Source organism: Onychostoma macrolepis, chromosome 03, assembly GCF_012432095.1.
Source record: "Onychostoma macrolepis isolate SWU-2019 chromosome 03, ASM1243209v1, whole genome shotgun sequence".
Taxonomy (NCBI): Eukaryota; Metazoa; Chordata; class Actinopteri; order Cypriniformes; family Cyprinidae; genus Onychostoma; species Onychostoma macrolepis.
In genome coordinates, this window is record NC_081157.1 from 36,563,950 (window position 1) to 36,685,845 (window position 121,896).

A 121,896-nucleotide genomic window follows, 5' to 3' on the forward strand; every position below is an offset into this window, starting at 1 on the left:
CAGAGGTTTTCCAAGATGGGTTTCACTCAGAACAGGCCTCGCAAGGGTTGATCAAAGAACTTGAGTCCTTGTGCTGTGTGTCAGGTGCAGAAGCTGGCTTCAAAAAACAGATGCATGAGTGCTGCCAGCATTGCTTTAGAGGTTGCAGAAGCGGAAGGTCAGCTTGTCAGTGCTCAGACCATACGCCGCACACTGCAACAAGTCAGTTTGCATGGCCGTCATCCCAGAAGGAAGCCTCTTCTGAAGCTGGCTCACAAAAAAGCCTGCAAACAGTTTACTGAAGGACAACCTGACCAAGAGCATGAATTACTGGAAACATGTCCTGTGGTCTGATGAGACTAAGATATACTTGTTTGGCTCAGATGGTGTCCAGCATGTGTGGTGACGTTCCCGGTGAGGAGTACCAAGAAAATTGTATCTTGCCTACAGTCAAGCATGGTGGTGGTAGCATCATGGTCTGGGGCTGCATGAGTGCTGCTGGTACTGAGGAGCTGTGGTTCATTGAGGGAACCATGGATTCCAACATGTGCTGTGACATTCTGAAGCAGAAGATGATGCCCTCCCTTCAGAAACTGGGCCGAACGGCAGTTTTCCAACATAATAACGACCCAACACAGCACCAAGATGACAACTGGCTTGCTGATGAAGCTGAAGGTAAAGGTGATGGAGTGGTCAAGTATGTCTGGTTTTTTTTTTTTTTTTTTGTAGAATCCTGAAAAAAATGTATCATGATGTCCACAAAATATTAAGCAGCATAACAAATTACTGTTTTCAACACTGATAGTAATAATAAGAAATGTTCTTATATGTCCTAATAATATTTCAGAATATCTCTGTTTTTACTGTATTTTTGGTCGTATAAATGCACTATTGGTGAAGACTTCTTTCATGGTAGAGTATTTTGCTTGCAAAAAAAGTATTTAGTCAGAATATACTGTTAATTACTGTTAAACGTTTTTTTTTTTGTTTGTTTGTTTTTTTGTCCACCAAGACAAAATAGCTTATTTTGAAATCTTCATAATTATGACATAACTTTTAACACAGCCCTTAGAAGAAGTTCATACATATTTTTGTATGAAAATACTTGATCTCCTTGGCATTAAACTGCCATCAAGCATAATCAAATGGGTCTTTGGATGCCATTGTGTAACAGCAAGATTAAGGGCAACATGTACAAACGTGAATGAGAAGGTGAGGGAAAGAGAAGTAGAGAGCGAGATAAGGCTGGCCTTTATCAAAGTCAGAGGCTGCCCTTTTCTCCTTCAGTGGATTGTGTGCACTCTGCTTAAGTCTGTTGACAGTGCATGTGGAATTCAGGATGTGTTTGGATTATGGCGTGTGATAGGGCTTTCACGCTCTTCAAACACTCGCGCACACACTTGTTTTCATTAGGCACGGATGCTGAGAGGCCGTATTTGATGTTGACCTCCATTATGAGCGTACGCGGCCGAACGGCAGGGTAAAGACATTGGGCTTGTCCCATTGCAGCTAGCCAGAAATGCTGCAAACAGGCAAATGTGCGTAATTGCTTGCACTCTAGTAATGTCAAATCAAATCAAAGTAGGGTCAAACTGAATATTATGCCTTTATGTGGGGTTGCTGTTCTTTGTTGCCTGAACACAGATGCTCTAATGAAACACAAAAGAGTCAATAAATGAAATTAACAGTAGGTTATAGAGAGATGGATGGAGTTGGACACAAATAACAGCAATCCAGGCTCATGAAAAATATGTTCCTGTGACTCCATTTTTTAACGTTGCTTCTTATGTTTTGCAACAGTTTCAATGTGAAATATCCAGTGAGTAGCACTAAAAAGCATGTTCAGTTTTCTCCAAAAATATAAACATAACTGTACCAGCATTTTATAACATTATATAATGTTTATAAAATATGACGGCAATTTAGAAATCCGGTGGCCCATAAGTAGTGCTAAAAGGTTAATGCTAAAATACTGTACCACCCATACTAAAGCCAACCAATAATGTTAGTTATACATGCATTTTCTGAAGTAACCATGCCATTTTATTTGGTTTATACATGGCTTTGAGCTCTTTTGTCAAACCGTGTTTCACTGGACTCAAACCGAAGCGCATCACATCGCAAGTGCAATGTTGCAGGTGTGCTACCGAGCAAGTTTACTAATTTGGAAAAGCCATATATATGGAGCTGGGTATGTGATGCAAACGCTAAAAGGCATTAGTGTTTTAAATCATGCACTATGGTAAATGTGTTTTGTGGTGATAACAGTATTGTGCAAGGATTTGGTGAAAATGAGTCTTTATTAATTGATAATCTATTAATCATAATTTATGTGGAAAGGATTAAAAATTGTTGGTGTTTTACTCTCTCTAGTGTTCATTTCAAATGGAAACTGCCGTGAATTGTATATTTTTCTAGTGAGCCTGGGTTGCATCAAGAGCATAAACCTGGCTTCTGTGTTATACTGAATCTAGTTAAACTCAGTTCACAGTTGTTGTTTTTTTCTCTTCGGCACGGTAGCTTCATAATAAAAAAAGATGGATTAGGTGTGGATTAGCTTTATTAAAAATACATTTCAGATCCTGCAATCTGATAGGAAAACTGCATAATCAACACATTTGACTATCAATTAAGACAAATTATTAATTCCCCTGGATTCCCCTCCCATCTCTCTCCTAGTAACCGGAAGCATGTTTGTGCAGTGCTGCTGTGATCCATGATGCCTTGCTTGGTGGTGCCCAAATACAGACGAATGCTCTTGTGATGACCCATCTGTCAAGAAGCCAGAGGCAAACACTTCTGCTCTGTGTGGTTATCAGTATTTGTGTTTGCAGAGGGATGTGCCATAATCACATTGGGTTCAGGAGGTGTGTGGAGCGAATGTATGACACTCATAGTCACAGCACTGGATCTCTCTCTCTGTTTATCTGTCTCTCTTTCGTTCTGGTTTTCAATGGAGTGCATTGTAAGAGTATTCATCACCCAAGCCGTGTTCCTGTCTACAGTGTTCACTGCTCCCCACACACTCAACAGGGCAGAACAGAAGTTCACTTCATCTGACAAAATGTATTTATTTGGAACAACCTGTAGTGTCATCAATGACAACAATCTGCTTGAGTACTATATATAGTGTGCTATTTATATACATTATGTATTGTGACTTGTATTATGTATTGAAAGAAATGAAAACTTTTATTCATTAAAGATGCATTAAATTCAAGAAAAGTGACAGTAAGGGCATTTATAATGTTACAAAAGATTTCTCTTTCAAATAAATGCTGTTCTTTTAAACTTTCATCAAAGAGTACTGAAAAAAGTATCATGGTTTCCACTAAAATATTAAGCCGCAAAACTGTTTGGAAGAATTATGTGACATTAAAGACTAGAGTAATGGCAGTTAAAAAATCAGCTTTGCCATCACAGGAATAAATTGCATTTTAAAATGTATTAAATAGAAAGGTTCTTCATTAGTCAAATAACATTTAAGCATAACAGATATCTTCTGGGAAATGGTTGGAATAGGAATCTTTGTGAATGATGCAATGCAGAGTCTTTGCCAATCAGCTGTTTATTGTCATAAGATTCTCTCTTGTGAAATGTCAGTTAATATCTAAGCTCTATAAATACATTCCTAATATTACACAAAGATTACATTAATATTTACCTTTGCCAGCAGTTGGAAAGTTACTTTAGTATATTAAATACACTGAACTTTAAAGGTGCAAATTGCTTGAAAAAAGTGTTTAAAAGTGTTTAATATCAGGAGCTGTATCTTTGTCTCATGTGCTTAAATTATTTTAGCCTCCTACACACACACACACACACACACATACTTACACAGACATACACATTTATTAAGAAGGATTCAGTAGATATTTAACTAACCAGCATGTCAGGACACTGTGGCCTTTTCAGCTGGCAAGAAATTGATGACCAAACTTCAGCCATCATCATGGAAACCAGTGACTTCTCAACATTAGGAGCCTTCAACTTGTGTGGCTTTGACCTTTGAGTCAGAAACTCTGAAGAAAGTCACCAATGTATGTGTGTGTGTCTGTGCTGGAGTACACATGAATATATTTGTGGATGCTGTTCCCTCTCCTGTTGGCCCTGTGCAGGTGTGTGTGTGTGTGTGTGTTTGAGATCAGTGTGGTAATTGAAGAAGTGAGTTGCGGCGGGTGCATTGCCTAATTGGGCAGATGGCTCTGTGAGTCTCCCTCAGTGAAGCGGTGGCCTTTAAACAAAACATACACACTCATACAGACACGACAACACCTTTCATATCACACATGCGCACACGCAATTATCATTTCCCCTTTTGTCTGCCTCATCAGCCCTTAGTTTATCTCCCAGAGATAAACCTCCATCTGTTCATATGAAAGGATGCCTGAAGATTTGCGCTTGAGAATCAGTCTAAGTACATTAGAAGTTCCCTATAGGCTGCAGGATTGTTTGAGATCATCGTTGTTGTTTATTTTTTTATCATAGGCCACTTGTGAACATGGCTTTCCAATCTGAGCTCCTTCACTGAAGATCTGCTGGATTTTTCACATTATGCTGGGTCTGTGCTCCACAGTCCAGCTCATTGGAATACTTGATTCTGATTGGTCAACTGCAACATTTAAAAAATACAAAAATAAATAAACATAATTTCAATTATATTTTTCTGAATTGATGTAGCTCTGATCGGTATTTAATTTTATTTATTGATTTGTTTGTTTGTTTATTTATTTAGTTAGTAAAAAAAAAAAATATATATATATATATATATATATATATATATATATTTGAAATAATAATGATTGGCCAACAATAACTTAAGCCATATGCCATTTTACATTTACAAATGATTAATAATTTCAACTTTAGATTGGGTATTGCAAAAACATGAACAACCGATTAATAAATTATTTGTAAAGATGTGAAAATAGGTTGAATTCTGGTCATTTGGGACACATTTTGCCATTGACATGACTGCTCATAAAGGTACTCATGATTAGTAAACATTTATGAACATTTACAGTTGATGAGTTTCCACTTTAGATCGGGTACTGCAAAAACAAACAAATAATTCATCAATGATTTGTTAAGCTGTGAAAATAGTAAGTCTACATAACAAACGAAGACCAAATATATGACCTTTACAGATTGTGATTTATTGAATAACATGTTAACACGGAGAGTTTGTGATGTGCTTAAAATGGCTAATTTATTTATTTTTCACAACATTTAATAATAATAATAATAATAATTCCTTACATTTATATAGCGCTTTTCTAGGCACTCAAAGCGCTTTACATTGTAAAGAATGAGAGCATTAGGTAATATGTGAACTGAAGTTTAATGACATTTGTTAGCATTCAAAAGTACATTAACAAATAAACTTGTAATCATTGTGTAAATTCTTTTAAAATAGTTTGTAGATTTTTAAAAAGTGCATGATAATACGAATCGAACATTTAATGACATTTGTAAACATTAACTAATGATCAGTTAAGCATTATATAATGTTTGTTAATGATTTATTAAAGAAGTAAACCATCTGTCAAAATCATTCAAAGATTGTTTTAAAAACTGCACGATCAGATGAATTGAACATTTAAACACATTTGTAAGCATTTCCATTTACCTTAAATAATATGTCAATCATTAGATACTGTTTAATAAGTACTTTAGTTAACTTTAACAAGCAGATTATCTCATATTTCTAGCTATGTGAATATGTATTAACTGATGGTCTGTTAAGCATTAGGCTATATAATGTTTGTTAATGATTTATTCATGAATGTTATTATAAAATGTTACCATGCTATGAGAAGGTTTTGGTTTGTTATGCAAATGTTATGCAAACCAGATCTTGGTTATACAAATGTTAGGGGAACATTACATTTTAATATTTTGAAACTTATGAAAATGTTATTTCTGAAAGTTTTTTTAAAATGTTCAAAACAATCAATTTTTAATGTCATGAATGTTTCTTCTTGTTTGTTTCACTGTAAATAATGAAAATATAACTAACTAATAATATTAATGAATAGCATTTTAAAATATTTTAAATAATAGAAAAAACTAAATTATAATCATTGTTGGAACTGTTATTGAGCTATTATTAGAACATTGTGTAAAACTGAAAGTAACCTATTTTGATACAGCATCACTTCCTGTGTGGAAGCTGGAAATCAGTGAATGCTTCAGTTCCTGTCAAACAGGTGTGCTGAATTCCTCTGAGCTAGATTGCTGTCTATCTGACAGTCTTTAAACTGCTCTGTGATCAGACTAAACTCAGAAGCTCTTTGATGGCAGTTTGGAGCAGGACAGATCCCAGGACAATAGTCTGGAGGTGTCGAAGCTCTGGAAGGTTAGAGCTCACGAAGGAAGAGAGGAGCACAGGATGTCTGTTGCTGTTGTTTTATCTTGTTTTCCAGCGGCTCCCTAGAGATGCCCAAGTACATGGTGTATGTGAATAGCGCCGTTTCGTTCAGAAAGAGAGAAGTGGAGGGAGAATAAAAGGGTCTTCTGACCCATGATATTGTCAGGCGTCTGTGCTGATGTTCAGTAAAGAGAGTTTAGAAAAGACTCTCAGCACACAAGAGGACCAGAGCGAGGAAACTGAAAGAAGCAAGACAACAATGTCAGTTGTAGAAAAAAAAAAATGCTGGCACTAAACACTAAACAATAAAATTGTTTAAAATTAAATTATATTAATTATTTTCATGAAATTGTATAAAATAGTTTTTTATTATTATTTTAAAATGTAGTACTACCCTGAAGAAGCTCCATACAGTATATGTTTTTTATATATTTCACAATTTAAAGATAATTTACTTTATACTTTTTCAAACTTTGTTTATATCCCCTCAATGCCCTTCTAAATATTTTGTAGTGTCTCAAGTAGCAAACCTGGATCTCGGTATCATATAGCGATTATATGAAAAAAAATTCAAATGTGCAAAACATACCGAGAGACCAAATAACTTGCTGTATTTGGAGGATTTTTCTTAAAGGTGTCATCGGATGCCCATTTTCCACAAGATGATATGATTCTTTAGGGTCTTAATGAAAAGTCTATAACGTACTTTGGTTAAAATTTCTCAACGGTAGTGTAAAAAACACCTGTCAAAATCAGCTCTGGTTTCAGCAAGCCATTCTAGTCCATATTGCTTTAAATGCTAATGAGCGCTGCTCGTCCCGCCCCTCTCTTCTGTGGAGTGACGAGCAGACTGTAAACTTCAGCCGTGAAACTGGCTAACTAGCACATTATTAGGAAAGGCGATTTGCAAAGATTCATAAAAAAAACCCTTATAATCACTTCTTCTGTAGATGAAGCTGGATCACGAATGATTCGCGTGAACATATATGCATTTAGGCAGATCGGGTTCGGCGCATTCCCTTCAAAACGAAAGTAACATGTCTACACTGGACACGAGTAGCGCGGCGCAACAAAATAATATAGAACTCAGTATAATCACTAATAATGCTGTCTACACTGGATCCCGACAGTAAACTGCTGCCTACTACAGCTCACTCAGGGCGGGTCTAAGGTAAGACGGTCTTGTCAATCAACTATCGTGGGAGGGGCCTGGACAGACCTACGTCATTCTGACAGGAATCTCAGAACAGCCTGATTTGAGAAAGGGGATTATTAAAAAAAAACACTGGGTGAATTTTTATCTTTATAGGATGGATGTGTACACAGACTTCCAACACACATTTATGTTCAAACAACTTGTAAAGTGAATTTTGCATTCGATGACCCCTTTAAGAACAGTTAGGCACCTTCACTGTTCAGAACGAAACAAAAACTCATGCATGTAAACTTTTGAACAAGATGATATCTTTAGAATCAGTTGTCTTGAGGAATATAAAAAACCCTGCAATTTTTTTATGATGCCTTTTATTATTATTTAAACATCTTGCAGTTGCTGTCAGCTTATGGGCAAAATTGCACATTCATTTAAATCCCTCTCAGAATATCACTTGATGTGATGTAGTTTGCAAATATCTGCCAACATCTCTCTCTTTCTCTCTTTCTCCTATCTCAGTGGGAGTGACTGCTCTGATCACCAGCCCTGGCTGTTTGAATGTGTCCTCTGGAAGAAAGTGTCCTGAGATGCAACAGAGGTGACAACGTGAATCAAGCAATGAGGCACACTTAATGAAAGCTTTTGTTAAGTCTACAGCTGTGTTTTTTCCCAATGTGCTTTTGTGAGTCAGGCCAGGTGACAGGTACGAGATAAAAATAGAGAGATAGGAGGAAGAAATCCATGGATGGAAAAGAAGCAGAGGCATAAACGTGAATCTTCGTTGCCTTCCTATTTATTCTGATGTCATTTGAAATGACTAAAGCAAGTATTAAATAGCCTATTATGTGAGGTATTAGATAAATTGGAAGATTTATGCAAATGGTTTTCTGTTTCCCAAAAACGGTTTTCTCGCATTGAACAAAAAAATCATTACAGCACAAACGACTCCAAAAATCCCATTTGTTATTTAAATTTATTCAACATTTCCAAAAGATAGAGTAGGACTGACAAACATAGCATAGATTTATTTAATTTACAGCTTTATTGTTTCTTTTATATCTTCTCTGTAGAGGCTTAGCTAAACGTGTCTGATGCAATCTCATTGGCTCTATATCACATCTTTGACCGACTAAAGCATAGAACATTTCTCAAACCAATAATGTGGCAAAGACGAAATATAGTTCATGCTCTGGTGTTGGTACAGATACACACACACGCGCGCGCACGCACGCACACACACACACACACAAACGCACGTGCACACTTACAAATAAACCTAATTTTCTCACATTCATTCGTCCCACCAGAATAAAATATTACCGTGTAAATATTCGCACTGCATGTTGTTGCATTTGTTAGCAGGAATGATTGAATGACAAGTGTAGCCCCTCAACAGCACCTCAACTCATCCTCCAGCCCTCTTCAAAATCAATACTTCTTAAGAAAACACTTCTGACGTCTGAATTTCGTCGTAATGTTCAGATTATAAATAATAATTGCTATAAAGTAGTAATACAGTGGCTAAGTGGTTTTTATCATTTAAAATACAATCGAATGTTTGCCAAACTCTATTCTGTCATGTTTTTATTTGAACTTTTATTTTTTTAAGTTCAGAAAAATATCCCATTTATGTGTTCATCACAGGCTCTCCATTCATTCTACAGTAAGTTAACTAACACTAAAACACACGTAAGCATCCTTTAAGCCGTCTCTTTCATAAAAAAAGAGTTTAGACTATTATAAGTCATCTGGTGTTTCTGGAGGGGCAGGAGGTGACTGAGAGGAGCGAGATTAGGGTCGAGTGCTAATTGACAGGGGAGGAAAGGAGTCGTGGGAGTAGCAGAGTATCAGTTGTCTAAATTGAGTATCAAGTGCTTGTAAGGAATAACATTCATTCACAACGCTCATCAGCTACTGCAGTCCCAACAGAGTACAACACATACGAAAAGAATGCAGATGGAAACCAGTTACCAACAATAGCCAACAGGGGGTGCTGTGCCCAATGTAGAGGTAAGGAGACATCGGACACGAGCGTTAGAATTATATGAATACATAAGTTGTCATCAGATCCACATATCCTTCAAATGTAACATACTTTTTTCCACAGGTTGTCAGGGATATTTTTAACATTAGATATCTGTGGGCAAAAAGAGTTTTACTGAGGAAAAGCACATGAGGATGAGGTTAAAGATCTCTGCCAGTCACTCTTGGAGTCTTAAAACAAGAAAGACAAAAATGCCCTTTCAACACCGAAAGAGAAAAACGTCACTTTTATCACTTTATTTCCTTGTCTTTTATCAATCAATAAGGTGATTTGAAGACAAGCTACTGAACCCTCGTTCCACTGAGTCTCTTTCTGTAAAAATGTGTGCTGAAGCAATGGAGAGATCCTGATAAAATAAAGCGCTGGGATGTTAAATGCTCCTTCCTTCACTTCCACTTTCCTTTCGCTATATTTCTTTCTTTCCAACTGCTTTTCCTCTGCGCTCACATATTCAGTCGGCGTAAAGAATGAAGCCAGAGAATGTGCTGTATTTGTTGTTGTTGCCCCCGTGGGCTTTGCCACCATCCAGTTTGATGTAGACTTCATCGCCAGCGTCTAGATGCAGAATCACACTGTTTGAGGCGTAGTCATAGTTCTGATCAGCATCTTGAGCTATCGCGCTGGCTCGCACCTACACGAGAGAGAGAGAAAGAGAGAGAAAACGAACAAGGGACATCAGTAATAGAAAATAATGTCTTTCTGACACATTTGGTTAAGGTTTAGCTAGTTAGCAAGCTCCTGACAGAGCTCGATGGTTGCCAGATGCTGTAACTACACCATCTAAATCCAAAGACATCTTAAACTATTCAAAATTATTTATGCAAGTAACATAGGTGATTGGCTTAAAAAAAAAAATGGCAAAGATGACAGATTTCAAATGCTATACTGCATAGGTCCTGCGCCAGCCAAGCAACTGCCATTATTGGAATGCTAATGGATAGCTTTCTCCAGGTATTAAAGACAAATCATGCTATGAGAGTTTTAATTTAGTGACAATCTCCTTTTCTGACTCTGATACTTAAAATCCGCAACCTCTGCGAAGGTTAAATCTGTCTCATTAAACAGGAAGGATCAGATATTCACCAACACATAAGCATGCATAAGACTCCAGGATGCATGAAAACACGCAAGCGTTGACACACATTCAGACTGGCTTCAAATTTATGACAACTGTTCTCGTTCACCTGAGCGGGCTGAGAAAAGATTGAGACACGGATGGATTTAATATGTGTGGATTTGTTCGAGTACCATACAACAGCGTTGGGGAAATTGCTGAGGATTTCTGTAATCTGTCTGGTGAATGAACGTTTGTGCTGGTGGTGAAGGCATGAATATGTACGGCTTGACTGCCTGGATCTCACTCACAACGAGCTGTGAAATTTGAACGTGTTTTAAAAGCAATGAATGTAACAGGCTGACTTTTTTTTTTCTAGTTCATTATCAGACAGAAAGTTCAGCATCTGATAAGTGCTAATGTCTATGTTATTTATTAGAGAAAAAGAGGGAAGGAAGGAAGTGTTTGTGTGGGAGTGTATTTGTGTGTCCTTGTGTTCTGGTTCTAGATGACCTCTGTTCCATCTAATTAAGAGTTCTGTTTGAAAGGTTTTTGCAGACTCGAGGGAGATCTCCGTAGGCAGAGGTGTTAGAGCAAACCCCGATACACTATTATAATCAACACCAGTGTGTGTGGCGGAATTGGAGTGTGTATGTGTGTCCCTCCCACACAAAGTGGCTTGCGCTCATTGGCAATACTGGTAAGAAATATACTGTAAAGGGAAGAGGGTTTCTGGAAGGGGAAGGGTCAGAAATGAATTCACTTTGCTTCTTTTGCGTAAATAAAATGTACATACTCTGTGCAGCATGTTGCATTTACACATTCTGACAAATCCATTTTTTTGATTTTAACGAGCCACCCACAGTAGTTCATGTCATTCCAAACATGTACGACTTTCTTTATTTTGTACACCAAAAAAAAAAAAAAAGAAGATATTCTGAAGAACTGCTTTTCCTCATGCTGACAAAGTAAATGGGATTCAAAACAACAATGGACCCAACTGACTGGACCAAAACCACTGAGACGTTTTTTATTTTTTATTTTAAGTATCTCTTTTTGTGTTCCATACAAGAAATAAAATCAAAGGTTTTGGATAATGCCAGAATATTCATTTTCGAAAGGCCTCTTTTTATACCAAATTTCAGTCACATTTTAAGATATCACTGCATTTATCTTTACGAACACATGGAAAAATATGCATTCAAGAAGGTAAATTAGTTGAAAACATATTTTACAACCGATATTGCAAAGTATAGATAATATATATATATTTTTAAATCAACTAAAAATATATATATTTTTTCCAGTAGGCCTATTTATTTGCAAAGCATTGTGTCATTAGCTAGCAACATGCTAATGTCAAAGCAAAGATAACAAGAGGATTCACTCATATTGCCCAAATGCTGTGTTTCATATCAAAGGCTATTTTCTATCTTTAAAATGTAAAGGTTGCTTCTCTGAATAAGCCTCAATGACACCTTCGACTCGCAGTAAGGTGGAAAATGTCCCTCATTCTCTATAAAAGAGCCAGTTGGCAGTTGGTGAAGTCATTGCATCACTGCAGCCGTTAGAAGTTGGGTTTTTACAGAAAATCAGTGACTTGAGATGTGTGGTTGGGACTGAAATATATGCCTTTCTGCTTTTAAAGTAGAAAAAAACAAAAACAATTATGGGTCACTTTATGTCAGAATTAGTTGCTGATTCAAAATATGTTATTTAAATGTGAGTTTGGCAAGCAGTTTTTGAGATTTCAGTGTTTCCCTATTCAAGTGGATAGGTTGGCTTCTTGCATGCTTGAAATAGCTGCTTGGAGGCATTGCAAATATTGCCGCTGAGTGAACTGACTTTCCTTAAAAAGGTACTTTGTTCAGTATCTATTGAAATCGGATGCTTGAGTCATACATGTGTGAGCTATTTGTGTGGAATCTCTGCCTTTGAAGGCAGCTGCTTATGTAGACGGTAAGCAGTGAGGCAGCTCTCTAGGTTTTGGATTGGAGATAGTATGTTTGTGTTGCTTGAGTAAATGGTTGGATTGATTAGCCAGGCACATATCACCACCTGTCCCATTGAAATGTTGGCCGGTGTTTGCGGGTATGCATGTGCGTGTGTAGCTGTCTAATTTCATTCGTCCACACAAACACCCTGTAAAGATTCTGGCAGAGGGGATTCCCTGAGGTCAAGGCCATATGGATGTTTGGGCTGTGGTATGGTGGCTGTAGAGGGACACATGAGGTTATGGTGCTGATGTGTAATGGGTAATGGTGGAGCGCTGGTTTGACCAGCTGCTGCTGAATACACTTTGCTCAAGCTCAATCTGCAAATACGTAAACACAGAACTCTTCTATATGCTTACATGGAAATGTATGAATATCCAGGTTTATGAAATACTTCTGATTCTGATATTATATTCTTAAAATCTTTTAAACTGCTTTAAGTGAAACAGTATTTCATGTGTATTTATTTGGTAAATAGCAAAAAAAGGAAAACAGTGTGAGGATTGTAAATTGGATTGATTCAATTTAGCTAAATCAAGTCTGAATTTCAGCAGAGATAGCTACTAAAATCTCTATAGGACCATATCAGTTTATGATTTTAGTGACAAAGCAAATGGTGGAAGAAAATGCAATAAAGCAACAAAGAGAGAGAGAAAGAATATTATGAAGCTATCTTGAAAAGAGCTGTCAATTCCTTCAAATCGAATGATTCTGCTGTGTTTTTGGTTTTGTGCTGAGGCAGCTCTTGCCAGAATCATTCCTTATTGATCGGACACATTGTTTACCGAATGTGCCAATGTAAGAGTGCTGCTGCGTGAGTGACATTGTCCGAAATTCACCCTCCTCTTTTAGTGTCCACTTTCTGAGCCAGAAAGAGAGAGAGAGATCTGGAGCTTTCCATCATCTGGAGAGGTCCAGGACCAGTCCTCCTTAGGGACGCGGTGGGATCAGCAAACACAGCGGAGCCTTCTCATTAGTTTTCATTTTGGGCTGAATGGCAGTGAGTTTGTCAGCCTGAGACTGTAATGTGTTCTTTAATTATGATGGACAGAGTGCAGAGGAAGAAGGAATGGAGAGAAATGTGACAAAAGAATGAGATTTGGCATATATATATATATATAACCATATAACCATCAGAGAGCTTCAGAAACCCTTGGATGAAGTCTCTGGCACATCTGTATATTTACAGTGACTAGACGGGAATATTTGGACACTGAAGCTATGCTTGAAATATATGAATTTCTTTGCATTAGACTAGGGTTTCTTATAAATGGGGGTTTGTAAGGGAACTGCAGGGGTTTGTGAGTTGGTGGAAAGTTAATATCTTTATTTATACCTTTAGATCATTTCAAGCATTTCTTTGGACAGAAGCTGACAGAATTTCACCAGTATTCACTCAAAATAAAAGACAGAGGAATATAATAATTCATATAAATAAGATCAAAATAATTAATCAAATTAAGACATTTACTGAAAAAAAGATTAAATATTTTCTTCAAGTAAATATTATCTGTCTACGGGGCTTGGCTGAAAGCCTGGGAAAACCTGCATTAGATAACATAACATCAAACCAAATGAACTCCAGATATGTTTGACAACCAGAAATTGTTGCAATACTTAATTTCGAACAATGTATCTTTTATTTTATACCCTTAAACAGCTGTTTTTCTTAAAAAAAAAAAAATTAAAAAAAAATGTTATGCTTGAAAAGTGTGCTTGTGCAGTATTTCTTTAAAATGAATGCTAATGAAATCATACATTTTTAAATGTGTCTAAATTGTCCAAACCCTTTTTGTGAACACTGTATATTCTGTGTGGTTAACGTCCTTCCTCTCAGCAAAGGAACATTTTCTCTCTTGTCATATATTATGTTCTCTTTTATAAGTCTCTTCACATGCTTGTCTTCCATTCAATTTGTTTTCTTAATCATCTTAGGACTTTCAGTTCTCTGTCTCTCTTTCCTTTTTTCTCTTTCTAATTTCTGTTTCCATCTCTATCCATATCTTAAGGTCTGAGAGGCCGAGAGCAGACGATCAATAGCTCAGGTAAGAGGAGTAAATGGCTGTTGATGTAGATGAGAATGGCTTGAGAGAGACAGAGAGACCCTGACCTTGTGACCATCTGTTCATCATCTTCACCTCCCCACCTCACGCCTAGTAAGCGTACCATTTATATTTAAAAAAAAAAATACTTTCTGTACATTTGACCTTCAATTGATTAATTACTTTAACATTTAACATAAGGGTAAATTATCTACAAATTATTCTTCTGCCATCATCTAACATTAGCAACACTTTCCTAACATTATATAATTCTTAAAGCTTGTCTGCCACCCTGAAGCTGTGAATTACTTTGTTAATGCAACATGTAGTTAAGGTGTTCTGTCAGTCTTTATATCAGGTATAATCAGAAGATGAACCTAAATGAACATGAATATTCAGTTTGCCATTTTTCAACAACTTTCTTCCCAACCTTAATATAACCAGTAGTGTAAAAAGAGTAAGTGACATTTTGCTTTGACCCATGGAGATTAATGAAAAGATGTTAATTGGAAAAAAGAAAACTGATTTGTATTCTAAGTGTGTGTCTTACACACCTATACTGTATGAGTCTTGGACAGTTTCAGGTAATTGCTATAGTGAATAATGCTATAAATAGTTTTTGTGAATACTGCTAATATTTATAAAGCCATAATAAAACATTAGACTAGTGTTAAGAAAATATTATGCCAGCATGTACACTATTAACAATGTTTTTTTTTTTGTTGTTTTTTTTAAATATAACAAAGATTATTGGAGTACATTTTACAAGAAAATACAAAATTTATGTTTAATTCAATGTGTTACTTGCTGTTTCTTTGTAATTGTAAAATTTGCTATCAATTTCTGAGTGAAGTCCATTTCTAAGCTATTTTAGTAACTTGTTCAGAAGTAAAGTTTGCTGTCAGTGGCACATTCAGTGCAATAAAGCAACGTTAGGGCTCCTGCGGCGCCTTGTCGTCGCATAAAAACTCTGTCGGTCAAATGGAAGAGGACTTGCCCATCACTCAACCCAGATGACTCTGTGTCGCTCTGTCTCTCTTTTTATTCTCTATCTTTTTTCAATTCATTGTTTACCTTCTTGATTAAATCTGGTGAGTCTAATATCGATGTGCAAACAAAGTCTGCTATTCTGAATCCATGGTGACGATCGTCCGGTGCATATTAATATCAAATAATCCGCCTTTAGCACACACAGCCTGCACAGCGGCCTTATTAAAGGGTGAGCTCTTAGTGCCCGGGGAGTGCGTGGGATTTGTTGGAGGGGATTTCGATGAAACACGTTTTAATCTTTTTTTAAATTTTTAATATTAGCCTCCTTTGGGAGTCCGGACTTCCGTTGTTGGCTGTGTTTGGATATCATTTCAGGGTAATTAAAAAGCAATTGAACTGCAGCTGAAATCTATGCTTAAAAAACTCATATAAAGACAGAAACTGTGTTCTGATTGACAGTAAAACTGATTTCATTGGTAAAGCCACTGTGACTATAAGCAATGAGGAGACACCACAAGGCATTTCAAACTTTGTGTAAATAGAAATCAAATAGAAAGATGGATGTATCAATTGCCTCTTTGGGGTTCACAATAAATCTTTTCTTTATGATGCCCCCGGAGCATCTCTGTTAGCAGAGTCCCAAACAAAATCATTAACAAAGACAGTTACTGCAGTAAACATTGAGATTTAAAGGAATATTCAGGGCTCTTTCTGTCGATTTTGTCAATTAAACATGAAAAATAATTGTGATTCTTACCTTAGTTGTAAAAACAAACTAAAAACGCGTATATGCACTTACAATGGAAGCCTGCGGGGCAACCGTTGTGCACTTGCCCCATAGACTTTCTTTGCATTATAAATTTTTTCAAACTTAAGTTGTTTCTTTCTCTCTCTTTGTTAAGAATTAAAATGATATTGTGTGTAATCAACAGCATATGCCACAGATGCTGTCGTATACTTACAGTATATTTAACTCAGAATGTTCCTTTAACAGGGAGTGAAATAGCTGGAAGCCAGGTGTATGGGGAACAAATGAAAGAGGGAAGCGGTATAGTTGGGCAAAGTCAAAGAATGTAAGTCCAAAGACATTGCTGGGCTTTAGGGCTGGGTTAAGGGGACAGACAGTCTGCATTTAGCATTTCAAACAGACGGAAACCGGCGGCCGTGCTCTGACACACATCTGTTTGTCCCTGTTTTGGAAAACAGTCGGTGTGTGCTCAGAGCACATACATGCCAATGTGTTTATAGACTTCATCATGGAATGCCTTTTTGACTTTGAAAGTATTACCTCTCTGGAGATATTGCATGATTTATGTGATAGATCACAGACCTAAATGCCTAAACATAGTACATTATCTGGCATAATCATGTATTTGTTCAATTTTAAGCATGTGTAGATTTGGGTTAAGGGTGGTGTAGGACATGTACCTACCAAAGTCAAGAAACCACTGAATAATCTTCAATCTCCAACTACAGTCACACTTTTCATTAGTTTTAGAAGCTTTTCATTCACAACAAGGCTACATTTATTTGATCAAATTACAGTAAAACTTTTCTCACTAAATTATGTTTTAAAATAAATGTTTTCTGTTTTAGTATATTTTAAAAAGTCATTTATTCCTGTGATTATAAAACTTAATTTTCAGCAGTTATTACTACTGTCTTCAGTGTCACATGATCTTTCAGAAATCATTCTAATATGCTGATTTGCTTCTCAGTTGTTATCAATTATTATTATTACTCAATTATTAATAATGGATTTTATTATCAATACTGAAAACAGTTTTTGCTGGAAAATGTACTACAATTTTTTTCCCCGGATTCTTTGATGAAAAGAAAGTATAAAAGAACAGCATTAAGAATATAATATGCCAATATAATATAATAACACCAGTATTACTAATGGTCATTAAACATTAAAACCTTTTTTTAATTCATCAAACTCCAGTTTATTTTTTGGACTGTTTCTTTCAGAACATCTGTTCAATTCTAAAATCTGCTTTATTAAAACTAAAAATACACACACACAAAACTACACCTTAGTAAACTAAACCTTACACCTTATCCTTGGCTCAATTTCTTAATACAGTCAATGCAGAGATTAAGCGCGCTGCGGCTGAAACGCAGTAGTAGCCAGTGGATATTCTTACAGATGTCAGCAGCGTCTCCCTGCCAGAGACTGATCTGTCTCTGAACGATATGAAACATTTCATCTATGAAAAGCAACCTAATCCTGAAGGACACATCCTGCTGTCTCCATGTCCCCCTGTTTCCTTCTCTATTTCTTGCTTTTTTTCCCCCTCTGTGACTGACACCAGTTGACTTCTCGTACCGCATTACAGGCTCTTAGTCAGTTAGCGGTAGTGTGGTTCAATTGAAGCATGCGCCTGGCTCTAATTATGCTTAAAAGGTGGACTGTGAGCTGCATCTCTGATCGAGACTTAGTGGAGCACTTCATGCAGCGCTTGGAGAAAAATCCCCTCGCGGATGAGAGCGAGCCAGATGCTCGCTGCTTGTGTGAAATTTCTGAGGACATTAGAGACTTCCATGTGCTCCTTTTTCACTTGGGTTTATTAGCAAAGCAAACCTGATTAAGGACAAGATAAGTAGTGGAGAACAAAAGTGAAGGTGCCACGCTTTCATTTCCATCTGTCGCACCACCATGCAGAGAAAGCCGGAGAGATTAATCTACCCAGCTGCTCTTTGTCTTGTCAGCGATCTCTAGGAATACTTAAATAACACTTATATAATGTTTAAACAATGATTAGAACTGTTTGAGGGGAACGGGCAGTGGTGTTTGCATAGAGAATGAACGATGAATAGCACTGAAAGAGAAATGTTTTTATGAAACTTCTGAAGTACTTATAATGAAGATATTACTCAGAAGGAGTTTAAATAATAATGTCGTCTGCTGATGGCCATGATAGACGAGGGCCAGCTGGCTAGAGAAGAAGATGCCAGCAGCCATCAGCTAATGCCAGAGCAGCTTTCCATCAGTTACTCACACTTGTTCATCTAAAAGACATCTAAACAGCCTGATTCATACACAGTTCAAGTAGCTGAAGTCGAGAAAAATTAGATTTTTTGAGATTTTTAGACTGCTTAGAAAAGCCATTTGATAGTCATACTTTCTAATAACGGTTGACAAAATAGCCAGGTAGTTTACAACGTGTGCAGTCTATTATAACCCAATTCGTTATGAATCTTTGCAAAGTTTGACTGCAGTTTACGTGATTATAGACCCTATTTAGGAGGTATTTCTGTCATATCAGCCCACACACACAAAAAAAAATGTAACTTATTATAATATTATTTGCTTTGGAACAAAGTTTACTGTGAAACGTGCTATACAAATAAAATTTGAATTAATATAAAGTTCATAAACATAATATATGGATGAAAAAGATAGTGTACGGGTAAGTTTAATACAAAGCAAATTACTATATTTAGCAAACAATTAATAGTACTACTTTTAACACAATATAAATGAGCCATTATACATTATACAGTAACCCTGCCTTTATATTTTTAGGATTTTTGCCTTTATATCCACCTTATTTTTCAATGCGGAAAGCCATTTTCTGTGAATGCGAGACTTCAGGTCCATTAGCCACTGTAGGGAAATATCGAGAAGAATAACAACGTGCAGTAAACGCTAAAAATGTTTGCACTACAAAGCAGTGTGTTCATAATTAAGATAATACATTAAAATAATATGGTAAGGCACACCAGTTTTCAATATCAAGCAGCAAAATGAGCTATTTTGTACAGCTAAAAATAGCTGGAAGCGGATGAGACCGGAAGCCAGACCCATAAAATTTACAAATTACCACATCCGCTCTTACGGGGAAAATAAGGTGGATACCTGCCTTTGTATTTACATCCTATTTGAGAGTCCTTCAAAAGAGTGCAGTTTTTAACAGTTGTTAAAAAAGTTTTCAAAAAAGCTTGATACATCAAGTAGTACCTAGAAAGTGACAAACTAATGCAAGCAATCCCAAACTAAAGCGTATGACACTGTTACTGATATGACTGACAAACAGATGCCTTTTAATTGGTTTGCTTAAAAGAACTGTCAGTCGAGCTCAATTTAAACTAATTACCTCACACTTAAAGCATGAAATATTCCCCCAAAGGGAAACTGGCAGTTCCCCCTGAAGCTGAACTCTTAGATTCACTCATGGTGTGCACACAGTGGCCTGACCTCTGCGCGAAGCCACTCCGAAGTCTTAGAGGAGCGCAGCTGCATAATGAAACATCTCGCTGCATTATAACGCATTATGGTGTGATAGGGTATAGCCTCACCTCCTCTCAGTACCATAATGAGGAGAGTACAGTAATTCTAGTCTTGGGGGAGACTGAAGGAGAGGGGGAGAAAGATGAGGAGAGGGAGCGAGGGAGAAACGCACGGTTTTTGCTGCAGCATACATTTTTCATGAATTGCCCTATTCATCATTTGGCACTGGGCGGATAGTTGTTATCTTACAGTAGCTGTTGTTTATTTTCCGAGGTGATCGAGGTGTTAAACACACACGTACACGCGCTGACTAATTCGACCGAGTAAGTGGGCTGAGCGAGGGAGTCGCAGCGGACGTACGTAGGTTTGTAGCGTCTGAGTGGAAGTGAGTGGAAGGAGTCATTAAAAACATCATCGAAGCATCAAGATGTTTACAGAAGAACTTTGCCGAGGGGCAAGTTGTTATTCCTCGGGAGAGCACGAGCGTGTGTGTATATGCATCTGTGTGTGTCGAACACATGAAAACATGATTGGGCTATCAGAGTGAGTGTTGATTTCTGCACATTAAAAGAAGAAGAGGGTCTCCTCCTGAGTCACCAGCCAGGCCACAGTCATTCAAACAGGGAGGCACAGCTATTTTAGTGCATGTATTCAACATACACGCTCACAACAGTACTGCTGAACTCTCTCTGGGCTGGATATTTGACTGATAGAGCTGAGGTGCAGAAGGACTGTGCTTTAAGAGTATAGTTCCTCGCCTATAAATAAATGATGGATTCCTTCGCAGCTCTTGCTCCGTTACACCCAGACACATCTGACATGTGTGGCATTTCTTCGCAGCATGGGCAAATCCAGTGCTAATAACCATACAGCACCCAATTAGACTGGTTTTAATGTTCTGCTCCACTGGGTGGCAAATTTAGTGTCCAATTAGACATCACATCAGGGGCAAAGGCCCCGCCCCAGCGCCTCAACAGCTGATTAGACGAGCAGAGAGCGGGAAGAGTGTGTTTGACCGAAACACAAGCACACCCTCCAACTCCGACGCAAATTAACAAGCTGTTATTGAAGAGGACTGCTTATTGGACTTGTTAAAAGACGCTGCAGACTTTTTCAGAAGATTATTTTAGGGATGATTAGTTTGTTACGTGACTGAAAAGACAAGTGAAAGATTTGGTATACTTCAACCAAAAGGATTACTGCATTAGCTATACTGTATGTTCTTTTGTCCTGTTTCCTGCAAAAATAGTATTGATCCTGGGGTTGTTTTCGCTCTAGCAGCATGTTGCTTGTCTCTCTCTTCATCCAAATACCAATGAACAACACTTGCATTTATGCGCGCTGTGTAATTAAACATGAGTAATTTGTTTGACTCTAATAATTGAACACTGAACTCTGTAATTAAAAACATGTTTTTTTTTTCTGTTCCAGATGAAGTGTGCTGCTTTTCCATACATATACAGTACTGTACACATACTGTATATGTATTGCTCCCAGTCATGTTAATTATATTAGCACATTTTATGCACGCAATTGCATAAAAGCATACACTATTCCCAAAGATTTTATGGAAGCAGTGAGTGAACAAAAAAGAATAAGGAAAATGGAGTGTCGTGTAATGCGCAAAAGGACAGTTTTCATCTAAAAATGCAAATTCTGTCATCATTTACCCACCTTCATGTCATTACAAACCTGTATGACTTCTTTTCTGCTATGGAACACAAAATAACATATTTGAATTTTTAATTTTTTAATTTTTCTGTACAATTAAAGTCAGTGGGGTCCAGTGTTTTATTGTACCCCACTGATTTTCATTATGTGGACAAAAAAAAAGGACAAAAAAGTTATTGTGTGCAAGGCAAAAAAAATGTCTTAAAGGTACATGAGGGTGAGTAAATGATGACAGAATTTTCATTTTTACTCACTTTTACTCCCTTTAACTCATTGGAAAACATCCTGGAAAACACTGGAAAACATATCCAGTACTTTATAAACCAGGTGAATCTTCAGATAACTGTGCTAGACCGTGCGAGTGCACATCTGCGCATGCGTGAGTGTGTGTGCTTGTGCGAGTGTGGTCTGAGACAGCAAGATTATCCCGAAGGAGCCTCTTGAGAAACACAAAGAGTGCCTGGATGCATTTGCTTATAATGAAGTCAGAATGGGTTTGGGTGGATTAATGACAATATCAACAGAAGGAACACGAGGACAGGTGCCAGCGCAATCTGGATGTGGTTCAAAGTTTTTAATTACGATTAAAAAGACTCTTTGGCACACGACAAACGCCTTTTTTTCCAGCCTTTCATTTTTTCTCACTCCTTTATCACATTTGAAGTGGAATTCCTTGTAAAGCCGGTGGAGTTTCAAAAGGAACGCACAGGCATCTGTACATGTCCATCTGGCAAAAATGGGATTTTTTGGAGAAAATTTGGCAAATTAAGAAAAGAAAGCTGAGACGGCGAGGAATAAACAGAAGAAGCTTGGAAAGAAGAGTGGAAATGGATGAAAAGGAATGCATCCTTTGTGTGTTAAAGCTAAAATCCATTAAACATACACAATGGTAATATTTTACCACACTAATATTTTCCCACACAGACTGCAATCTCTCCAGAAGAAAAATATTCTTTCGTGCTCTTCCTCATTCTCTCACGTATACGTCCTGCACACCAGCTGTGTGGGTTTGTATGGCGGTATGGTCAGTGGCTGCTTGCAGAATAGAGCAAGTCCACAGGGATGCAGCAGACTAGCTAAAAGTCTGTTAGCACTCCATCACTGCCATTGAGAAACACTGTACTGCTTTCACACACATTCAGAGAGTAAGAGGGTTACAACAAAGTTAAATAGTAAAAGTTTCTTTTAAATTGTCAAGGAACGACATGAGACTGAAAACAACACATCCAACAGCAGCTCGCCTGAAGTTCTATATGCCCACTCTCTCTCTCTCTCACGCACACATACTGCTGCAATTCCTCTGATCTGGAATAGCGGTTTAATTAGTGAGGCGGTAACCACTTTATAAAGATTAGCTTGCTCTCGGGAGGTAGGCTCGTTGCCCATGTCTGCCTAAAGTGTCTGTGAGGAGGGTCTCTAGAGATCAGGACCCATTGTGTTCAACAGACGGTGCTTTACGACAACATATGCTCTCCCTCCCCAATGCTCTTCCTTCACACACTCCATAAATGCTGTACTGTGCTCCCAGCAGTTTTTGCCTGCTCTTGCCTTTGCCATTAGTGTACTTCTTTTATGGTTTTGCTTAGGCAATCTAGTTAGGACACAGGGAAAACAAAGAAACCTTAAAACAGCACTTGGGAAGATTGCAAGTTAGCAGACAAACTTTTTAAGCTGTACAACAGAGAAGTTCACAAAGGTACAGCCTCCTGCTGTGAATGTGTTTCCCTGAGGTCTGGGCTCAGATTAAAGCATAATTAATCAAATCAAAGATGTGTTTGTGACAGAAGCAAGTGTTCATCTCAGTTAAGAGGATGTGATCTGCCCACATTGTCATTGCACCAAGGGACCATACAAGTTAAATTAATATGGCAACTAGAGTATAAAAGACAGGCAGCTCTTACAAGGACTCTGTCTCAGCAAGCTGTCTGGTTTGATCTAATGAAGAACATGATTAACTTTAAATAAGGTAAAAAAAATTTAAAAAAAAGACAGAAACGGAGGGGGTAGCGAGGTACATTTGAGCTGAGAAAGAAGGAGATGGAGTTTAAAGACATGTTGAGGACGGGGAAAAAACATATTTCAATTCCAGATATTACAGTGACTGTTAGGTTCCTTTTATTATCTCTTTCATTTGTCCGCTTACCCTCTGGGCAACGTCTGGCGGTCTTTCTTCTGTGACAATTTCTTTATGGGAGTTGAACTATTTCCTCTAACAGAGGCTGCTGGATGTTCGCGGCGGCAGTCGGATAACCCTCGGTAATTGTATTTATCTGACTGAAATATCGGCTGTCTAGCGAAAGCTCCGGTTGCTGCGGCAACGCCGCGTCCTGGTCGCGCTGACCTCCAGGCCAAGGAAAGACTAAAAGCACACGCGCCCTCCAGGTGCTGCTCTCCTCACCCCATTTTCAATTCCAGGTGCGATTTCAGCTAAATTGTTAAAAATAAATGTTGACAAATATACTTTTATGGGTCGTTTTGTCGGTGTTAGCGAGGCAAATTGGAGACATTTATGTTATTTCTATTAACTGGAATATAGGCTACTTGAGCCTACAAAGAGCTTGAACTGTAGGATTAAAAGTGAAAATCGCACACTGTACCTGCAAAATGTTTACTAGATATGTATGCATTAAATGATTGATTTATGTAGGCTATTAATAAAACATGCACACTGTAACTCAGTAAAATGTTGCCAGTTTATAAGCACTAAACGAAGCGCATAATCCAATCTAAATTTAAACACACATCAGAGCAGATAAAGCTTCGATTAGTCAAGTTAAGTAAAATATTTAATAAAATACTTAATTATTTCAAAGTGATGAGAACCTTGATACGTTGTTATTGAGCTATATTATTATTATTGCCATGGTAGTTACTGTGCTCAAAATTATCTTAGCCTTCCATTTAAGTAGTGTGATTAAACACGTCACGTTTATGAAAGATTCTGTCAATGTCTGACAGGACATAAGTTTATTTTAAAACTCCGCTCTCGTGGACTGGTCTCTTTGTATGCTCCAGAAACTTTAGATGTAATATTTCATTACATGAAAATGTTATTTCTAATTCACTAGATCCTAAAGAGACTCTAAAGTCTACTGTCTAATTCTATTCCATCTGTCACAGCTCCCCCGTTGCGCGTGCTGCAGAAACTCAGTGGATGACGCTGCACGTGCGCTTTTCTCCCACCTGAGAGTTAGTCTCCCGTGCCAAACCACTCCAACATCGCAATCTAAATATATAACGGTCTCCTAATAAATACTGAATCAGGAATTACAACCGTGGCAACAAACCCTAATCGTAAACGTATCAGATCCCTAAACATTGCATGTTCCACTTCTGTCTGTTTCTGTCTGCACTGACACGCCAATGCATCTAGTGCACAACTGAACATTTTCTCATTAAAAAGCGCAAAAAAACAACAACTCTGAACAGAGTGAGATGCGAGCATGCAAATACAGGATAGCACAAAGAGAAAGAAAAAGAAGAAGAGAGTAAAAAAGCACACACATTAAATGGTAATTTCCTGAGACATGCTGAGATAATAAGGTGTTTGTGGCTGTAGCTTGTCTTCATGCCACTGTGATTACAAGTTCATGAAGTTGCACGATTTCTCACGCGCTGCCGATTTTTGTCAGATTGTGGCATTTTCGTTCGCGCCCTCTAATTAAGGAGCCTTACGTCAACTGATCCGAGCTTTGTGGGCAAAATAGCCTGCGGTGAAACATTTCTTTAAAACCAATAAATGAGTTTAAACAGATGGAGTAGCAACTTGTGTTGTATTTTCTCCCTTTAATATCTGTAATGATAATAGTCCTAATAAACTCGACAACAACACTAAAAATGTAACGTTTATCTACATTATTTATAGATCCATAAACATAAAATATATACTCCTAAGATGCAAAAAAAAAAAAAAAAAAAACGTTTCATGCGCTTTAAAACATATTGGACACTTCATAAAAAAAGTTTGGACTGGCAAACTTTTAAGTGTCCCATGCAAAGACAATTGCATAAAAGAGAGAGAGAGAGAGGCAGAATCTCTGTCCTCTGTTAACGGGGACACGCGCACAATGTCAGCACGCATTAAGCGCATTCAGCGCGTGTCTTCTCGCCGGGTTTGTGGCGCCGCAGCTGTGCGAACTTCACCCGTGTGCTCTGGGGGGACGAGAAACTCACAGCAGATGTTACTGCGTCTCCCACCAGTTTCACACCAAACAAAAAAGCAGAGGAGAGAGCGAAACGACAATCTCGTTTGTCCTCTGCGGGGTCATTATTAACAGCTTAATTAATTTTAGATTCGCTCTGTGAATACCGGCGCAAACCACAAGCACATAATACGAGATGAAGAAATGCGCTTCATAGATATGCAACACGATTTTAGAAACACTTGAAAAAGATCAGGAAAAATATACATTTATAAAAATGAAAATAATGAAAACAGTAACACTGATATAAAAGATAAGCTTATATTTATAATATATAGGCCTATATACATACATAATGTAATGTGTAATGTAATAGACTTTCAACATAAAAAAAAAAAAATGTTCACAAATAACTTTTATGCAAAGAGGAACGATTTGGCACTCACCTGTCCGTTCTTGCACAGGTCAGCCCACATGCTGGTTCCGTCACCTCCTCTCATCAGGACGTGGTAGATGAAGAAATACGTGCCCGGCACACTGCATATGAACTTGCCCGAAGTGCCATCATAGTTGTTGCCGAGGTTGGTGACCACGTCGTCGAACTTGAGGATCTCATAGCCCTCGTGTGGGTTTTTCAGTCCCGCGTAGAAAGCCACCCGTGGGTGTGTGTTGTATGTAACCGTGCTGATAGCTCCATCATTGCCCAGACTCAGAACCCCGCTTCGGCCCCTGTCCCCCCGGTCCCCCGGGGGCCCCATCGGACCCGGGGGCCCTGGCTCCCCTGGTGGCCCCGGAGGTCCGGGTTTGCCTGGCCGGCCCGGCTTCCCCTGTGGCCCCTGGAGGAGCGTGGAGGGTGGAGGCATGTTGCTGTGGTCGGCCAGAGCCTCGGCCTCGGCCTGCACAGAAGAGCCGGTGCTGGCGATGCCCGTGCTGGTGCCCTTGTTCTGGTACGGGTCGCACACCATTCGACAGGTGCCCAGCATCTCGTAGTGGCTGTTGTCATTGCTCACGGAGCTGACCAGCACGGGGATGAGCACCACCAGCACCAGCACCAGCATGACCCCTACGGCGGCCGCCACCAGGGTCTTCCTGCCCAGGCTGAGGCGCGGGAGTGGCTGGGCAGCCAGCGTGGGTCTGCCGGGAGCCGAAATGGTGACTGCTGGAGAAGAGGAGACCGCAGAGAGAGAGACAGACAGAGGGGTGCAGGGGGGGTCCCGGGGGAAAGGCGCCAAGCCCTAGGATCCCAAACGTGTGGAGGAGCGTGTGAGGGTGAAAGAGACCCACATGCACACGCTCTCACACACTTGCCCAGCTCCGTGCACGCCTGGCTTGCTAAGCTGGCTCACTGGATCCGGTGGGCTGGCAGGAAAGCGCTTTCACACAGATCCCACATCCGCTCGGTCTCACTCACACGCATACGCACTCTCACACACGCACGCGCAAGCATGCGAACGCGCTCACACGCTCTCCCCAAAAGTCGATCCCATTGTCTGGTGGACAGAGTTGCACTCGGTAATGAAGAGAATGAGGGATGGCAGAGGCAGCAAAGAGGAAGAGAGGATGAAGTGAGCGAGTGTGCGCATGGGAGTGAAGGACGGCGTGAGAGAGAGAAAGAGAGAGAAGCAGATATAGAGGAGAGACAGGGTATGTTTGCAGAGGCGTTTTCTCAGTCTGAGGGTTTTATACTGAGTAACCCCCCACCCCCACCCCAACACACACACCCACCCTCTCTTCCTCTCCTCTCCCTCTCTGTGTCACAGCGATACAGCCAGAGGAAAGGAAGAAAAGTAACCAAGAGGAGAGGAGGGGACAGCACAGAGAAATGTAAAGGGTACAAAGACTAACAGTAGGAAAGATCAAATCTCATCACACAAAAAATCTCACAGTAAGCATCAAGATTTGATGTCTGACACCGACTATATTAAAAAGTATCCTTTCACAGGGACTCGTATCATGAAAAATCCATTTTTTAATATACATTCTTAAAATAAAGTTTCTTGGCTGGCATCTATAACCTCTATCAATGGAAACTTTCCATTGTGCAAAAGGTTCTTTATAGTGTAAAAAGGGTCTTTACACTATAAGAAAAAACTGAACCCCAAACTTGATCATATTAGGTATTGCTTGAGGAGGAAAAACATCATTTGTAAACCTTTATTTTTAAGAGTGTATTTATTTCTTTTTAGATATAGAAACATTGAAAACATTGCAATTTTCAGAACTGAAAAAGTCCTCCTCAAACCAAAAAGACCACGTAGCTGCAGCTCTATCTACACTTCTACAGTTTTCTGATTTCAAACAAATACATTTCAATAAACACACCATTTAAACATTAGCAATACCTATCTAGTAATCTTAAACTTAGTTCACCCAGTTGCCTAAATTTGGAAACAAGAGTTTCAAAAAATGGAATAAGCCAACCCAATCTCACAGGAAAATGTAACTATTTTACTAGCTGGCAATGTCAAGGTGTTGATGTGAATCGCACAAAAACATACAATTTTTAGAAAAAAAGTAATCATTAAGGTCCACCCCTAACCCCATCCCTATACATAACCACCACTGGGGCATAAGCAGACCATATGAAAATGTACAAATAAGATTTAACAAATAACAAATTCATACAAATTAGCCACCAATGAGCAAAAATTTAAAATAGTTATGAATTGTCATGAGATTATGTTGGAAAAAGACAGTCAAATATTGTGCTGTTTCTGGCTGTGTGTAGTACCTGCTGCTCTGCAAATCCTTACGATGATCCCAGTGCTAGAAGCTAACAGTTTGTGCAGAACATTTCAGCATGGAACCTGTCACATTTGTATTTTTGAAAGAAAAAAATAATTAATAAATAAATAATAATAATAAATTAAGTGATCCCTTTAATAAAAACACGAAAATACAATTATTGTTATTATTATTAAATTATATGACCCCTCTATACATATTCAAACAGGAGTAAAAATACAAACACATAAGCATGCTGTTATTGAACTGAGGTCCTACAAAATTATTTTAGATAGTATTATGATAAGATAATTTAAGTAGCAAATTCACTGCTATTCCTCTCTGTACATGTCTTTGACTTTGAGTGTATGTCATATAGAGTCTTATTGTATTTCACTTACTTTTTTCCCTGGCTGCCAATAAAGTTCCCTCCCCCTCCTCCTGCTCAGAAATGGTTTGTTATTGGCCTGTTGCGTTTTTGAGCATGGTGTCTATTGATCTGATCCTTTGATTGAATTAAGGGTCCTGTGTGGAAAAAAATCCATCTCTATGGCTCATACTAGACAGCTGACATTTCTACCCAAAGCGCTGGTCGCTGGGAGAAGAGCTGCAGGATTCTGGACATGTCATATAATCTTAAATTACAGCAGGAGTGTGATGTGACTAAGGATGGGGTTTTGTTAAGGTTTCAAAGTGTGTAGAAGTGACAAATCCAAAAGTAAAATCTGTGTAGGTAATGTTGACTACTTCACTATTTGGTCAGAAATGAAAGACAAACTATTTCAGGCTATGAGAGTAAACAGTGAGGGAAAGCAGGAAATAAAGGAGCAATGAAAGATAGAGATGCCAATAGATTGAGAGAGCAACTGAATGGCAAGAAAGGGAGACAGTGATGATCCTGTGTGCTCACTGGTCTAAGCACTCGGGTAATATATGACCTGATGATGTTTTCATTCCCATTTATGGGTTCAGTAAAGGAAGTGTGATTGAAAAGAGGAAGGCATGGTGACATTTATTGGTAGGGGACTTCAAGCGTTCATACTGCTGTTTCACACATGATCTAATGATCTTGACTAATTCATTGGACACGCATGCCTGTATGTTCACATTCCTCCGGTAACTGAATTTGTGAAAACCCTGTTTTAAACCTGAATGCTGCATGTGTTAAAGGAGAAATTTCTTGATATAAAAATACTTTCTTCTAAACCAGCCTAATAGAAAAACTATGAATAAGATCAATCCTTGTATCATTAGTTAATTTGTTTTTTTAATATAAAACCAAAAGTAAAAAACCTTGAGTTTGAGTGCTTCTTGTCATTCTTATTTCAGTTTTTTATTTGAGTGCAAAAATGAAAATCGGACAACAATGTTTTTTCTTTATATTTTTTGTGACAATTTTTTATTTTTTTATTTATATTAAAAACAAATTAATGATACACAGATTAAAGGGATAGTTCAACCAAAAATAAAAATTCTGAATGAATGAATGATGCATTTATATAGCGCTTTTTATTGTGTATTGCTGTACACCCAAAGCACTTTACAATCTCCTCAACCACCACCAGTGTGCAGCATCCACTTGGATGATGCGACGGCAGCCACAGGACAACGGCGCCAGTGCGCTCACCACACACCAGCTACAGGCGGAGAGGAGAGAGAAATAGAGCCAATCAAGTGGATAGGGATTATTAGGAGGCCATGATTGATAAGGGCCAGTGGAGGGAATCTGGCCAGGACACAGGGGTTACACCCCTACGCTTTACAGGAAGTGCCATGGGATTTTTAATGACCACAGAGAGTCAGGACCTCGGTTTAACGTCTCATCCGAAAGATGGTGCTTTTTGCCAGTATAGTGTCCCCGTCACTATACTGGGGCATTAGGACCCACACAGACCACAGGGTGAGCACCCCCTGCTGGTCTCACTAACACCTCTTCCAACAGCAACCTAGTTTTCCCAGGAGGTCTCCCATCCAGGTACTGACCAGGCTCACCCCTGCTTAGCTTCAGTGGGCAACCAGTCTTGGGCTGCAGGGTGATATTGCTGTGGCTAAAATTCTGTCATTAATATAACTGAAATCATGGTATGTAACAATAACTATTGGATTGTTTCATTGAATACCTTAATATAAAGATTTAAATACAAAATTCTGTCATTAATTACTTACCCTCATGTCGTTCCAAACCCGTAAGACCTTCGTTCATCTTTCGAACACAAATTAAGATATTTTTGATGAAATCTGGGAGCTTTCTGACCCTCCAATATACAGCAATGGTACTACCTCGATCAAGGCACAGAAACGTAGTAACGTAGTAACATCATTAAAATAGTCCATGTGACATCAGTGGTTCAATGAAGTAATTTTATGAAGCTATGAGAATAGCTTTTTGTGCACAAAGAAAACAAAAATAATGACTTTATTCAACAATTCTTCTCCCCCGAGTCACCCTAGGGCACCACTTTGGAGAGTATCACGACACATGCGTGTGCTCTGATCTGCACGTAAACAACGTATGTGTGCGTGATGCTGCTGACTCTGCACTGCTGCACTGCTGCACTGCGCCTTGTTTATGCGCAGAGGATAGCATGCGCATGCGTGGTGATACTTTCCAAAATGGAGAAAGAGGGTGACTCAGGGGAGAAGAATTGTTCATCAAAACAATTTAATCAAAAATATCTTCATTTGTGTTCTGAAGGGAACAAAGTTTTTACGGGGTTGGAATGACATGACGGTGAGTAATTAATGACAGAATTTTCATTTTTGGGTGAACTATCCTTTTAAAATCAAATCATTACTCCGTTTGTTTTTAGAATCTCAATCAGCAAACACAGCAAGGCTGGCTCAACCATTGGATGCAGTCAGGATGCAGGGCAGGGCTATCTGTTTGTCCAGCCAATGAAAGTGTTTAGGGAACCTTTTTTGAAAACAATCATTATTTTTCAACTTAGTTTTCTTAATGAAAGCTGTATGCTTCATATCTATTAATTTTCTATCCAGAAAGCAAAAGTAAATACAGTAAAATACAGTAAATACGAGGTACTCCAATCTGCCCTCACAACATCAGGAACTCAGAATCTCCCTTACCGAGTATGTTGTTCCTGTCTTTCAGCACCATCTGGAGAGGGGGGTTCATCTGTAGTGCCAAGCTCTGTGGAAACAGGGAGGACAGGTGGATGATAGGGTTTAAGCAATGAAACATGGAATGTGGGGTGAATCCTGTATTGTGATGGAAGTTTGAGTTCATACGTGAATGGGTTGATTTGCTGGATGACGGGGAAGGGACCAATATACCTGGGACTCTTACAGGGGGCAACCGGATGTCCCGAGTGGAGAGCCATACTTCTTGTCCTGGCTGGAAGGTGGGAGCAGGGACTCTCCAGACATCAGCGTGGTGTTGATGGTGCCCTACTGCCTGCTGTAGATGTTGGTGTGCTGAGTCCCAGACCCTCTCACTCTCCTGGAACCAATGGGTGACGGAGGGAAACTCTGAGGGTTCCCCTGACCAGGGGAACAGAGGTGGCTGATAGCCGAGTACGCACTGGAATGGAGTGAGATTCGTGGAAGGAGTTCTGTGCGTACTCGGCCCAGGTAAGGAACCGGATCCAGGAGTTCTGGTGACCATGGCAGAAGGTATGGAGGTATCGGCCTATCTCCTGGATCTTTCGTTCCATTTGTCCATTGCTCTGTGGGTGATATCCTGAAGAAAGGTTGATGGTCACACCTAGGAGTGAAAAGAAAGCTCTCCATACACGTGAGATAAACTGTGGACCTCTATCAGATACGATCTCTTCAGGAATGCCAAAATTATGGAAAAGATTATTAAACAGTACCTCCGCAGTTTTCATGGCTGCTGGGATTCCTCTCAGAGGAACCAGACTGCAGGCTTTTGAAAATCTGTCCACAGTAACCAGGAGTGTTATTATCAGATACAAGTGCAAGTGTTATTATCAGATACAGGAAGGTCCGTGACGAAATCTACTCCCAGGTGTGACCATGGACGCTGGGGAACAGGGAGAGGTAGGAGTTTGCCAGTAGGTAAGTGGCGAGGTGTTTTAGCCATGGCACATTCCTGGCATCCTCTCACGTACCTTCTGATGTTATTCGCCATTCCAGGCCACCAGAAGCGATCTTTCAACAGTGAGAGGGTTTGATTGGTCCCGGGATGACCAGTGCTCAGGGAGGTGTGGGCTGAATGAATGAGTGGTGTTCGTTGACTGCGAGGAACATAGATGTGACTTGGGGGACACCCCGGCGGAGCAGGATCGGAGACACTGGCTGCTGCGATGTCGTCGTCTAGGGTCCATTGGATCGGGCTAACAATGAACTTAGTGGGGATGATAATCTCTGGATTCTCGGGTTGCTCGTCAGGAGCATGAAGTCTTGACAGAGCATCTGCTTTGGTATTTTTCGTCCCGGGATGATAGGAGATGGTCAAATTAAACTGGGTAAAAAACAAAGCCCACCTGGCTTGTCTGGGGTTTAATCTTTTTGCCTCACGGAGATATTCAAGATTCCGGTGATCCGTGTAGACCACCAAAGGATGACGAGCTCCTTCAAGCCAGTGCCTCCATTCCTCCAAGGCGAGCTTGATGGCGAGTAGTTCTCTATTCCCGATGTCATAGTTTTGCTCCACTGAGGTTAATTTCCGGGAGAAGAAGGCACATGAATGGAGTCGAGGTGGATTCCCCTCGACGAATAATCTCTTTGGATCAGGATGCACCAGGAGCGGAGCCATGGTGAAAGCTTTTTGGAGTTTCTTCATGGCTGTGGTGGCTTCTGAGTTCCAGCACAGAGACTTGGGCTTGCCTTTCAGGAGATTTGTTAATGATGCAGTGATGGAACTGTAGTTCAGAATGAATCGACGATAGAAGTTGGAAAAACTTCTCAAAGTAGGAGTTCTTTAATGGTGGATGGAAGGGGCCAGGTCTTGACTGCTTTCACCTTCCTCTTGTCCATCTTGATGCCATGCACACTGATGTGATAACCTAGGAACTGGATGGAAGGTTGATGGAAGGTGCATTTCTCAGGCTTGAGGTATAATTTATGCTCACAGAGCCGTTGGAGGATCTCCGAGACATGCTGGCGATGTTCGACTTCGTTCCGGGAGTACACTAGGTTGTCGTCGATGTAAACCAGCACAAAGCAGTGGAGGTACTCCCAGAACACCTCATTCATGTAGCCCTGGAATACGGAGGGGGCATTGACGAGACCATACGGCATCACCAGATATTCATAGTGTCCTGTGGGTGTCACAAAGGCAGTCTTCCACTCATCCCCCTCATGTATCCGGATGAGGTTATAAGCACTCCGGAGGTCCAACTTGGTGAAGATCTTGGCTCCACGAAGCTGGAGGAAGGGGATATCTGTACTTGACAGTGATCTTATTGAGTGACCGGTAATCAATACAAGGCCTCAAGCCTCCGTCCTTCTTAGCCACGAAGGAAAAACTGGAAGCAACAGGGGACGTGGATGATCGGATGTATCCTTGTTGTAGAGCCTCAGAAATGTACTCCTCCATGGCCTTCTGTTCAGGGATGGAAAGGGAGGAGATTTTACCTTTGGGCACTGGTTCATCAGGAAGAAGGTCGATGGCACAGTCCCATGGTCTGTGAGGTGGTAATTGGGAGGCTCGTGTCAGGCAGAATATGTCACTGAAGGGGGCATAGTCAGTGGGAATGACAATGGAGCGATTTTCAAGGGGACTTTCAATGGATGTGGAGTTAACTGGAAGCACTGGAACAGACGTGACTGGTTTGGGGAGTTTGGGGAAAGTCGTTACCCCACTTCAGAATCTCTCCGGTGGACCATAAGATAGATGGATTATGGGACAAGAGCCATGGGTTCCCCAACACTATCCCCGCGGTGGAATCCTCCAGAACAAATAAACAGATCTCTTCCTTGTGGAGCTGACCAACTTGCAACCAGATGGGACCCACACAATATCAAACTCTTCCTCTCACGAGGGACTTGCCGGTTATCGATTGGATCTTGTACGAGATGTCATTGAGTCTCTTCTTGAGTTGGAGTTGGTTACACAAGTCGGTGGAATGAAGTTGCCGGCTGACCCAGAGTCGAGGAGGGCATAGACTGAAACACAATGAAGAGGAGCTGCAATCTGAACAGTAGTGGTTAGAGGTTTTATATTGACTGAAGAGGTAGAAATCACACTCACCACGGGTCATGGAGGACGAATGGGACATGCCCTTGTTACATGTCCGTGTTTGCCACAGTATAAGCATAATCCCTGAGTCAGCCTGAGTTGACGTTCACCCGAAGAGAGGCGGGCAATGTCGATCTGCATAGGTTCGGGGTGTGGTTCTGGAGATCTGGGGTATTCTGGCTGGCAGAGAAAGATGGTTGGGTTTTGGCACAAATGTTCCTCCATACAGCCCTGAATCCGATTGGGGCGAGCGAACACTGCATGAGAAAGCCATTGCGTTCCTCCGCCGAGCCAGAGTAGGGCGCTGGATTGACCATGGTACTGGCTGTGTAGATCGGGGCCAAAGAAGAAATACTGGGTGCAGGAACCGGTGCTGGTGCTGGTGCAGATGCCGTGCTGTTTGACTGAGAACTCTTCTCATAGCATCCACCATCCATCCATAATTAAAATTTAATTAGCTGAGTTTTCAGTAGTCATTACTCCAGTCTTCCGTGTTACATTCCTTCATTTCCTTCAGCAATTATTCTAATATGATGATTTGCTGCTTAAGAAATATTTCTTATTATTATCGATGTTGTAAACAGTTGTGCTGCTTAATATGAACTTTTGAAAGGTAGTGTATGTAATTTTTATATATAAATAAGCAAATATGTGATGCTAAATCCAAAGTGAACTGCTCTTAATAATTTGATTAATTTGACCAAGACTTTTAGAGCAAGACACTTGTGATGAGTGCGAAAGTAAAGTATAGAAGTAATGAAGTGATGCATAGGACACAAGTGATGCATGTTTATTTAGCCTTTGATCTGTGTGCTGTTGGGAGCCCAGCGCTGCAAGAGAGAGAGCAAGAGGACTCATATCCCCACCTACTGAAGATTACGCACTAACCATCCACACTAGAAAGGGTCTCAAATGGATTCTCTTGCATTCATGTTTGTCATGGCAACCAAATAAAGTGCACAAAACAAAAAAGACCGGAGACTCTTAAGTGCTAATGGTTGAAAAACAAACTAACAAATAAATAAATAAATAAGAAAAAATACGGAGCTCAAGAAGAACAAATGAATAGATCACTTTTAGTGCTCATGGAACTTTTTAGTCTCTTAATAATAATAATTAAAAAAAAAAAAAATGTGTATGACAAGAAAGCTGAATTAACATTATATACACACAGTCCTAATGTCTCTGACTGCTTCCCTGCATCCTTCCTGACCGCTGCCTTATCAAAGAGCTCCTTTCAGAGCGGAGCAGTGCTGAGGTTCAGAGAATAGCCAGAGAGAGAGACTCAGGCACAGTTTGGCTTTTGTCAGAGTTGATTTGAAGTCACAACTCACATTGACTGCTTGTGCTAAATGTTGTGCTTATTAGACTAGCGTTTACATAATAAAATAAACACAACAGAAGTTAAGATGCAAAGGAAAGAGCACAAATTAAACATATCAGTTAAGGTCAGTAAGACAAACAGAGTCTGTGAATAGTGGAATGGAGAATGCAAATTAAATCCTCTTGATTTAATTTCTAAAGGGAAATCAAATGCTTTCATTTTATGAATAAATGCAAATTAAATTTAAATTAAATTAAAGGGATGTGGTCACTGAGGGGGTGTCTATATCTGAGACAGTTTGAGCATTTGTGTATATGCACATAATTGAATGTTTGTGTAAAGGCAACTCTAAATGAAAGCAAGACTGAATAAGAACGACTTCCTTGACCCAGGCAGAATATATGGCAGCCGCCAATAAGCACAAACACTTTTTAGTCTGTCAAAGCGAAACAATTTTGCCCGAGATGAAAGATTTTAACAGATTGAAAGACATTCTATTTGGAGGGCACGCTTTTTAAAATAGAAAGCTAAATGTAAGGCATTAGCACCTGTACTGCCTCCGTGCTCCCTTTGCGCTTTAAAATGGATAGACAGATAGATGAAAGTGATGGGGAAGACAGGCTGGCCTCACCTCCTGCACTCTGGGAAGGCCCTGTGTGGGTAATGCATCCACTCCAACTATTCATTCTCCTCTGCTCAATCCACAGACACTCGCACAGAGCAAAACAGTGTGGTTATGAGAGAACAATACTGTCTTGGAGTCCCTACCGTTTCAAAATTTGTGATTGGTATATACTGTATATATATATAAAATAAAATATTAATAGTAAAATAGTAAAATATTATTGTTATTGAAAACAACAGTTTTATATTTGAATATTTTTAAAATGTCATTTATTTCTGTGATGCAAGGCTGAATTTTCAGCATCATTACTCCAGTCTTTAGTGTCACATGATCCTTCAGAAATCATTCTAATATGCTGATTTGCTGCTCAAAGAACATTTCTTATTATTATCTATGGTGAAACTTCGAAAGAACAGCATGTATTTTATATTCGCTTCATATTTCACTGCTCACACTTTACCAAGAGTTAACAATTAATCCTGTTCATTCATAAGCTGCTGTTTCACACTGTACATTGCTAAACACTGGGTTACAATCTTATTTGCATATTTGTGGGGTTAGTGTCAATGAATAGAATATTCTGGGCATTTTAAATTCCTTTTAATGAAAGCGAATGAGGCTGTCATTCACCAAAATGAAAAAAAAGGGACCATATTGTAAGATGGTCCGTATAACTCATGCATTATATTCTAAATCATATGAAGCTATACAATGACCTGAGAGTTTATAAGAGTGATGTCCAATTTGTCAATGAATTATTTTGGGTTAGATTTTTTCATTAAATCAGTTTAATGATTCATCTTCAAATTTATTCTCAAGTTCAACTAACTGACTCAGAGACCACTAACAGCCCACTTAAATCAGAAAATAGTGTCTAAGTTAAATAGATCACATTTATGATATATTTTATGGTACTTCTGCAACCTTTTTGAAGCTTGACAGTCTCAGTCTCTATTACTCAAATACGTCTTCTTTAGAAAGGACGTCACATGATTTTGGAACACCACAATGACTCAATTCTGAGTGAAATATTCCTTTAAGTCTCAAAAATAACAGCATGTTTGATGCATGCTGCTCTGCATGGCATGTGATGCATTTGCCCTGAGCTCTACATCAATGTCTCTCCGATTGTATGTTTTTCATCTTCCATTTTCACATTTTTCTTTCTTTATCCTCAACAGATACCATATACATGCAACATACACTGCCGCTGGCAAATATTTATTCATTAAAACTATGCATCCTTTAAAAGCCACATTGATTGTAAAGCTAGACCTCATCTGCGGAGGTCAAGGTTCTGTTTTCCACACCAGGATGACACCAATTATATTTTTTACACACTTTATTTACTTTCAAAGGCTGGGCGATGTGCACGCTCGTATTGGTTTAATCTAAAAGGTTTATTCAAAGGGTGCATGCTGCTTTTGTCATTTTTTTCCTTTGTTGAAGAAACACCAAGGCCACAGAAAACAGAGTCTACGTGTGCATTAATGAGTCACTGGCATGAGCTAAAAGAAAGGATAAATAAAAGTGACATTGCCATCCCTTTGTCCATCAATTTTTCTCTCCTTCTCTGCAAAGCCACCCCCCACCCCGCACTCCACAGACCTGCCGGCAAGGGAATGTGGAGCTGTCACTGGGTTCCTCTGGTATGACATCCCTCTGGTTAAACTTGCCTAGAGGGCAGTGGTGGATAGTGACAGTGCTGCTAGTCATGATTATGGCCGCTTTTCCTAGACTCAGTGTTAATTTGTACAGTTTTGTGTCATTTTGGTTAATTTAAAATGAACATTTTAAAAAGGCATAGTCAAGAAAAAAATAATAATAATGAAATAATGAAAATAAGTGTCAAAATGTAACAGACCAAATACTTTTTTTTTGAGTGTATACATTTATTAAATTATAAAATGCGAAATATAAAATGTGAAATTATTAGAGTAAGATGCACACACACACACACACACACACACACATATATATATATATATATATATATACACACACACATTATTTTAAATGCATTTAATTACTATTTAAATACACACACACACATGCACAAGCACGCACACACATACACACACAAATGGTATATATTAAGGAATTTTCCATATTGCTTTTAACAGGTGTTTCAGCTGTATTTTGAATTATGAATTGCATTGTGTTGTGTTTTAGAGTTGAAGGAAATATCCATAATCTTAACAAATAATGTACTGTTAATACTCTGACAAGACATTATCCGTTTTTCAACCCTTTTTTTTTCCTTCTTCGCTGTATGTGTCAGTGTGATTTGCAATATTACATTAATAGCAAATGCAATATTACAACGTGCCCAAAATGGCAAATATATGACTACAGCACTTTATGAAATAACATATTTGACAGGCCTCTTGTTGAACAGACCTGGAGGAGGACATGGAAGTTAAAGACTAGAAATTCCTCCGTTACTTATTACAGTCAATGTCAACCGATTCACAGAGAGAGAGAAAAAAGCCATTGAGGATCTTTATTCACTGAAAGGGACACAACTGAATATATCCTCTTTGAATAGTCAGTCTCTAAAGTTCAGAGATATGAGAACAGTTTTCTCTATTGCCCACTTCTTTTCATGTCAGACACTCCTCCCCTCTGCAATGTGGAGACAGCTGTCAAAATATATCTTTAAAGAAATAAATTAATAAATGAAAACTTTTCTGAGTATGTTTTTCTATTCCTCCCTCCTTTTATCTGACCCTGGGGAGGAATTGCAGGACGGTTCCTGTCATCCAGGCGTGGGGAAACAGAGGCTGTCAGACTTCAGGCAGGATCCCAGCTGGGGTGCACTATGCTTGGCCTGGCCCCCACGGAGGGGATACTCTGGAAGAATCCCATCTCTCCGGGGAGGGGAGTAAGGCACACGGACCCAGAGGGAGAACAGGGAGAGATGGGTAGGGCGTTCTTAAAGTAAAATCAGCCACACATTCAGACAGGATCCGGTTGACCTAAACTCCCCCCTGTCTTGCCACACGCTCCATCATTCCTTCAGATGTGAAATAAAATTAAGCCTAAGGTCTGTTTCACACATACAGTGTCTGTGGCGCGTGAGCAAGCTTGCCTTGTGCTTTCGCACTGCCTGTATTTCTGTTTTCACACTTCAGCTCTAGACATAATATAAAGTCGTTTCTAGGTTACTGCAATGAGTTTTATTGTAGTAATGGTCATAAATGTAAAAGAAGTATGTTTTCAACATGCTTTCTGCATTCATTTTACTCATTTACAGCAAGTAATGCGTTTATTTTTTTAGGTAAAAATCTGGCTTGTTAAATTGCTTTTGTTAAACTGTTTTTATTTATACTACAGTTATTTCCAGTCCAAGAACTCTGATATACAATCAGAACTTGGACTTTTTGAATGTTCAGTTCAGTTCAAGTGTTCCCCTGTGTAAACGTGCTAGACATATGTTGGACCGCTCACATTTTTTGCATTGTCTCATGCATGAAACAGCATTCTTAGAGGTCGTTCACACATAACACATTTTTGCATTCCACTGCACTGCTTTTCCAGTGTTCTCTATGTAAATAGGTTTGTTTGACCATTGTGTTTGTGCCTTTTGTATTGTCTTGTGCATGACATGGCACCCTATGTGTGGTACATTGTTTCCTGTGATTTTTGTTATATATATATATATATATATATACAGTATATATATATATATATATATATATATACAATATAAGTATAAACAATGCCTGCAAACCATCAAGATGATTCCACTCTGGAAAAGTGAAACTTGTCATACAACAAAGTGAGAAAAAGAGACACTAAAGTAACTTCCCAGAGACAGTGATGATGTAAAGCAACTTTATTTAGTAAAATTATTCCTATGAGGAATTCAATATCTTAATGCACTGCTTTTAAAAATTAACATCCCCTGTTCATTTAGCAAACACTTTTACCCAAAATGACTGAAAATGGCCAAAACAAGTAAAACAAGACTGACAACATTGTCATAATAGATATTTTTTTCTATATGCCAGAAGAACACATTAGCATCCAACTGGTTTCACTTAACATATATAATGGATACAGCACCACCCTGACACTACTATAACCAACACTATTAAGCCAATACACTAAATGACAGCTTTTCTATCAGTAATGTCTATATTTGAGCTTTAGAGATGGGAATCTTTGAGTATTTTCTACACAAACCATCTACAAGCAGTCTAGCAGACATATTTAATGTGCTGCTCAGCATGCCCAGATCCTTTGAAACAGGTATTTCTGCACTACTATGGCCTCTGATAACCGTGCATGCATTAATATGTATGTATTCAAATGATAGCTACAATGCCTTGTGGTAATGTCAGTAGTGAAATGTTTGCGGAGTTGTATAATAGCATTTTCAAGACTGTTTCACAAATGACCACACACAGGAGAAAACAGGCATTGTATTATGCTGCAATATTAGTTGTGTATTTGTTCTGGCCCTCAGGATAGAGACAAGGGAAGACCTCTCCACAGCAGAGATGCGCAGAAACCCAGAGCGAGCTAAAATACGCTTTTATCCAAAAGCATAACACTACACACAAGACAAATTAATAATGCTTATGAAGAAGCCAAAAGAAAGAAAGAAAGAAAGAAGACAAACAAACAAATCATGAGAACCATTGAAGGTAAGAGAAGAAATCACAGCTTGAGAAGGCAGCAAGTGCCGCGAGTCTGAATTTGCCTGAGAGCATTCTCTCCTCTACACATGTATACATCATCTCGAAGTCTTCTAAGAAACAGCTCCCCTGCCATGAAGTTTCAGCAATGTGTCACACAAAGTGAAGCTCTGTGCTGCATCTCATATGCAGGCATTTTGGGTACTGCCCTTTTCAGCACTATGAACACACAGTCTTACTTCACCCTGGCATCGCCTTCTCTTTCTCGCTCTTACCATTTCGCTCCTGGGCATTGCTCTGTCCGTTTACATATTAATGGGAAGCGAACAGCTATTTTCTTTTAATCGTGAGGAGAGAGACATCCAATGGGAGCGAACAGGACAGCTGTGGATATTTCTGGGAGGGTCAGAGGAGGCTGACTTTTTCCTCCTGTAGCAGCCAATCGTCATCAAGATGAGATTTTTAACATGCTCCATATTCAGTTTAGGGACGTCCTTTGGTCAACTGGAGCAGGGCTGAATAAATGTTTGAGTGTATTATAATGACTGCTGTAACTATGATGACATGCAGAGAGTATGGGGTTGACTCATAAATAGGGATGGGAATCGTGAAGAATTTAATGATTCCGGTTCTGGTTTTAGTAGTTTTAAGGAATAAATATTTGGTGGTACAAATAAACGCAATTCCATTGCCAAATGATTAGATCATTTCAATAATAAATCAACTGAAAACAAGGCTCCAGCATCCCTGCGTCCCTACAGAGGATAAGTGGTTTGGAGAATGAATAGATGGATGGATAAATTGAAAAGAATAATACACTGCATAATAAACAGACTTTTAAAGACTTTTCACATTCTTTTTAGTGTCAGCAGCTAATACTTGGCCGTTCCTATATATTAAACACCAAATAGGTCTACTAAACATATTAAAATGGGGTAAAATGCTTCATTATTTTAGATGCCAAGTTCTGTCATGAAGCTCTAGATCGTGCAGGCAGGCTGATAAGTCGTTAACGCAAAGAGGTGATATTCACAGCGTTAAACTGTTTGGCACAAGCTGATTGGTTCACGTTGCATATGCAGCCAAACTTACTGCTTTAAATTTAAATGGATTGTCAGCATTCACTAAAGCAGCTCACAGCGTGCTTTTAGAGTTCCTCTGAAACCCTCTACCTCCCCCCAGCTCCACCTGTATAGATCTGCTATGGGTTATTTTGTATTCTATTTATGCAGCAGCAGTATGCGTCTTAAATACTCACAGTACTGTATTGGCGTATGCACTGAAAGTAGCAAGTTCCTGTACTTGCTTTGCAGCAGCAGCAATAATCTACAACAACAGCTATAACCAACAGCAGCAGCAGCAGCATACAGCAGATCTATTTCGCCAAGACCAAATGCATTAACACTGTCATATCCATTACCATGCTAAAATCTTCAGAGAGTTGCATTGATAGAAATACTGATAAAATACATATCTATATCTAGATTTAGCAGTCAGTAACTATACTGAATTATGTTAGGTGAAAGTGCAATGTTTTTGATTCACTGAAAAGAACCTGCTCAGATTTTTAGCCAGTTGGAATTGACAGATTTCATAGAAAATTGTGCAAGATTCAGTTTACTATGTTTGGAACAACTTTGGTTTTCTTCGTAACCATTTATAAAGTTGGCAAGTGTATGATACTTAGTTTTTTTTTAAATCTGTTACAAATTAAAAAAAATAGTTTAGTGTATTCTAGCCTTTAACAAAACTGGGCATCATTTAGAATCTCAACCTATGCCATATTTATCAGTTTATCAGTTGTCAGGTTTATCTTGTGGTGGTCAGATTTCAGCACAACAATGGAACCGAGCGGCATTCTCCACTCTACTGCCAACAAACTGTTCATTTATTAGCCTTCTAACAGTGAGGACTATTCTGTGACTGTGTGTGTGTGTGTGTGTGTGTGTGTGTGTGTGTGTGAGCGAGAGAGAGAGATCATATTATAATGATATTACATTGATTCTACTTAGCAAACAAATGCCTAATTGTACTTTGTGAGTCTTACAATACAGCCAATTCCCAAACATTTCACCTAAGCTAATTAGGCAAAAGAAAAAAATCGTTGTTATCAGCAGCCTTGTAGTTGAGTCTTGATCTCTTTGGCTGATTCAAGATACTGGCAGCAAATCCACATGCTTTCAACAATAGCTAACTTTCTTTAATTTAATTGCCTTGCTTTGGGTGTTTTCTCTGTTAACAACTTTCAATTTTTTTCTCACATTAGCGATCCAGCCACAGACACCCTCTTGGTGGTTCATGTGAGGTACAGACTCCTGACGGATGGCATGAAGCATGGGGTAGTTGCGATGGAAAGCCATTGATTCAAAAGACGTTATATGTGGCTTTCTGTGAGTCTTTCTGTGAGTCAGGAAGATGTTATATAGCAAATAGATGCCAAAATCATGTCAAACACAGAAAAGCACAGCAGACTTGAGTTTTGCCTTCATATTCTATAAATGACAATGAAAAAATAGAGAAAGCTGTTATGAGTCATGCTGATGAGTAGTTTCATGGTCTCCAGACTGATGCTGCATGAAGTTATTCATCTGATATATTATTGCATTAATAATTATTTCACACTTCTGTTGAAGACACTTTGTCTACGAAATTGGAGTCAATCAAATGGTTTGAAATTTGTTTTTGGAAAATGAGGAATAAATAGGGAATAAATTTCATTTGCTCTTGATGACAGTAAACAAGAGAGTCATCAGGGATTTATATTTGATCTCTCATCTCATTTATTAGTAAAGCTGTTTAATCCTAGTGCTGTAGCGAGAGGGAGAAAATGTAAACATTTGATAATTCCTCAATTTTGAAATGAAAGAATGAAGGAATGGTGATATTTCATATTATCCACAATATACCTAAGTGCATATATATGCACGGACACTATTACAGAATGTTTTGGATCATCTGAAGTCCAAAAAAATAAGAAGAAGAAGAATATGAAAATCTCTAATGACACTGCAGATATCATAAAACAAAAGTTTTTTTGTTTTCAGGTGATGATCCAGTGCAGTATATTAAGAGTGCACACCAAAAATGTTAATAAAAACATCATGATTGTGTTAAATTTCTATCGGTTTTTACAGTGACAGCTCTAAATTTTAGCACACTAAGCATTTTTTATTGAAAGGTTAAAAAACTGAATTTTGACTTTAAAAGGGGGGGGGGGGGTTGTCATCTTTCACTTGGCTGAGGAAGCAAACATAAGACAAAGGCCTCAGCTGCTCAGTCTATTTATTATCTGAGAAAAGTGCACATAGAACTATATTTTATGCTAAGAAGTACTCTTGGTAATGCTGAGTTAATATTATTCAGCTTTAAACAAAGACAATGCTTGAGAAATTGCCAAAACCTTCCTTAGAGGAAAAACTGGAAAGCAGGATGCTCCAGTGTTGGAGAAAACATTATACTAGTGTTGTCAAAAAACTATCCAGACATTCATGTTGACTGAAAGAAAATCTGACCAACCTTTGCTTTATAGATGCAAGCTTTGTTTCTATTATATGGAAGTTAATACATGTTTACTGACCTCAAATCAGTTCCTTTTATATGTGGTTTGGTTCAAGCCCATGTCACATTTAAATTCACAACAGCCTCTCTGGGGACTCTGGGGTTTGTTACTGTATTTATTCAGTGTAATTTATCTGTCTCTTACCTGTTCTTATGTGTGAGTGTATATGTGTGTGTGTTTGTCCACAGAGAAGGCAGGACAGCTCTCCTCTCCCACACAGCAGTTCATTTACATTCAGCTCAGAGATGTGTCATAAATCACCTGAGCTGAGAGTAATGGGGCCTGCACTGGGGAACTCTCTCTGCTCTCCTTGCCGCTTGCTCTCACACAACCCCACACACACACGGTATAGGCCATGGATACATCTAAGTGCAATGCAATACAATAGTGAAATTGGAAAATACAGCACTATACAGTATAGTGTTAGTTAGTGTGTACAAAAGCACCCAAAAAAGCACCAAAAATCTCTCATACTGTTTCAGATATCAGCTTCACCTCTCAAAGGGCTTTTATAGCACTACAGTAAAAGCAGAGATTAGCACACGCATGTCTGCAGCAGGGCTCCCAAGCCGCTCCTGAGTGTGGATGAAGGAATGCCCTATAGGACCCTGCCAGAATTAACCTCAAACACACACACATCTTACCCATGGGCTTCTGTAACACTTTCACACAGTCTACCCTTACAGCTTAATCCTCAAAAACAAACAAGTGTAATCCTTACTATGCAAAGAGGTTAGTTGAATCAAGGGAAGAAAAAATGTCTTCTTATTTATAAAAAAAAAAATTCAGTCAGGGTCAATAAATAATGTCAAAAGTTCAGAAGCATACCCGCTAGTTAAGTTGTGCTGTATTAAATATTGTTTCCATGTCCAAGCTTCCACTCAACTTTCAGTTGTGAATGGTACAACCCGAATTTCGGAAATGTTGGGATGTTTTTTAAGTTTGAATAAAATGAAAACTAAAAGACTTTCAAATCACATGACCCAATATTTTATTCACAATAGAACATAGAGAACATAACAAATGTTTAAACTGAGAAATTTTACATTTTTATCCACTAAATGAGCTCATTTCAAATTTGATGCCTGCTACAGGTCTCAAAAAGTTGGCATGGGGGCAACAAAGGGCTGAAAAAGCAAGACATTTTGAAAATATTCAGCTGGGAGAACATCTAGCAACTAATTAAGGTCTGTAACATGATTAGCTATAAAAGGGATGTCTTAGAGAGGATGCTCTCCAGTCTGTGAAAAAGTGCGTAAAAAGATTGTGGAATACTTTAAAAACAACGTTCCTCAATGTCAAATTGCAAAGGCTTTGCAAATCTCATCATCTACAGTGCATAACATCATCAAAAGTTTCTGAGAAACTGGAGAAATCTCTGTGCATAAGGGACAAGGCCGAAGACCTTTGTTGGATGCCCGTGGTCTTCGGGCCCTCAGACGACACTGCATCACTCATCGGCATGATTCTGTCATTGATATTACTAAATGAGCCCAGGAATACTTTCAGAAACCACTAACGGTAAACACAATCCGCCCTTCCATCTGCAGATGCCAACTAAAGCTCTATCATGCAAAAATGAAGCCATATGTGAACATGGTCCAGAAGCGCCGTCGTGTCCTGTGGGCCAAGGCTCATTTAAAATGGACTGTTTTAAAGTGGAAAAGTGTTCTATGGTCAGATGAGTCCAAATTTGACATTCTTGTTGGAAATCACAGACGCCGTGTCCTCCGGGCTAAAGAGGAGGGAGATCTTCCAGTTCAAAAGCCAGCATCTCTGATGGTATGGGGGTGCATAAGTGCATACGGTATGGGCAGCTTGCATGTTTTGGAAAGCATTATGAATGCTGAAAGAGAACATTTGGCGCATCATTAAATTAAAAATACGTCAAAGACGACCACAAACTCTTCAGCAGCTGGAAATTTATATCAGGCAAGAATGGGACCAAATTCCAACACCAAAACTCCAGAGACTCATAACCTCGATGCCCAGACGTCTTCAAACTGTTTTGAAAAGAAGAGGAGATGCTACACCATGGTAAACATGCCCCCATCCCAACTATTTTGAGACCTGTAGCAAGCATCAAATTTGAAATGAGCTCATGCATAAAATGGTAAAAATTTCTCAGTTTACACATTTGTTATGTTATTTATGTTCTATTGTGAATACAATATTGGCTCATGTGATTTGAATTTCTTTTAGTTTTCATTTTATTCAAATTTAAAAGACATCCCAACATTTCAGAAATTCGGGTTGTACCTTAACAGCCATTGTTGAACATTTATGTTTATTCATTTCAGAAATATAAGCTAAGCTTTTAAAAACTCATGGTATACACTACAGCCTTTGGGTTCATGGCATCCAGGACACCAGTATTTTAATAATTCATAATAAATGAATCAATGTCTGGTCAACTGAGATTTCGATATGAATATAAAGGTTAGGATGAATATAAAGGTTAGGACCATATAAAGCTTAGGATCCTGATTTTTTTATCAGTATAACAGCACACAATTTTGTTAAAAAAGGTTTTTCATTAAAACGTTGTTTGTCTACTGAATAATAATTATATATATATATATATATATATATATATATATTAGTGCTGTCAATCAATTAAAAATTTTAATCGCGTTAATCATGATTAATCACAAATTTAAAATACTAGGATTTACCTGTAAATGTGTCGAAATAAAGAAATGCATGACAAACTAGTTTAAGGAAACAGAACCTTTCACACTTCCGCCAGGTATGAGACATAATCCTTATTATTCTTTTGTTTTTATTTAGCCATTATCAGCCTTTATACTGGCAATAAAACGTTTACCAAGCCACATCGCTTCAATCCCAGTATATATTTACCCAACTATTATCAAAAGTATTTCTAAATAAATACAACAAAACATTTTCTTGCTACCTTACGTGAAGTATTATGAAAAAATGCATTATAAAGAAGAATTGGACCTGTTCTGCAGGTGCATTAGAACTAATATTAGCATCATGCTTCATAAGACAATTTATGAGATTAATAGTACATTTTTACTCAGAACTCACTTTAAACCACCATCGAGTGTTTGTAATAACTTCCTTTACACTTCCTTTTACGATCACATGTGGAATTTGGTCATTTACTGTTGTTAAAATATGCTATTTGTAGCCTTTTATATCGCTGCACAAATTAGCATTTCAGATGTACACATTCATATAATCTATAGTGGCTGTTGTCATGTTTATTTCTGCTGTGTAAAAGCCTTCACATGTATTCTCTGTCTGAAACTCACGTTGTTTGTGATGTTATAACCATCTCTCCATCCTTAAGTTGCCAGGGATACATTCCAAGTATAATACACATTAGTAAAATAATCTATTTTAATTTTTATTTGTCTATATACACTTTGGGTGGTTGCGGTACATTATAAAAGTAGCCCAAAAAAACGCAACCCACAGCTCTGTAATTTGTCCCGCGACTGTATTTTAAAAATAGCCCACTTGTGCCGTTACCCTGGCAACACTGTTTCGCTGTACCCTCATCACACAATGATAGATAACCTTCCACGCTGTGATGACGGGAAGAAGTTGGGGTCAGACCTTATCAAACGTTTAATTTGCTTAAAAAAAATATTAACGCATTAAAACTTTTAGATTAATCGCATGCGTTAACGCATTAATGTTGACACCCCTAATATATATATAAAACATGTATTATATCATAAATTATAAATTAACATGTAATAAAAATTAATTAGATTTATTTTTTTTTATTTTTTTTTATAAAAATCAGGGATGAAAAAAAGGTCCGCTACAAACTAAACATGATGAGTAACAGGGTTAAAAGACACACACGGATGCAGATTTAGCCTAAATTAGGCTATCACTCTGGGATAGCTAGACTGGCACCACATGTAGGCTAGCTACATTTCATGCTAGATTAATTTTATGTTAGATAACAACAGATCTAATAGTTTTCTCTCAGAAGAACATGGCTTTTGTGCATTTCCTGCTTTAAATAAAGTAATAAGAAATCAATTGGACTCCATTTGTGGAAAGTGCCTCCAGCAGTGAAAATGAATCAGTTTATCAGTGAAACTAGCCATCTGCTTTGCTGGTGTCTTGGTGTAGTGTCTGGATTAGATGTTGTAAGCCCCACAGCTGCTGGCAGTGCAGTTCCCAGGACAGTGCACTGTGGGCCGCTAATCTACAGGGCTGGGCCGGCCTAGTGGCCCACTGCACTTCAGGGGGGAGACTGCATCTCTGCTGCTGCTGTTCTCTGTTTTCTGCCAGATCCTAGCGTATAATCACTGAAAGATCACTCTCTCTTCAACACAAACATATACGTTCTGGCCAACAAGCCTGGAGACCATGCTCACAGTCTGGTTTCGATTTTATAAGTATGCTTTGCTTGTGTCTTTGTTTTAACTGAGGAGCAGAGATGCATGGACTGCATGTCATTTCACTGTATTCGTTAAACAGTAGGCAAAAAGTATCCAGATGACTTACTAAATTCAGAATAGCAAATCTAAGGGATACTTTACTATCCCATGAGGCCAAGAGAGAGGATTTGTGAATGACAGTGAAGTGACTGATGCTGATAGGTCACGTGAATTCTGAAAAAACAGTGGTGTTAATTATCGGACCTAAAAACCCCACATGTAATAGCCTAGAACACTATCTGACACTTGACAGCTGCTCTGTCAATTCTTCTTCATCAGTTAGGAACCTAGGTGTGCTGTTTGATAGCAATCTTTCATTTGAAACTGCATTTTTCCATCTCAAAAACATATCTAAATTGCGACCTATGCTCTCAACGTCAAATGCAGAAATGCTAATTCATGCGTTTATGATCTCAAAGTTAGACTATTGTAATGCTTTATTGGGTGGTTGTTCTGCACGTTCGATCAACATACTACAGATGGTCCAAAATGCAGCAGCTAGAGTCCTTACTAGAACCAGGAAGTATGACCATATTAGCCCGGTTCTGTCAACACTGCACTGGCTCCCTATCAAACATCGGATAGATTTTAAAATCTTGTTAATTACTTATAAAGCCCTGAATGGCTTAGCTCCTCAGTACTTGAGCGAGTTCTTGTCACATTATAGTCCTCCACGTCCACTGCGTTCTCAAAACTCTGGCTGTTTGATAATACCTAGAATATCAAAATCGACTGCCGGCGGCAGATCCTTTTCCTATTTAGCACCCAAACTCTGGAACAATCTACCAAACACTGTTTGGAGGCAGACACACTCTGTCAGTTTAAATCTAGATTAAAGACACATCTCTTTAACCTGGCTTACACATAACACACTAATACGCTTCTATTATTCAAATCCATTAAAGGATTGTTAGGCTGCATTAATTAGATCAACCAGAACCGGGAACCCTCCCCATAACACACGATGTACTCGTTACATCGTAAGAAGAATGGCATCTACGCTAATATTTGTCTGTTTCTTTCTTATTCTGTTTCTCAGTCCGTATCCAATCAGATGGTGGATCAGCACCAAGAGATGATGTCTACAGCCCTGATCGTCAGCAGAGACTAGGACACCCAGATGAGCCCCAGTGAAGACCTAGACTAAAATACAATAAAACTAAAAATATAACAAAATAACTAAAAAATATAATAAAATACCTAACTACATAATACTATTATTGTTAGAAATTGCAACAATATAAAAATAGAAATATAATACATTTATACATTTAACATTTTAATTAAAACATAATAATATACAAATATGAAAAAATGAATAAATACATTCTAAAAGAATAAATAGTATAATAATATATATATATATATATATATATATATATACACACACACAACAGAAATATATAAAATTAATTCAAATGTAAATTTAAATTATAATAAACAAACAAATATATATTATAAAAATAGACCGAGAAACAATAAATGCATTAAACTATACATTACAATTATAGCAAATGAATAAATCATATAAATGAAAAACTTCAAATAATGAATAAAACACAAATATAACAAATCCATTAAATTATAAATTAAAATTCTCCATCGGGACAAGACCACTGGAATCAGATAAGCCCTTTACACAATCTGACATGGCTGCAGTTGGAATTGAACTGCGGGTTTCGTCTGGCCAGAGGAGAACTGGCCTTTCTGGGGTCTGTTTCTCCCAAGGTTTTTTTCTCCATTCTGTCACAGAGGGAGTTTTGGTTCCTTGCCGCTGTCGCCTCTGGCTTGCTCAGTTGGGGACACTTAATTTCTAGCGATTATCGTCGATTTGATTGCACAGATACTATTTAAACTAAACTGAGCTAGACAATGACATCTCTGAATTCAATAATGAAATGCCTTTAACTGAAAATTGAGTGTTTAATCTTATCATTATACATTACTGACACTCTATCCTCCAATTTGATACTGTTAAGTGCTTTGACACAATCTGTATTGTTAAAAGCGCTATATAAATAAAGGTGACTTGACATGACCATGTAACAAATGTAGTATGTCCAGATCATGTTCAAACTGTGCACACATTCATATTATATAGATATAACTTTTTTAATGGTTACTGAGTAAGTTCTTATTCAAATGTAGTACCTACTCAGATAGTGTGTGATTTAAAAGCAGCTAATATTTTAAAAATGAGCCATTGAATCACTCACTAAACTGATTTGTTCAAAACACTTATTCATCTTCAGATTAAACAAGTAGCTGTCTTTATGAGTGAATTATTGAAACATTCATTCAAACAATTAATTCAAAAATGAATTACAAGCTGCTGTCTTTATGAGTCACTGAATCATTTACTCAAGCAATAATATTTTTGCAGTCGTGCTGCAGAAATCTAATTCCTGAATAATCGATCCTTTTCACAGACCGTGATAATGTTATTAACACTGTTAACACTGTTATTAACATTGTAAACCTAGCCAAGTTTGGTAACACTTTATTTTACGGTCTCTTAACTAGCTGCTAATTAGCATGCATATTAATAGAATATTAGCCATTTATTAGTAGTAATTAAGCACATATTAATGCCTTATTCTACATGACCTTATTCTACATCCCTAATCCTACCCAATACCTAAACTTAACAACTACCTTACTAACTATTAATAAACAGCAAATTAGGAGTTTATTGAGGGAAAAGTCGTAGTTAATAGTTAATAAGTGTTCCCTATTCTAGTGTTACCCAACGTTTTTATATTTTTAAATTTTTTTTAAATCATGTACATTTATAACACTATATTTTGTGTTTTCATACCTTGGCATTAAATGGCATAAAACTAGATAAAGCTGCTGCGTGAGTGTTTCCAATACAAAGGATAAGGGAGTGACAGCAAATTTGACAACTTTCTCTCTATGTAATCAGTCTCTTGATTTTTTTTTTTAAAGGGATAGTTCACCCAAAAATGAAAATTTTATGTTTATCTGCTTACCCCCAGGGCATCCAAGATGTAGGTGACTTTGTTTCTTCAGTAGAACACAAATGAAGATTTTTAACTCAAACCGTTGCGCGCAGTTTCGCAGTAGTTTCTCGCACAGACCGATCGTTTCGTGTCTTAGGACATCAATGTATCGTCACGAGCCACAAGGTTTAATTTGGATTTGTGTGTACATGTTTTTTTTTTCTCTCAAAGATTGTGTGCCCATTGACTGGCATTATAGGACTAACAGACTGCAACGGTTTGAGTTAAAAATCTTTGTTTGTGTTCTACTGAAGAAACAAAGTCACCTACATCTAGGATGCCCTGGGGTTAAGCAGATAAACATCAAATTTTTATTTTTGGGTGAACTATCCCTTTAAGTCATTTTTTTTTTCCTTTTTTGGAAAGTGATAGAAATGCTATCATGATTTTTTTTTTCTTTGCTATTAGGGCAAATGAGAACACAAATAATACATTTGTTGTGGTTTCTGTTCACCACAATTGTTTACCCAACTATGACGATTTCTGTTTCTGAGAATCCTGGAACGCCAAAAGGGTACATTAGCTTCTAATCAAACATAATTTATTTGTAAATCTCTGATAACTAAAACATTGAATAGCACATAATAATAAGCCTTCTAAAGACACAACACAGCAACTTGAAGACATGTCAAGGGCATACATGGAGAGGGATGAATAAGAATGCATTAATCTAAGTACATTAGTCATATATTTGTTTGAGCTCAGAATGAATCACTAGAGAAAGACTAATGGCATATAGAAATTGAAATCTTGTAGTTGGTTTAAATATGACAAGGAAAAAAAAAAAAAACATCCTTTAACATGACTCTTGTTATCTGAGAGATCATTTATGCTTGGTTTACTATCTCTGCCAGACAGTGACAACATTGCTGGTTGTAAAGGTTATAAATCTCAGCAGAAACAAGATCGCCCCTTGCCCTGTCTTTCTCTCTCTGTATCTAACAACATAAAAGAAGGAGAATGTATCTTTGACCTACAGCTGCGAATGGAGGCTGTATCTATTTATCGTCATCGCTTTTAAAAGACCTTGTCACTCCATTTTCTGATCTCTCACCTTCCTCCTTTCTTCCCACTCTTTCAAATCTTTCTCTTAAACTGCACTATAGAAAAACTTTTGTTTCAACAAGTCAATCAAGTTGAGATGGAAGTTGTTTAAAATCAAGCATACAGTTAAATATATGCATTATGTCTGCATTGTGTCTGTTTTAAATAAACGTCATTTTCTCAGTACGAATCAGTATTATTTCAGCATTTACAAGTGAAATGACGTGTGGCCAAGTATGATGACCCATACTCAGAATTTGTGCTCTGCATTTATCCGATCCAAGTGCACACACACGCACACACACACATGCACACGTACATGGAGCAGTGGGCAACTGCCCGGGGAGCAGTTGGGGGTTCGGTGCCTTGCTCAAGGGTCTCACCTCAGTTGTGGTATTGAGGGTCGAGAGAGTGCTGGACATTCACTCCCCCCACCTACAATCCCTGCCAGACCTGAGACTCAAACCCGCAACCTTCAGGTTACAAGTCCGACTCTCTATCCATTAGGCCACAACTGACCCAGTCGTTTAATTTTATTTATATTTTCCCCCAATTTAACTTATATTTTGCCTTTCAGTTGCTTACACATAGGCTAATCTGTATTCAGTTCAAAACAAAATCAGTAGTTTACTTAAATTAATGGCAGGTTACTTCTCCTTACATCAGCTGTGGTCTGGGCTGCCTCATCTCATAGGCAGACCCACACTAAATATTTATGTGACCTCACAGTGTCAAGGACCAAAAAATGACTCTAAGGTGGCAGCATTATGCTGTGAAATCACAGTGATTTTTACATTATAGTAATCTCCTGTATATTTATAGATACTGTGCTTGCACTTAGGTTCCCAGCATGCACTGTGCCACAAATAAATTATAAGGGTGCGTTGTTTATTTATTTATTTATGTATTACTATTTTATTTTGCTGTTCTTGATGTCACTTTTGTTGTCACTCTGGCCACCCAAGATGTAGATGAGCCTTTTTTTTTTTCAGAACAGAACAGATTTGGAGAAATTTAGCAATATATCACTTGTGAATGGATGCCATCAGAATGAGAGTTCAAACAGCTAATAAAAACATCACGGTAATCCACAAGTAACCCACAAGTGACGACTCCAGTCTATCAATTAACGTCTTGTGAAGAGAAAAGCTGACATTCTGTAAGAAAATAAATCCTTCGTTAAGGCATTTTAACTTTAAACTGTTAAACTGTTGGATAAAATACGAGTCCATAATCCTCAATAAACTCCAGTGAAAATGTCCATCCCCTGTTGTTCTGTAACATCAAAATCCACCAACATATTTGTTTAGAACTGTTTTGAACTATTTTCATGTAAACGGTGCTTGATCTGTGCATATTTCTCTCCTGATTCAGACGAGATAACTTTTTCACTGGAGAAAGCAATCTTATGGATTACTGACCAGAAGCAACAGTTTAATAAAAATATATGAGTTATATTGTTTATTACAATCATGCAGTTTTTCACTACAAATTAATAATGGACAGTACTCATGTGGATTACTTGTGGATTATTGTCATGTTTTTATCAGCTGTTTGGACTCTCATTCTGACGGCACCCATTCACTGCAGAGGATCAGAATGGTGAATAGATTTTTGGCAAATTTGTATTTAACACCTTTAATGTGTGTTTATTATTTTACAGCATTTTTGAGTTCTGTATTCTCAGTATTTATATCTGTTTGATAACTCAAAGTTCACTAAATGTATCCAAAAAGTAAATAAGTTCCAACCAAACACTATATCATCATGCAATTTCCAATGAAAAACAGTTATTAAGAAATACCATTTTGTATCGTAAAAAAAATACAGTATTAAAGAAAACAATCTTGACATGAACACATATGGATGTGTATCTGCGTGTCCTTTAACACACTCACCATTCTTCACACGCTAATCGTCACTCCTGCGAGTAAGAGTTCAGCATTTCCACTCTGATTATTCCCTGATGAGTGTGTAATGCTGGAGAATGGAGGGGCGGCACCGTGTGTTAACCCAGTAATAAAATCCCCCTCTTTAAAGAGGACTCACAGAAGCACAATTACCCCTCTGACATCTCTTACTGCATGATTTATGAAAGGAATATTACTCTGCACCTCTTCTCCCGCCTCCCTCTGTCACACACTTCCTCATATTGTAGAAAGAGTGAGAAAAACCTACTGACTGAGGGGGGAAAAATAGAGTTTGACCTGAAACAAGCAACGGATGGGGAGAGGTGGAAGAGACAGAGGGAATGAGAGAGAGAAGTGAGAAGAAATAAAGTAAAGACAAAAAGTGAAGCCTCCTGATGAGTTTCTTGGTCGGTATCTCCCTCCTGGCAGCCTGGTCACCTGCCATGTGTGAACAAGCTTTCAGCTTAGATAATCATCACCTCATCCACCTCTAATTGGCCATATGTGTCATCACATCAGCAGACCACTTCTAATAGTGTGGGGTGGGCTTACTTAGATATACTGTAGGGATAAATTTGTCCCCAGAAATGAACTAAATATACATAACCTCCCTTGCGGACGTCCTCATTTGGAACATATATATATATATATATATATATATATATATATATATATATATATATATATACAGTGAGGAAAATAAGTATTTGAACACCCTGCTATTTTGCAAGTTCTCCCACTTAGAAATCATGGAGGGTCTGAAATTGTCATCGAGGTGCATGTCCACTGTGAGAGACATAATCTAAAAAAAATTGTATGATTTTTAACTATTTATTTGTATGATACAGCTGCAAATAAGTATTTGAACACCTGAGAAAATCAATGTTAATATTTGGTACAGTAGCCTTTGTTTGCAATTACAGAGGTCAAACGTTTCCTGTAGTTTTTCACCAGGTTTGCACACACTGCAGGAGGGATTTTGGCCCACCTCCACACAGATCTTCTCTAGATCAGTCAGGTTTCTGGCCTGTCGCTGAGAAACACGGAGTTTGAGCTCCTCCAAAGATTCTCTATTGGGTTTAGGTCTGAGACTGGCTAGGCCACGCCAGAACCTTGATATGCTTCTTACAGAGCCACTCCTTGGTTATCCTGGCTGTGTGGTTCGGGTCATTGTCATGTTGGAAGACCCAGCCTCGACCCATCTTCAATGCTCTAACTGAGGGAAGGAGGTTGTTCCCAAAATCTCGCAATACATGGCCCCGGTCATCCTCTCCTTAATACAGTGCAGTCGCCCTGTCCCATGTGCAGAAAAACACCCCAAAGCATAATGCTACCACCCCATGCTTCACAGTAGGGATGGTGTTCTTGGGATGGTACTCATCATTCTTCTTCCTCCAAACACGTTTAGTGGAATTATGACCAAAAGTTATATTTTGGTCTCATCTGACCACATGACTTTCTCCCATGACTCTTCTGGATCATCCAAATGGTCATTGGCAAACTTAAGTCGGGCCTGGACATGTGCTGGTTTAAGCAGGGGAACCTTCCGTGCCATGCATGATTTCAAACCATGATGTCTTAGTGTATTACCAACAGTAACCTTGGAAACGGTGGTCCCAGCTCTTTTCAGGTCATTGACCAGCTCCTCCTGTGTAGTTCTGGGCTGATTTCTCACCTTTCTTAGGATCATTGAGACCCCACAAGGTGAGATCTTGCATGGAGCCCCAGTCCGAGGGAGATTGACAGTCATGTTTAGCTTCTTCCATTTTCTAATGATTGCTCCAACAGTGGACCTTTTTCACCAAGCTGCTTGGCAATTTCCCGTAGCCCTTTCCAGCCTTGTGGAGGTGTACAATTTTGTCTCTAGTGTCTTTGGACAGCTCTTTGGTCTTGGCCATGTTAGTAGTTGGATTCTTACTGATTGTATGGGGTGGACAGGTGTCTTTATGCAGCTAACGACCTCAAACAGGTGCATCTAATTTAGGATAATAAATGGAGTGGAGGTGGACATTTTAAAGGCAGACTAACAGGTCTTTGAGGGTCAGAATTCTAGCTGATAGACAGGTGTTCAAATACTTATTTGCAGCTGTATCATACAAATAAATAGTTAAAAAATCATACATTGTGATTTCTGGATTTTGTTTTTTAGATTATGTCTCTCACAGTGGACATGCACCTACGATGACAATTTCAGACCCCTCCATGATTTCTAAGTGGGAGAACTTGCAAAATAGCAGGGTGTTCAAATACTTATTTTCCTCACTGTATATGTATACATGTTTTCATGTGACAACACTGAAGAAATGACACTTTTCTACAATGTAAAGTAGTGAGTGTACAGCTTGTATAACAGTGTAAATGTGCTGTTCCATCAAAATAACTCAACACACAGCCATTAATGTCTAAACCGCTGGCCACAAAAGTGAGTACACCACTAAGTGAAAATGTCCAAATTGGGCCCAATTGACCTATCGGTAAGCCCCGCCCCCCTTAGTTACTGTTGCTCCCTCGGACAAACAAACAGAGTTGCTCACTGTCTTTCAATGACAGCTGCAGTGTGAAAACCTTGTTCCACTATGTTTTTGCACAATTTTGGACACAGAAGGCCACCAAATGGGAATTAAATATTAAATGGAGGGATTTATAAATTATTTAAAAATAAATACGGTGGGTAACTCGAAGGAGGGTTTACAGATCACAATACAGGTGGGAGAAGTCTCATATTACGGTCAGTCATCATGATCTCGGATGACAACATGCAGGATCAACACTGTTCATGTATCGCAGGGTACGATTAAATTAATGTACATTTAACCAGTTTAATATGGAGAGGCACTGAAATGTAGACCTTCATTTATGTGTTTTTGACCTACACTGTACAAGACGCGAGAACAGTCCGCTATTAACATGGACTCACTTTAACTCACATTAACGTTCTGCTTGAGCAGATGAAAATTGTAACTTAATGAGTGTATGACAACCAGAAAGTGAATGTTTTTGTCTTCATTTGTATTGGGGTTGAATACTTAGGGACATTTTACTCTGTTTTGTTTGGATTCAGGAAATGTAATAAAATAAATTATATTGCCCATCCTCTCAGGATACCTGGAATCAGTGTTACAAGTACCCCAGGCACATCGTTTTTCCATTTTTGAAGCATAAACCCCATAAAACCGATGCGAGCTTCGGATCTTCCATTGTTTCTCTATGGCGCTGAAAACTAAAAATGTCCGAGTTCCGCTCCCCGTGCAACTGATACTTGACTGTCATTGGCTAGTCTGCGTTCGAGGGGAGGGGCTAACCGGTAGGTCAATTAGCCATTTTCTCTCCCCGGTGTCATGTGACTCGTGTCACAAGGTCTCAGGTGTGAATGGGGAGCAGGTATGTTAAATTTGGTGTTATCGCTCTCACTCTCTCATACTGGTCACTGGAAGTTCAACATGGCACCTCGTGGCAAAGAACTCTCTGAGGATCTGAAAAAAAGAATTGTTGCTCTACATAAAGATGGCGTAGGCTATAAGAAGATTGCTAAGACCCTGAAACTGAGCTGCAGCACGGTGGCCAAGACCATACAGCGGTTTAACAGGACAGGTTCCACTCAGAACAGGTCTCTCCATGGTCGACCAAAGAAGTTGAGTGCACATGCTCAGTGTCATATCCTGAGGTTGTGTTTCGGAAATAGACTTATGAGTGCTGCCAGCATTGCTGCAGAGGTTGAAAGGGAGGGGGGTCAGCCTGTCAGTGCTCAGACCATACACCGCACACTGCATCAAATTGGTCTGCATGGCTGTCGTCCCAGAAGGAAGCCTCTTCTAAAGATGATGCACAAGAAAGCCCGCAAACAGTTTGCTGAAGACAAGCAGACTAAGGACATGGATTACTGGAACCATGTCCTATGGTCTGATGAGACCAAGATAAACTTATTTTGTTCAGATGGTGTCAAGCGTGTGGCAGCAACCAGGTGAGGAGTACAAAGACAAGTGTGTCTTGCCTATAGTCAAGCATGGTAGTGGGAGTGTCATGGTCTGGGGCTGCATGAGTGCTGCTGGCACTGGGGACCTACAGTTCATTGAGGGAACCATGAATGCCAACATGTACTGTGACATACTGAAGCAGAGCATGATCCCCTCCCTTTGGAGACTGGGCCGCAGGGCAGTATTCCAACATGATAACAACCCCAAACACACCTCCAAGACGACCACTGCCTTGCTAAAGAAGCTGAGGGTAAAGGTGATGGACTGGCTAACTTTTTAATCTAATTAATTACATGATGTGTCGATCTAATTAATCGCAAAATAAATTTGACTGTGAAAATACCCACAAAAATTTATTTAAAGCTATTTTTGTGTTAAATGAGAAAGTATAAAGTAGACATTACAAATTGTAGCTTTAGAAATATATATTTTTTTGATTTAACATGAAATTTATTATACATAAACATTTAGGCTACAATGGAACATAAAAGAAGATCATTTGAGAAACAGTATTTTTTGTTCATACAATGAAAGTCATTGGTAAGCAAAACAGTCCAAAACTGTTACCAACAGTCTTCAAAACACCTTCTTTTATGTTCCACAAAAGAAAGTTTTGAAATGACATGAGGGTGAGTAAATAATGACATAATTAAACATTTTTGGGTGAACTATCCCTTTAATGTTTTTATTTTTTTTTTTTTTTAAATGAAATCATACTCTATATAAGAAACTAAACCTGCCAGCAGGTGGCAGTAACTGCCTTTATGAGTCATTCATTCATTCAATTTGTTCATATAGCTGTTTCATTCAGGAATTAAGTAAAAGGCTCACTTTATGAATGGGCCTTTGAGTCCTTGATTCACCCGATTAGTTCAAAATGCAGATTCATTCAGAAACTAAACGCCACTGTGTTGCTCAGACACACGCAACAATTCTGCTGTGGCTTTAAAGGTTATATGTTCTCTGCAAAATTGAGCAAAACCACATAATATTGTGCTTAAAATATAACACAATATTAACTTATTATTTACTGAACTGTTGTATAAAATCACATTTAAACTTGTGATATTCGGGACAAAATCAGCATTGTATGATATAAATATAAGACAAAAACTCACACAGAGGCATTTTTTAGGGCATAACTGCATTTATGGAGTTGTTGCCCTGCATCATATTTGTCAACAGTCAACTACATGAAATGTAAGATGACGTACAGGTTTGGGGGCGGGGCCAGTGCATTAACTGCGTTAAAAAAATTTGAATTTAATTTTTCCATAACTAATTAATTAAGTTAACACCGTAAATAGACAGCCCTAATATATATATATATATATATGTGTGTTATATATTATACTGTAAAAGTATAAAATCATTTGCATAAAACAGAAGTCTGTGGAAAGTCTACAGCAAGGTGATAGAAGTGGACAGATTGACAAGACAGCACTGAGAGATTGACATAATTATGGAATGCGAGTTACTGTTGATACTGTATCTGTTTTCACAGAAGTATAAATAGAAAGAGGGTATATATGCTAGTGTAAGCAGCGCAGTGAAATCAGACTATTCCTGATCGCTGAGACTGACAGTTGGAACCTGAGGCTGGTTAGCTGTGATGTGCTGATCAGCAGGGCCTGACCCGCTCTGTCTGAGCCTTGAGTCAGAGCATGGTGATGTTTCCCCTCAGGGGTCTCCGCTGTCATCATCATTATCATCAGCACCCCTGACACTGTTGTTTGTTACACGTTAGCAAGTACAGTGAGTTTCACAAAAACACAGTTTCCTTCCTTTGTTTATGTCTTTCTTCTTTTAAACGTTGTTGTACATGTAACCGGAATAACTGCACTGTGATTGGATAGAACATTTCCAATGCAGGTTTCTAATCTAATGCAGATTTATACTATACACGGTAAATGACAAAGAATGTAAACATGCTACAGTAAAAACCTGTCAACTGGTTAACTGTAAGTCCCCTTCCCATATTCAGTGAACTAGGGCCCATGGGACAAAGTGGTCCGTAATGACCTTTCATTTGCCATTTCATATCACAAAAGGAAAAAAAAAATAGGGGAAAAGCATGCCATTGCAGCATGCGTTTATTTTTAATTTATATTTTTGTTTATTTTATTTTTTATTGAAATAACAAACAAACAAAAAACTAAATGATTAAATTAAATATTAAATATTAAAATAAAACATTTAAATTATATTTATATATAATATATATCATTGAAAGACTTTTTTTATTATTTTACAGACAGAAACTTACTTTAGTAACATTCCATTTTACTGTATTTTACAGCAAAACAGTGCCAACACAACCAACAAATTTAAATTCAAGATGAATCTATGCCTCCTTTTTAATTTATTCAAAAGGAGTCTTTTGTAAACTAATTGTTTTCAGATTTTTTTCTCAGTTTATTTTAACATCAGTGTAGTGCTACTTAACATGAGAGATGTGTTAAGGTTGATATCATTAAATAAGTGTAACAGAGGCTCACTTTGACCATGCATTCGGATGGCAGTCTCCTCTGTTGGCTCATCGACAGGGAAAGCAGAAGGGAAAGGTCAGTTATCTGGATCAGGAAAGCACTGAAAGGCAAATGTCATAACATTTAGGGCTACGTGTGAGTGTTCTTTATGCTCAAACACATTTGTGTCTCATACTCTCTGCTTTGTGTACATCTCTGCTCTTTATGCTGGGCTTTATAACAATCATTGTGAGCATGTAACTAATAAATGCAGCAAAGAGCATCAGCGTTATATCCATACCCATTAATGTCTGAAATTCTGTTCTGTAGTCCTCACACCATCCACTCTATTAATGTGTGTGATTGAATCAATCCGGTCTATTCAGTATGAGTATCCAGACTGTGGCTGATAATAGCACATGTAATCCCTCTAATGACAGACTGCCTAATAGACCTCTCATTCAGGGATCGGACACAGTGAGTTAACCAGATTACACGCTATTTACCACCAGGGAGGAAGGATGTGTTTATATTTCTCTGGCTTTTCACATTCATTTTACATTTTTCAAATGTTGGGCACAAAATCAAACTTGGTACATTTCCTTAAAATGTTTTTTTTTTTTTTTACTCACAAAAATAGAGCTATAAAACACCACAGGGAATGGGTATTATGGTCAGACTGGATAACAGCGTTTGGTCCAGCATTGCACCAGAAGGTGCGCACGCAGTCAGACATGTGTCATCTATCTGCATTTTGTCTCCAGACAGAATTTTTCTGAATCATTCACATAAGTTTCTTTGACAGAGAGAGAGCCCACTGAAATGTTTCCTAGCAACATGACACTTCAAGCTTTCTGTGCACTAGCCGTTTTGGAACACATTGTCATGGCAAAATAAACAGTGCGATCAGGTCTGAAAGACACTCAAACTAGCGCTAAATGCATTCAACCATTATTATGCTGGTGCCAGCACAGCTCTACTTTAAAAATTCTATTTTTATTAGTCAACCTTCACTAATTATTATTATTATTTTTTTTAATAACCATCAAAAACTGAAATAGCTTGATTTTTACCACATACAATACTCAAAAGTTACAGCATTACACTCTATTGCTATTTTTCATAATGTTAATGGTAAAAGGCTATAGAAATGTAATAGTAAAATCTGTTAATTGATTAAAGGCAAGATTCCCTTACTGAGAAAAACAGATATAGTTTATGTAATAGGTAATTTTACAGTAATATATAGTTAAATGTACAGACTTTGGAAGTAAAAACAAACAGTCACCTTATAATTTACAGTGAAAAATGTAAACTGACATTCCCACAGCTCACTGCGTAAGACATTTGACGGTATTTTATTTAAACTATTATGTTTCTTGTTATTATTTATGTACATTTGGGTTTTGTTTTACATGTTGTTTACTGCATTATTTTAGTGTTGTGGGTTACCATGATGGTGTTTTGTGTGCATGACACTGTGTGCACCTTCTATATATTAGTATATACCTCAGCTTGTGGAAAAGACACTTGTGATAAACTTTGATTCATTGTGGGTCTCTTTTACTGCCCATATTATTACAGTGGTTATCAGTATTTTTTTATAGATACCAAATGAAGTAGAGGGATGTCATATTTATATCATGCATTATAGTGCCCTTGTTTTGTATGTGGACTTTTAGTTTGTAATTTTGCCTGGTTGCTGCTCCGTTTTTCCCCTGTCATTAGACTGTTTCCAGGTGTATCTAGTTAGTCTTGTTATGACTAACTAGTCGTGTATATACAGTATATATCCAAAGTTCTATCATGAAACTCAGTATTTCTTACATGCTCACAGCAGCATGTTGTGGATGTATTTGCAGTAGAAAGTCTCGGTACTTGGACTGCGGCAGCAGCAGCAGTTTTGTGTTTTGTTACATTCTAATATAGTGCTTGCAACTGGATCCTACACTTCTTTGTCTCTAAATTCATCTTCATGATGATTAACATTAGTAATATTAGATCATCAGTAAATTAATTATAGATTTTTTATTTAATTTACGTTCAGACCTGTAAAAACTGAAATGTTGTTACCATATTTTTTACAGTAAAATTCTGCCAATCACAGCTGCCAGGTTTTTGGCCATAAACTTGCCAGATTTATTATTTACAGTGTAACAGAAAACAACAACTATCATCAACTGTGGCAGCGATAGTTGTTCAATGATACCACAGATCACCCAAAATTGTCAAGTCCACACCTCCACCTCCTCATCTTCTCCATGACCAGCCTCATGCCTGTGGGCAGAGCCTCAGGGTGGGTGAGCGCTGCTCAGGCCACCCACGGTGTGCCCACCCAGAGCCTGGCTCTGCCGCCAGGGAGGCCATATGGGCTCACGCTGGCACACAGCCCCTCAAGCTGGGGAAGAGCCAGTCTGTCGGAGTGGATGACTTAGCCGGTCTCCACCAGACCTCTGGAGAGGGGTGGCCATCTGGTGTCCCTCCCCCCAAAACAACTCTCCCCACCCTAAAGGTTTGAAATGGAACAAGAGCGTAATGAAAGAATGGACAGCAAACCCGTGCTCTCTAAGTTGTCACGCAGGTGCGATATCAAGATGGAGAGGAGGGGACTGCTAGCCGCTACATGAAGCCAATGGGGCGCCAGAGCAATTACATTTATTAAAGAGCACGGTGTATTATTGAGGTCAATCCTTTTGCGCAAATGGGACCTTGGTTATCATAGCAGGAATGTAATTTCAGGTTCCATATGTGGAAGTGGTATTAAAATACATTTCTATGTACGATAACTGTATAATCGAGAGTATGTGTGAAATTGCCTTTATGATAATTGCCTTTATGATAATGTAGGCACACAATGTCATGTTCTACAAAAATGAAGTTGAATAGTTGTTAAATACACCGTGTGAATGTTTCTTTTACCGGGAAGATGAAAGGAAACTGAATAAAAATGAACATGCAGTGGCACCTTAAAACAAAACAGATTTACCAGAAAGTTTCTTGTGTAAACTCACCCCCAGACTGTTTGTCATGCTTATTTGGCAGGAGACAGGAGTGAACAAAAATCAACAGTTCAGCTACTGAGCCTTCCCAGCAATCTGGATACAAACCTCCCACTATGCAATCTGCCTGTCATTTAACAAATTTAACTTTTACATTTAAACAAGACACGTGAATTTCCCACACAATAATCTGTCCTCATCATACACAGTTATCAAATATAGCTCTGGAGTGCACAGAGAACAATCACGCAGGACATAAAATAGTAATTTTTCTGGTTCCGGTTCCTGTTTCTTACTTTCTTTTATCTTTTATATTTTCTCATTTCTGTATCAGAAGCAAATTAGACTAGAGGATTATGAAGCAAAAAAAACAAATAAAACTGGGTAATAAGTTGCATGATTATTGTAGGGCACGTAAAACATAGCCTAAAATTCTCATTCACATCTGAATTCCGTCAGTCTAATCATGCATCTATCATTACTATTGTTGCATGTTCTCTGTGCTATGTCTGGACTTTTATGTTGAAGTGTTTCCTGTGCCTTGTTTGTAGTCTGTTTGTAGTCCGTTTGCGTATTGGTTCCCTGTGATTAGGTTCCCCAGGTGTTTCCCATTTACCACGCCCCCTTGTTATCTTGTTAAGTTCATCCCCTTGTGTATATATAGTGCTTGTGTTTCACTTGTGGTTTGTCAGTCGATGTTTATGTTCATGTTCATTCGTCTTTGACCAGCTCCTAGTGTCCTGTATGTTTTGCCGTTTCTTCATTAAACACTCCCTGCACTTAGATCCTCGCCTCTGCCTGCTTGTTCATCCGCGTAACAGATCGACTGACCAATAATGGATCTAGCGGGAGTTAATTAGGACCCTCTAAGCATTCTTTGCTCCCTCTCTCAAGAGGGCCACCCCATTGAACATTTAGTGGAAGAGTTCCTACGATACAGCCATCTCGCGTCCCTGGATGACGCCAGGCTGATGGACTGTTTTTGGTCCGGGCTGGACAGCAACATCGCCCAACTGAAGCCAGGGGGAAATTCTGGCTGGACCCTGGCTCAGTACATCGACCTTACCTAAACTTTTTGTGGGGTGGAGCTATATGGCCGAAACGCTGTTGGCCGCGGAGCCTGGCCCACCGCAGGCTGCACCTGCATCTAGTGCTAGCTTGGCCACTGGACCCGTCTCGCTGGCCTCTACGGTCTCAAGAACGCCGCCCGCTACGTTCTCTAGTTTGACGGCCGTGGCGTCATCTGTCTCGGAGGTAAATGTTTTGTTTTCCATGCTCCCTGTGATGGCTATGGCCAATTTGTGCATTTGGGCTTGTGCACACGTCGCCAGTTTCCCCCGAGACCGTGGCGGCTTCCTCCTCCAAACTATCTGTGTTCCCTGTGATTTTTGTTGCGGCTGTTAACACTGTCTCTGAACTCTCTGTGTCCTCTGATGCCACTGTTATGGCTGCAAACGCAGTTTCTGAACTTTTGGTGTCCATTGAATCTCCCATTATGACTGCTGACACTGTTTCTGAACTCTCTATCTGCCATGTCTCGGCCAAGAAGGCTGTCTATGAGCTCTCTGCCGGTTCAGCCACGGCCAAGGAGGCCGCCGGTGAGCCCTCTGACTGTTCCATTACAGCCAAAAAGGCTGTTGTTAACTCCTCGGTGATCCCTGCTCCTGTTCCACCTGATTCGCCTTGGTGGTCACCTGCTCCACCGTGGGGATTTCTGCTCCCATCTGCTCTGCTGTGGTGGTCACCTGCTCCACCGTGGGGATTTCTGCTCCCATCTGCTCTGCTGTGGTGGTCATCTGCTCCACCGTGGGGATTTCTGCTCCCATCTGCTCTGCTGTGGTGGTCATCTGCTCCGCCCTGGTGCTCGTCAGCACCGCCTGTTCCAACCTGGTGGTCTTCTGCTCCGCCCTGGCCTTCGGCTCTGCCTGCTCTGCCCTGGCCTCTGGCCCTGCCGGTCCCACCCTTGTCACGCGCTCCACCTCAGTCTCCATGCCCTTCTCCAAACCATGGGCTTGGCCCACCATCGTTCCGCCTCTACTTTACCACCCTCCTGGACTTTTGTTGTGTATGATCTGCCTCGTGTTTTTGAAACGTGAGGAATCTGCTCCTTAGGTGGGGGGGCTATGTTACATGTTCTCTGTACTATGTCTAAGTGTTTCCTGTGCCTTGTTTGTAGTCTGTTTTTAGTCCGTTTGAGTATTGGATCCCTGATTAGGTTCCCCAGGTGTTTCCCATTTACCACGCCCCCTTGTTATCTTGTTAAGTTCATCCCCTTGAGTATATATAGTGCTTGTGTTTCACTCGTGGTTTGTCAGTCGATGTTTATGTTCTTGTTCAGTCGTTTTTGCGTTCCCCAGCTCCTAGTGTCCTGTATGTTTTGCCGTTTCTTTATTAAACACTCCCTGAATTTAGATGCTCGCCTCTGCCTGCTTGTTCATCCGCGTAACAACTATTACGATTATTAAGTGTTATTGTAGTTGTTTAATTAAAATAGCAACATTTAAGTAAAACATAATACAGCAATTTAAGATATTGTATTGAATATATTGTATTGAAAAATATATATATTATATATAATACTTTATGTATTTATTTAGTTAGTTATGTTTATATAAACTATGAATAACCTTTTAATTTATGGGAAAATACGCATTCCATAAAGTCATCATAGCTTTCTCCATTGTTAGGAACTGTAAAATACATATTATCCCACACCGTAGTGCCTAAAACCCGTCTCTAAATCTGATATAAAGAGGCTTTATTCATGTTAACTCATAGTTTTAAGGTATGGTACACTATTTTTAAAGAATATTTATCATGTTAACATGTTTATAATTTTTTTTTTTCCTTAATTTTTTAAATAGTGTAATATTAAATCAAAACTGTGTAGGCAACTAATAATGCAGAAATAATGCTGTTTAAACTGTTGTTGTTAAATTATTGTCATGAAAATCCATGATCACTGGCAGTCAAATTAATTTGTATAATAGGTTAGATTAGATTTGAACCTAGGTCCCACCACACGCTACTAAAAACTGTTAGTCTTACATGTCAAGATTACATCACTTAACTATTATTACATTTACATTTTATTACACCAAACTATTAAGTGTAATACATACAAGCACACTTAGACTGCTGCTGGTGCCCCTTCATAAAACAGGTGCATGATGACCCTGGTCTGTATATGTCGTAACCTTTATGGTTAGTCCTTCATATAAATTCTGGAACTTTCTTGTGTAATTGTTACCTTTTCTTTTCATAACTTCCTGATCTCTCTCTTTAACCCTCTACTTCTCTCTCTCTCTTTCATATACACACATTCTCTGAGCTTTAATAATGCTTTAGATCCTCCAAGGCCTCTCTTGTTCCCTAAGCACCAGTGCAATAAAGCCTGAATCTCTGAACTACAACACTATTTAACGCAAACGGCTGTCAGAGGTCATTCAGTAGGGAGCTTTCCAGCAGGGCTATATTTACATTCATCTTTCCTCTGCCTCATTCTTTCTATCTCAGAAAGCCACCAGTCTCGCACACAAAGTCTGACACCACGTGACCCTGCAATTTACTTAGAAAAACCACCTAGCAAGTCTTAACCGAATCAACAATGGGTAACAGACAGGGTCTGCAACTTTACATGGTTTAAACAGAATTCTAAGAATGATAATCTAAATATTGCCGGTGACATATGTGAAATATATATCTGGCAATAATTTACCAAAAAAAAAGACAAAATCAAAATGTGCTATGCAAAGCATTATTATTAAGCAATAATAACCCAAATTGTTATGTGGCCAGTAAGACATATTTATAGACAGTGAATGTTCTCATTTCATCAGCCATTGGTGTATTTTGGACCCGGCTAACACTATAAAGTATTTTATCTAATATAAAAGAAGTCAATGAAAAGACAAAAGGTGACAGACCAGCAACTGCTAGCCAAGCAGGGTCTTATAACTTCAAATAGTGGCATATTTGAGCATTATAAACAAGTTCACCCAGGGTTCTGTCAAAAGCAGAGTTGCAGCACAGTCCCAGCACTAATTACCAATGGACATCTCTGCCACTCCTTTAATTTGTTTATTTGCCATGGTTGTTGTTTCAGGAGGAGTGATTTTTTTTTTTTTTTTGCGATCTCCAGTTCTTTCTGTTTCACCGTCATTAATTTGCACCATCTGTCTCACACTGATGTCAGAGTGAGGTGACACGACGAGGTGTCTGTTGTCTATTTTTACCTCTATAACGAGGAATCGTCGGAGAGAGTCTGCATGCCATTCAGACACCTCCGCCCAGCCGCTACTGGACCATATGGCTGGGAGGTGGGGGACCTTACTGGACACTGAGGCAGAGGGTAGACAAGTTCACTGTACTGGTAGCTTTAGCCCCATATAATGCCATGGGACCTGCACATGGAAGCAACAGTCATGAACAGGATATTAAAAAAACAAAAAACAAACACGGAACAGTTGCACATGCATTCTTCTGCTGATGCAAACTGAACACAGTACTAAATACTTACTTATTCAATGGCTCTGCAACACCACCTCTCAATCAATGCAGTCCAATTCCCAAACAAATGACTCTTATGAGACATTTGAGTCTTATTCTTTGACGACTGACTCTAATAAGCAGGTCCTTTTTAATAAATCAAGAACATACAGCACAACCGTCTGATCATTAAAGACTGACTGTGTCGAACAGGGGCTTATTAATGAGTCAAAAATATACAGCGCAACTATGTAGTCCAATTTCTGAACGACTGACTCTAATGAGCCTGTTATTTTTTAATGAATCAAAAACATACGGCGCAAACAGTGTAGTCCAATTCCTGAAACAATGACTCTAAGTCAGTTCTTTTTAGTGAATCAAACACATACAGCTCACGGCTTAACTGTGAGACTTAAATCAACGGAGTTAGTGATTAATTGTTCAAATTATAAATGTAAGTGTATATAAGTAAATGAATGAAATAACAATTATTGGATAGTTTTCTTTCCACCTCAAATTACAAATGTGACTCTGGACCACAAAACCAGTCATAAGGGTAATTTTTTTTAAATTGAAGCTGAATAAATTCAAACTGAATAAATATGCTTTCTATTGATGTATGGTTTGTTAGGATCGGACAATATTTGGCCGAGATACAACTATTTGAAAATCTGGAATCTGAGGGTGCAAAAAAATCGAAATATTGAAAAAATTGCTTTTAAAGTTGTCCAAATGAAGTTCTTAGCAATGTATATTACTAATCAAAAATTAAGTTTTGATATATTTTCGGTAGGAATTTTACAAAATATCTTCATGGAACATGATCTTTACTTAATATCCTAATGATTTTTGACATTAAAAAAAAGGATAATTTTGACCCATACAATGTATTGTTAGCTATTGCTACAAATATATCTGTGAGACTTAAGACTGGTTTTGTGCTCCAGGGGCACATACAAAGATGTAAATAGACTTTTTGAAATTGCTTTAAATGATTGAAATAAGTTGGAAACTTCTTTCCTTTTTTTCTTCTAAATGTTTTCAAACTTTTTTTTTTTTTCCTTTCAAAGAATCATCAATGGAGCCATTAAGCAACCAGAATCATTTTATCTTTTTGAGTCTTTTTTTAAATTCCTTTCATGATGCTGTTGACAATAACTAAACTTCTGGATCCCTGAATAAAAGCCTATATGTTTGGCCCTTAGAAAAACATAACATAATTTTGGTATTGTAGAATAATCATAATGCACAAACCTGCAGGATCCTCACTGGACCTCAGACTGGTTCATTAGCTTTTCATAAGATATTACATCAAAAGGAAATCTGCTTCATGTACTGCCTCCTTAACATTAGACATGCGGTACTTGTGATGTTGATGCAATCTGCCTCAATTTCACTTGTAATGAGAGGGGCCTTTGGTCTCCAAGCACTTAACAGAATATCCAGGGTCTCAGAAGCTACAGGAAATTAGAAATATGAGCCAAGTCATCTGTTGAGAGCCATGCACTGCGGTTTGACTGGCATGTGAATGGAAGTACAGGAAGTGAGGGAGGAAGAAGACAATGATGTTCGCACGGCCATGCTGCTTTAGGAGCGTGCGACGCAAACTCGCTCAGACCGCTCCGTGCATGTGTTAATCCAGTTCTCTCTATGCATCTCAGCTTGTGTGGGTATGTGTGTGATATGTAAACGAGTCCCTCACACAGCATGACTAATTAAATGCTTATGGAATGTTAGAAGAAATGTGCAGATTGGTGCTGGCATACACGCCATGCTTAATTCAGCATCACTGCACAAAGGGCTTCTAATCTGATGTCAGACCAATTCGCAAACAGCGGGACCTGGCAGAGGAAAGACCCACTGGAAAGCATTTCCTCTCTCTCACAGCACACATACAAACACACAAGCTGGGACATTGCTTGTTTCACACACTGTAGAATATGATATGATCAATAAATCATTAACATTATTGTATGTTTTTCATCAAAATTACTTAACCAATTTCAAATTCATTTTCAAGATAGAATTCTTTATTTGAAATGACTTGTACAGCCAGTTAGATTACACTTAAGTTAATTGAATTTTTTAAGATTAAGTAGGTGAAAACATTTTACATTGCATGTACACTGAAAATCAACCGGTTTAGAAACTATTTTCATTTGGAAATTGCTACTAAATTTAACGAAGAAACAACCAGTGACTCATTGAATTAAACATGATATCCTGAAAGAGTGAAACTGCATTTTCTTGTAAAACGTACTCATTAATCTTTGTTTTATTTACTTTGAAAAATGATTTTTGCAATGTATAGATCAATAACGCTACAATTCCTGTGTATAAAAGACAAGCACACGCTGACACACATCTGACAATAAAGCAGAAATTACATAAATAGTTATAATATTTGATGTAATATATGAAAATATTTTAGTGCATATTTTTGTGCATAGCAAATTTAGGAAAAATTGGTTAAATCTACAATTCACCCTTAGCAAATAAAAGTGAATAAAATAAAATAAACTTTTAAGCAAATAAAAATGCTTAAAGGTGATGTGTGTAATATTCAATACTAGAATACTTTCTCATTTCCCATTGCCATTTTAAAGACATTGCTCAATTTGTGCGAGTAGTCTGACACATCAGATTCTGGCTCGGCCAACTCTGTGATTTTATCCTGTTTGTCCAAACAAAGGTGTTTTGAGTATGAGTGTTTTGGAAAGCAGTTTGAGGACATTTATAACAGTTCCGTTCTAGCTAATTTCTAGCTTCACTTTAAAAAGGTATTGTTCAACAAAAAAAGCATTCAGTGTACATCATGTCATTTCTTTCTTTCTTCTAGATCAAAAAAGAAATGATTCACCAAAATATGTGTCGCCAAAACAATATTGAACTCCACTGTTTTTCATTGTATTTAAAATATCTGCTTTTATGTTTCATAAAAGACAGAAAGTCATAAAGATTTGAAACATGTTTAAACTCCCTTCAAAGTCAGTATGAAATGGAAATTCACCCTTTCTATTTTCTAGATGTATCTAACTGATCTTATTGTGAAGGATTCATCCATGCACATAATTCATTTTTAAAAATTGTTTTTGAACTCTTAATTTTTAATCAAAATGTCATGACTCAGTTTTCTGATGAAATGACAGACTTATCTCTGGTGACATATGCCAGACTTCTCCAATCATTTCGTCTGCATTAGCCTTACAATCAGCAAGCTCACATTCAAATCTGCCTCCATCCAATCAACAACCAATAGATAGAACCAGGGGTGGATCTACCGGGGTGGCACGGGCCACCCCAGAATTATCATATGTCGGATATGTCTGAGATTCATCCCGTAATTTTTTGGTGATTTGATCTCCGACCGCTCGCTCCATTTTCATCATGGTTTTAGGCCTTTCTGCCATATCGGATGAAACAGTAACATGAAATCAATAAGAAGATGCCGATCACGAAAACTAATAGCAGAGTTAGGTAAGAGTCTTGTATTGCAGTTTTCTCGATTGTTAATTTAATATAACTGATTTTAGTTGGCCCATTTTCCCAAATCATTCATTCAGTTCTCAAAACAAAGACACATTTCTCAAAAATTTAACAATGAGTAAGTTAAAGATTAGGTAGCAAAACTGATGGCACCAATCAGAATCTCTGCATCCTAACAACGGAGAGAGGAGAGAGCTGAACGAATAATATACATGGGTTTTATACTTACGCATTCAGTATAATTACAGTACAGTACCAGTACATTAGATGATGGAAATTTCACTCTGCTATATGTACAGAAAACTGTAGCACATGTTGTACACCTTCAAACATGTGACTGTTAAATTTTTTTTGTAACCATTTTTTTATGTGTACTGCATGTTTGCAGAACTGTGAAATGACTGCCTAGAGATCTAGTCTTGGGTCAGGAGACCAGGAAACTGCTATAGTACTGTATACTGTAATGAAATTTGACCAAATACCAAGTTCATATACAATTCTTTGGTATTTGAACTTTTCTAGTGTTTTTCATCTGCTGCAAGATTACTTTACAGTAGTAAAATGAAAATGATCTGTTCCCAAAAGTTCATTGCTGAATTATTATTATTATTATTATCTGTAATTTAATTTATGTTGTATACTGTAATAGACATTGAGCTCTAGTTTTTTGTTAAGTGTTACTGATCTCATGAGTGTTCACTGGGTAGGAAAGTAGTGTATTTGAATTGTGTGTAAGCATTTAAGAATACCTGTAATAACTAGATTGAAAAGTTTGAAAGACAAATTTATGCTGGCTTGTCTTAAAGTCTTGTTTAAGAAACATAAATAGTTTGTTCAGTTAGATGTTTTAGATGTTTGCTAAAGTGTTGTTATTTATTTTTCATTTTAAACAGTATAGATGATTACTTAATGGTAATGCAATATTTGTGAACATAACTGTGCATGTCAGACAATAAATCCCCAAAAACTATGCATGGGGGCTTGCTTTGGTGTTGCCACCCCTTTGCCACTCTAAAAATTATTTTCTACATCCGCCCCTGGATAGAACCAAGTCCCCTCCATGTGTATTTTTTTTTTTTTTTTTTTTTTAATAATTTCACTTAGATGTACGTTACAATAAGGAAGGTCTGTCACTACGTCTGTTAGATTGCAATTTAAGTGTGAAGAACAGCCAAAGAAATTACTAGAGAGCAGAAGTGCACAGGTAGAGGGTGAGATTATTTACAGAATCAGCTGTTGCATTGCAATGAACTTGTGAGGGAATTCATTTTGAGATCACATCTGTAGTGTGCTATATGCTTGCTTCCTGCATCAGAAGAAAGTAATTTTGCATGTCACAAAAATGTCACCTTTTCCAAGAAACGAAAATCAAAAACATCTAATGCTATTCACAATGAATGGTTTCACGTTATTTTAATGGTCTCTAACAATTCTGTTGACTAAGTGACATTGCACCTACATGTCTACTAACTCTCATTAAAGTTTTCCCAGAGTATTAGTAGACTGGTAGGGTTAGAATAAACTTACATGTACTTTCAAAAATACTTATAGTCAGTAGAATGTTTGTTGGGAGACCCTCATAATAAAGAGTTATCAAGCAGACGGTCTACTAATACCCTAATAAGAGTTAGTAGACATGTAGGTATTGTCAACAGAATGTTCAAAAGGGACCATCAAAATAAAGTGTTACCCAATTAACAATACAGCTCTATTGTAGCTCTAGGTCAACAATTTTCTCATTTGCTTCAGTTTTTATTTCTCCTAAGGACTGGTGGGAAATCTGAGATACTTAAAATACACATAACTGATGCCATTATGTCTCCTGAGCTATAAAACAGCAACCTTTGAGCAATAACATTTCCTGTGGGCTGTTTTAGGGACGCAGCGCAGTGGAAAGGGGAAATGTGTGTGTGTGTGTGTGTGTGTGTGTGTGTGTGTGTCCTGGTTGTGCAGCAGTTGCCCTGTGAGGCAGTCAGGTGAAATAGGTGAGTAATTGAAAGCTACATCATTACATCCAGCTTTGTCTTCCCTCCTGCCTCTATTTCCCTCACCTCCTCCCTCTAGCACTTCTATCTATCCGCCCCATTGTCTACAGTTCAGTCCCGGCACACAAAAAAACCTTCCCTCTTTCCTGGCTGGGCTTCTACAACAACTGATCCAATGTCTCAATACTGATGTGAACTCGTTCCCTCCTCTGCTTTTGTTCTCCGTCCACTTCTTTTACCTTCTGCCCGTCACTATCCACAAACACTTAAAAGCTGCTTTTCTTTGAAACTGCAGTGATTTTGTGTTGCAGTGTGATTTAAATTATAGCTGGATTATGTGTGCGGCAAAGAGTTGGATTAAAAAAGACTCCACTTATGCACACACACACACTCACAAACACTGTTTATTTTGTCCCTTTCTCCACGTCTTTCTCTTTTACTGTCTCTCACCCTGCCACCTCTCTCTGCCAAACCTCTCACACACACTTCTTTGTCTGAACCAAAACAGAGCGGTATTGTGAATGGTTTAATGAAAGTGGGAGGCTTATTTGCAAAAGAGAGTTCACTTCGGTTGCTAGCACTGAGCACTGAGAAAATACAGGAATTATACAGATTTCATGCTGGAGGGTGACATGCTATAGAAACTAATAGCAGATACTTAGAGGGCAGAGGTCCAACAACAGTTCTGTGTACAAAATGAAAGCAAGGAAGTGAGAAAAACATGCCAGGGGAAAAACTAAAAGCTTTTGTCCTATGTGATCAAACATGGCTGACCTTATAGTCATACTGAACACTGTGAAAATATCCTTTTCATCTTTTTTTTTTTTTAAACCGCTGTGGTTGCCAGAAATTCACAGGAAAAAAAAAAAAAAGACTGTAACAATGTTTCCAACTTTTAACCAAATATATCATTAAGCAATAAAATGTTAACCAAGCTACTTGAACTACAAAAATCAATTTCAAACCTTAAAATGTACTGATAACCACCATAATAATACAGGTGGTGCAGCAGAAAGCCACAGAATGAATGGTGAAAATTTTGCTATATAACATAAAATGCAATTAACACATTAGAACTATACATTAAAATTTAAATAAAATTAAATAATATGTAATGTGTCATGCATGCACTTTCAGGAATGTCACCATAAATTCATAGTTTGTATACTTAAAAAAAAAAGACTTTTAATTTTATATTAAAATCACATATAATTTGATACATACATATAATTTGATGTGAAAATAATTTACAAAAGTAAATGTTCACTATATTTAATTAGGTATCTTACAGTTAAGTAACATTTTTAAAGTATTTTTTGAATTAGACAAATACTGGTAAAAATGCACAAATAAATAAAAATATGTAAAAATCACTAACTGTTTTTATCATTATTATTATCATTATTATTATTATTATTGTGGAAAAAGTCCTGTAAAAGTCAAATTAATTTCACTTTACTTAAAGGAATAATTCACCCAAAAATGATAATTTTGTCAACAATTACTCACCCTTATGTCGTTCCAAACCTTTTTCTTGAACACAAAAGAAGATATTTTGAAGAATTCTTTTAAGAACCAAACAGTTGTTGGTCCCCATTGACTTCCATTTTTGATTACCAGCATTCTTCAAAGTATCTTCTTTTATGTTCAACCTAAGAAAGCAACTCATGGTAACTTTATTTTAGGGTCTCTTAACTAGTTGCTTATTAGCATGCATATTACTAGACTATTTGCCATTTATTAAGCACATATTAATTCCTTATTCTACATGACCTTATTCTACATCCGTAATCCTACCCAATACCTAAACTTAACAACTACCTTACTAACTATTAATAAGCAGCAAATTAGTAATTTATTGAGGGAAAAGTCGTAGTTAATAGTGAATAAGTGTTCCCTATTCTAAAGTGTTACCAAACTCATACTGGTTTGGAATGACATGAGGGTGAGTAAATGATGACACAATTTTCATTTTTGGGTGAAGTACCCCTTTAAATATTGTGCTTGTAGAAATTTAACTTACACATCAGTATTTCTTTTGATATAGACATTAGCTGCACCATCTGGACAGTTCAGCTAACAGAGTTTTTAAGTGTAATTTATGCTAAAGAAGCTAAATTTATGGTACCATTGTTCTCAGAAAGTATTAATGAGTAGAAATATGTTATTGAAATGTAAACTTGACAAACAGTTTGGACATTTGAGTCTTTCCAGAGCTGTACTTGTACATGCCTATTACCTACTGTACAAACAGTTGCCCATCACCAAGAAGGCTGGTGACTGAACTGTCTTGCCTTAAAGGACTGTGCATACAAGTCAGTCAAGTAAACCATGCAGTTATAGCAAGATTGTTGACAAAATTGGCAACTGACCCACTTCTATATATTTCCTCTTATTTTTAGTCCACAGATTTGTAGCCAGAGTCTGATTAATAAGGGGTTGTTTTCTCCAGTAAAGCCCAGCAAGGTTTGCGGCTGTGAATCTCGGCAGGTGCCCAGACCTGCTGGGTTTTGGACTAGGTCAGGTTGGAGGACTCATCACATGGGAAGGAGGGTGAGAGTGCAGTCAGCAGAGCACAGTGTCATACTACAGTCTTCCCGCCGTCTTTTCAGTTAAAGACCTGTCAGAAGTAGGACTGTGGAGTTTTATTTTTGGATAGAATCTTTGGAATTGACAAAAAAGCCTTAAAATATGCAGTGACAAAATAAAATGCCTGAGAATATACCTGGTACAGGTTACAGCTTCAATATGGAGAGACCTGGAAATCAAAAATTGATGCTACTAAAATGTCTGAGAGCATTTGAACCATTCATGTGCATCAGTACAGCAGCCATAAAAAGCTTTACACGTTTCATTAATGCATTATGCTTTATACAGTCCGGACTGCATAACTAGTAAAACTGGTCAACCTCAAGGGATATGGTTGGAACAAAAGGTTACAAATGACTGTTCAAGCAATAAAATCACTCAATATACTGTATGTGCTACCATGTAAAAAGATGCTGCTCAGTAGCTTTTGTTCCAGCAACAACAACAACATCCATTTACACAATTCATTTCCCTAGGCTCGTCAAAAAATAACCTGCATAATTCCCAAATTTAAAGCATATTAAAGAGACAGTGTTATCCGCTGGTCCTGGTCATGCTAGAGGCAGACCAGGAAGATCTTTTAAGAGACTCTAGTTAGAGCTCAGAGGGGGTTTTTAATGTCATAGTTTACTCACAATCGAGACTTGCACCCCTACAGCTATTCGCTTTGGAGACTTCATGTCTCCTGCTGAGCTCCAGCCCCAGGGACAGAGAAGGACAGTTTAGCTATGAAGGCGCATTAGTCAGCCGCTCTCTATGTAGGTAAACATGCTGCGAGTCAACCTATCTCTCCTTTGATAACCTGTACAGGTTTACATTTGTAGGCATGCCCCATAATGCTATCAGGTGAGAATTTTGTATCACCTTTCATTTTAGATCCATATAATAGTACAAAAAATATATGGATGTAAACATTTTATTACATGCGTAAAGCACATACTCTCTTTCTCCTGCTTTCTCTACCCTGCAAACACACATAGCTCTGCTCTGACATTTTTTATCAGTAAAATAGTTCAGCAACATAAAAGCTAATAATTCAATGGGCCGTCATCAATTATTCTTTACTTATTTTACAAATACCTGTTTTATGTTTTACTTTGAGGCAGGATTGGGTTTCTATAACTATTTGATAGATCTGCTCACTTTTAGCTCAGTAAATAAATCATGGTTAACTGCAACAATGGCAGTGGTAACAATTTATTTTTTTATTTTTTCATATTGACTAGCACATCATAAACACCAAAAACTACTGGGTGCATCTTTAATTTGATCCAAATTCAAATAAGGCTGTGAGGGATGGAAGTCCAGTCCATTCAGTATGATGCAGTGTTGCGTATTTGGGTGTTGATTGTTTACATTGACAAAATTGCAGAGAACAAAAAACAGTTTGTAAAAATCACAAATTGATACAACAGGCTGTGCATCCATCTCTCACAGCCATTGGTTTTCAACAAATTAAATATGCAATCTACACTGAATGACTGATTAATGATTGTTTCAGTTCATATTCTCAAACATGCAGACCCCGTTTAAAGTTACTGTAGTTTTAATCCTGCCAGTCCCTCTATATTTAGAGCAGGCGCTCATGGGAGGAGCAGAAATGCATTTACTCCCTCAGTGAGAATATTAACCCCTCAGAACAGCAGGTTTAGTGAATGTCAGAGCTAGAACTCAGAGGCTGGATGCTTTTCCCTCTGCGCTGTCTGTCTGAATTTATGGACTCTATTCATTTCCTCTGCTGGAATTCCTTCACGCAGGAAATGAATCATAGATTCTGACATAGAGTCATAGGAGGGTTTCTGCAATAAGAGCAGCTTTTGGTGATAAATGGAGGAGTGATTGTCCCCCACAATCCGTTGCATTCTCTCTATGTCACTGTGGGGCCGACACATTGTGACATTGACCAGCAACGGACAGCTTTTATATCTTCCAGTTTTAAGTTGCCTGCATTTTTATTATTATTTTTTTTTATAAATGATACGATGGTAAGACTGTTGGTAACAAGACCAAAAAGCTACATATTTAACATCAGTTATAGTCACTCATTCTCCAAAAATTCAAGGCTTTATCCAAAGTTCTATCCACATTTCTTGCTTTTGCTGTCATTTTTTATAGTTTGCTATCTCTGTCTCGTCTTTCTCACTCTCTTCCTCGCCATCCTTCCCTGTCTCCTGTCGCTTTCCCTTAATCACAAATGGCAGGTTATTGATTTGTGGTCGGGGCATTTTTCAGAAAATAGCACCTGACTGACAGTGCATCCATGACCAAAACATCATTCTCTTTACAGAGGCATGGTGTTTGTGTTAGTGTGTGTGTGTGGGGGTTGAGTGCAAGCTGAGTGCAAGCATTATGTATTTCTTTTTTAATGCATTTCTCATGTTGGGGCAAGGTTGAGGAATCAGACCTTCCCTGAATATAAAAAAAGGAAAGAGGCCAGTTCACACACAATCGTGATTAATTAGCTGCCCATCATGGCGGTTGTGGGTTCTGTGAATGGATGGATTGGCTGTTAGAGCTGAATGGAGGAGAAAGAGGCCAGCAAGGTAAGCTGTCTGGGGCCTGACGGCTGGAGAGAGAGCATGTTTGCCCAGTCAGTCTGAAGTCTAAGCTATTGGCACACAAAACACGCACCAACATATACATGCACATCAGTAGAACCCGTTTTCATAAAGCATCATTTATAGACTTGATTTCTAGAATCAACAGTAAGACACAGCAAGAATGAACCCTACATATACTATATATACTATGACCCCAAAAATTATTTGAACACTACACACACAGACATACAAACATACATAATACATACATATGTGCACATTTTAAATATTTCAATATATATATACACGGCTGTTTAAAAGTTTGGGATTGGTATTAATGCTTTTGAAAGAAGAGAGAATGCTGACCAAGGCTACATTTGTTTAAAAAAAATATAGTGAAAAACACTGATATTGTGAAATATTGTTAGAATTTAAAAATAAAAAAAAATGTATTTTAATATATTTTGTGTATATTAATGTAAATTATTCCTGTGACACATAGCTGAATTTTCAGTAGCCATTACTTCAGTCTTCAGTGTCACATGGTCCTTCAGAAATTAGTCTAATATGCTGATTTGCTGCTCAAGAAACATTTATGTTATTATCAAAATTTAAAACATTTGTGATACATGTTCCAGGATTCCTTGATGAATAGAAACTTCAAAAGAACAGCATTTATTTGAAATAGAATCTTTTGGAACATTATAAATGTCTTTACTGTCACCTTTGATCGTTCTTATGGAATAAAAGTAATAATTTCGTAATTAAAAAAATAATAATCTTACTGAACTCCGTATATACCATATATTTGGTATACCGTATATACCAAATCAAAAGCAATTTTATTTATTTATTTTTTTCAAGACAGCACAACCACACTATAAGTTCAATATTTCACAACAAGAATTGTGTTTGCAGGTGCCACTTGCAATGCAACAACATAGAGACATTTTGCCTGTGACTTTTGTCTGTGCCCAAACACAGTTTTTGGGGCTATAGGCCTACTGTACATTGTTTAAAGAAAAAATCTGAAGGTTCAGCATAACATAATATTAGAAAATACAGCTTATAAAACACATAGCCTACCTTTGCAAATCTGTCATAATTAGTACAATTAGCTTACCTGTGTTTGAACTCAGACCCAGGGTGAGCTCCTCTGGCATGATGGTCCTCCTATCATTCCTTCAGTGCACCAGTTCTCTCTCCCTCTCTCTTCTGATGTATCCCACACAGTGAGCTCTGTCTGAAGCACTGGTTATTACTGTCAGTGCTCTGAATTGCTCATTATTCAATAACCAAACTCTCACGCTCACAAACAACACCTGAGCTTTTTTAAACATGGCTTCCTGACATGCAGATACTATGACTTTGCAAGCACTGGCCTCATATGCTTGTGCTGGTAGAGATATACTAAACTTACTATACTAAACTCAATTTAACTTCAATCTATAACCTTCATAGACTATCCAAATACATGTGGGACTTGACATTTCAAAGCTTGCAAACTAATTTATTTCATCAATATTTGTCATTATTGACACTTTGTCTTACACATACTGTGAGGCAATGTCACACAGTACGTCTCATGGCATCATCAAATCCTTATGCTTTTCTGTTACAATGTTACACCACATGACACTGTATTTTGTGGACAGGTTACATTTTGCATGTCCACCTCTGCTGCTGTCTGTCAGTCTGTCAGTGTCCAGATTGTTACTGGATGGGATGTTCTGGAATCTGGATGTGTGTTTTCTCATTGTATCAGACTGTGGAGGGAAACATCACCTCTCATAATTCCTGCATGTATCTACTAGTGTTAGTTTAGTATGATATACTTTTATAGTTTTTATTAACAGTTCCCCCAAAAATGAACGTTTGCTGAAAATGTGCTCACCATCCAAGATTAGGATGAGTATATTTTGAATTATAGCATTTATTTTTATATTTTTAGTTTTAGTCATTTTTTCACATGTTTCTGTGTATTATTACTATATTTAGTAGTAGTAGTAGTAGTAGTAGTTATTTCAGTGCTTAAACCTATATATTTCAGTTAGTTTGAACTTATTTCAGTTTAACTTATTAGTGGCCAAGGCAACATTTCTCATTTTAGCTTAGTCTTTAGTTTAGTTTTCATTCACTCATTCATTCATGTTAAATGAGCAACTCCTCTTTCTGCCAAATTAAGTTAAACTTCTACTCTGTGAAAAATGGTAACCTGCAATTTTTACAAAAAGAGCAATTTCTACCTGATTTAAACTATGAAAGTTAGAACTGTTGGTATAAATTAATGCATACAGGTTAGTTCAGTGATATGAAATAATATTTTGGACTTGAATATAACCAGTTAATTTAGATGTTACCATTTTTAGGCTACCACTTTTTTCTATTATTTTTTTTTTGTGTGTGCCTTTGACCCTTTGTGCCTTTTATATGAGTGAAAACATTACAACATTTTAGTTCCCAAAGTAAGGTCCTTTTAAACTACCTGCATACACAGACACACACTCAAGCATACACAAATACAAACACATGGACACAACAAAGATATTTTGTGAGTGCCATCTGCGATCGTGCCAACACAGACTGAAGTTCCTGTAGATGTCTCTCTTGTTGATCAATCCTTAATTATTCCCCCGACTCCTCTTCTGGCTCACTGCCCTTCAGTCCCACACTCTTAATTACTTTTTTTTAAAGAGAAACAAACAATTATGCAAAGATCTTCACTCCTTTTATTTATGGAGGAATACCTCTGGGAGGAGGAGTGGGGTAAGAGGGAAGTTAATAAGTGCTCATCCTTCTCTTTTTTGTGAGATAAATGAATTGATAAACAAAATGCCCTCCCCAAAACTTGCAGCTTGACAGCAGGCACAGTCCCAGAAGGCATTGCAGCATCAGTGGATTTTTGTCTCAGTGCCGTGATTGGACAGATCCTGTGCTCCGGTGTGGCCACAAGGCACAATTGGACGCGGCACTGCTGGAATCTCAGCCCGGTCGATTGGAGCTGTATTTAATGGCTGCTGTTGTTTCCTGCTTGTACACGACAGTGTTGAATGAATTAGATTTGTGGCCTCTGCGGCTCACAGATCATCCATGAATAAATATTACAGCATATATTTATGACGTATTGATTTGCCTTGGCGCTCAGACCGAGCGCTGATTATGTACAGCGGGCGGTTTGTGAGCCGAGGGAGTGTGCGGTGCTACTGCTCTGCTCTGAAGGAGAACGGTAACTATTAGCTGAAGTCAGTGACTTTGGTTAGGTCATCTCTCATTAAAATGAGGTGATTTCAACAAGCCACCTCTTATACCTCAGATGACCACACTAATTAAAACAGGACTCTCTGTCTTTCATTTTCTCTCTCCCCACCCCCGCTAATAAACCATCTCTTACAAACTCTTTTGCAGTCCTTTTCCTTAATGCCCATTACTTACATTCCATTTAAAAACCCAGTTAGGAGGACTGTACCGGGAGGAAACTCTAATAGGTTTTTTTTTTAACATATACTGTATATTGTTTGAGAGCACTTTAAAATAACTCCCATGCTGCTTGTTTAATATTAGGCATACCTTTCCCTAATGTTTCCTACTTAGCGTGGTTGTGTACCCTATTAAAAGATCCTGGACCGCAGAGAACAAATTAAATCAGACCCTCCACGTCCCCCTTCCACATTTACACACCAGGGTTGTGAGCTATTCAAAATTGAATTGCGAATGCTTATTAAATTCTGATTCAGTTCTTGAATCTGAATTGACGGCTAACAAACAGGAACCAGAATTTAATGTGAATACAAATTGTGAATGTAAAAGTGTATTTTATACTGACAATTTGTCAAGATTTTGTCAAAACTTTGAATGTCAGTTTGACGGAAAAATAAATAAATAAAAAAATCAGTATATTCCACTCCCTGACATTCCAAGTCAACTTCCTGTTTAGTCTTCAAACAACTCTAAATAAAGTATTTCATTCCAGAACAGAAAACTTTCTTTGATGATTTCTCTGAACAGACCCTCTGCTCTCTGTGCAAACCAGGTTATTAATATCAGGCACAATCTTTTCTTTAGTATGGCAGAATTTGACATTGATCAGCCAATTACTCAGGAGGAACAAACATGTTTTTGTTTGTATACTACATACATTATATATCTGCAACAGTTTGGGGCCCCCAAGTGGTCAGAGACCCCTGGCCACTGTGCCCCATTGAATTGTGTGTGTGACACACTGCACGATTTTCGGCTGTCCCAGACGAAAGAGTGGCATCGTGAAACAATCGTGGCGATTTCTGATTCTGATTGTTTCACGATGCCAATCTTTCGTCTGGGACAGCTGAAAATTGTGCAAGTGTGTCTCGGGCTTAAAGCATCCAGTGTATAACAACGTTAATGAAAATAAATGTGTGCATAGAGAGAGGGCGTGGAACAGATCAATAGGTTAGCATTGCCAGGACTGAGAAGGGGGTGATTATTGCTGATCGGGACCCACAGGAGATCAATGACTTTCACTCCGAGGCTTATCCTCTGATGGATGCTCTTTTGCATATAATCTGTCCACAGAGAATAGGGCTATGAGACATGTTCATTTAATGTCATACTGACTGGACACGACTCTTAAAGGGAAAGTTCACAAAAAAAGAAAAAGAAAAGAAAATTCTGTCATAATTTACTCACCTTAAAATCATTACAGAACTAGTGTAAAATAGAACTTTGTAAGAACTTTGTAAAATATCTCATTATATATATATATATATATATATATATATATATATATATATATATATATATATATATATATAAATGTCCAGTATCTCACAGAAGTGAGTACACCCCTCACATTTTTGTAAATATTTTATTATATCTTTTCATGTGACAACACTGAAGAAATGACACTTTGCTACAATGTAAAGTAGTGAGTGTACAGCTTGTATAACAGTGTAAATTTGCTGTCCCCTCAAAATAACTCAACACAGCCATTAATGTCTAAACCGCTGAACAAGAACAATGTTTTGATGCCATCACAGAGGCACAGTGTTTACACTTTCCAGGGAAATAAGCCAACGTATGCCTTACTTACAGTCTAAGCTGAGAAAAGAAAAAAGTATTTAAACAGAAAAAAATATCACTTCACCTTTAACCTTTAAAAAAAATGATGCTAATGCAATTCCCAGAGCAGCCCCACATTTTCACATCTGATTTAGTTTAACTGAAAGAAATCAGTCTGGATCTACAGTGACTACGATTAAGGCTTTACAGCAATGGTCTAATACAGAGAGCACTGCATACTCAAATCAATTAGGATTAAATAGCAAATAACAGCATAAAATAACAAAAAATATGGAGAGATCATAGAATACATGCAGGCTCAGTACACTGAATAGGCTGAATACAAAAAAAAAAGAGAAAAAGGCCTTTAAGAAGGGCTAGGTTTCATCTATGTGTGTGTGAGTTTGTGTTATTCTGATTCTGCACACAGTGATTCTTTCAAGTGCACTTGACATTTCATGTGTTGCCAGGCACAGTGGGCCACATCTGTTCCCTTTGCATTATTGTTTTCAGAGAGCACTGACTCCTGCCATGATACTAACATAATCCTCTAATAACAAACAAGGCAACAGAGTTCCGCTAGTGTTTACTTCAGTCCATACTATTCATTCAAGCCTTTTGATCAGTGCCCATGATCACCAGCCTTTGCACAGAAGGAAATTCTGTCATGCTGTTCCAATAAAAGCTGTTAATTCATGAACACTGTGGTTCTTGATTATTCTTGTGAATTGTGTTTCCATGCTATTGGTCGAAGCACCCAGCCAGCACTCTTTCAGAATCTGGGGCCGGAAACATTTTTAAGAATATAACTCTTCTTCACTATTATTTTATTTTCATGTTCTGACTTAAAGTCCCCAATGAAACGGATGTAGTGACAGATATTTTCATTTATCGTGTGATGTACTTCTGAGAGAAACTGAGTGAAAGAATAAAAATCTAGGCCAGGTACTTGGTTCTATCCAGTGGCTGTTGATTGGATGGATGCAGATCTTAATGCAAGCTTTGTAAGAAAGGGGAAGAGTTTAAAGGAACTAAATGATTCAGGATTTCTCAGAGTCTTAAAAGGGTCTTTAAAAGTCTTAATTTGCAGTTTCACAAATTCAGTCATCAAAAAGCTTAAATCAGAGCAGAAAGTCTTTAATTCATAAAGTACTGGCATTAAATGTGGTATGCGGAGAACAAAAAATGAATATTTTCCTCAGTATTTTAGTTTATTTGAATATCTATACATTAAGAAGTCTTGTTTATAAGAAATTGCTCAAAATTAGTGCTGTCAAACAATTAATCGCGATTAATTGCATCCAAAATAAAAGTTTTTGTTTACATAATATATGTATGTGTGCTGTGTATATTTATTATGTATATATAAATACACACACATGCATGTACATATTTCAGAAAAATATGTTAGGTTTATATATTAAATATATTTATTTATAATATAAATTATATGAATATAAATAGTTTATGATTAAAACAGGAACAAATATCTGCCAATGGAGTATGAAAACTTCTTATTTTATGTCGTTTTGCTTCTCAAGTAAATGTATCTTGTAAATGTAAATGTATTTAAAAATCAAGACAAAATTACTGAAGAGCATCACTTGTTTGCAATGTGATCAGAGGGTATAGAACATAAGTTTTTTGCATATTCAAATGGTCAAGATTCAAGCTTAAGCTTTTTGTGGGTTGTTCTTTGTTTTTTGTAAAATGAATGAAAAAATATTGATGTATTGTAAGTTGTATTTTCAAATTTTGAAGCATTGTTAATTTTGGATCCTTAAATTTTATTTACTTGGTCTGAAATGTCTTAAAAGGTACAGTAGGGGTGACCCCAAATAGTCGACGATTCAATGCTTCGATAGGAGGAGTCTGATTCGATACCAGTCTCACAGTCGAATATTCGCGGGGTGTTATGATCGTGCCATTTTGGCTTTGGGGGTGCTCAAATGTCTGATTTCACATAGAACTACCGGTTTTATCCCAATAAATTAATATACAGCCTATTATGAAAATTCTGTAAATAATAATATGAAAAGAAAGAAGCTTTAAATAAATATTTTAACATATGTGAATAAATCCTGCCACCCCTATAGATTTAAGTTTCACTTTCCATAATCCGTCTCCGACAGAGGAGCAATTTGGCGGCAGGGATTTAAATCTCAAATTGACACAGGCAGAGTGAAAGCCTGGATTTTTTTCGATCAGGTAGGGTACAGGTGATTTCAAAACATTTCAGCTCATTTTTGTTGCCAGTTTTTTAGACATTAATGGCTATATGCCGAGTTATTTTTTAGAGGACAGTAGCCTACATTTGTACTGCTATACAAGCTGCACATTGACTACTCTATAATATATCCAAGTTTAATTTGTGTAGTATTGTCACTTGAGAAGATATTCTAAAATTGTTACTGAAATGTGAGGGGTGTACTCACTTTTGTGAGATACTGTATATATTATTTATCTCGTATAATGCATTTGGTTGAGTTGCGCTGCAGTAAAGCGCTTCAGTACTATACGGTGATTATCTCTTCAGCACGCAGTGAGAGCAGGACAAACAACAATGCAGAATATTAATAACTACGACTGGGACTGTCATATACATAACATTATAATGAGAACACTGTCATAATAAAATGCTGTGATTTTTTGAAGTTTAGTTGCCGTGTTTCTGCACGTTGTTGCATGAAAAACGCGTCCACAAAAAGAGTTCAGAGCCGCGCAGACACGTTGTGCATTTTGGGGCATTTTGTGCAGATAGCCTATAAGTCGTAATATTAACGTTATGCTGTATAAATAACGAAGCGTGTTCTATATGAGATAAATGAGTTAAATCCTATTGATTAAAAACCTGCTATCATATGCTTCATTCTACTGGTCATTAAGCGCGCGCAGCTCAAAACAGAACTGCAGAATGTTAATAACTGTCAGACTACATAACGTTATATTGAGAGCGCTATTGTAAAAAATGTTGTGAATTTTTAGGGTTTTGCTGACGTTTAATGTTAACTATCTTTTAATCAAAACATAAAACATTATTTACCCCGTTTGTATCTGCGAGGCGTCCGATACACATTTTCACTGTGTGTTAACATCAGTAATGACTGTTGAATGTCTGACTTGAATCTAGGTAATGTATTTTGACCCCGCTCCCAAACATTTGATTCGACTATCAGCAAGATTCGACTATGAAAATCCTTAGTCGGGGACACCCCTAAGGTACAGTATGAAATTGTCCTTCATAAACCCTGTTCAACACACCTGGGCTACGTTTCCCAAAAGCATCGTAAGCCTAAGTTGATCGTAGCTCCATTGGTTTCAATGGGAGTACGATGCATAGATATATATCTATGGTACGATGTACTTAAGCTTACGATGCTTTTGGGAAAATTTGCAATTTTGCAAGTGACTTTGATTAGCCATTTGATTAGCAGGTGTTTGTTTAGGGTTGGAGCTAAACTCTGCATACTGGGTCTCCGAGAGCCAGTCTGGGCAAAGCATTTCTAAAGATGCGGTATGTGTCTCCAAACACTTCTGGTTTCTGTATTGATTATCAACATGGTTGTGATCAGGGCCATCCTTAGCTGATGCGGGGACCGGTGTGAGGCAGGGAGCGGGACCCTCTTGGTCTGTTCACCACGGGGTCCCCTCAAAGCATGGGGCCTGATGCACCGCCCAAAGGACGGCCCTGGTTGTGATTATGTGTGGCCTCATGCCTACAACCAAATCGCAGGCATGCAGATATTAAGTGCAACAGCACCCTTGCTTGTGTGATATCTCTTATTGAGGCAAACATATTATGCTCATTTCCACTCTCCTTCATTACACAGGGAAACAAATGAGGCTGTGCCAGGTCTTGAGTGAGCTGAGCGAACCCTTGAGTGTTAATGAGCACACACCTGATGACATCGCGATGACACCCCCAGTGGGCTTTAATTGGGGACATACAGATTAACAATCACAGTGGAAGCCAAAGGTGTGTAAGCCACGTACGTGAGGATTGAGAGGCTCTGTCATGCGTCCAACACCCACTAGAAACCAATTCTCATTTTCACTTATGCAGAGTTAATTAGTCTCCACAGTGAGAGTAATGGGATAAATGCGCATCGAGGAGAAAGAGAGCGAGAGACAGAAGACAATGGACACGAGGGAGTGAGAGAGGGATTGTGTTTTCGTGACAGCTCGGTGTGGAGGACTGAAAAAGATCATTTGGTATGAGTGAGTGCCATCCCCAATTACTCCTTATTGCTTTTAGAGGACAGAGAGTAGGAGGCCGTAAATGAAATTCACGTGGCATGATGGCCGTTTTTATAAGACCGCCGAAGTGAAGGTCACCGTGTGCAAGTCTGAATTAAATTTTGATTGATTTATTTACTGATAGGGTGTGGACTTTCATTTTCCTCGCCGGGGTCATTGGAGATGAGCACAATTTGTCTCTGTGTTCAACAATATCCACACCACTTAATACGGATCAGGATTTCATATTTCAGACGTGTGTCAAAATGTGAAAGTTACTCATTCAATTTCCTCATGTTTTCACAGTTGTTTAGGGCCTGGTTTACAACTTACAAAGCCTATGTTCACACAGCAGCAGAATACGGTTGTCAGTCCTGTTTTAGAGCAATAAATACGGTTAGGTTCACACTCTTATAAACAGAAGTGACATTGCTTTCAATAAACCAAACTGACTTCATTAAAATGTAAAGGAATAGTTCAGCCACAAATGAAAAATCTGTACATGTTTAGGTGAATATACCTGTATTTTGAGAGTGAGTTGGGTAGCATGTCCTGTGTGAACAGAACTGCAGTGCACAACTAGTTATGTCATAACAGTTAAAACAGTAAAACATTAGTTATTGTGAAAAAGACTATACAAACAAAATGAACTCTTGATTTGGGGAGCTCTCCCATAACCTTCTTGTTGTCTGCAGGCTTCTTATTACATCGAGATGCGCACCGAGGGAGTATGAACACTTTAAGTTTTATTGACCCATAAACACAAACTGATGGTCAGTTCCACTTAAGTTGTTACAAGTAAGTGGTTAGCTTAAGGACAACTTAAATACTGGGGAGATGTAACTGTGCATTTCTCTCACAATGAGTCATTGCCTCACTGTTTTCTCTCTGTGGGGCCTGACAATGATCCATACAGCACTCACAAACAGCCATTACACAACTCCAGCATTCGCTCCCTGGGGTTTACTCAGGAGGGTGCTGAGGTGGATTCAAGTTCACAGTGTATTTTGTAACTGTTATTCTGTAGGTTCAGCAGCCTGACAGTTCACTGAAACAGCAGAAGCTACTGTACTTCCAAATGGATATAAATTGTGAGGGTAACCAATGTTTTTGTAGAAGCATTTCTGTCTGAAATCAGAAGACGAAAACAAAATTTGTAACAAATGGCTATATTTGCTGTGTGTGTGTAAAATTGATAATAATAAGAAATGTTTCTTGAGGACCAAAGCAGCATGCAGTCTTTGTGAGCATAAGATGATTTTTAGATTTTTACAAAAAAACTAACAAACATAAAAATCACATTTTACCTCTGTTACTTTGTTAAAACAACAAACATCTCGCAGATTATTCAAGTCAAGTCAACTCACCTTTATTTATATAGCACTTTATATGTTACAGATTATTCCAAAGCAGATTTACAGTTATATAATATATATATAATAACTTATATAAGGTATCATCAGCCACATTTACATGAACACTATTTGTTTTAAAAAGCGTTTACATGAATGCTAAATAAAGTGATCGGGTTGATGATGTCCTTATTGTGGACATGAATAACACCTGAAGACATACTGTATGTGCCTTTATTATTTTCTCCTGACAGTTGATAACAATAGGCAAAATTTCCCATAGATTTCGATTGAAAGAGGTACTTGGCATGTACAAATCAGAATATCATAAAAGCTTACTGAACTACTGTAGTAAACATTCATCAAGCAACCAGCAAAAAAACAGCAACCACATGCTACAAACCACAGAACACAACAGCAACTGCATAGCAATGACCCACAACAACCTACAGGTGTTGCATTGTGGCAATATTAATTTTTGCAAAAAGTGGCACTAAAATTTTATCTTAAGAAAGTTTAAGATTCTTTACATTGACAATGTCATTTATACTGATAATGCACATTTGTGTTTGAGCAGATGTTTGCTCGTTCGTGTGTGTGAAGAAAGAGTGACAATGGATGAACTGTGGGAATGGATGAACTTCTCCTGGGAAGTGTGTGTCAGCTCATTGTGCTGTAGAGTGTAAAGGCTTTTCTGCACGTTGTCAGAGGAGTTTTAGGACTTGCTGAACTGATGTCACTAATCTGAGAGAGAAGTCTGAGACATGATGTGAAAAAGGAATTTTCAAGGACACTGGGTAAAAGTGACACTTTCTTTTTCCATTTTATTTTTTGGGCTTTTGGCACTTTTTATTGAAATGACAGTACAGATAAAGGTATGAAATTATGGGGGAGCTGACAATGCAGGCCAGAATCAAATCTATGTCTTCCACTTGTGCACCACCAGTGGTGTAGTGGTGCCTGGAAAAGTGGGTATACTCTTAATATATGCCCCAATTTTTTTTTTTTTTCAAATGACCCGGCAAAGGATGAACCGACCTGTGTCATAAACAGTGACATGTAAAACTAGTTTTGCATATTTAGTTCACTATTGTAATATTTGCACACTGTCACTTAACTTCTGCTGCTTGAGTAAGGATCATATGAAAATAATATTATCCACAGAAGAGGTGCAGATTTAGCAATAAATAATTAAAATAAATAAACAAATATAAATAGACTGCAGCAACTGACATTTTGTCAGAACCTCTAGTAAATTGCATGCTATTTTGTTTAGTTGTCTGTTCAGAATTGTGGGAGAATTATGATCTCCATTTGAAACAAACAAAACAATCGTGATTCTCAATCATTTCAGAAGTGAGGGGGACAGAAATGTCAAATATGATAACTTTTTGTCTAATTGACAGGTTTTATTACAATTATTATTATTTATTAATTATTCCTCTTGCTTTTAATTGGCTGAGAAATCAAATACACTGCTTGACTATTATATAGTTATATAATATTATATAATTTATAATATTTTTCCTGTATTTTCCTAATGACAATTTTATGATTTGTTTAGCCTATATACTACATTTTTCCCCATGTTTATCACAGAATAAGGCAGAATATATATTTTGTAGCCTAGTAGCCTATCTATTGCCAAGTGTAATAAATGCTATCAATTAGCACTGCATTATTCAGAATCAGATGCTTTTTATTACCTGGAGATGACTTGAAAACACACATAAACCATATAGTTGCAATCATGTGTTTACATTCTTAACGTTTCTTTTTATTCAGCTTTGCAACAGTAGAGATATCTTTGGCTACAGCGATAGCTGGATTCTTGCACGTCGTGACTCGTAAGTTAGTAGCTACTTCTACGAGGCCGATTTGGACTTTCTGCGAGAGTGCCATCCGGCTTCGAGTAGCCTATAAATGAAACATACACTGCATGAGAGTGTTTACGTCTCGTTCTGACCGCATCACTGTCTTTACTGGATGTTTTAGAGAATATTTGCATTTATTCACATACGATTGTATTAGTTACTCATATGCTGGACTGTCATGATTTGGCTAGTGCAGGACGCGCACCAGGATTTAGAAGTGGGTATACAGAATCTCGACTGATAAAGAAGTGGGTATACGCCGTATACCTGCGTATACCCTCCACTACACCACTGTGCACCACCACTCGCCAATCTACTACACCACAGATCCAACAAAAATATGAAGATTTTCATTTCATTGTGTAGGCCAAGGTTCTCTCTATTCTGTCAGAACTGAGCAAACTGGCGTCTCTTTGAGTGTAACCTTGTGACCGGTGTGAGCCACATCATTTCATATTTTGATTAATATCCCGTAATATTCCTCTAGTGAAGATAAATCATGCTGGGGTAAGACCCTCATCGGTCACTTGACCTTTAGAGATCTGTGAAAAGACCCTGCAGAAGCTGCACATGTGCATGATAGACAATAATAAGATTTAGATTTAGAAAAAGTGAGCTTCTGTCATACTAGCTACAATATCAGTGTCAGGCTTAAATTGGAGAACTGAATGAGTCAAAAGCCACTGAGCATCTAAAGCATCTGCACGCTCACACACTTTGACAGCAAACAGAATAAAATATTACCTTTTTGTTGATCTTTTCACTTTTTGCTGCTCTTTTTCATATTGCATAATTCATAATTGCATCCAATATTAATAAATTAAGAATCTTAGATGCACAAATCTATAATAAAATTGTAAATAGTGCAGAAATAAGAAGAAATATGGAAACACACAAAAATAGTCATTTATAGAGTTTAATGTTTAATATACATACACACACACACACTAAAAAATGGTGTATAAACAATTTTCAATCAGTAATTACTAGTAAATTTCACAATTACTCACTTACAAAGAAATGCCAAATATAGGAAAGTAACATGTTGATTTAAAACAAAATTTAAAGTAGAAAAACTGAAATAGTATTTTCTTGTAAGATCCACTAATCTTTATTACAACTTTGCTATAAATTTAGCTTTGCCATCACAGGAATAGATAACATTTTCAAATGTATTCAGATAGAAAACAGTTCTTTTGAACTGTAGTAATATTTCACAGCATTATTGTTTTTATTGTATTTTGGATATGTAAATGAATAATGTATAATGGAACACAAAGATGGGCAGTCTCGTGTGTCCTTCTTCTCACATACACACACACACACACACACACGGGACTCATGTACAGTGACAGAGACAGAGTAAAAAGCTGTGTGGTGGCCTTTTAAAGTGTCAGCTGATGATTTAGGATCAGTCTGAAAAAAGGAAAGGACTCTGCTCTCTTTAAGGCCATGGCCTGTCACACCACACACTCTCACTCTGCTGAGACACACACTCTCACACTCCGCATAGATGTGCGTACTCTTAAACACTTGCACACACTGTGATGGGAGCGACAGACGAGAAAGGGTTGGAACAGGGGGCAAAAATCCATAACCAGACTCGCACTGGTCCATTCGTGCCGTCGCTCTGCATTCATCTGCAGTCAAAAGAGAACCGTCACACCTTTGATCCCCTCGTCCACTGAGCACAACGCTTAATTGCACTGGTGGGTGTGGGAGGAATCGAACGAAATGTGCACGTACACACACAGATGTGGGCGTTCATGCCCTCGGTCGACACCGGGATGATGCGTGCGTGTGTTGGAGATGAGGGGATGACAAGACAGGAAGGCAATAAGACTTATAATTGATTCTAAGCCACTCTGGATCTCAGAAGTCAAATATAGAACACGTGCACACACAACTTACAGTAATCACCACACACACACACACACACACCTGTCATGAATTCCCAATAGAGTCCCTGGCCTCCTATTGAACGGCTGTGTGTTTACAGAGAAAGGCTTCACATTGGTTTTCTGATCAATGGGATTATATTTCTTATAAAGGAGGGACGAGAGGATATGTCTGTATGGAGGAAAAGTGAGAGAGTGAATGAGGGATGAAGGAGCAGAGAGGCATGAGAGAACATATAAGGTGAGGAAATTTCCCATGTATGCACGCTGACTGGAGTGCAAGACAAGAAAGTATTGATTTATCTTCCTCTTTTCACTTTCCTTTCTGTCTCCTTTCACTCAGCACTTTTTTCTTTTCTTATTATGGTCCCATTTTTCATCTTTTCTGACAATTCTGTCATCATTTACTGATGCTCACACAGGCTTCAGACTCCAGAAGGTGACTAAAGTGGTCACACATGAAACAAAAAAACAAGAATGATTTGACTTTAACTTAAAATCTTTAAAAATATATATAAAATTAATCATTTAAATTCTAGCATTGGCAACAGTCTGGAAAATGTTTGTTGAACCAAGCACAAGCCATGTGAAAAAGTTGTCATTGTTAGTCATCACTGTCATTTACCATCTGTTGTGTGACTTTTGCCCAGGAAATGTTGTGTGACATTTTGTGTGTTGTGTAACCTTTTGCTCTCGCTCTTCTAAAAAAAAAAAAAAAAAAAGCTCTTGAGCAACAACCACTCTATGAATCATAAAATGTTATTTTACCCAAGATAATATTTCCTTGAATTGTACATTGCTTGAGAACCACACTATATAAATGTTTCTACCTTCAATAAACTTTGAAGACTCTGAAAACACTGTCCCTGTGAGGAGTTCTTCCCATGATCACGAGAATCCAAAATCAAACACCACAAACAACAAACAACTGACTCTTATGAACAGGCTCTTTGTAGTGAATCAGTCAGTAAACAACTCTTTAAACAGCCGGCCAATTTGAATCAAACTCACTCATTCAGTGAATCATTAAAAGCTGTTGCCGAGTTCTCAAATGACTCTCCTACTGAATCGTGACTCATTTTTCGGTTACGTCAGATTCAAAATGAATGGGAACCATTACTGAAAATAGGCTTCAGGTTAAGAGACATCAGACTGTATACTGGTTGTTGATATGACACTGTAATTAAATATAGGCTACATATTCACAGAGGTTATCATAGTAAATTAATAATAGTTTTCTGAAATATTCCAATATTTTATAGAAAAAACATATTATTGATTGTTGTTTATAATATGAGGTCCAGTTGTCAGAAGTTCAATACAACATAACATTTTACATTTCATAGGCCAAAAAAATCTCATTATTGAGCGAAACAAAACCATTTAACTCCTAATTTTTATGTTGTTTTAATACAAAAGAGGTATTTAGCAGAATGTCCAAACTTATACAATGAATTTATTGTATGGAAAAGAGCAGCATGGACATTCTGCTAGATAACTCCTTTGTGTTCCATGAAAGAATGTGTGCTTTTCATTTTTTTGTTGAACTATCCCTTTAAGTAAAGTTTTAGTGTTTACTTTATAAATGCTGTAGAGGACAGCATAATAGCCACAGTAACACAAAGGAACTGTCCTCCTGACAAACCAAGAAGAGCAACACTGACATAAGAACAAAAGGAAGAGACGAATAGGATGGAAACAATGGTATGATAACTGCCCTGGCTTTAAAGAATAGAGAGACTAGAGCCAATTTTTGGGGAGCAATCAGAGGTAGCAGAGCCAAGACATGACAGAATCTTACAGAAAGAGAGAATGAGAAGACAAACAGGAACTGTAAAATACATTTTTAAAGATAAATGGAATGAGGGCGAATGGGACTTCTGGAACCACAGACAAAAAAATATAAATAAAAAAAAAGACAGTTGTCCCAAATATGACAACTAAACTACATAAACCATAAACATGAGCAAGCATGATTGAAGCACAGAATTATTTCCATACCAAAGAGAAAGAAAGAAAGAAAGAAAGAAAGAAAGAAAGACCATGTCTTGTGAAATGGCTGTCACTTCACGAGACAGAATACAAAACGTGTGACAAGACTAAGAAAAATGTTTGTTGGAAAAATTTGCATTTTACTGAATTAAACGGATACATTTCTGAAGCAATAGATACCACAAGAGATATAAATTTTTAATTATAGAACTGATAAAAAATTAAGATATATTGAAATCACACACAGCAACCTCCCATCATAATTCTCCCTGCATATTTGACACCTACTTTAACCTTTTACTCAATTTTCCAGTTTGGTTTATTCAGATAAATTACTAAACTTTAACCCCCTTCAATTATTTATTTATTTATGAAATATCTGAAATTCATATGATGAAACATCATGGTTTTCCTGCTTTCGGCAGGATCTAAACTAGTCAGACCAAAAATTGTGCAAGTTCTGGACTATCCAATAAAACTCTGCATACCTTCAAGGGCTCAGTCTTCTGTCTGTTTGACAAGTGAGTTTAAATCATTCCTGCAGGTTGCAGCCTCGCTCTTGCTACCTGGAGAGGACGTAAATGTATTCATGTTGCACGCCACCCTATCGATTACAGGGCTGCAGAGGAATTAAAGGGCACACCGCACAAATCATCATTAAACAAAAGATAAATATTCACACATTCCCAGCCCCAGACCCTCACTGAATCTCTGGAAACGCTCTTTATCTCAGCTAATTTGAATTTGGGGATGCGGTAACATGCCCGGTCAAATTAAAGCATCAGAGATACACGACACACACAAAACGCCCACACACACCTCAAGTGCACTCAAAATGTGATTAATGCCTGAGATTTGGTGGAGAATAAACAGAAAAACATTAGTCAGGCATGAAACAACAAATACGTAGCTTGAGCACCTGTCCTTTTTTCTATTGCATTTTTCTCTCATCCCCACATCACTGTCTTTTTTCTCCCTCATTCGCCTCTCATCTGCGGAGTGGCAGCATATATAATCCCTCCGTAATGGACGTTTAATATTTACACGTTTGGTGTAATCACTTAAATGCCTGTTTTACCACGGCCTTGTTTGGGTAGTTGGAGGGCATCTGACAGCCTATTCATCACAAAGTGAGCATGCGGAACCTCTCGCCCCCCTTAACAATCAATCAACCGACAACTCCAACCCCCTGCACACACACACACATACACACCTCAGCCTGACTGTGCGTAATCACTTCTGTTTGCATAACCCCCCACACACACTTACACACAAACCCAAGAACGATACCTATTAGTCCATCATCTGAAAGGCCCAACCTGTGAATAGCTCCATAGGCTCCAGGGATTAATCTTTAGCCCTTCAGACGCACGCCAGCTCTATGCATTTAGAGAGCCTCCATTGGCTCGGGTAATGGGATGTGGACTTTACACTGAAATACATCTAATCATAAGGTTAGCTTTTGATTTCCTTTGAAAGGATTCAGCCGATGCTAAATTACCTCGGCTGGTGGAGAGAATGTGAATCAAGCGTTTTATTGGATAGCTTTAGTTGCACTACTTCCAAAAAGTCGCTTTGAGCTTTTCTTGGTTTACTGTAAAGACAGGAAAAATAAATCAATGGTTTATGGGGACTACTATGAAGCAGCATTTATAAACAGATTGATTCGTTATCATTCATTTTAACGCATCTCAAAGGCTACATTAAATCTTAAAATGTACTTTTAGCAAAGCATAAAAAGGACAGTTCATCCAAAAATGTCATTCCAAACCTGTATGACTTTCTTTCTTCTACAGAACATGAATGAGGGCGAGTAAATTATTGAGATAATTTTCCTTGAGAGAACTATCCTTTTAAAAGAAAAGCATAGCATAGCTCACTTAGCATCTGTTTTAAAATATATGCATAATTAATTTCATCTAACCAAAAAAAAAATAAAAAATCTCCCGGAATGTAAAATGTTTCATAATTAGAAGAGGATTAATGGGGTAAATAGGTGTATATTTGCTGCCCCCTGTTGGAAAATGAATGAGGGCCCTGAACTTTCAGTCAAATGTGACCCTGGACCACAAAACCAGTCATAAGTGTCAATTTTTCAAAATTGATATTTATACATAAGATAAAAGCTGAATAAACAAGCTTTCCATTGATGTATGGTTTGTTACGATAGGACAACATTTGGCCGAGCTACAACTATTATTTGAGGGTGCAAAAAAATCTAAATATTGAGAAAACGCCTTTAAAGTTGTCCAAATGAAGTCCTCAGCAATGCATATTACTATTCAAAAATTTAATTTTAATATATTTATGTTTTGACCCATACAATGTATTTTTGGCTATTGCTACAAATATACCCATGTTACTTAAGACTGGTGTTGTGGTCCAGGGTCACAAATGTAAGTGTATCCTGAATGTATTTCTGCACGTTCCTGCCAAGTCTCAAGGTGTGTGAGTGAGTTTAAAAATATGCTGGAATGAATGGGAAATGCCTGTACATGCAGTGGGACTCGCAACACTCTCAATTTTGTCAGTTTTAAGGGAGCGGCTGTGTGCTTTCGCTCTCTTGCTTCATCGGACCATGATATGTGCAATCGTACACTGTCACTCCCAGGAGAGAGACGCTCTAACATGCTTTGATAATATGTACTGTAGTGCAAATGTTACACAAGTGCACTGTAATCTCTCATTGTCCTTGCACCCTGTTTTTAAGCCTTCTATTATTCTATATCACTTTTCACAAAAGGTTTTGGGCGTTGGTGGATTTTGTACTTTTCATCATTAATTTTAAATTCAATATTTGCACCGTAACCAACAAGGCATTTCATTATGTCATGTTTTCATTAGCACTGAGCCCATAATCTACCTACTAAAATATGAATTGTTGCAGAATGAGTCAGTAATTTTTTTTGTTTTCTGGGCATTTTTATTGGCTGTGTGCCCATGAGTTCTGTAAATGGTGCTTTGTGGATAACATTTTTTGCAGGCAGTTAGTCAGTCTGACTGCGTCAACTCCCATCAAACTCTCCCACAAATGTTTCTGCCGTTTTTTTTGTTTTTTTTTTTCCTGTCAGCATTGGAGGGGAAAGAAGGGGACACGCCTGTGTTTCTCAAGCAGGTGTTTGTGTGTCTACTAGTGTTTCTGTCATTCACCCACCACTTTGTTCATCTACACTGAAACAGAGGAGCAGCAAACCCTCAATTCTCTCAGCAGCAGCAACCTCTCTTACTAGCAGGCAACAGTCAGGTACTTCTTAACCAATTCCATGCATGCGTGCGGTGTAAAAACAAAAGGTAAAAAAGCGTTTACCTTAAATACCGAAATGAGCATTAACCCTTAATTCATCTGCGCTGTAACGATGGTGAAAAGTCTCGTTGCTTGTGTCTGCTGGTGCATGTCATGATTCTCAGCTCACTGCTTCACTGTTTATCTCTGCTAACAGTTTAGTTCTCTGAGCCATATGGAGCCCGCAAGTGGCTTTCCATATTCTGCCGTGCTGTCAGGCCTGTTATTATCTTTTAGCGCCTGTGCTAAAATTGTAGAAAATGCTCATCTGTCTACCTGCTGTCACATTTACCAGCTAGTTTCTGACAAGAAGACAGATTAGGCTTTGCCTTGATTTGTGTGTAAATGTTGAGCTGCATGCCATTTAAATGTATTTGATTAGAATTCTGTAGGGGTTGCTATACAATCCATTTGCTTTAAAATAATAATTATGTAGCAGAATATCCAAGTTGCATTTTTTAAAAACAATGTGAGTGAACAGTGCTGAACATCAGCTGGTCTTCGTCCACTTTCATTGCATGGGGAAAAAAGGCATATACATATATACTTTTTTTTTTTTTACATGCACTGTCCCTTTAGTACTTTGCTGAAAGCAATTTTCTTTTCAAAATAATTTTTCCAGTCTTTTCTTAAAATATTTGTCCTCTTTCATAACTCCTACAGAAGCAGTGCCAACATGCAGAACGCAGAATCTGTGTCAGCAACTATAAACACTAACAGGAACTGTACAGTGGAGATCAGCAATGTTAGCAGTGCTTACTGCCTTATCAATCCAAAGTAAGGAGAAAATCAGGCCTTAGAATGTGAAAATATTTTACATTTACAATTATTTAAATAAAGTTACTGGCAAAATCTGTTTATAAAACTCTTTAAAAATGCAGTTAAAAATGAAGAGTAGTGACTTTAAGAATTATATTTTGGTCAATTGTACACTGCAAAAAATACTTAAATTTAAAAATGAAGTTAAAATTGGTTAAATTATTTTGATGAGTTAAAGTAATGAAAAAAAAACATGTTACTATGACTTACTGATCACATAATTTTTGGGCAAATTCCTTTTATTTACTCAATGTTATTTATAGTAATTTTACATATCTTTAAAATATTATTGACCAATGTCACCTATAAACTTTTCTCAGAGTCTACATGTCCAGTGGGTTCAGTTACCATCCACCCCAACCCACCATCCGCACCGCCAAGACTGAGGTTTGCTCGTTCACTAAGGATGACAACACTGTCACCGGGGCTGTGGGCATCTTGACCTATGACCTCTTCCACATGCAGAACCGTATGTGCACTGAGCGTATGGCCGTTCTGTTCTCTATCCCCTTTGACTACCACATGTACAAGAACGTGATGGGCATCGGGTTGTTTGAGAGCAGCCGTGGATGTGACAAGGCCCTCTACAAGCACATGTATGAGGGGAAGGACTTCAGTCAGTTCACCCGTGCAGATGCAGGGGGAACTGGAATCCTCCACAGGGGAAAGAAAATAGACTTGAGGGCCACCATGTCTACTGTGGGCAAGGCTATTATTAAGCTAGAGGTCTATGACAAGATGGGCTAAATAATAAACAAATTTGTCTGACAATAACAATACACATATGATTAAAATACTTTTTTCATATATTTTTTATGATCTTAAACATTATGCGCATATTAAATGTATAATGCCCATGCTATTGTGCTTTCAAATATTGATGCAACTTTTTGATGTCTGTATTAATACCTGCATTCATGCTGCCCAGTGTTCTGACTGTAAATCTCAAAATGTGTCTAAATAAAAAGACTGTTTTGAATAATAATTAAGTTTGTTTCTGTGTCTGCACTATATATATATATATATATATATATATATATATATATATATATATATATATATATATATATATATATATATACACAGTGAGGTGATATTTTGGCTGATGCTTCTATTTAAAGAGACTTGTTGCATTCTTAAAATATACCTTAGTATACATCATTTCACAAATATATTTCATAAAGTATACATACATTTATGCACTCCCTGGGAATCAAACCCATAACCATGTTATTGCTGTAGCATCATGCTCTACAAGCCACCCTTTGCTTTTCACATACATTACTCATAAGAAACATCAAATGAAACGTAATATTAAGCAATATAGGCAAAAGTCTGCGCACACACATATATACACAGTATATATATGTCTGTACTGTATTAAGTCATGGCCAAAAATATCGTCACCCTTGGTAAATATGATCAAAGAAGGCTGTGAAAATTAATCTGCAATGTTAATCCTTTTGATCTTTTATTTTAAAAATTCACAAAAATCTAACCTTTCATTGGATAATAAGAATTTAAAATGGAGGGAAATATCATTATGAAATAAATGTTTTTCTCAAATACACGCTGGACACAATTATTGGCACCCCTTGAAATTCTTATGAGTAAAATATCTCTGAAGTATATTCCCATTCATATTCACAATTTTGAGCACTCCAGGGTGATTATGAACATGAAATTATCCAGCCATGGCTTCCTGTTTCACAGAAATATAAATAGGAGGGATAACAAAGGCCAAATTCCCTTAATCATCCATCACAATGAGAAAAACCAAAGAATATATTTCTGATGTGCAGCAAAAGATAAACTGAGCTTCACAAATTAGTGATGTGGCTTTAAGAAAAGAGCTAGAGCAGTGAAAATTCCCATTTCCACCATCAGGGCAATAATTAAGAATTTACAATCAACATAAAATGTTACGAAACTGCCTGGAAGAGGACGTGTGTCTATATCGTCCTAATGCACGGTGAGAAGGAGAGTTTGAGTGGCTAAAGACTCTCCAAGAACTACAGCTGGATAATTGCAGAAAATAGTTGAGTCTTGGGGTCAGAAAACCTTGAAAGAAAATGGTCAAACAGCACCTAAATCAGCACATGTTGTTTGGGAGGGTTTCAAGAAAAATTCTCCTCATTCATCCAAAAACAAACTCCAGCATATTCAGTTGTCAGACACGACTGGAACTTCAAATGGGACTGACTTCTATGGTCAGATGAAACTAAAAAATGAGCTTTTTAGCAGCGAACACTCAAGATGGGTTTGGTGAACACAGGAATAAAAAGTACCCCATGTGTACAATGAAATATACTGCTGTATTTTTGATGTTGTGGGCCTATATTTCTGCTGGAGGTCCTGGACATCTTGTTTAGACACATGGCATCATGGATTCTATCAAATACCAACAGATAAAAAAAATCAATAAGTGACTGACTCTGTATGATGAAGGAATGGTCTCTGATCTCTTGTCAGGTGTTCTCTAACCTCATCAGACATTATAGGAGAACATTTAGAGCTGTTAAACTGGTTTCAAAAAAGCATTGAATAAAAGGGTGTCGTTAATTGTGTCCAATGTGTATTAGAGAAAAACATTTATTTCATAATGATATTTCCCCCATTTTAAATTCTTATTATCCAATGAAAGGTTAGATTTTTGTGAATTTTTTAAATAAAAGATCAAAAGGATTAACAATGCAGATTAATTTTCACAGCCTTTTTTGATCATATTTACCAAGGGTGCCGATATTTTTGGCCATGACTGTATATGAGCAATATCACATGAGTGGATGTGAGATATGGCTGTGATTTTCAAATAGATGTTGTCTTTATTAACAAACCACATATTTGAAATCTAAACAAGTACATTCTCGCCTAAAAACTCTTAAAACTACATTCCGTGACACAAAAACAGTATTATTTTTACAATTATGAAATGAAGTGAGCATATTTCTAGGCTCATTCTGTTGCTTATTATTCAAAACACATAACAGAACAAACGTTGCCATCCAAACCGTTTCAAAATACTATTATTAGTGAACTAAACACTATAAAGACTAATTATAACTAATTATCAGGAAACTGCACCAAAAACGTATTCCTGTAAATGCTGCCATACCTACTTGTTTGAATCTGAGCTTGCATAACCCCTTAAAAATTGAGTAATTTCTGAGACAGATCTGTACACGCAACTTCACTGTTCTGGTCTAACAATTCTAACGACCAGTTTTGGGAGTGGAACTGTTCCAAGCATTTTCCCACCAATGTCACTGATGCCTCTTGAGCGTATGTGTGTGTGTGTGTGTGTGAGAGAGAGAGAGAGAGAGAGAGAGTGTGTGTCTCCATGTTTGTGTGTAAAGAGGGTGTACACTAAATTTAAGTATGCTTTTTTTCGCAGGTGGGTATGTACTGTTCTTGCTGCTGATCATGAAGACTGGGAAAGGGACAAAGTAAAGACGCAGTGACTCTTTCGGAACGCACTGTTACTGAGCAACACACACACACACACACCGGAGTACCACAGAGGTAAGCCTTCATTCTCCTTGAGATTAAATAATAATAACTTAATAATTAAAACTAAACTAACTAATGTATCCTTTTATTTCCATATTAAAGTTATAACATAGCAAGGCAGTTTATTCAGTTATGGACACTTGAGCAACTCTATTTCACACTCTTTGCTTCTTTTAAAAGCAGCGCATTATCAAATTGAATATTGCTAGAGGCACAATGGTTTTTGAATTGGGGTCTCTGCGTGTAATTACTGTGACCCTGTTTATTCGCTAGTTAACATTGACAATGTTATTAAAAGAGGGGCAGAAGTGAACTTGAGAAGAGCTATGTGAACTTTAATCTAATTCTTCTATGCTTTATATTTAAGTGTATGCACATACACAGACCAGACAGTACAGAATCTTTTTCAGTAATATTCAGCACAGCAGTTTAAACAGAGAACAATTAACTTATTACAGCAAAGTTTTATCACAGAATAACAACAGAAAAGTTATTGTATTTTCGCTGCTGCCCTGCAGTGTAAACAAAACTGCATTTCCACTGCTTTTTACTGTGAGGTACAGACTTCTTTTCTCACACCAGCCCTCTCCTCTCTACTTCTCTCCGTTTCAGCCATCAATCAGATCTATCGTGCACCATGATGACTGAGTCTGCTGAGGCTGCCGCTGCCAACGTGAGCAGCAAGAGACACGCCACCATAGAGATCACCAACCTGACAAACAACTACTGCCTCCTCAACCCAAAGTGAGACTACAACCAGAAACTTTATAACTAAATTCTACATGTGAAGCATAAAATGCATTAAGATGGAAATTCTGTTATCAATTACTCACCCTCATGTCGTTCAAAACCTGTATGACTTACCTTCTTCTGAGGAAATGTTTTAGTGGGTTTTTTTTTCCATAAAATGTTATTTTGTACCCCATTTACTGTACTTTCATATACTTTCATGGACAAAAATAACAATTCTTTAAAATATCATAGTGTTCCAATGAAGAAAGAAGGCATACATGTTTGGAACAACATTATGGTGAAAAAACCTGAATTTGAATTTGGGGTGGTGAACTATCCATTTAAATGTGCATTTTGCGTAGCAATAAATGTGTGCATGTTTGTGTATGATTCATGCATATAAATTCCACAGCGTCTTTCTTGAGAGTGGTGAAACCTCCAATCCACCTCAGCCCACAGTGCGCCCCCTCAAGACCGAAGTATGCACCTTCAGCAAGACCAGCGCTCAGGCCACTGGCAGCGTGGGGGTTATGACCTACGACCTGTTCGAGCGAAGCAGAAATGACTACACTGAGACTCTGGCCGTCATGTTTTCTGTCCCCTGGGACTACAATCTGTATAAGAATTGGTTTGCAGTAGGCATCTACCCGAAAGGAAAGGAGTGTAACCAGGCCCTTTATAAAGAAATGTACTATCAAAAGAACCCACAGGGCTTTGTGAGGGAGGAGGCCAATGGGTCAGGCATTAACTTTGAGGGAAAATCTCTGGACATAAGGGCCACCATGTGTCCTTTAGGCAGGGCTATCATAAAACTGGAGGTGTGGGACAAGCTGCTGACTCCTTTGAGTCAGCAGGCTTGCTAAATATATAAACCAGTCAGCCATTTTACCGAATCAAAATAATATAGTAACTTTTTTTTTTACATGCCCTTATATGTTATCACCTGTATCAAAAATGTTTGCTTATACATTTACCAGTGTAATGAATCTAGCACTATTTCTTTTTTAGCTTCCTAGAAAGCTCTTTAGGGTCATTTGAACTCTGTAAAATGATCTAAGAGTGTTTGAACTGGATCTAATACCTCTGTAATATCCCACACTTTAAACTGTTTGCTTTTTCTGTCAGAAGAACGCCTCAGTTGTGTGTTTACAGTCTGCTTATGCTTCCTGCAGGCTAAATCCGCTCTCATGTCAGGGAGTCATTGTGTTGTTATTCAGTCGAACCATCTTCTTGGTGATTTTTTTTACTCCCTCATCAGGGCAGAGATCCCTGCGAACAATACACACTGTCTGTACTGACTGCCACTGCTGAGGTATTTTCAAATAAATATTTATCTGCAATTTCGTAGTAATTCCTTTGCCTTTTTACTGAGCCTTGAAGGCTTGGTGCTGTATGTATTGGTGTATTCAAAATCTCAAATGAGAGCCAAGGCTGTTCGCCGTAAGCTGAAAATGGTCCTGTGTAAATATTTTGTAATATGTATTTGGAAATTCCTAATGCCTGAAGAGGGCAGCTGAACCATGGGAACCGAAAGAGAGAGACGAAGATATAAAGAATGAATCACAGCATTAAAGAACTGGCAGAGCATATTTTACATCTTTAAACTCCTCTTGTCCTGAATAACTCCTTCAGCAGGCGCTGAATGATGTCTCTCCAGCTTACTCAATACTCACAATTCCCAATCAGAAACATCAATACTAATTTATCAGTAAGAAATGGAGCTGTAATTGGAAAACTAAAGGTTTTACAAGCAACTATTACTACTTGCCCAAATCCGGAGGGGAACGATATCGATGTAACGCACTAACAAACCAGTCATCAAGGTCAAAGAGCAAAATTTGTAGAGAACACACCTCAGAAGACTGCATCACTGTTACCAACATCAAAAATAAAAACAAGTCTTCAATGGAGTAAATTGCTTCTCAATCCATTCTTAATACTACAGCCTCACTATCACCAAATAAGAGCAATGATCAAAGGTTTCTTTCTCCATGTGCTGTGACATTTGCATGGAAAGCCATACATAATACAGGATAAACGTCAGCTCTTTAACAGATATCCCTGGAGCATTATTGCACAATGTAATAGGATGGTGGAGAACTGCTGTAAACAGATGGCAAGTGCTTTTCTGATGCTACAGTGGGTATCTTGAGTCAGGTGTGTGGATTTCCCTCACACTTGAGCTTGAAGCAGTATTCTTTTCTTTCCCTAGTGAATATGTCCCATTTTGCTTATGCTGTTGTGTATTCGTGCATTTGAGCGTGTGTATGCATGTCCATGCACGCCACTGGGAAATGGCAATTAATATTGACACACATGCCAAATCAATTTGCACCTGTACTTAAAGGTGTACAATCTTAAAATATTTTTTTGCCTTATTTAAACTGAGCTAGAACAAAGTAAACTATTCACCAACTTCACACATTTTCCTAAAAAGTCTAAACGCTACTGTTCTGTGCAAACACTGCTGTTTGTTTGAGCCAAGGAGTCGAGTTTTGGCAGGTTATCTTCAAACGAGTCTCTGTTGGTAGATGTCATTACGCCAGTAAATAGATGCCAAAAAGCATCTTCCTTTTTTTTTCCATTGACGGCCATTCAAAAATAAATTTTCAGAAAATACGTACAAAAACAAGCAACACATGAATTGGAAATATTCCATTATATTACAGTATATATTTTTGGAGGGCTCTTAAAAGTGTGAAATTTTGTTTGTGACTATTTTTCTGTCTGCTCTGTCTGTGAACCAAAATTTCTATTTTTGATTTCCATTTGGAGGACAAGCTGTTTAGTCACTAGAGCTCTCACAAGGAGAAGTGGTAATTTGTGAAAGGACACACATAAAGTAAACCTCAGAGACATCTGAGGAGGGAATTAGGCAAAGGTTGTCCTAAAATGTGGGATATGCAAGAGTTAGAGCTAATTTGAGGGTTTTCACTTTTCTTATTGCACAAGATCAGTAATGAACTGATAGTGTTGAAAGTTCAACTGCAGAAGGTGCAGTGATGTGAATTCAAGATCATAGTAGTGTTGGGTCTTTGTTGTGTCAAAGTCGAGTCAAAGTCCTTAACCAATCGAGTTTGAGTGGGAGACATTTACTAATGTCTTGTTATCTTAAATTTATGTTGTTAAATATTACATCTTTCATGTTATACATAACCTGGACTTGATTGATCAGAAGCTATCTTGTTTATCAATATGCGCTATCAATACGTGCAAGCTCAGGTCCACCAAAGTTAATCTCCTCTTCTGTCTGGTTTGCTTGTCGGACAAAATGGCAGATTCGGTGTAATGATTGGTCAGATCGCCTGTCAATCAAATGCCCAGCGAAGGGTTAATGGGACTCAAGTCCGGACTTGATTCGGAGTCTGACATTGAGAACCCCAACTCTGGATCACAGTGAGAAGTCCAAGAAGTCACCTCACTCAATACCAGCGAGATGTTAATTGTTATGGACACTTAAAAGCTCAAGCTCTTTAAAGGCGGATAAATTCAGATTGACTGTCAATGTTTTTGTTGTTCATCAACTGGAAAAAAATAGTTTCTAAATGGATTCCATTGATATCGTTCCTCTGTGCCGTTCTCATTACAGCTGTGGTTTGGACTTCCCACATAATGAGAATGATTATTAAAACTTTATAGTCATAGTCATCGTCCTATGAACAGGCTTTTACACTGCATTAAAAATATCTCTCTCACGGACCTTTTCCTGGACTGTGCTGGTGGAATGACCTCCCGATCTCAATTCGGACAGTCTTTAGCCATTTTCAAAAATCATCTAAAGACACATCTTTTTCGCCAGCACCTGACCAACTAATACTAACACTTATCTGTTCCATCTATTTATTAAAAAGAAAAAAATCCCTGGCTACATATACTGTGCTGGGCTAACTGAGACTTGTATACTGCTGCACTCTCAATGGTCTTATTGCTTCTATTGTTCTCATATTGTTCTCATTTGGATAAAAGTGTCTGCTAAATGATTAAATGTAAATGTAAATGTAAAATACACATTTCATCAATTATTATATTCTCTGGGAATCTAAACTCAAAAATGGTTAAACACATTCTTTAAAAAAATAATACAGTCTTTGTCTTAAATACAGTGGTAATGTCCATATATGTACATGACAGCTGTGATCACAAATAATTATCTTTTCATGCATTGTGAATACTTTTCTTCAACATATTCTACCAGAAACTTCCACAAGGCCAGTTGCACAAGAAAAATACATTTAATTTTGAGTCTGAAAATAGATTCATTTTGGTAAATCACAATTCAATGGGGCTCACTGCTACTATTTTCTGTGTGAGAGTGCCACTGTGTGGAGGGATGAGGCAAAGTGACTCATGCAATATACATACAATACTGTATATATATTGCATGATGCTATGAGCTGTTAAGAGTTATGTATAAGATAAAACAGGCAACATATGACTAAATTTCACATAAATAAAATGCACAAGAAAGCTTTAAGTTTAACATTCAACTATCTGCCGCTGACAAAAGGGAAGTGTAAAAGAGGAAAAAAAACAGAAGCGGTTCAATGTGTGTGTGTACTTGTGTTTGCTTCTAAAATTATTTACCCCATATTTGAACTGTGCTTCAGTTTTTCAGTGGTTCTTGGGTAGCAGGCCTTCACACTGTTCTCTGATCTCAGCTATGGCAGCATTCAGACGCGCTGTAGGTGCTGTGTCAACCCCCACCAGCAGACGCCCACTCGGTTGTGTCTAGAATGACAGCATCTCCTACACAAACAAGAATATCAACAAATCCAGCAGAGTACCATCCACCATGTTCCAGATATACATGCGCTGTACAATACAGCAAAAGAAATGATCTTTTCCATTGCTTCATACACATCTTGTTTTATCTTGTGAATTTTTATCAGTATTTATCACAGCATGAACCACACATGAACCTTGAACCAACACAGTTTATACTTGCAGAATATGTAATCTGTAAAGCAATCCAATATGCCTTTTAAGTGAGATGAAAAAGGCATGTTTTAAAACATTAAACTGTTGTAAACATTATGGAAACAGTTGGAATGCAGATAGGCCTACTAAATAATACTATTATTAAAAGATTAGTAGCAGTGGTGTAGTGGAGGGTATACGCAGGTATACGGCGTATACCCACTTCTTTATCAGTCGAGATTCTGTATACCCACTTCTAAATCCTGGTGCGCGTCCTGCACTAGCCAAATCATGACAGTCCAGCATATGAGTAACTAATACAATCGTATGTGAATAAATGCAAATATTCTCTAAAAACATCCAGTAAAGACAGTGATGCGGTCAGGAACGAGACGTAAACACTCTCATGCAGTGTATGTTTCATTTATAGGCTACTCGAAGCCGGATGGCACTCTCGCGCAGAAAGTCCAAATCGGCCTCGTAGAAGTAGCTACTAACTTACGAGTCACGACGTGCAAGAATCCAGCTATCGCTGTAGCCAAAGATATCTCTACTGTTGCAAAGCTGAATAAAAAGAAACGTTAAGAATGTAAACACATGATTGGAAAAAATGTAGTATATAGGCTAAACAAATCATAAAATTGTCATTAGGAAAATACAGGAAAAATATTATAAATTATATAATATTATATAACTATATAATAGTCAAGCAGTGTATTTGATTTCTCAGCCAATTAAAAGCAAGAGGAATAATAATAATAATAATTGTAATAAAACCTGTCAATTAGACAAAAAGTTATCATATTTGACATTTCTGTCCCCCTCACTTCTGAAATGATTGAGAATCACGATTGTTTTGTTTGTTTCAAATGGAGATCATAATTCTCCCACAATTCTGAACAGACAACTAAACAAAATAGCATGCAATTTACTAGAGGTTCTGACAAAATGTCAGTTGCTGCAGTCTATTTATATTTGTTTATTTATTTTAATTATTTATTGCTAAATCTGCACCTCTTCTGTGGATAATATTATTTTCATATGATCCTTACTCAAGCAGCAGAAGTTAAGTGACAGTGTGCAAATATTACAATAGTGAACTAAATATGCAAAACTAGTTTTACATGTCACTGTTTATGACACAGGTCGGTTCATCCTTTGCCGGGTCATTTGAAAAAAAAAAAAAAATTGGGGGCATATATTAAGAGTATACCCACTTTTCCAGGCACCACTACACCACTGATTAGTAGCTTTAACAATAAATAAATAAATAAAATCTATAACATTACGTGTTGGTTAACCATTCACCAACAAAGTTTGGGCACTTACACAGCTGCAACCTTACAAGAAACTAAATAATTGGCAAATAAATAAATGTTTTACCTAAGCGCGAAGGTAAAGTTTTTCATAACCCCAGTCACTGACGTAATATTCAAGCGCCGGTTACAGTGTTTAGTAAACGCTATGCGTGCGACACCTAGATCCTTTCAATGACATTTATCGATTTCTCCGTTATCAAAAACTATTGCAAACATGCACAGGTTTGTCAGACCTCGGCTTATGCTTCGTGATTCTAAACAGCCATTATTACTACCGACAGCGGGTCAACTTTGTACAAAACACAAATGTAAGTATTACCGAGACAGTTTCATAACTGCCCTTATGACTATATTACAGTATGACTATACATTGCATTAGATTTCCTTGCAGAGAAATTACACCCACAAATTCCGTAGTTTTCAGAATTGTTGCTTTAAATGCAGAGCAAAAATAATTTGCATGTTTACAAATGTGTTATATTTATTTATGCCAAATTGTGCGATATTTGGCAAATGTGTGATGTTTATCGTGGTAGATATTTATTTTTATTATGTCATTTCTTTTAGAATAGATTAGAATAGATTTTTATTGTCAACAACGAAAGACTGTTTAGCAGCTCACAAGGTTTTGGCATAATAGACAAACATAAATAGATACAAATAAAAAAATAAAATAGACAAGAAGTAATATATAAAATGGTTAGTGCAAGATACTGTACTGCACACTGGAGCAAATTAAACAAGAACAACTGTGCCGAATACAGTATACATAGTATTGTTGTATACTATAGGAATGTATATCAGGATACATTATAAGTTAACAGTATAAGTTTTATAGTTTGTATATTTAATATATTTGTGTGTGTGTGTGTGTGTGTGTGTTTAATAGGTTTGTGTATATATAATATGTTTAAGTGCTCAGTGCTCCTATATATTAAAACAAACTGCATGTGTGTTTTGTGAACCACACCAATGTTCTTTCTATGGTACTCACTTACCATTGCATGTTTGTGTGATTTTCAGCTGTTGTGTCTGGTGTAAGGGCATATGTTGTATTGCCTCCCACCAATGATGAAGAAGAAAAAGCCATGCTTCACAGGATGATGAGAGTGGACCATGCAGGAGAATATGGTGCCAACCGAATCTATGCTGGTCAGATGGCTGTTCTTGGCCGTACACAAATCAGGCCACTCATTCAGGTATCAGTCCATAAACCAAAGCTGACAAATATTACAATTATTACAAAAAGATTAACATTTCCCTATATCACATTTGGGAGGATTGTTATATTAGATTGTTTAGAAAGAACAGCGTTCAGTGAGGTCTGATGTAATATGGAACTAGGCATTCAATGTGATGTTGAATGTGATGATATATTAATTACTGTTAAAGGAAATGTGGGATCAAGAGAAGCAGCACCTGAGCAAGTTTAATGAGATACTGGCTGAGAACAGAGTGCGTCCGACCCTCCTGCTTCCGCTGTGGAACATAGCAGGATTTGCTCTTGGTAAGTGTGGCCTTTACAGTACAGTATTTCATTTCTGTCTCTCTCTCTCTCTCTCTCTCTATATATATATATATATATATATATACATATAATGATGGATTGGTTTCCTACAAACACGCATCACTGCACTGGAGTCGTGTGGATAACTTGTGGATTATTGTGATGCTTTTATCAGCTTTTTGAACTCTCATTCTAATGGCACCCATTCACAGCAACTTGTTCAAGTGATATAATGCAAAATGTATGAGTTTCTATTCCTTTACTATTTCTTTAATAAATTTTAATAAAATGCTCAACTGAAATTGCTCCCTCAGGTGGAGTCTCTATACAGGTGCTGGTCATACAATTAGAATATCATCAAAAAGTTGATTTATTTCACTAATTCCATTCAAAAAGTGAAACTTGTATATTATATTAATTCATTACACACAGACTGATATATTTCAAATGTTTATTTCTTTTAATTTTGATGATTATAACTGACAACTAAGGAAAATCCCAAATTCAGTATCTCAGAAAATTATAATATTTACATTTGAGTTTCAATTAATGACCATCCCTACAGTATAAATTCCGGGTATCTCTTGTTCTTTGAAACCACATTAATGGGGAAGACTGCTGACTTGGCAATGATCCAGAAGAAGAACATTGACGCCCTCCACAAAGAGGGTAAGTCACAGAAGGGCATTACTGAAAGGTGTGGCTGTTTACAGAGTGCTGTATCAAAGCATATTAAATGCAAAGTTGACTGGAAGGAAGAATTTGGGTAGGAAAAGGTGCACAAGCAACAGGGATGACCGCAAGCTTGAGAATACAGTCAAGCAAAGCTGATTCAAACACTTGGGAGAGCTTCACAAGGAGAGAACTGAAGCTGGAGTCAGTGCATCAAGAGTCACCACGCTCAGACGTCTTCAGGAAAAGGGCTACCAAGCCACTTCTGAACCAGAAACAACGTCAGAAGCGTCTTAGCTGGGCTGTGGAGAAAAAGAACTGGACTGTTGCTCAGTGGTCCAAAGTCCTCTTTTCAGATGAAAGTAAATTTTGCATTTCATTTGGAAATCAAGATCCCAGAGTCTGGAGGAAGAATGGAGAGGCACAGAATCCATGTTGCTTGAAGTCCAGTGTGTATCTGCTGGTGTTGGTCCACTGTGTTTTCTGAAGTCCACAGTCAACGCAGCCATCTACCAGGAAATTTTAGAGCACTTCATGCTTCCTTCTGCTGACCAACTTTATGGAGATGCAGATTTCATTTTCCAACAAGACTTGGCCCCTGCACACAGTGCCAAAGCAACCAGTATCTGGTTTAAGGACCATGGTATCCCTGTTCTTAATTGGCCAGCAAACTCACCTGACCTTAACCCCATAGAAAATTGATGGGGTATTGTGAAGAGGAAGATGCGATATGCCAGACCCAACAATGCAGAAGAGCTGAAGGCCACTATCAGAGCAACCTGGGCTCTCATAACACCTGAGCAGTGCCACAGACTGATCGACTCCATGCCACGCCGCATTGCTGCAGTAATTCAGGCAAAAGGAGCCCCAACTAAGTATTGAGTGCTGTACATGCTCATACTTTTCATGTTCATACTTTTCAGTTGGCCAAGATTTCTAAAAATCCTTTCTTTTGTATTGGTCTTAAGTAATATTATAATTTTAATATTATAGAGGTACTGAATTTGGGATTTTCCTTAGTTGTCAGTTATAATCATCAAAATTAAAAGAAATAAACATTTGAAATATATCAGTCTGTGTGTAATGAATGAATATAATATACAAGTTTCACTTTTTGAATGGAATTAGTGAAATAAATAAACTTTTTGATGATATTCTAATTATATGACCAGCACCTGTACATTGATATTTAAAAATTCTTCTTCATTCCGTGAATAAAAATCACAGACAACTGGAAAGGTCATGGAAAATCATTGGTCAAAGGATGTGAACCTCTGTCTACTTGGGTTACTTGTGACTAAAAAGAGTCTTTATTGAATTTAGAATAAAATGTAGCATATCTGAAAAAGTTACACGTCTGTTTTTTTTGGACAGGCGCTGGCTCTGCTCTCTTGGGAAAGGAAGGGGCAATGGCCTGCACTGTGGCTGTAGAGGAGAGTATCTCAGAGCACTACAACAGTCAGATCAGAACTCTAATGGAGAAAGATCCTGAGAAGTACACCGAACTTCTGCAGGTGTGCACAAGCCTTAAATAGCGGACTTCAAACTTCACACACAAAGAAACTGTAGAATTATTATGAGACCTTAAAATATGTATTAGAGGATTTGAAATTGAATTGCTTCTTTAATATCACAAAAATATTGCAAGTTCTATTTTTCACTTATGCTGATTATGTAATTTGTAAAAAGTATGAAAAAATGTTAAATAGAAGCATTTTTAGAAACATGATCTCAGACTCAAAACCCCACTGAAAAATAAATGGATGATGATGATAATGCAGATGAATAAAATGTTAGTCACTAAAGTGATGTTTTTTTTGTTTTGTTTTTTGGTCAGCTGATTAAAGAATTTCGGGACGATGAAATGGAGCACCATGATACTGGTCTGGAGCATGATGCTGAAACAGTAAGTCTGAATTATTGCATGAACTGGAATATTGAAATATAAATCCTTAATAACAGTAATCATTTAAATACTTGTTTTTAAGAGCCACAGAAATGTTTTTGCTCTGCCGTTTTATGTTTTACTGACACATGATGCATCTTTATTGCAGGTGCCTGGATATCAGCTGATGAAAGCAATCATACAGGCTGGCTGCAAAGCTGCGATCTATGTCTCAGAACGTCTCTAAATATCTTCAGAGTATTTAAAAGAGTTACCCTAATATCTTGTAAATATGGATGCTACTTTTTCTATCTTTGAAGTGTTATAAATATTTTCTACTGCACCAGCTTAATTTGCAGAACAGTAAACTGTAAGCAAGCCATTTTGGGTTTGTTTCTCCGAAATGTGTAAACTCTGTGGTTCTATCAAAACATTGCTCTGTTTGTTTGAGCATCCCATCCTGCCCAACACAGTAATATAGACTCAGCCGATGTTTAGGCTGGGACTATTTCTTTATGTGACCAGTAGGAGGAATATTTAGAAAGCCTGTTTTAAAAAATATAATTTTTGCAGTTTCAATGTAGTGGCATTAGAGTGTTGTAGAAATTACATACTTCATCTATAATGACGTGTTTCTCACAGAAGTATAAATTTATTTAAAATCTATTTATTGCGATTTTATACATGGCCAAAGTTTTTATCTCATTCTGTTGGGTATATACTGTTCAAGAATAATATACTGTAACTTTCTATCAATCACAGTTGTGTTGCTATTAAAGTCATGTGTCTTTACAGGATGTGTGTTTGCTAAGACAACTTTGAACACAAGAGGGCAGTCTTTGCCTGATAGTTAGGTAAAAGCTAATGTGCAGCCACCAACACAACAGGGTGATCTGGACTCAACTGTTGAAATTATTTTTGATCACAAAGAAGAGAACACACATATATTATATAATATGCTATAAACATGCCCATTTGTTATCTTAGTATACGCATATACTGTCAGACATGTTTGCATTGAGTATTAGGGGAAGTTATCACACGGGTGGCTATGAAAACATGTAACATAATCTGTGTAGCAGAGACGCGGGAAACAGCTGTCTCCATCTCCCTATGCTTCCCATGACTTAATCTATGAGGGCATGAAGTCATCCTGGACAGTCCACAGAGAGTGTTGAGACCCTGGCTTTCAGTTCTAGGGTTTTTTTATCTGAGGGTTTTTGCCAATTGGTGAATTTGGTTTGATAAGAAGAGAGCAGGCCATTAGAAATGCACAAATTATGCTCCAGGCCCCTTCCTTCACTTTGTCTAGAGACTTTCATGTTGACTGTACTGGATAAAAGTTCTTGAGAGGCCTGTTTAGTTTGGCAAGTTCTGTTAGGGGGCAGAGCTACTGTATGCTCGCATTCAGAGAGAAGGAGGCTGATGCAATCCCAGTGTAACTACAAGTATTCCTCAGCTTTCAGTGTACCATTAACTATGACCACATGTAACCCTTAACAGACTTAAAGTTTGCGAGGTTTTCAACTGCCCACTAGCCACAGGCTGCCTCTTGCCACTATTTCCTTTCTCTCCTACTTTTGAAGGTTTTTATTTCTAAACATATCCCCCTGTATATTTGCATTGCTTAATGTGGTGCAGATGCTGCCACACAAACTTTTGTTCTCGTGATGTGTCAGAGGAAGCTGACCCATCTGGAAATACTGCATAAGTTGCTCATTGTGAACAGATCACATGCTCTTAAGTCTTAATAGCACACTGTTTTCCAAGAGCTAAAGCTCTTTACATAGACTTAAATGGGTAAGATGCACACAAAATATTTCTGGATATTTCATTGTAAATTATTTGCCAGTATTTAAGACATTAAGAATAGTAAACATCTTAAGAATTCAGCTGTTTCTCTCTTATTAGCATTTAGCATAGCTCACTACAAACAAGTTTTGACAGTGTATGTCTTGTGCTCAAAAGCTTATGCACAGACTTAGTGTTATGAATCATGAAATTGTGTAAATCTGTTTCTCAGAGCTTGTTTCCCTCAGGACACAGATGCTAATCACAGGTCATTCTTTTAAAAGGCAAAGAGCTGCATTCAACTCAGTGGTAAATGTAAATCATCAGTGAATTTATCTGTAGTTTTGTAGTTGCTGATACCCTTCAGACAGCTTGATATTTTTAGAGGGGGCCGCACCGATCAAAATAGCACAAGGAGTTTGATAAGAAGGTACATGGCAGAAAAGCAGCAGTAATTGTCTCCTGTCTGTTGCCTTTTTAAGTTCCCTGTCATCAATATCACTTCCTTCCTCAGTCATCTGCTTAGTCCCAACAGACCAGTTATATTGTTATCTAAACTGTTCCATAAGCCATGTTTAGAGAGCTGTCTGTGTTTATCCTCTGACGGGTCATACAGGTTTGTGTGACTTAGCCAGGTGCTGCTATGTTCTGTGTCTATGAGCGTCTTACTTGATGCATTGCTTTCATGGCCATGGGCAGTGTTTGCTTTAAAAAAAATCAGAAGATCTTGGTAGGAACATGTGCATGGCAGGAAAGGTGTGGTTTTCTGTTTGTGGCCACCTCAGTGTGTCTGATATGAAGTACGTACTGACTGTCTATTTGCTTAAATTCAAATTCTGTACACAGTACACAGGACTTTATGCATTTGGGATAGTGTGATTAGGGCAGTGAATTGTATTTGACTAAGCTTTGAATAAGCCATTCTAAAACCTTATGTCCATAAAGCAAGATAATATTAAAAGACTTATGTCCTTAAAGCAGTATAAAAGCACTTTGTGGACTGAAAGAGAGAGATGACAGTGCTTACTTGTTCAGCATCACAGGGTCAAGGGTGACCGGGGGAGGGCTCACGATGAGGTTAGGAGTCATTAACGGATCAACAAAGATACAAATTTCTTACCGTGACACTCCCTTCACAGAGAGCTGTGTGAAATGCTTTGTGTGTGTGTGTGTACAGTGTTTCTGTAAACTTTCTCAGTGATCTTCTGTGTTTATAGGGGCCACACCCCTGCTGATATCATTTTCTATAATTTATTCCTAGCATTTTTCTAAAGGAGTTGTGTGATGGTGTTACTGAAAAACAATCTCCTTTTGTGTTCCACAGAAAAAAAGGAACTCATTCAGATTTGGAACCACATGAAGGTGAGATTTTGGATGAACTGTCCTTTTAAGTATTGCACCGTTTACTATTAACAATTGAAATTTTTATCATGTGGGTGGTTTTTCAATCCACGTATGTATTAAGAAGTAGTCATGCTGTCTAAATCTCTAAGTTAACGGCCCATTCTGTCAGTAAGCGCTTCCCATTTTGAGGTCTGTTTCTTTAAGAGAAGAGGGAGGAGGAGTGTGGACAGGCTCTGAGTTTTGAACGCCTCTTTTTTCAAACAGAAATTCCTCTCTCAGGAGTTTGGCATTTCCTCTGAGCTCACACACTGAGAGCCCGCTCTCCTGTTTCACACAGTGCTCACTTGCGACAAAAGGGGGGATTTTCAAACATCCTGAATGAGAGGACTCCTCTTGCCCTCGGCACACGCTGCATCTGCAAAGAAACTTCACAGGGTGAACTTTCCCCTACACAACAGTTTTTGCTCGAGAGGACGGAAAGAACATCAGCTTGGTTTTGTTTTCAGCATCTGGGCGAGTGGTTCAACATGGGCTAGCCCCAACTTTTCCCACAGAGCTGGAGTGGACTGGAAGAGAGCAAGGAGGAGGAGGATGAGCGTTTACACTCTCAACCTCAGGTTGTTCTGGCCGCTGGTCACTTGCATCCTCACTGCTCTTCTGCTATTGCACCAGTACATCTTCAGAGGAGCCGAGGACCAAGGGAATGACTGCGCTGACCAGGGACCCGGAGCTGTCACGCTCTTCAAGTACATCCTAGCTTTTATCTTATGTTACTTCTTCATAAAGTACTGCTCAACTCAACCTGGCACTGCAAGGAGGGGTGTCCACAAAGTCCCGGAGGTCCACGGAAAATCAGGAATCTCTAAGAGAGAGCTACTGGACGATCACTATGAGAGGCATGTGCGTCTTTCTCCACATGTGCTGGGCCACAGCAAAGCCCATGTTGCCAAGCTGGTGAGTGAACTTGTCAGAGTAGGTCGCACTGATGTCCCGCCGGAGTCTTCTCTGGCCTTCCGCGGTGACTTCATCCAGATCGGCAGCTCCTATGAGGAGCACAAGGTGGGCTCACCTGACTGCTTTGACATCCTCGTGCCTCTGAGGACACCTCGTGGGCTAAAACTGGAGGCTGGTGTTTGCACTGACACACCTGGGGGGCCACTGTTTTGCACGCTAAGCACGCCTCGCAAGGCGGAGTGGACACGCCGTCACAAGGCCTTCGTGGACACGTTCATGCACTTGCACAACACTCAAAGTGTCTATAGGATGAGCCCAGATTCCATCCAGCGCTGGTTTTACACAGCCACCCAGCGCTGCCTCGCCGCCGTCCGTTACCCATTTGAGCAGCGCTGCTCCCTCAGCCTGTCTCTCAGTGAGGAGCAGCAGGTGCTCCTCCGCCTGACCCCTCGCTCCGATTATGTCTGCTGCCACATCTCCATGGGCATTCGCCTGATCCCAGCCTTTCCTCTCGGCGATGGCGCCTTCTTGGTAGCATCCCGGCAGGGTCAGCGAGGAGAAGACCTTTGGACGGTGTACTTTCCCAGACAGGAACAGAGACTGCTGACTTGGCTAAAAGGTAGACTGCCCCCCAACTCTTGTCACCTGAAGTGCCTTCAGCTCCTTAAAGAGGTTCGTAACCTCAGTGGGGAGACTCTGGACCAGCAGTCTGGAGCTGAGTGGAGAGGGGTGCTCTCGTCCTATGCTTTGAAGACCGCTTGGCTTCGTCTGCTACTCAGTACACCCCCTGAATCCTGGGACGAGTGCAACCTTGTGGACCGGCTGGATGATCTTCTTCGCAGTCTAAGGGAGAGCCTACAGTCTCGGGCTCTGTGCCATTTACTCCTCGGAGGAGTTAATGGGTTTCTGCCAGACTCTGTCGTTCTGCCCAAACTCGTAAAGGAGACGGTACCCGCCAACCTGTGGGCAGAATTCAGTGACGTCACCCTCGATATGGTCTCCGCCCGACTGGCCTACTCCTGGAACCACCTCCCTCGTCTAATTCGCCTCGGGCGACCGCAGAGGACCAGCCTTGGCAGAGGTGTCCGCTGCAAATATATTGATACAGAGTAAAGGTCAACTATAAATGGTATTGCTGAACACAACCAGATGTTGGTCGCTACATCTTAGTTGTTTATGTTTTCGGTAACTGAAATCTTTTTATGCATCTGACTTTTCAAAATTTAATTAACTTAAGTTTGGGATTTTTTTCCCCCAAAGGTAGCAGTCAAAGACAAGAATGTAAATAGTAGTACTCAGTAGGTACAGCAATACTTTTATCATATCAGTCTTTGTACTGTACAAATCAGTATTGTACTATAATTGTAGAACGTATTTTAAAAAGCAAGGTCGTTCGAATTTCAGTTCATGTTGACTTTCTGCTCATGCAAATTTATTTCTAGAGAATCTGATATGTTAAAACTTGCTGTTTAAAAGAAAAGTAACTCTTTTATACATTGTTCACTCCAGGCGTAAGTTTGGAGATAAAACTCTAGACTTGTGTTGACTCAGGGTGACCATGATGTCACGGTTCTAAGGGTAGTCAAAACAGCATAAACACAGTTTTTCCACACCCACACAGTATTAGTAATGCCAGCCTAAACAGATGAACATCCTGTTTTGCCGGGAAGAACTGCAGTATATCACTGAAAATCACTGTAAAAATATCTTCTGCATTGATATTTTGATCTCAAATTGATAGCCTGAACATTGCAAAATGCCTTACAGACCCAATTTATTGTGAACAAATAAATGAGTAATATTGTTTCATAAGTAGCAATTTCGGTATTGCTTAAGCATTACATTGATGAGTGAAATATAATTGGTGCTTTAGTTCACCTCAGTTCATTACCTTAATCAGCCCTCTTAAGGATAAGGCACTGATGGCATGCTCTTTGCTTCACTTCATCTGACTTGTCTACAGGGACCCCAACATGCGTGCACATGATCTTCTCCCTCAGAGACATGCTTCTACAGGCTGTCACCATGGAGACACGCTACCTCAGCCCAGGGTCATTTATTCATGCTGTAGCTTTAGTTTTAATGGCTGATTGCATTGCATTTACTTTCACAAAGGAAGCAGAGATCTATATTGATCGCTTGCAGGTACTGAGTGCAACAGGGTTAGTTTGTTAGTCTCTTTCCTGTTCATACCTCATCCATCAACCTGTTCTTGTTCATGGTCATGTATGTCAGACATATCTTAGTTTCATCAGCTTCACATGGATATGATTGTGGTACCAAAGCAAAAGTCTTTGAGGCTTATTTTTGTCTGTTGCCTGAAAGCAGAACAGAAAATGAAATAAGGAAATGAAACAGGGCACGATCTGAAAACAATACTTAAATGTAGTCCAAAACAAGCGATATAAAATACAAAGTAACTAATATTGAATGTATATGTATATTAATGTATATGTCATTTAATGTATATTTGGTACTGTATGTGAATGTAAGTTGATTGTAAAGCACATTGTACTTGATGTACATAATAGAGAAAAACAATCTGTATATATATAGTAGATATAATTTATACATGTACTTTGATACATTGAATTGAAATAAATATCTATATTTTGGACTGCACAGTTTTGTTGAATATTTGCTTATTGTAACACCTGAAATTATTTTTGACAGTGATAGAGAAAATAGAATATGGAAACAGAACCAAAAGCCTGCACATGTCATGTCTGCAATTTATAATTTTATTTGCCATATATTTTTCTATAAACAGGTGGTGTGATTGTCTTCATTTAAAAGAAATATACATGCTTCAGGTACACAATATCTCTTCTAAAAAAAAATTATAATAATAATAAAATGATCCATGTTTAGATTACCTACTTTTTATCAGTGCAGTCTATACATTTGTCACATGACACAGTTCAACTTGCTCTATTTTAATGTTTTATTTTTCATAATACTAAACTCCAAACATTTTTTGTCCACTCAAGACACAGTCACAGTAATTGTCTTCTGTATAGTCTTGTTTGTCAGTGTTTATTCTCAGTTGAGTGTTATGTTTAGAGCAATGTGGCTCATTGTAAATTATAGTGTGTCATAAAGCTGGATATCATCTCATCCTTTCTAA

At 38.0% G+C, this 121,896-nt stretch overlaps 5 protein-coding genes and 2 long non-coding RNA genes across 8 annotated transcripts; 5 read left to right on the forward strand and 2 right to left on the reverse strand.

Annotated features, from left to right (window-relative positions):
• Positions 1-8,509: 8,509 nt before the first annotated feature.
• Positions 8,510-26,764, reverse strand: LOC131537259 (C1q-related factor). Its single transcript, XM_058770578.1, has 2 exons — positions 26,123-26,764; positions 8,510-10,177 (listed from the first exon to the last, which is right to left on the reverse strand). Exons 1-2 carry the CDS (start codon positions 26,732-26,734, stop codon positions 9,998-10,000), a joined length of 792 nt encoding a protein of 263 aa, XP_058626561.1. The 5' UTR covers positions 26,735-26,764; the 3' UTR covers positions 8,510-9,997.
• A 34,784-nt stretch (positions 26,765-61,548) lies between these two features.
• On the reverse strand, positions 61,549-110,785 carry LOC131537723 (uncharacterized). Its single transcript, XR_009270367.1, has 3 exons — positions 110,681-110,785; positions 108,965-109,126; positions 61,549-61,681 (listed from the first exon to the last, which is right to left on the reverse strand). It is a non-coding gene; the product is annotated as an uncharacterized LOC131537723 (long non-coding RNA).
• On the forward strand, positions 86,806-89,017 carry LOC131537722 (uncharacterized). The gene is made up of 3 exons (XR_009270366.1): positions 86,806-86,892; positions 88,515-88,660; positions 88,748-89,017. It is a non-coding gene; the product is annotated as an uncharacterized LOC131537722 (long non-coding RNA).
• On the forward strand, positions 99,036-101,123 carry LOC131537720 (DELTA-actitoxin-Afr1c). 2 transcript variants are annotated; one of them, XM_058771351.1, is made up of 3 exons: positions 99,036-99,327; positions 99,983-100,096; positions 100,459-101,123. In XM_058771351.1, exons 2-3 carry the CDS (start codon positions 99,996-99,998, stop codon positions 100,883-100,885), a joined length of 528 nt encoding a protein of 175 aa, XP_058627334.1. In that variant the 5' UTR covers positions 99,036-99,327; positions 99,983-99,995; the 3' UTR covers positions 100,886-101,123. The 2 variants fall into 2 exon arrangements, with proteins under 2 accessions (XP_058627334.1, XP_058627333.1); XM_058771350.1 differs by having other exon boundaries at positions 99,047-99,280.
• apnl (actinoporin-like protein) lies at positions 103,514-105,720 on the forward strand. The gene is made up of 3 exons (XM_058771349.1): positions 103,514-103,660; positions 104,261-104,392; positions 104,793-105,720. Exons 2-3 carry the CDS (start codon positions 104,286-104,288, stop codon positions 105,241-105,243), a joined length of 558 nt encoding a protein of 185 aa, XP_058627332.1. The 5' UTR covers positions 103,514-103,660; positions 104,261-104,285; the 3' UTR covers positions 105,244-105,720.
• Positions 110,713-115,413, forward strand: LOC131537718 (5-demethoxyubiquinone hydroxylase, mitochondrial-like). The gene is made up of 6 exons (XM_058771348.1): positions 110,713-110,924; positions 111,640-111,815; positions 112,009-112,123; positions 114,170-114,309; positions 114,633-114,701; positions 114,850-115,413. Exons 1-6 carry the CDS (start codon positions 110,831-110,833, stop codon positions 114,925-114,927), a joined length of 672 nt encoding a protein of 223 aa, XP_058627331.1. The 5' UTR covers positions 110,713-110,830; the 3' UTR covers positions 114,928-115,413.
• Positions 115,414-115,655: 242 nt separating this feature from the next.
• Positions 115,656-121,506, forward strand: LOC131537717 (inositol 1,4,5-trisphosphate receptor-interacting protein-like 2). The gene is made up of 3 exons (XM_058771347.1): positions 115,656-116,118; positions 117,796-117,833; positions 118,080-121,506. Exon 3 carries the CDS (start codon positions 118,194-118,196, stop codon positions 119,880-119,882), a length of 1,689 nt encoding a protein of 562 aa, XP_058627330.1. The 5' UTR covers positions 115,656-116,118; positions 117,796-117,833; positions 118,080-118,193; the 3' UTR covers positions 119,883-121,506.
• Positions 121,507-121,896: the final 390 nt, after the last annotated feature.

Coding starts and splice junctions, on each gene's coding strand:
- LOC131537259 (XM_058770578.1), bottom strand. CDS start 26,734: ATGCTGGTGCTGGTGCTGGTGGTGCTCATCCCCGTGCTGGTCAGCTCC. Junction 10,178..26,122: donor ACCTGTGCAAGAACGGACAG/GTGAGTGCCAAA, acceptor TCTCTCGTGTAG/GTGCGAGCCAGCGCGATAGC.
- LOC131537720 (XM_058771351.1), top strand. CDS start 99,996: ATGCAGAACGCAGAATCTGTGTCAGCAACTATAAACACTAACAGGAAC. Junction 100,097..100,458: donor TACTGCCTTATCAATCCAAA/GTAAGGAGAAAA, acceptor AACTTTTCTCAG/AGTCTACATGTCCAGTGGGT.
- apnl (XM_058771349.1), top strand. CDS start 104,286: ATGATGACTGAGTCTGCTGAGGCTGCCGCTGCCAACGTGAGCAGCAAG. Junction 104,393..104,792: donor TACTGCCTCCTCAACCCAAA/GTGAGACTACAA, acceptor TAAATTCCACAG/CGTCTTTCTTGAGAGTGGTG.
- LOC131537718 (XM_058771348.1), top strand. CDS start 110,831: ATGCACAGGTTTGTCAGACCTCGGCTTATGCTTCGTGATTCTAAACAG. Junction 111,816..112,008: donor AAATCAGGCCACTCATTCAG/GTATCAGTCCAT, acceptor TTACTGTTAAAG/GAAATGTGGGATCAAGAGAA. Junction 114,310..114,632: donor AGTACACCGAACTTCTGCAG/GTGTGCACAAGC, acceptor TTTTTTGGTCAG/CTGATTAAAGAATTTCGGGA.
- LOC131537717 (XM_058771347.1), top strand. CDS start 118,194: ATGAGAGGACTCCTCTTGCCCTCGGCACACGCTGCATCTGCAAAGAAA.